Source organism: Anabrus simplex, chromosome 9 (genome assembly GCF_040414725.1).
Source record: "Anabrus simplex isolate iqAnaSimp1 chromosome 9, ASM4041472v1, whole genome shotgun sequence".
NCBI lineage: Eukaryota > Metazoa > Arthropoda > Insecta > Orthoptera > Tettigoniidae > Anabrus > Anabrus simplex.
Window position 1 is genome coordinate 73559605 of NC_090273.1, and position 144179 is coordinate 73703783.

The 144179-nt window shown below is 40.1% G+C and overlaps 2 protein-coding genes across 4 annotated transcripts; one reads left to right on the top strand and one right to left on the bottom strand.

The window, feature by feature from the left end:
* Positions 1–29485: 29485 nt before the first annotated feature.
* On the bottom strand, positions 29486–30500 carry LOC136881207 (nucleoside-triphosphatase THEP1). The gene has a single exon (XM_068229129.1). It carries the CDS (start codon positions 30468–30470, stop codon positions 29856–29858), a length of 615 nt encoding a protein of 204 aa, XP_068085230.1. The 5' UTR covers positions 30471–30500; the 3' UTR covers positions 29486–29855.
* Positions 30501–30873: 373 nt separating this feature from the next.
* On the top strand, positions 30874–90722 carry LOC136881219 (uncharacterized). 3 transcript variants are annotated; one of them, XM_067153946.2, is made up of 8 exons: positions 30874–31007; positions 31335–31480; positions 38708–38796; positions 42301–42544; positions 50179–50282; positions 66885–66979; positions 77662–77742; positions 90210–90721. In XM_067153946.2, the coding sequence occupies exons 2-7, from the start codon at positions 31343–31345 to the stop codon at positions 77736–77738; spliced, it is 747 nt and encodes a 248-aa protein (XP_067010047.1). In that variant the 5' UTR covers positions 30874–31007; positions 31335–31342; the 3' UTR covers positions 77739–77742; positions 90210–90721. The 3 variants fall into 3 exon arrangements, with proteins under 3 accessions (XP_067010047.1, XP_067010048.1, XP_067010049.1); XM_067153947.2 differs by lacking the exon at positions 90210–90721 and adding an exon at positions 84869–85228; XM_067153948.2 differs by lacking the exon at positions 30874–31007 and adding an exon at positions 31053–31179 and having other exon boundaries at positions 90210–90722.
* Positions 90723–144179: the final 53457 nt, after the last annotated feature.

The window sequence follows — 144179 nt, forward strand, 5'->3', positions numbered from 1 at the left end:
CAGCGGCGTAGAGCCGTGGCCATCCCTCCTCTGCTCGGTTGGCCGGTCAGAGTGCAGCGGTAGCCACGTGTGGGCCCAGGCTCACCCCGCATCCGCCGACCCGATGTTCGAGCTCTTACACTACTGTAAACACTACAGGTCTGAGATAATACGGGAAACTGTGGAAATACGTATTACAACAGGGACACTCCCTGTCACTTACGTAATAGGCCTACGTGGTTGTCAGCCATTAAGGATTTATATAGGTGTCCTTTCACTATTATTATTTCTTTCCGATTTTTACGAAATTCGTATTCTCATCACGAGATGGTTCACACAAGGTCTGTCTAGGGAGGTCTGGTCACGCCACCACAATCCTTTGCGGTGGCGGCTATATTGAGTCTTAAATATCGTTATGTGGGCGTGGGCGTGCCCGATGTAATGATGTGAGTTATAATTGTATTTGTCAAACTAAGACAACTGACGGAATTAGTGTGTTTCGCTTCCCGAGAGACAAGCAAAGGAGAGCTCAGTGGGTACAAAACTGTAGGCGTGACAAATGGCAACCTACAGATAATTCCGTCTTGTGCGAGGTTGGTGAAGTTATACATTCGTATTATTCCTGAATAATAATATGTTTATATGAACGATGTTTTATATTTATAGATCTTATTATGTATTTTCTTCTAGCATAAATTTGAAGAATCGCAACTTGAACTAAAGAGGGCAGATGGACGGAAACTACTCAAGTGGAATTCCATCCCAACAATTTTTAACGTCCCTAATCCACCCATTCTTTGACATATAATAGGAAACATCCCAAAGAAAGAGAATTGTCTTTCAAAACAAGCGAGAAAAGTAAGAGGAAATGTGCAATAGTAGAACTGATGTTTATGAAAATTTCCTTTTCATATGTCCAGCTCCATGGCTAGCGTGCTGGCCTTTGGTCACAGGGGTCCCGGGTTCGATTCCCGGCAGGGTCAGGAATTTAAACTATAATTGGTTAATTTCGCGGGGATGTGTGTATGTGTCGTGTTCGTCACCATTTCATCCTCATCACGACGCGCAGGTCGCCTACGGGAGTCAAATCAAAAGATCCTTACCTGGCGAGTCGAACTTGTCCTTGGACGCTCCCGGCACTAAAAGCCATACGTCATTTTATTCATATAAACTACAGGCAGTATCTTTCTAACCCTACATGCAATATAGAAATGCTTGTTCCTGTTCATTTACCAATTACAATCACAACAAGCAATAGACTTCAAACCAACAATTTGTGTCCAGCTTGCCATCATTACAATTGTTATTATTTACAGCTAAATTTCATTCATCTTAAATGCTCTCCAGAGTACATTATATGGCTGGGCAAATACTTAAAGATCACAACACTCACACTAACCAACTACTGTATTTTAACGTACCGTAGCCTAACATAATATCCTAACGTAATCCCTAAAAAGCCTAACCTAGGTTAACTCAACTTAATAGTGACTGAATTTCTGTTCCTTATGGAATCGCGTCTACCAATGGCTTTAATTTTCTTAATCATTATTATTATTATTATATGCTTGAATGTCAGGACTCAGCTAAGAGCCCCGTGGTCACCAACCCACGCTCCCTAATTAGTAGCTACTGACGTCCCTTTCAGTTGTCTCTTATGACAGGTAGGGGATTCCGTGGGTGTTATTCTATTACCCCACTCACAGGGGGAAATTTATTTTTGGTTGTGACTACGAGGCCCTTAACTGAGTCTTCATATTGCTTTCACTTACTTGTGTCAGGCTCTCACCTATTCTAGCCCATCCGATCTACCCTGGTCAGCACTTGTTCTTTTCCGACCGCGACGGCATTAGCGCATTCGAGGCCTAGACAGTTTTTCATTTCCACGCACTTTGTAGCCTTCATCTTTCTTTTTCCGATACCTTCATTTTTCGAAGTGTTGGACCCCTTCCATTTGTTTTCTTCTGATTAGTGTTTATAGAGGATGGTTGCCCAGTTGTACTTCCTCTTAAAACAACAATCACCACCACCACTTTTACTATATAGCTGCATGCGTTATCAATAAACTAGTTAAGAGTAGCTAAGAACATCACTCTTGTTGCATATGTGGAAAGTATTTTTGCCTTAGAACCTAAAGAAATACCACATGAATGGATAACAACAGTTACCATACATAATTTAATGCACTCAACTCAAGAGGCATACTGGGGTAACCTTTCAGAAACGCAGTATCGGTAATTACTTTCTTAATGGAGAAAACGCTGAAGGTAATTTATTACAACTGTCTTTTAGTACTTTAAGTACAGTACTTCAAGTTCAGTATTTCATGTACCGGTAATCATATTGTGACACAGGTGTTGTACAGATTTCTATGTTTCTGCCAATAAGATTACGTATTTGATTGATAGATGATATTAATAAGAAACACAGTAAGACCAAGTTGTAAGGAAGTAAAAGAGTAGGACATGAGCTTTTCTCTTGATTATTGTTTCTAAAAAAATATATAAAAAAATAATCAGGTTCTTATTCAAATAGCTGTGAATGTATTCATATCATTTAAGTGTTATACAGTTATATATGCATGAACAGTAGATGCCCAATTAAATTATTTATGAAAAATAGTTGGTACTTTATTTTTATTTCAATGTACGGTACCGAAATCCTCTAAATTCGAATACACTTGCTTTTGGTTACGCTCGCTTAAAGACCCAATATGGCGGCTCCATAAGTAGCATTCGTGACTTGACCTCCCTAGACAGACCTTGGTTCACATTGCGCACAGGGACCCATCTAGTGGCGAACGAGAGTATCACTTACTATAGACAACGGTAAAGCATTCCTTAGTCCAACATGATATAATTATAATCACAGAAACAATGCTGACAGAAAAGATGGATACGCCAGGCTACTACAGCAAACACGCACTATCAATTAAGAAGGGTCGAGGAAGGCCAGAAGGAGGAGTGACCTGCATGTACAACAACAAAATGGGTAGACTGATAGATACAATAATAGATGAAAACTTAGTAATCTTGAAAGCAGAATAAATTACTATAGTAGGAACTTACATTAGTCCGTTGAAAAAAGTGGAAGACACTGTCGAGCAAATAGCCAAAATTCTAGCACTTACTGACAAGGACAAAAATGTAATACTAGCTGGAGATTTTAATTGTCGTCTGGATAAACAGACTAGCAAAACAGATATCGTATTAGAAATGCTGCTCACGGAAGGATACCGTCTAATCAATAAAAGCGAAGAAGTCACCTACTTGGCTCCAAACGGTTCCAGTACCATTGATTTAATTTTCTACCGAGGAAGAAATATTAAATTGATAAGACATCAGATTATGAGAAATCAAGGTATTGCCGCACAAAGGAAACATCTACCAGTATCGACAAATTTCTTAATCAGACAAGAGGTTCCACACGAAATAGAGAATATACGCATAAGATCAAGAAATATAGACGAAAACAAACTCAGGGAAAACAGCCAAAGAATAGAAGAGACTCATCAGCTCATCGAGGAAGGAAATCTCGAAACAGCTCTAGATGCCATCAATGGAATAATAAGGGATTCTTTGTTCCACAAGAAACCTCGGAAGTCCAAAGAATGGTTTGATGAAGAATGCTACATAGAAAGAAGAAAAACGCTCAACCTACTACATATAGCCAGAAGACTTAAAACTGTAATCACTTTACAAGCGTACGCGATACAACGAAGAAACTATAAACAATTACTGAAATCGAAAAGGAACATCTATACCGAAATGCAGGCACAACAGAAAGCCCAAGAAGCTTTAAGAGATCCTTTTGTAGCTCTAAACAAGAAAAGGGTGAATCCATCGAATCAAATAAACATGAATAATTGGGAAACCCACCTTAATAATGTACTAAATACAGGAAGACGAACATTAGCACTAGAAGTCGCAAAATGTTCGACAAAAAATCTAGAAACAGCAATAGATGAAGTGACGAGAACAATTCAAGACACAAAAAAAGTACAAAGCAGCCGGTCCGGATGGAATTTACAACGAGAATCTAAAAGACACTCTACAATTGCTAGCACCTTATTGGACCAAGCTATTCAATAAATGTCTAGAAACAGGTAGAATTCCGGAAAGTTGGAGGACGTCCTACATAAAAATCTTATACAAGGGAAAAGGAGAGCCTGATGACGAAAACTCGTATAGAGGGATAGTGCTAGAGAACAACATCATAAAAGTATATACAAATATCATTAATCAAAAACTTAACGAACTAATAGATGATCACCTCCCAGAAGAACAATTCGGTTTCAGGAAAGGCAGAGGAACTCTACAAGCTGTCGCTAATTTACTAGATGAGGTACAAGAAGCACTTAGGCACCCAAAAGGAAAATTTTATGCTATATTTATTGACTTCAGCAAGGCTTTCGACATGCTCAACAGATCAAAATTAATGGAAAAATTAGACGGCATGATTGGAGCAGACAACGAACTTAAGATTGTAATAAATAACCTTCTAGCCTATAATAGCGTGAGAATAGACGATGGGGTATCACTTTCTTCCCCCATCACTCAAACAAACGGTCTGTTACAAGGAGACCCCATTAGTCCTACGCTTTTTAACGTAGCTACAACAGACATCACAAGAATAACAGATAATTTGCCAACAGTGCTGTATGCATACGCAGATGACATGATAATAGGTTTGAGAAACAGAGAAGACCTTCAGATCGCAGTAGATAGACTACAGGAATGGGCCGAAACAAACGACTTCCAGGTTAACAAGAACAAGACAGTCTGTATGGTATTCAGAAAAGGAGGAAGAATAGCAGCGACAGATAGAATTTCATATGCAGGGGTAGATTTAACTACAGTAAATAATTTTCGCTACCTTGGCATCACTCTACAAACGTCAGGATCCTCATTCAAAATACATGTGAGGGAAAGAGCAGCAGCAGCAGCAATAAGAGGAATTTACGATATACAAGACCCAACCAAAATATCAATAGGCTCAGCAATGAAACTTTTTCATGCAAAGATACTACCCATTCTGACATATGGCATAGATTTAATCTGGGACAAATTATCAACATCTGACATAATTACCCTTGAAAAAGTGAAAGCTACCTTTCTGAAAAGAATATTAGGTATTTCTAAGACATCTCCATCTAGACTAGCTTATGAACTAGCTCAGGAGCCTTTCCTTATCGAGGACCTTAGATATCTTTCTGTGCCATCGACACCCCAAGCCACTGCTCACCTAAATCTAAGGTTAAGCAAAAGAGAAGAAATCTGGCCGGAGTTCTACGTGACGGATGCTATGACAAACAGAGACTGGATGGGCCCAAATAAGATCATGCGCAGCGCTATCAACAGGCTGGCAGTACATGGTTTCCATCATAAGCTATGTGTAAAAGAGATATATCACGATCCAAGCGACGAATGCGTGTGCAAACTGTGTGAGAAAATATGTGAACGATACCACTTCAATAAGTGTAGCAAAAGAGAAAAGTCCTTACATGAATATAGTAAAGAGTAGAAAATTTACATATGGCCATTGGCTGCAATAAAACTTTATTATTCCTTAGTCCAAGTGATTCAAACCTTCATTCATTTTTAGATAAGTCTTGCTCGTGAACAGACGAATTATCTTTTCAAGACGCAGAGCAAAGTTCTCAGTGAAAAAAAAAAAAAAAAAAAAAACTACTTATTATCGTATCTACATACAAACTATCATTATCTATGCAATATCATCATTCATTGCGCCAAATTATTTGAATCACCAGTATACTTTATTTCAAGGAAAGTGGGTACACAGCCATTCGTTATCTTATCTGCAGAGAGAGAGGGCGTGCCTGGATCCCATCCCATCTTCCATTGTTGTGTTGTGACATTGTTGCATGACGAGCGGGAACTAACTTAGTAGTGGATTTTGGTATCCTTACTCGGTGTGCGGCGTTTACGTTAGTGTTTGTGTTTTAGTGCTGTGTGGTGCATGCTTTTTGTCTTGCTGGGTTTTTGTTCTGTGTCAAGCTGCCTCTATGGATCAGTGGTAGAGTGTCGGCCTCCGGATCCCAAGATAGCGGGTTCAAACCCGGCAGAGGTAGTCGGATTTTTGAAGGGCGGAAAAAAGTCCATTCGACACTCCATGTCGTACAATGGCGGCATGTAAAAGATCTCTGGTGACACATTTGGTGTTTACCCAACAAAATTCATTAAAAATCTCAGCCATACATGCCCAAGAGAGTTTCGGTTTACTCGGTCTGCCATCTAGTGGGGGCCTATAGTAAAACGGAACGTCGAAATTGACGAGCAGACAGCCAGATGGCGTCAAATTGAAATGTCTGCACACGGTAGCTGAGGCCATACGATTATTATTATTATTATTGTTCTGTGTTTTTGGTGTTTGCCTGTTTGAGTGCCTTGTGAAACTTGTAGAGATGGCTTCCGCCCCGCCGGGAGGCGGGGACACCCCTGCATGTAGTAGTGATACCTCCCAGTGTTCTCCTGGGTCTCCGGCTGACCCTTCCGCTTGCATGGATACTAGTACAATAACAGTGCTCCCTGATATTAACCCAAAACTTTTAACCGAGCTTGTTAACACGGGCAACATCTCATTTATCATTGCCAACCTTCCTTCCCTTCCGCCATGGCACACCTTGGTGAAAGGCAAGAGAAAATCAGTACCTAAAATGCGTCTCCGTAAGATGGCTAGGGTAGCGCAGAAACCTGTCATCACTCAGAACCGCTTTAATGTGTTAGCGACTCTCCCCTCCAGCTGTGATTTTCCCGATTACCTTCTCCATCACAGCCTATAATCAGTAACAAGGCTGCAAACCAGCCCACTAATGTGGCACCAAACTCAGCGAGCCCACCTCAGACTGTCGTGGAACAGCCTGGGACCAGCTCGGCACCCGCTGGTATAACCAAGATGCAGAAATGAAGAACGCCTCCAAGAAGAAAATCTCAATTCCCCCCCCCCCCCATTGTTGTAGCTTACAAATCTGATTACCAACGTCACTAGAAATTTTTAAAATCCCGATGTACTGGCGAAATCAGGGCCATAAACACCCGCGATGCCCTGAAATTCCATGCGGAAAATACAGATGACTACAATCTTATTAAACAATACTTTGATGAGTCTTACGCTAGCTACTATACACATCAGCTCCCTGGCAACAGGCTCCTCAAAGTAATTATCAGAAATATTATTTCAACAGTGGGAGTAGACTGGGCTCGGGAAGAGCTCATGGAAATGGGGTACGAACCCCAGGACCTCCACCAGTACACCCGTCATGACGCCACGACTAAGAAACTAATCCCTCTTAATGTCATGAGCCTTACCCTCCCGAACACGGAGTACTCTATCTACTCCATCCATTATTTGTGTGGGTCTAAGGTCAAGATAGAGGCATTCAAGGGCCGTGAGGGCCCTTCTCAGTGCTATAAATGCCAGAGGTGGGGTCACACGGCTAACTATTGCAAGATGCCTGTAAGATGCGTTAAATGTAGCAAAAATCACACGGCTGCTGCGTGTCCTCTTCAGGACAATGCACCAGCAAAATGTGTAAATTGCGGCGAAAGCCATCCAGCCTCCTGGAGAGGTTGCTCCTTTTATCTCTCCATTATGGAACAGAAAACGGCTAGAGAAGTCTTGAAAGCCAAGAAAAACAAGACTCTCCCTCCTACAAGAGAAGTAGACCCCAGCTACTCTTACACTCAAGCGTCAGGAGGAGTCCCATCCCCCAACCCCGCCACATTTCACGCATCTTCAGCAGACCCTGCCCCTCAATCGGTGGCATCTTTTGTCCGACCTTTCAGGACTTCAAGATATCGTAGACCTCTGCAGGCAAATTAATTTCCCTAAAATGATACCAATTATAAAAGACACAGCGACAAAATTAAGATCATGTCCGACAACAATGGACAAGATTATGGTTTTGATTAATGCTGCTATGCAGTATTTCTCTGAAAATGAAATGTCGTATCGCTTTTAGTGCCGGGATATCCCAGGACGGGTTCGGCTCGCCAGGTGCAGGTCTTTCTATTTGACACCCTTAGGTGACCTGCGCGTCGTGATGAGGATGAAATGATGATGAACACAGCACACACACCCAGCCCCCGTGCCATTGGAATTAACCAATTAAGGTTAAAATCCCCGGCCGGGAATCGAACCCGGGACCCTCTGAACCGAAGGCCAGTACGCTGACCGTTCAGCCAACGAGTCGGACAGTATTTCTCTGAGCCCTAATTTTTAAGGTTCATTCTGTTCTGACATGGACTTAACAATCTGTGCTTGGAACTGTCAGAGGGTTGTTTGTAAGATATATGAGCTTGAGGCTTTTATTTCTGACCACAATATTGATAATAATGCTGTTAGGAGAGACTTGGTTAAAACCACAAATGGACTTCAAAATTAAACATTTTAATGTCTATCGTAAGGACAGACTCCACGATGAGCACGGGGGCGCAGCGGTCCTGATTGAGTCTAAACTTACACACCATCTTATTGAACCCCTTCCTCATGGTGTTATTGAGTCCCTCGGTATTGAGGTTAGACACAACAATTATCATTATCGTATTTTTGCGGCCTATTTAACTTCCAGGGCTCCGCTACATACAGCGGAACAGTGGCGGCTCGTGAAAAAATCGTCCTACGTGCTACAAAAAACCCTAAATACGCTGTTTTCAATCTGCATATTGCCATGATGAACAACTCACAAGTTACTTCAAACTTCTTAATAATAATAATAATAATAATAATAATAATAATAATAATAATAATAATAATAATAATTTCTCTCAATTTATAACACAGAACAAACAAAAACATTAATTTGGAAGCAGATGAATACTTCGACAGCTATCTACGAGATAAATATTTATTTCGAGAAAGATTGTTTTTATTCACCTAATGGCGAAATACAAAGTCCATACGGCGATCTTTCTTGCTGCAAAACTTGTCGATCACCTTTGGTTAAAGTTCTTTATTTCCGAGAAAAGCTTTTTCTCGATTGATAGCATCGCCAATGCATTCAACCGTTCCTGACACATAGTATTTCGAAGGAACGTTTTAATCCTTTTAAGACTCGAAAAGCATCTTTCTAGTTCGGAAGTAGTCATTGGAATCGTAATCAAAATCCTGAGCAATTCTGTTATCTGGGCGAAGGTATCCTGGAGTTTGTTCTTCAGGATCAGTTGAAGTAAAGGAACTGCACCGTCAATTTCTCTTAAATCAGTTCTTTCATACAGAACGCTGAGCTCAGTCATTAGTCTATTCTTGTCTGGGAGTCTGTATACGTCACACACAGTATTCACTGCTTTTACAGGGAACTGTTTGGAATATTCGCTAAAATTCATCGAATCTAATAAATTTGCAACCTCTAAATAAGAAAGAGACTCAAATCTACCATCTAACTCTTCAGTGATTCGATCACAAACATCCTTAGCATCAGCCGTCCTGTAGGATTCCGTTCTGCGTTTTTTGCTTTGTGGCGTTTCTGAAGAAACTTCATTTGCTATTTTATCGACAGAATCCCTGACTAAAGCAACAGTCTTCTTAAAAATGCCAACAGGTTTTCCTATTTTTATTGCATATGTCGATCTTGCTTGTAGCTGGGAGTACAAAATATCCACATGAGGCATAATTCTGTGAAAGAAGGACAGCCAAAATAAGAACTCTTCGTCCTCCATCTTTGTTTTCATGCACGACAATGACGGTTCTAGACTTGAAGTTCCATCTTGTTGATGAACATCCTGGAATTCTTCGTGCTACCACTTTCTCCAAAGCTGCCAGACGTTGAGAGATCTGGAAAAGAATGCAGGAAATGCAGATAGGCTGCAGAAAAATACGCGCGCAGCTCGATTTTGAGAGGCCGCGTGTTCTAATACGAGGTTGAGCTGGTGGGCGTAGCAGTGAATGTAATTGGCTAGGGGATAGTGAGCTTTGATTTTCTTTTGAACTCCACCTCTTTCACCACTCATCACAGATGCTCCATCGTAAGTTTGGGCGATAATTTTATCTGGATTAACCTGAAAAATGCTATTGACCTGCTGCAGTATGCACTCAGATATTGCATCTGCAGTTTGTCCAACTGGATTAAAGAATCCCCAAAATCTTTCAAGTGGTTGTCCATTTAATACGTATCTGAACACAATTGCTAACTGTAGCTCTTCAGAAACGTCAGTAGTTTCATCTCCCATAATAGCAGTGTACTTAGAGTTATGTATTTCCTCCAGTATCTTTTCACGGCAGACTTCCAGCATACAGTCTAGCAATTCATTCTGGATGGTTTTTGATGTGCCCTTAAATACCTTATTGGATTCCATGTGTTCCTTAATGGCACTGTCTAGACTGCTCATGAAATCAACTAATCCCAAGAACACTCCTGGATTTTCAGATACGGAAGACTCATCATGACCACGTAAAGCTAGTTCGAATGCCCCACAAAATTTTATAGAGTCAATGATTTTAGACAAAATATACCTATTCTTCTCTATTTCTGCATTAAGTCTCTGCAAATTGTCGTGATATGCCCTACTAAGTTGTGTTGCAATATTCATATTTCCTAGAGCACTTAGGTCCACTATATTATTGATGTGTTTTCTGTTCGACGAATGCTTCTTCATATACTCGTTCAAATGCCCCAGATCCTTCACACCTTTCGTACTCCAGATATCATTATTTCCAAATAAGACGCAAGGAAAACAAAACAAAGCATTTCTTATATCACAGCCACATATCCCACGGTTATTGTCGTAAACTTCACAGTTCAAATGCCTGATATAACTGGAATTTCGCCCTCTCGAAGCCTTCTGAGTTAAATTTAAGACTGGAGTGGGACGACCTATTCTTTTTATGTTCACTTTTTCTTCTAATGTTCTCCTAGAAAGTGGTTCTTTCATCAAACTGTCCACAATATTCATGCTGTATACTCACTTCCCAAATAGGATGATGGAAATATAAATCCTCACTAAGAACACCAATTTCATTTCACTTGATATACACTGTAGAGGATAAATAATTGGATAATTCTCCGTATGAACTTAAGCACCAACACAGTGATGGAAAAACACGCACCAACAATATAACCGCGAGATCAAACACCGCACAAAGCAACTGAAAGTGCTACCAACAGAATCATTGATACCTCTTCTATTACCAGCATAAATACATTCTAATGCGGGATAACATTTAGGGTCAGTCCAAGATTCTTTGACTCACGTACGAATTCCTTATTTTTGACACAAAAGGCAGATGGATATTTTAATAAGCATTGGTTGGTTACCTTAATAACAACATTATGTTTGTGATAGATTGCCCCCAGTTACCTTTTGAGCCCAGACGATGCTACTCTCTGGTGGCAGAATCGCTTATCACGTTCAACATCACACGGCCGACTGGATACCTCACTGCGCTCTGCTAGCTAGAGCGACGCATCAAGTCGGCCGTGAACATCACGGTAGCAAGAGGCATCGAGCATTTCTACCCCCTTGCGGGAGAAAAAGTAACTATAGACGGGATCATAGGAAGCTGATCCCGGTTGACGGTATACTCCACCGGCTACGGGGAGTGTTTCAAACTTGGCTGCGCCTGCGTATTGCTTCCTTCAGGCTACAGGCCCGAGCTCATTTCTCGTGAGCACGAGCCAGTTTCCGCGGGAGAACGGCGCTAGTTGTTCGACAGATCTCGCCCTGATTTTCACAAAGCACAAATTCATACTGTACTCAAAACAAAGAAAAGGCACCAGAATAATTGTACTGAATATAATTAATTCCTTACACTTCCAAGCTACGTGCTGGAGCCCGGTAGCACGTATTGACCGGCCGCCACTGCAGCGGAATTAGATTTATTATTAAATAACCCGTCCAAAGTCTCCTATTTCATCATTGGTGACTTAAATGCCAAGCATCCAGATTGGAATTCACGAGTGACTAATCCAAAGGGAAGAACGCTACAACAATACATGAGGGACAATGACATCGGGGTCTTTGCCCCAACCGAACCTACTATCTATCCCAGTGATAGTTCGCGCCCTGATGTCATTGATGTCGCAGTGACAAAATTTTATAATTATCCTATTGATTTTACAGTTCCTAGAGAATTAAATTCGGACCATGAGCCCATTCTTTTTCATCTTACTTGGGTTAGGTTATCTGAGCCATCTTCACCATTGTTGAACTCATCTTTAGATTACAATAAGTTTACTTGGGGTTAGGTTATCTGAGCCATCTTCACCATTGTTGAACTCATCTTTAGATTACAATAAGTTTACTTGGCATGCCAATAAAAATTTAAAACCTTTCGACATCAACAGCCGGGATGATATTGAGCGGGCCGTGGAGCATCTTACTAATAAGATGCGAAACGCCCGTAAATACATCCTGAATGCTGCTCGAAATTCAGTAAATAACGCTAGGGGCAACAATGGCAATCGTACGCCCACACAACATGGCGGGAATACGATACGTCATAACTCCCAAGTTAATAATAATAATATTAATAATGCGGGAGGTTGCACAGACAGCCAAGGAGTCTCCATTCCTGAAATTATTAAAGATTTAATCAAAATTAAAAACGCATACCGCAAACGATTACTTGAACGTAAGGTGGAAAGATGGGAGGAATTCTGCCGTACCCTCACTGAAAATGAATCAGATCACGAGTTTTGGTGGGTTACTCGTTCTCTGAATCGCCCCACCGCCCCCAGGCGAGCAATTCATGGCCGCCACGGATTAGCGTTCTCCCCTTACAATAAGGCTGAGGCCTTCGCACACAACTGAAAGCCAAAGTGTACCCCACGACCTTTCTGACGATGACGACGACGATAACGAATTACGGACCCGTGAGGTACACAGAAAGGTCTTATCTTTTATACAACAATGGACGCCTGACAATGACATATCTGACGTCACGCCTGCAGGGGTCCGCAGGGTCATCAAGGATCTAAACGAGAAAAAGTCTCCCGGAGATGATAGGGTTAGCAACAAAGAAATTAAATCACTGCCTTTTAGAGCAGTCATATTTTTGGCTACCATCTTTTCGGCTTGCTTTAAACAGGGATACTTCCCCAAGGTTTGGAAGACGGGCCGTGTGGTCGTCATTCCTAAACCGGGGAAGGATAGATTGTTCCCTCAAAATTACAGACCTATAACCCTATTATCTCACATCTCCAAGATACTTGAGAGACTTATTCTCAACCGCCTAAATGCTTGCCTGAACGCCCACAACATACTGAGACCGGAGCAATTTGTGTTCCGGTCGAAGGGCAGTGCCCCACTAGCGGCGCTGCGCCTCGTACAGTATGTTTGTAGATCATTTAACTTACGGCGTAGCGTGCCAGCGGTATTTTGCGACGTAGAAAAGGCTTTTGACACAGTCTGGCAGGAAAATGTAATAGCCGAACTTTTGGACTTGAATGTAATTCCAAATTACCTCATCAAAATTATTACTTCCTATTTAACACACAGGAAATTCTATGTAACAGTAGACAGAGAAAAATCCACCCCTCGGAGGCTTCGAACCGGAGTCCCTCAGGTGGAAAAATCTCCCCCATACTCTACGTCCTATATGTAAATGATCTACCACAGTGGCAGGGAGTAGAAATCCAGCAGTACGCTGATGATATAGCTGTTTATGCCTCTAGAAGGAGAAACAGAGATACCATCTCCGCATTGCAATCTTGGATCTCTCTGTTCGGGAAGTGGTGCCTTCGGAACAGAATTAAAATAAATGCCGGCAAGACCCAAGCAATTATTTTTTTCTAGACGAGGGCCTAGTCTTGGTCATCTTCATATAAACGGTACCCCCTGCCCTGGACCAATAAAATCAAGTATCTCGGCCTAACAATGGACAGAAGTCTTATCTGGAGAGGGAACATAGAACAAGCCCTGCAACGAGCGTGGGCACGTGTGGCTAACCTGAAAACTCTGCTATATAATAGATACATCTCAAATTCCATCAAGAGAAAGCTCTATTTAGCATGTGTCAGGCCCATACTGCTCTACGGGTGCGAGGCCTGGGGCTATATTCCCAAGACTCCACTTTCAAAACTAGAAATTTTCCAAAATAAAATATTGAGAAAAATGACATTCTGAGATCTAATAGGAAGATACGCACAGAAGTCCGTATTCCGACTATTAGAACTCAGATAAACAGGCTAACCAAGATGACCAAGGCTAGAATACTCCACGCCCAGTCTACGGATCAGGGCATCGCGTTATTAAAACGGGTCATAAGGACCAAGAAGCCGAATACTCGTTACAAATATCGCGGCCCTTGGCTTCTTTATGACCCGTCATAAAGAAATAATTTCGGCCTTTTCCAAATTATAATACCACCCTCTCATTAAATACCTAGAAATTACACCGTGAAAAGCGTCGTTTGTTAAGAAGGCTCCTTCCTCTTCACCTACGCTAACAAAAAAGTAAGTGTGTGTTTGGTGGTTACTTACATTAATGCGTTTATTACATCGCCCTTTAATTGGTCCGTTTCATTTGTAAATGGTCTAAAGGAACGCAGTTTATACAAGTTTCTATTGATTCAAGGAAATGTATAACTGGACAACCATCCTAAGCAAAATATGAAAAGTTCCAACAATGCTTAGAATGAATGTACTGTCCAAAGAAATACAACCACCAAAAAGGGCTTGAAAATGCAAGATTCCCCAGGCCCCGGAAACCTAATACCGTCGGGACGAAAAAAGAACAACTGACCAAGGGAGGTCGGATAAGAAATATGAAAGCGAGTAGCATCACACAAATAACTGGAAGCAATATCAGCTCAAAAATGAAAATCTCAGGGACCCCTTTTAGTCGACTTTTACGGCAGGCTAGATACCGTGAGTGTATTCTACCGGTTCCACCCACAGAGGGAAAATAATATTATTCCTGTTCTATTACTAAATTAATTAGTCAGGCCGTACCGTAGTTAGGTCTAGTTTTACGGCTGAATATTCTTCCTGACGCCAACGCTGTGTGATGGGACGTCATTAGTACTATGTGTTTCTGTGGTGGATGGTAGTGTGATGCGTTTTGTGTATATGAAGTGTATGAAGATAATAATAATAACAATAGTACCAGGGTTTCCCGGCTATTTAAACTGCGCGCCTTGTCTACGGCCATCTATGCCAGCGGACTTGAACTTGTAAACTCCCAAAGAATTTCGTCTTCTACAGTTAGATGGCTCTAACAACGATTTGCTAGCTCACTCTTACGCGCTAAAAACGAACCTAGAACTTAGGAAATTTCATTTTTGTCATTAGTAAACCTTTTTCTGAAGACTGTTTTTTTTTAATGTACCAAAGTTGTCAACACTTCAGCTGGTTCCTCCTCTACTGTAATCTAATTCTCAGATGCTTGTAAATATGTTCTCTAGCAAATCAAAACCAGGGTTGTGTACAGGAATCCAGCCTATCAGCAAAGTGTGGTTCAATTTAATCGGGAAGCTTCCCCTTACGGAACTACATAAGCAAGGCACTTTAGGGCCGTCTTGTCTAAATTGCTCCAGTGCCTAGGAGTGTGACTTGACGGAGACCTAGGAGGCAGGGCGCGGCCTGCTTGAAGAATATCCAGCGATACAAGGTAATGGCAGAATTTTCCTAAACATGTGAAAGCGCCTGCGGGTAGTTTGAGGGGAAGGTTTTAGCAGTTTTCTTTTAATGTAATTTTGTAAACTGGCGGTTTAAATGTAGGATTTTCGGCGAAGTCTGAGAACTCTGTTTCTATTCCCTACCGGGAAATACGTAATGTAAGGGAAAGAAAAGTGGTGACCCTCTGCTGTCTCCCATTCAACCTTGCAATTGGGTGACTAAAGTTTTCAAACTCTAAATTTTGTAAATCTCATCTTGGATTTAAAGGTTCCCCCTTTAGTCACCCTCTTGTAGTATGGGATTAACCTCTGTATCTTTGGGCTGTAAGCCCACTTAGGTTTTTAGTAATTTCTAAAAGGAGTGTTGGAGTTTTGCCTCATTGGCTTTTGTTAATGGCTGGTGATATGTAACCTTTTCTCTTTTACACTTAAGGCCATGCAGTATAGGTAGATGTGCCCCTGTTTATCCTGTATTATCCATCTTCATTGCAGCTCAAAAGGCTTGTCATTTACTAACCAACTATCGCAAAGGGGTATCCTAAGTCTAGTGGTAGCCCACGTCTTGGACTCAGCATACACCACTGATTCACAGTCACCCCTGCCTGTCATAAGAGGGGCTCTCAACTTGGGAGAGTGGGTTGGCAACCACAGGCCCCCTAGCTAAGTCTGACATGTGCCAGTCTCCTTATTTTAACTTTTCCTATGTGATCTCCCTTAGTCGACTCTTTTTGTCTTCCAAGCCCGATCATGGCTGAGAAGTGATATTATGGACAAGTTAATGATGAGAAACGTGATATTCTGGTTGTAAGACTTACCTCTAAAGATAAGAAGAAAAAATGAAATGGTGTATGGCTTTTAGTGCTGGGGGTGTCCGAGGACCTGTTCGACTCGCTAGGCGCAGGTCTTTTGATTTGATGCCCGTAGGCAATCTGTGCATCGTGCTGAGGATGAAATGATGATGAAGATGACACATACACCCAGCCTCTGTACCAGCGAAATTAACCAATGGTTAAAATTCCCGACTCTGCTGGGAATCGAACCCGGGCCCCTGTGACCAAAGGCCAGCACACTAACCATTTAGCCATGGAGCCAGATAGAAATAAGAAACTTGATGCTTTTTGGGTGTACAGACCTGGCAAAGCTGGTGTTGATGCAGAATTATTTTGTAAGGTAATCAGCTATGTGGTGAATGACACAGAAAAGGAATGCTATTGTAGCAGGTTATCCAAATTTACCAAATCGTAACTGGGAAAGGAATGAAAATGACAGAAAGCATGATCAACAAATGGTGTAAATAGATTAAGATGGGAAGGATAGCTGAATCAAAAGGTGACAAAACCAACCCGAGGGAAAAATATTCTAGACATGGAACCAGATGAGCTCTAGAGAGAAACTTAAGTGAAACTTGTATAAGTGATCATGGAGCTGTGTTGTAGTTAAAAATAAGTGTGAGAGAAAGAAATGTTGGAAAAGTAGGACTATTAGGCAAAACTATATGGCTGATAGGAAAAAAAAAGAGCAATTATGATCAATGGAAAATTGTATATAAAAATGTAAACAACCTATGGGATGGGTTTAAAGCAACTATTGAGGAGCGTGAAAATATGTATGTACCTATAAAAGTAGTAAAGAATGGGAAGGGCCTATTATAACAGGGAAATAAAGAGACTGAGGAGGAGATGAACATTATCGAAAGAAACGAGTTAGGAATGGTTGCAGGAGTAAGGATAGATAGAAGAAACTTGCTAGGAAACTGAATTTAGCAAAAAAACAGCCAAGGATAATGTGATGGCAGATATAACTGAAAGCCGTATGAATTTCAGAGAGCAATGGAAGGATATATAGAGATGCTTTAAGGCAGAAACATGTTCCAGGAAGGACATTCCAGATATCATTTAAGAATAAGGGGAGTATATATATGAGGACTTACAGTATATTAGAATCATTCCATATTGACGGTTTTCACTTTACAATGGTAAAATTACGCGTATCCTCCTAATTGAATATAATTCCATCATTAGATGGAGTAATCAAATTCAAACATGTTTTGACTCGTTTGAGAAATCTTCAGTGAAAAAGGAGGGGGGGGGGGGAGAGAGAGAGGGAGGTTTGAAGTAATTTACATAATACAAGCTAAAAATGTGCCAATAAAACACAATGAAGGAACAAACGAAAAAACAAAAGAGAGACATGATGGAAATAAAAACAGCACAATATACAATATTTACATCATCATATGGAGCAATAAACAACTCGCTGTGATAAAATTCAGTGAAAACAGGGGTTAATACAAAACATAATTGAATCTAAAAACTGTGTTAACCTAAGAAGAAAAAAGTCAAACAAATGATACAGATGGAAATGAACAATAAGTGCACATAGCGTGGTTGCAGACCTCTTAGTCTAGAAAATTTTGGTTTTATAACAATTCAAAACAGGATGAAATCACTGTGTCAAAAATTCAGGCCGAAACTCTGCCTTTGTAGAAACACCATCACATCGAATGGCTAGGAGGGGAGCGGGAACAAAAAACTTTGAGAAACCAAGCCTGAGATAATGCAGGAGAAATGCATGTGACAAGTGATGGAAAAACGCCGATGAAATTTAAAACTTTAGAACAGCAGCATTCTCAATTTCTTCTCAATCTAGCGGTCCCGTCCTTGATAATTGTTTTACAATGTTGGCTGGTTTGTTTGCCTTATTTTAAAAGGTCGGGAGGGCCGGGACAAAAATTGAGAAGCTGTGTTAGAGGAGATGACAGATGCATGGTAAACTGTAAGTGACCATAGTGGAAACCGTCAATGAAGTTCCAATGGTGTTTAGAAGGTGGTTGTCCCCTCAAAACGGCTTGGCCTTCTCAAAGTGAAGTTAGGTACGAACGGGACCGTTAACTTTGAGAAGGCCAGCCTCACACCGACTACTAAGAAAGAGAATTAAGATCTTGACACTGAAACCAAGAAGGGGGGAAAAAAAAATCCTAATTTACACTATTATCTTCTTTGCATACAGTATTATTTTAAAACTAATATCAATTTATTAACGATTAAACTTATGTTATTTTTTTTAATGATATATGTTCGGGGCATTGACCTATGAAGATCTTTTGCCCCTACTTGCACCATACGTGAGGAACCTGCATGTATTACTCCCCTGTGGGTGGGGGCGGTAGAATAACACCCACGGTATCCCCTGCCTGTCGTAAGAGGCGACTAAAAGGGGCCCCAGGGGATCTGTACTTTGGAGCGTGGGTTGGCGACCACGGGGTCCTCAGCTGAGTCATGGCACTGCTTCCACTTACTTGTGCCAGGCTCCTCACTTTCGTCTGTCCTATCCGACCTCTCTTGGTCAACTCTTGTTCTTTTCCGACCCCGACGCTATTAGGTTTGCGAGGGCTAGGGAGTCTTTTATTTTCATGCCCTTCGTGGCCCTTGTCTTCCTTTGGCCGATATCTTCATTTTTCGAAGTGTCGGACCCCTTCCATATTTTCCCTCTGATTAGTGTTATATAGAGGATGGTTGCCCAGTTGTACTTCCTCTTAAAACAATAATCACCACCACCTGCATGTATTATGTAAATGGTGGAAGTGTACAGTGTTGAATTTGAGGAAAGGAACCTTAAGGACGACACAAACACCCAGTCGCCAGGCCAGGGATATTGATCATTTACAATTAAAAATCTCTGACCCGGCCGGGAATCGATCCTGGGGCCGCCGGGTAACAGGCGGACACGTTGCTCCCTATACCGTGGGCCGGACATAATGTTATTTCACTCTTAATCTTCTGAGTTATGCTGATATGTAATTAATTTACAGACTATAAATTGATATTTAAATTTTCAATTTTGTTGTGTGTTTTGTATAATCTGATAAAACCTTACTTATCTCGAAACTTTGTTGTTATGGGTTAGCCCCTTCTCTCACTCAGAGTATGGTTCTGGCGTATGGGACCCACACCAGTACTACTTGATATGAGAAATGAAAAAAGATCCAAAGGAAAACAGTGCGATTTCCAACAAAGAGGTATTGTTACAAAAATGCTGAAAACTTTGGGCTGGGAAGACTTGGGAGTAAGGAGACGAGATGCTCGATTACATGGTATGTTCTGAGCTATCACTGGAGAGATGGCATGGAATGACATTAGTTGATGAATAAGCTTGAGTGGAGCTTTTAAAAGTAGGAAGGATCATAGTATGAAGATAAAGTTGGAATTCAAAAGGACAGATTAGGACAAATCTTAATTTATAGGACGAGGTGTAAGGGATTGGAATAATTTATCAAGGGAAATGTTCGATGAATTCCCAAGTCCTCTAAAAAAAGAAAAGGCTAGGTAAACAATTGATAGGGAATCTGTCACCTGGGTGACAGCCGTAAATGCAGATCATTGACAACTGATTGGTTGAAGAAAAAATGGTTGTGAATTCTCAGTTGGTGCAAATTAAGTAAGGTCTAGCAACAAAAGAGCTTTGTGCAGCAGAAGGTGAGGGAGCCTGCAGTAGTTGTACAATTTATGTTCTACCTTATAATGAGCCTAAAACTGACAAAAATAAACCAAAATCATAGGGCAAGATGAACCTGCAGTTTTTTGTGTGTGTGTGACAGGAAGCGAGTGAGAATGAAGTTGGGATGACACTAAAAGGGTTATGTACGGATTTATATCATAAGTACGCAAGCAAACACCTTTTCTTTGGTACTTTGTTACTGCATTTAATCACTTCTGTGTCATTTACAGAAAGGAGCTGCCTGGTCGAGGCGGTAAACGAGTGCTTGGTTCACCCAGAAAGATGTGGGTTCGATTTTCCATCAGGAATTAATTATAAGCTAAAAATTTCATTTTTGTTCTGTTGTTTTGTGTTTGAGTCATCAGTCCATACACTGGTTTGATGCTGCTCTCCATGCCACCCTATTCTGTGCTAACCTTTTCATTTCTACGTAACTACTGCATTCTACATCTGCTTGTCATATTCACACCTTCGTCTGCCCCTTCCGTTCTTACCACCTACACTTCCTTCAAAAACCAACTGAACAAGTTCTGGGTGTCTTAAGATGTGTCCTATCATTCTATCTCTTCTTCTCGTCAAATTTAGCCAAATTGATCTCTCGTCAATTCGATTCAGTATCTCTTCATTTGTGATTTGATCTATCCATCTCACCTTCAGCATTCTTCTGTAACACCACATTTCAAAAGCTTCTATTCTCTTTCTTTCTGAGCTAGTTATCGTCCATGTTTCACGCTCCACACGAAAGTCTTTAAAAACATCTTTCTAATTCCTATATCAATGTTTGAGTGAGCAAATTTCTTTTCTTAGGAAAGTTCTTCCTTGCTTGTGCTAATCTGCATTTTATGTCCTCCTTACTTCTGCCATCGTTAGTTATTCTACTACCCAAGTAACAATATTCATCTATTTCCTTTCAGACTTCATTTCATAATTTAACATTTCCTGCATCACCTGCCTTCATTCGACTGCACTCCATTACTTTTGTTTTGGACTCATTTATTTTCATCTGGTACTCCTTACCCAAGACTTCGTCCATACCATTCAGCAGCTTCTCGAGATCTTCTGCAGTCTCAGATAAAATAACAATATCATCAGCAAATCTCAAGGTTTTGATTTCCTATCCTTGGATTGTGATTCCCTTTCCAAATTCCTCTTTGATTTCCTTTACTGCCTGTTCTATGTAAACACTGAAAAGGCTTCACAAGTGGGGAAAATCTGAAGACCCATTCTGCGACTGTGACAATGTGCCTCAGACCATTCAGCACGTTGTTATGGACTGCCCAAAAAGAAGATTCAATGGATCTGTTCAAGAATTACATAGTACCTCTACAAAAGCAGTGGACTGGATGAAAAGTCTGGACATTAAGTTTTGAATGCTGACCTGTAAATTACATACTTATTTAAGAAATATGTATATATAATGTATCCTTGTTTTGCCATACGAAATAAATAAATTGAAAAGGAGGGGGGACAAACTGCAGCCTTGCCTCACTTCTTTCTGGATTGCTGCTTCTTTTTCAAAGCCCTCGATTCTTATCACTGCAGACTGATTTTTATACAGATTGTAGATAATTCTTCGTTCTCGGTATCTGATCTCAATCACCTTCAGAATCTTAAATAGCTTGGTCCAATCAACGTTATCGAATGCCTTTTCTAGATCTACGAGTGCCATGTATGTGGGCTTGTCCTTCTTTATTCGATCCCCTAAGATCAGGCATAAAGTCAGGATTGCTACATTTCTTCTGAAGCCAAATTGATCTTCTCCCTACTCAGCTTCCACTTGTTTTTCCATTCTTCTGTAAATAATACGTGTTAAAATTTTGCAGGCATGAGATACTAAACTAATGGTGTGATAGTTTTCACACCTGTCAGCATCGTGTTTCTTGGGAATAGGTATAAGAACATTCTGCCAAAAATCGGATGGGACTTCTCCTGTCTCATATATCTTACACACTAAATGGAATAACCTTGCCATGCTGGTTTCTCCTAAGGCAGTCAGTAATTCAGAGGGAATGTTATCAATTCCAGGTGCCTTGTTCCTATTTAGGTCGCTCACAGCTCTGCCAAACTCTGACCTCAAAATTGGGTCTCCCATTTCATCAGCATCAACAGCCTCTTCTTGTTCCAGAATCAAATTATCTACATCTTCACCTTGATACAACTGTTGGATATGTGCCTGCCATCTTTCTGCTTTGTCTTCTTTCCCTAGAAATGGCTTTCCATCTGAGCTCTTAATATTCATACACCTAGATTTCCTTTCTCCAAAGGTTTGTTCTGTACTGAAGTGCAATTATAAGAAATAAATTGACAAGAGGGTTCACCTTTTCAATACAATATATCAAGTAAATAATATTACATTAGTCTTGGGACTAGTTTCAGCCATTTTGAAACAAAGTTTATAACTTGTAGAATACGAGCCTGTTGATTTCCTCGAATGCACATCAGTCCCGTATTTTGATTTCAGGTAGGCCTATCTGACAACCTGGAGGTGTAGGACAAGAAGAAAGCCAGATAAATACAGGAAATGGGAAGAAACATGGGAAAAGATTAGCGACACAGAACAAACACAAAAGAAGAAATGGAGCCTAACGGGATAATATCAGTACTGGAAAGGAACTAAGAAGTGTTGGAAGCTTGCCCTTCTGAAGAAGCTGGGAAGCAGAAATGACTTTCCAGACACTGGGAAGAATTGATTTTGGTGAGGAAAGAACTGATGATGATGATGATGCTTGTTGTTTAAAGGGGTCTAACATCGAGGTCATCGGCCCCTAATGGTACGAAAACCGAGCTCGATAGCTGTAGTCGCTTAATTGCGGCCAGTATCCAGTATTCGGGAGATAGTGGGTTCGAACCCCACTATCGGCGGCTCTGAAAATGGTTTTCGTGGTTTCCCATTTTCACACCAGGCAAATGCTGGGGCTGTACCTTAATTAAGACCACGGCCGCTTCCTTCGCACTCCTATACATTTCCTGTCCCATTGTCGCCATAAGACCTATCTGTGTCGGTGCGACGTAAAGCAACTAGCAAAAAAGGTACGAAATGAAATAACAAAAAAAAAAATCAAATTCATCCACTGACCAAAATAAAATAAAAATGTCGTGAAGAAGGAATGGATGGACATGAACCAAAAAACAAAAAAAAACAACAAAAAACGAACAAACAAAAAACAGTGGATCCACTCAAAAAAGATCATAATTAATGTATGACTGACCAAGGGACCACTCATAAAGCACAATCCTGAATCGAGGATGCTTGATGTCGATAGGTGTCCAAAATCCAGATCTAAGGCCCCTCAGAATGGTACATGTCGCGAGTAAAGTAGAACCATGGTATTTGTCATGTTGGGGTACTAATCAAAAGTAGCGAAGACTCACGGTGTTCCACACATGATGGTACTACTCACAAGTATTGTACACCATACAGGTAACGCAGACCTATGGTGTTCTCACACAATGGCGCCACTCATAGCCAACGCAAACCGATGGGGTTCCTCACCAAGGTGTACTAATCACGGGCGCCGGTATTCCCGTGGTGCTCCTCACATAGTGAGTACTAATCACAGGCAACGCAGACCCACGGTGTCGCTCATATAGTGGTACAAAGCACAGGCAACGCCCAGACCCGTGGTGTTGCTCACATGGGTACGACTCACAGGTACTGGAAACCCACAGTGACCCTCTCGCTGCTGCTACTAAGCACAAACCTATTGTGTACCTAACATAGTGGTACTACTCGCAAGAAAAGGCGACCCATGGTTTTCCCCGCGTGATGGTACTAATCAAAAGTAGTTTCATGGTTCTAATTCCGTCATCCCTTGGTCGCCCCTTTTAGTCGCCTCTCACGACAGGCAGGGGATACCGCGGGTGTATTCTACATGTGCGTCCCCCACCCGCAGGGGGTAGTGTGTTTGGTCCGCGAGAGGTATTTTATTTCCCTCAAGTCCGCCGGCAAGCCGGTTAGGACCCCCCTATCCGCCACCTGGGACGCGCCACGTGGGAGTATCACCTCTCCCCCTGCTACGCCAGCGTAGCAGGTTCGTGGGGAAAGAACTGAATCTATTTAAAAATGGAGATACTGCTCCCTCCTCCCATGCTGACCTGTTATTGTGTTTAACCTATTATGCACTCCTTTTCACATGCCTACCACTTGATTTGTCATGAGACTAATCCTTTACAGGACTTATGAATACCTCGGCCCTATTTCATAAAAGTTACAATTTTACAGGTGAAAGGTAAATGTCAGACAGGTTTACATATTGACAATTTCCTGCTTCATAAAAGCTTACAAGTTTACAAAATTGTCATGCAGATTTGTACGACAATTTTACAAATGTCTGTTTCATACAAGGTTTTTGGGCTGACAGGTATAAATCTGACATATTTGTCCAATTGTAGGCTATATGTAGTGTTATGAAACAGATATATGTTATTACTTTTTGACATATTTACAAATTTGTATAAAATGTCATTGCAAAATTGACATAACTTGGGAATTTATTTTCATGCATGGTTTGTGATTTAAATTCTCTTGTGGATAACGAACACCAGTAACAGTAGTAGTCAGAGTAGTAAAGTAATTTAAATGAGACCACGCTGCGTTTTTAGGCAAATGATTAACCTTCAATTAACTTTCAATTTCTGACAAAGTTGTCTGGACTGACATACAACTCTTGTGTTTATGAAACAAGTTCTCTGAGTTTGACAAGTTACAATATTTTGCCTGTCACATAAGGGAAACTTGTAACATTTATGAAACATAAAATTGTAATACCATATTTACAAATTTGTCAGATCTGACATAATAGTCGTAATTGTCGCACCTGACGAGAAGCTAAGAACACATTCCAACATAACCACACTACTCTTTTGTAACTAAATAAAGTACCATATAATAATTCCATCTACAATGACTACAAATGACACAAGAAATTACTGTAATTATAATACACACATCTACTTTCAATTATGTTCCTTACAACCAGAGAACCAAAGCCTACATATAAACTGTTCTGCTAATGACATAACTGAATATTTCAATTCCACATCAAATAAAAGAAACTATTAAAAGGACATCGGACACAATAAAATCGGGAGGGTTTTAGATACATTAAAAAAATGTATTTATTCATTCAAAATGATATCAGTTTACTTACAGTGAATGACGACAAGCATTCTGAATTCTAAAATTACACATGCTGGAGCCAAGTATGAAATGAGAAGCACTGATTCATCTTCAATGACAGGGACCCTACTGTATAAGGTCCAGGTTCCTACAGCTCCTGAAAAATATTTTGGTAGGGCCTGGCCCCCAAAAATTATAATACCAATATAAATGGTCTGTTATTGGGCATTATAAATTTTCCAGCCAACTCATTCCTGGTTGCCAGCGTTTCGCCCCCGTGTGCTAGGCTGGGCTCATCAGTTGGTACCTAGCACACCTACCAAGACGCTGGCTAGTGCCTACCGTGGAGGCCACTACGTAGGCTAATTGTAGCCACCGGCAGTCCCAATGCACTATGACAGACTTTGTCTCATTATCAAGAATTGATGCCTGCTTGGCCAACAGATGATATATATGTTGATTCCCATAGGGAATCTGAAATATTTGTTCCGAATGAGTAAATTTATAATACCACTATAAATGGTCCATTATTGGGCATAGTGCATTGGCACTGCCGGTGGTTACAATTAGCCTACGTAGTGGCCTCCACGGTATGCACTAGCCAGCGTCTTGGTAGGTGTGCCAGGTACCAACTGATGAGCCTAGCCTAGCACACGGGGGCGAAACGCTGGCAACCAGGAATGAGTTGGCTGGAAAATTTATTATGCCCAATAACGGACCATTTATATTGGTATTATAAATTTACTCATTCGGAACAAATATTTCAGATTCCCTATGGGAATCAACATATATATCACCCCAAAAATTAGGCAATTAAACAAAATGAAGACAATGCCTTCAGAGTAGTTCAACTCCTACGAACAATTACTATACTGTATCAACTTCTACAGCGGAAAGGTCATTTTTGAGCCTGAAAAGACTAAATATCTACCCCGAGGTCAACAATCGACTTCTAAGTGCCTAAAACATTTTGCAATCCTGAATGTTCATCGTGAGGAGTTCAACTCTTTGACATGGAGCCTATAGCTAATAACTTCGTTTTTAGGGTATGAAATGTCGTATGGCTTTTAGTGCCGGGATATCCCAGGACGGGTTCGGCTCGCCAGGTGCAGGTCTTTCTATTTGACACCAGTAGGCAACCTGTGCGTCTTGATGAGGATGAAATGATGATGAAGACAACACATACACCCAGCCCCCAAGCCGTAGGAATTAACCAATTAAGGTTAAAATCCCTGATCTGGCCGGGAATCGAACCTGGGACCCTCTGAACCAAAGGCCAGTACGCTGACCATTCAGCCAACGAGTCTGACATTTTTAGGGTAGAGATATGCAAGGTAACTTCCACTGTAAAAATGTAAACTGAATTTTATTTATAAACAAATAAGTCTATACCGGTACTTCATTATTATTTGATTGACTGTGTGCACCTTCATAGAGGGCATATCACACCAGAAAACATCATTAAGGCTCGTATGATTATATGCATTAAATTGGCGGGGGTGAATGTGTTAACAAGATTATGGAGAAGACGGCACAGACCCTCCGCTTGAGAATGAAAACCGGGCCTAAGGAAGTGGGTAAACCCCCAATATGTTCTTCAGGCTGGTTCTGATACAAGAAGGGACATCAAAAGTAGAAGTGATGGTGGAGGACGCTGCACAAGTCTTTGATTTTGCCTGCTATACTTTTCTCCAATATATTATGTTAGGTCTTAAAGATTCTGAGGATGTAACATGCACATTTTGTCACACTACCTCAAATTCCAAATAACAAAGCCCTCACAGACCAGCTCTCGGCACAAATATACTTTTCACTTATAAATGAGATACAAGGTTCATCATTTTTTTTCTCAGTACCATATAGGGTACAGAGTATATATTTTTACCATTTTTAGAATTATGAACAAGAATAATCAACAATACACACAGGAATTTAATGAACAGGCAAGTATTACGATCGCAAATGTCAAATAACGCGGGTAATGTTGGCACAACTATCTCAATATTGACAAATTTTAGCAGTCACAGCCTATAATATACGAAGGCTATGCCAAAAGTATTTAGCAGCCCGTAAACCGTAATTCTGAGGACAATGGGATTATTTTCATTTAAAAGAGTGATGTTTCTCAACCTTGGAACATGCACGCGCAACCCTTCCCAGTGGTGGTTCCTCCACAGCGTGGGAAGAAAGCATAGGCAGTGCTGATCTGTCGTAGCACAAATTTTTTATGATTAAAAAAAATGTAGTTGCCGATGAATGCCATTATTCTTTGCTGTGTGTTTTTGGTGATGCTTCCCCTTCTAGCGCCACAGTTGGAAATCGGTTTCGCAAGTTTTCAAGGGGGTTGGCACTCAATTGAAGATGAATCTCGTTCTGGTCGCCCAGCAACAGCTGTGACTCAGGAAAACATTGTGTGAGGAAAACTCTCAATTAAGATCCACATCTTACATTTTGTGACATTGAAAGGACCCTAAATATTGGGTCAACAGCAGCGCAGACCATCGTTCAAAATTATTTAGGCCTTACCAAGAGATATGCCCGTTGGGTGCCATATTCCCTGACAGAAAACCAAAAGGAGGCAAGAGTGGACTGGTGTCGTTTCATGCTCGAAAAATTCAATGGAGGGCAGTCCCAAGACACCTACAATATCTTCACAGGTGATGAAACATGGCCTACCATTATGACCCTGAAACGAAGAGACAGTCTTCTGTGTGGTCCCTTTCCAGGGGAGGAACTATGCGCAAAAGCTTGACAAAGTCGGAGCTCTGGAAAGAAGATGGTGGCAACTATTTTTTTTTTTAACGAAAATGGGGCATCTCATCCCTGTGACCTTGGACACGCGTCATACAGTCAATGCTGAATGGTACGTGAATGATTGTCTTTTCAAAGACCTTGCCATGTGGAGGTCACAGTACATGAAGTCCAAGAGTGGGCAGCTTCTGGTGCATTACGATATGCATCTGCGCACAGGGTTGCCAGAACAATGGAATTCTTGGAAAAGGAAAAAGTGTGACTGTCACCTCATCCCCCATTCACTTCTTTCTGTTCCCTAAAACCAAGGAAAAAACTTGTGGGCAGTGGTTTTCGCCAGATGAAGAGGCCATTGCAATGGACAAGAGTGCACTACGTGACATCCAAAAGAAGCTTGGACTGAGACGTTTTTTAAGTGGTTTCAGAGAATGGAAAAATGTATATGTGGTAATGAAAGCGTATTTTGAAAAGTTGTAACTGTTGTTTGGCAAATAATTTTTCTTCTCACACTCTGCTAAAATACTTTCAGCATAGCCCTCATATACGAACCTTTCTTTGATAGTTCAAACCTTGGGAATTAGTAAAAGAAAAAAATATTTTCTTCATGTTTAATCCATGGAAATCATCTTCTTTCAAAAGAATTCAAATGTTGAATAAAGCATCAACAATAACACAAAATATTATTATTATTAACTAACATGAAAATACCTACAAAAGATATCACTCATATGCTTCAAAACCCCTAAAATATGACTGATCATTCTCTAAAAAAAAAATAAAAAAAATAAAAAGGTTAACACAAAAATGAACATCTATCTATTTTGTGAATTCCATTGCAACATAACTTAAACAATATACTTGAAATTACTTCGTTAAAAACATCAAGGGGATTAGACTATTTCTGCCCCTTGGGCAAAACTCTTGGACAATGGGAGCCAGTTTAATTAGTTACTCCAAACCCAAACCAAACCAAACCCCACGGCACTTAACGCCATTGAAATGGCTTTGGCCTGCTCAGCCCGAAGGCCTGCAGATCACGAGGGGCCATGTGGTCAGCACGACGCATCCTCTCGGCTGTTATTCTGGGCTTTCAAGACTGGGGCCGCCATCTCATCGTCAGATAGCTCTTCAATTCTAATCATGAAGGCTAAGTGGATCTTGAACCAGATCTCAGGTAGAGAGAAAATTCCCAGACCTGGGCGGGAATCGAACCCAGGGCCTCCGGGCGAGAGGCAGGAACGCAACCCCTATACCACAGGGCCGGTTAATTAGTTACTCATGAAGGTAAAATATTAAGGAATCATACCTGCAAAGTGTCCTATTTAAGTTGAGGTGTCTTCACAAAGAATATGTATGACAACTAATAAATCCCATTAAACTATGATAATTTTGTGTGGAATGCCAGATTTTTTTGCCTGTTTGTACAATTAGAAGTTTTACTTTATTCACATGTGCATAAATGAATAAATTAAGAGAGCATGAGTGTGTTGGCCTATGTATATTAATTTGTTGCTATTGGCTTGCTATAGTCAGGTTCTCATAACAGATTGTTCAATCAATCAAGCTATAAGGATTTCATTCTTTCAGGTGTGTGTGAATGTTTAAGTTTCACTGCTGGTTAGACTAGTAGCTTCTATTGACTAACAGCAAAGAGCTACAGGATACCCCATTGGCACCCACTCTCCAAGAGTTTTTCTGTCTCTTCATTATCTCCTTACTCCAAACTAAACACTCCTGTTTGGATGAACGTAGATACTGTAGAACGGTACTTCCTATCAATTAACCATGCTATCCATATTACTGGTTATTTTGTTCCAAGCTAATACGATATCTTACAGACAACCTTTAGAAGGTACAATGAATTATATGTTGTCTGAGGAAAATTATAGTACTTCAAGGAATTTCATTTGTAGTATGCCAGTAACAGTGGGCTACATTATTTTTCTCTCACAAACATGGCTTCTTTCGGGTAGTTCAACACGCTCAAGATATCAGATGCTATTGTCTGTGCCAGATCATTTCTATTTGAGTGGGTCACTTCGATTACTCTGGTGCGCGGATTTGTTTTTATTTTTCGTACAAGCTGATCTGAACTGGCAGACGGAACAGTACCTAAAATCAACTGGTCACTTTTAAAAACTTCTTCCACTTTCTTCTGAAAGTTTTTGCTGAACAATTCCATTTTGCCAATTTCGTCAATAACCAAAACAGGACAGCTACTTTGCTGTAGATTATTGAATATGGGAAGCACTAAATTTTCAAACGATTCGATAAGTACGTTATACCGACCAACCTTAAATCGCCCAGAACCAGTATCAATTCTGGCAAGTGGACCCCTTTCACCATTTAAGGTTACAACGTCGAAGCCGACACGCTTAGATGCGTTTCTTAATTCTTCAGTGTAATATCCTTTCTGTGACACTCCATTTTTCGATAAAATATCACATATTTTCTTGATCAAGGTTGTCTTTCCTACTCCTGGAACTCCAGTCAACATAAAATATTTCACTTGCTGTTCAACAACACCTGTAGCTGACATTTTCAAACACATAAGAAACAAAAGAACGCAGAAGCAAGGCGCAGTAACCACTACCTCACAACATTTGTATGCTCCCAGAGATCAGCACATGTTACAAAGCAAACATTTTGCAGCAAGGCACAAATGTTAGAAAAGGTTGAAACAGAAACAGTTGAAGATTATACGTAAATAAATTTCAGTTTGGTAACTTATGTCCGAAACAATTAATAATCAACATAAATTCACAACATTTATTGTGTAAAACGGTCAAACATTTACAATTATGATTAATTTTACGAATCTGATCTTTCACTATAATGCATTTTTTTTCCCCCGTCTGCATGGATATGCCTATCTGCTAAAGATATCTATGCCTCACACCTGAAAAGTTTCGCGTACGAATTTGGCATATGGCTGATTCTGATGCAATGGGAAGAACACGTGGACTTAATTCTGATACCATGTGTTGGAAGTTATTACCCCTTTAGCCCCGTTTCATGCATGCAGACATATTGTAACAACATCGAGACTAATTGCTAAAAGAGGCGGCACCGGAGCTTTACATTTACGGTAAGAGAATGGTCGCATTCTAGATAACTGATATGTATCAGATGGCAGACTGTTCCCGTGATCGTATTAAGTCTTCTGTTTACTCTGTAACAACTATCACATGGCTGCTTTCCCTAAACACATTGTCTTTATTTTCATCAGTGTTTGGGAAACTGCATTTTGAATCATTACAGTATGCCTTAATTCGTAGCCTTTTGAAGTTTTGAAATTTGTGCTGAAGGAATTGCTCTGCGTACACTGTCTGTTGCAAATATATGTAGATTGTAGGTAATGTAATTTGTGAATTTTTTTAGTGTCATAGCTGCAGTATTCTAATTTTGATGTTAGGAATTACCATGGCAACTCTGAACGGCGACGTGAATATGCCCCTGCCTTCAGTTGGGGAATCCTCGCACCATAGTAGCCCACAGAGCTCTCCTCGACAGCAGATCTCGGCTGATCCTGGCATGGCTGGATCAAAACCCACAGCTTCTGTAAGTGTGTTATTTGTATTATCATGTACCCTTTATTTTACTTTTAAGAGGTTTTTACTTTGTGTTGAACTAGCTCTATGCCAATTTAGCGAAGTCCTGCCTTGGGTTATTGCAGCATAGGATTTGACCAGGTCGTGCAGCGGTGATAATAATAATAATAATAATAATAATAATAATAATAATAATAATCATAATCATATCGCCTCAGCTAGTGTGTGCAGGCGCTCTCATTTCATGCCATCTGGCTGCCTGATTGTCAGTTTTGATATTGTTTTACTGTAGGCCTGCTAGATGGCAGAGTAAACCAAATCTCTCTTGGGTGTCTGAATTTTGTTGGGTGAACACCAAATATGTCACCAGAGATCGTTTACATGTTGACTTGGAGTGTGTCGAATGAACTTTTGTCTGCCCTTTAAAAATCAGACTACCTCTGCCGGGTTTAAATCCGCAATTATGGGGTCCAGAGGCAAACATTTTATCACTGATCCACAGAGGGAGCTAGTGATGTTTCCGACATCGTAGAACACAGATTATACACTTCAGGATTCAAAATGAACTGTAAACCCTAGTAACACCGAACGCAAACTTGTATGGTTATGGCAGTCAGCACACGTATTTTCAGGTGAACTTTTAAACGTCTTACTGGAAACTGCTTTGCGTGACAATCAAATGCTAGTTAGAATATTCTAAGAAGTCAGCATATGCTGGAAAAATTTGTAGCACTTTGAAATTGGCAGAAGCAAAATAGTTATATCAATTTAAGCAAATGCTTTTACTTGCTATCATTTGCTGACAGCTGTAATCAAGTTTTTCTGAAAATACAGTTTTTTTAATAGCATGTGAGTAATTAATATCTGCACCTAGATGCATGAACTTTTGTTTAATGCCTGGCTAACATAAACTAGATATGTGCTAGTAACATAAAATTGATATCTATTCAACTCATTAGGTGCTCCAAATGAAAATGTAAATACTGTAAGACGTTAATTTAAATGAAACATCTTCATTATTGTCAGGATAATTTGCATGAATTACATCAGAGTTTAGCTTGACCATCACTTAATGTCGCGCCTGAGCAGTGTCTGGATTGGCGAGAAATTACATGCGAGGACAGATTCCGTGTGACATCACAGACCTGTCGGGCACTCCACAGCAACGGAGTGGTAAGCACCGGTGTTACACTACAATACTCTGTTATGTCTTGTTTGTGATAACACTGCTGGTAGGTCTAATGTTTACCTGTCTCATATTATTGTTAATGCCCTGAGGGGAATATATTGAAATGTTATCATATTCGTTTTTTATGTATTCTCCGCCCGGCTACTGATTCCTACCACCCGGCTGGTGAAAAGTTCTGGGGAGAACACTGCTCGGTATTTTATGCCAATTTTAGAACTACTAAAATCTCAAAAATCCGACTTTAGATCCCTTTCAGTGCAACAGGTCACATATGAAGAATAAAAGGGTTTAATAATGCAATTGTCAGCACTTGATTCCTGCTCGTACTGGAGAAGAGATGGTTTCAGCATAATCTCTTCACCAAAATAATAATTATAAAAAAGTTGACAGAGTTTTAAAAATTTTCAAGGTCTTCAATTCAATTTGATATTATTTCAAGATTTTTGTGAACTCCAGCTGTGGAAAAGAACATTCTTAATGATAGAATTCCAGGGTCAGTTAATTAAATGAGTATTTTAACAGGGGAACAGGTATTTTTTTGAATTTTTTACTTTTAAACTTGCCTGGTTTATTTTGCAGGAGATAAATTATTTTCCATTTGATGCTAAATCAAAATTAATCATCTCATCCCCTGTAAACACCTAATGGGAGAAAATAACATGCTCGTCGTATGGACTAAGATTGGTGTAATTTTGGCAGCGTATTTCAATCCCGAATGCTCCGCAATAGATATTGTTGACAGTCTTGGTATAGTGCTGAACAAGATAAAAAAAAAAAAAAAATGAGAGAATTATATTAGCAAGTGATCTAAACTGTGCCATAGATAAGAAGAAAGGGAAAACCAGAGAAGTTATGGAGTTCCTGCAATCACAAGGTCTAAAGCTGCTTAACCGACAATCCGACTGGACGTATGTCTGTCCAAACGGAGGGAGTACTATAGCTCTCATCCTTACTAAGGGATTCAAGATTTTTGGCCCAGCTAAGCCAGTTTGCTCGGAAGAAGCCGTTGTGAAAAAGCACATCCCAGTCAGCGCAATGATCATCTCAAGCATAAGCGAAATTAAAGAAGAATAGAAAGCCGACACACTTGGCAAGAAAATCGACATTGAGAAAATAAAGTCTGAGGCTACTCAAATACAATATATCGAGAACTTGATAGAGAAGGAAAATTTAGGTGAAGTAGCTCTCTTACTAGAAAGACTCCTTAAGGCAGCGGTATCAACGTAATCTGAAAGGAAAGGAAAACCCTGGTTTGACAAAGTGTTACTTAAAAATTAAATAACTGGAAAGGAGGTTCAACCTCCTTTCCAGTTATTTAATTTTTAACATCAATAATTTCAATACGGAACAATGAAATTTTTATCTTTAAAAGTGTTACTTACAAAGAAAACAAACGGTAGTCACTCCACAGGGCTAAGAATGTAAAATCTACATAAGTACTCGAGAAATATAGAGCCAAGAGAATGGCGTACAAAAAGCTCTTGAAAAATAAGTGACAACATTGAAAGAGAAAAACAGAAGGAAGCTAAGAGTGATCCATATAAAGCACTACGCCCCAAAGAAAGAAGATTCCAGCCAAACATACCGATGGAAACCTGGGAGGAGCACCTGCGCAATGTCATCTGCTCGAAAGAAACCAGGCCTCAGTTCAGACAGCCAGAAGTCTGTCATGAGCCCCAGCCTTTGGCAACAGTAGTAGTACGTTGGGCCATCAGAGAAGCTAACCAAAACAAGGCCCCAGGTACGGATCGTATTAGAAATGAGCATATTCAAAAAACAGCGACAGAAACTGTATCTATACTGACTGCTCTGCTTAATAAGTGTCTAGAACTAGGCAGAATACCAATACAATGGAAGAAATCCACATTAAAGCCTTTATACAAAGGTAAAGGGGACACAAACGACCCTAATTTCCTACAGAGGAGTAGCCTTGGAGTCGACAGGCCTAAAATTAACAAGAGTCCTGACTAAGCGAATAGAGGGAATGATAGATCCATTGCTACCCGAGGAACAGTTCGGGTTTAGAAAAGGAAGGTCCACTATCATGGCTATGGAAAATCTGCTAGGACACATCAACTCTACGTTGGAAACACCAGGAGGAAAACTCTACATTGTGCGCGTTAAAGAAATTATTAAAACTCTACGTAATATTTGTAGACTACTCGAAGGCTTTCGATTTAGTGAACAGGGAGATCCTAGTCAAGAAGCTGGAGAAATTGACCGGAAGATCTGACAACACTTATATCAAATATATTAGCGGAAAATTATGTAGAAATGGATGATGGGATAGACGTATCAGAGTGTATACCACAGAAAATAGGGGTCCTCCAATTAGATCCACTGAGCCCAATCTTGTTTAACGCCTTCACATGCGATGTAGGGGTAAAGATAAAAGAAAGTACCAATGCGAAAATGTATATCTACACAGATGACATGGCAATTGCTTCAGAGAACGTCGATGTACTGCAACGAGCTATGGACTTGTGGAATGGGCCGAAAAAAATGAAATCTGCATGAATGAGGACAAAACAGAAATGATGATTTTCCAGGAAGGGCGGTAAACTCGTGGAAGCTGACCAAATAATGTGCTGAGGATCACATCTAAGAAGAGTGAATCATTTCAAATATCTAGGACTATGCAAACAAGTGGGCATTGCTACTGAATACACATCAGATCCAGGATGGTTGCAGCGATCAGAGCAATGAACAACATAGGGAATGTTACCCATATCGCATTAGAGGCAGCTATGCAGCTAAGACCGAGCTCGATAGCTGCAGTCGCCTAAGTGCGGCCAGTATCCAGTAATCGGGAGATACTGGGTTCGAACCCCATGTCAGCAGCCCTGAAGATGGTTTTCTGTGGTATCCCATTTTCACACCAGGAAAATGCTGGGGCTGTACCATAATTAAGGCCACGACCACTTCCTTCCCATTCCTAGGCCTTTCCCATCCCATCGTCATCATAAGACGTATCTGTGTCGGTGCGACGTAAAGCAAATAGCAGAAAAAATAAAAAATAAAAAAATGCAGCTGTTTAAGCCAAAGGTAATACCGGTTGTGACATATGGTCTTGAACTCATAGGAGAGTACCTTATTTATAAACAACTGGAGGAACCAGAGAAAATCAAGGCCCACTACCTCAAAAGTGTTCTGGGAGTATCAAAGATCACCAGATCGCGTTTGGTATATGATCTAACGAGGGAAATGTACCAGACAGAGGACCTTCGGCATGGGCTGATACTGCCAGTTAATGCGGCCTACGAGAAGCTTTTACAAGATCTGAAAGCCAAGAAAATGGAAATTTGGGATCCCTTCTACACTACCGAGGCCATGATGGACAAAAAGTGGATGGGTACAAATTATCAGCTGTGCCACATCGCTACATGAATGGCGGTCCATGGTTTCCATTTTAAGTTGTGCTCAGGGAAGAAATTCCATGACCCAAGTGATCAGTGTGTGTGCAAGCTTTGTGGTTAAATCTTCGGGTGATACCATATACAGGAATGCTCCGAGAGAAAGTGCTCAATTAATTAATTTGTGAAAGACTGATAGTGATCTCCGCCTGAACTAAGCAGGCGTGGATGTATATATGTCATTGTATTCTTGTTTTTATGGCCATTGGCTGCATTAAAACATTATTATTATTATTATTATTATTATTATTATTATTATTATTATATATTATGAGTTAAAATATGAGGCGACGTAATCTTAAAAGGTGTTTGGTACAGAACTCATTCTCGTCATTAATGCTAAAATGCAAACTCATATCACTGGGCAAGTTGGTTACGTGTTTCAAGGCATGTAGCTCTTAGTTTTTTTTTAAAGATAGTGGATTTTAACCTTACTGTCGACAGTCCTGAAGATGTTTTACTGTGGTTTCCAGTTTTCACACCCCACTGTATCTTGACATATTCACCCCTGACTCACTCTACGGGTATTTAATCACGCAGCCCAGCGATTTTTAGATTCCACTCAGAGACACTAAGTAACATGTAACATACGAATTTAACTTACTATCACTTCAATCACTACTGATCTCCATTTAGGGCAGTCGCCCAGGTGGCAGATTCCCTATCTGTTGTTTTCCTAGCCTTTTCTTAAATGATTGCAAAGATATTGGAAATTTATTGAACATCTCCTTTGGTAAGTTATTCCAATCCCTAACTCCCCTTCCTATAAACGAATATTTGCCCCAATTCGTCCTCTTGAATTCCAACTTTATCTTCATATTGTGATCTTTCCTACTTTTAAAGACACCACTCAAACTTATTCGTCTACTGATGTCCTCCCATGCCATCTGTCCACTGACAGCTCGGAACATACCACTTATGGAAAATTCTAAATTTCCATGGAGGGAATTAGATATTTTTTACCAATAGAGCATGTCAAAAATGTCAAAACAGATCAGATGTAAAGCTTTTCAGGCGTTTGCTCTATTAACCAGCGTTTCGTCTTAGGTCTGACACTAGACTCATCAGAGTGGGATGTGTCAGACCCTACCCACTGACGCTGGGGTATATGCAGGTGAACTTATCAGAAGCCCTTATAAGAGGCACAGTCTGATAACTGCATACGGGAGATAAATCTCTACTATGGAATTACTGCCCGCCTAGCAATTCCGAATGGAAAATTCTAAATTCCCATGGAGGGAATTAGATATTTTTCACCAAAAGAGCATGTCAAAAATGTCAAAACAGATCAGATGTAAAGCTTTTCAGGTGTTTACATCTGATCTGTTTTGACATACCACTTAGTCGAGCAGCTCGTCTCCTTTCTCCCAAGTCTTCCCAGCCCAAACTTTGCAACATTTTTGTAACACTACTCTTTTGTCAGAAATCGCCCAGAACAAATTGAGCTGCTTTTCTTTGGATTTTTTCCAGTTCCTGAATCAAGTAATTCTGGTGAGGGTCCCATACACTGGAACCATACTCTAGTTGGGGTCTCACCATAGATAAATATGCTTTCTCCTTTACATCCTTACTACAACTCCTAAATACTCTCATAACCTAGGTATTTACAATGATCCCCAAAGGGAACTTTCACCCCATCAATGCAGTAATTAAAACTGAGAGGACATTTCCTATTTATGAAACTCACAACCTGACTTTTATCCCCGTTTATCACCATACATTTTCGAGGTCATTTTGCAGCTGCTCACAATCTTGTAACTTATTTATTACTCTGTGCAAAATAACATCATCTGCAAAAAGCCTTATCTCCGATTCCACTTCTTTACACATATCATTGATATATATAAGGAAACATAAAGGTCCAATAATACTGCCTTGATGAATTCCCCTCTTAATTATTACAGGGACAGATAAAGCTTCACCTACTCTAAATCTCTGAGTTCTATTTTCTAGAAACAGAACCACCCATTCAGCCACTTCTATAGTCTAAACCCTAAAAATATGAAAATTTGTACACACCTTCACAAAGTGATTAGTAAGATTCCTTACTTGACATGACTATTCGTTTCATCACTCAGCGCCACTTGAATTCCAACCTCGGGACAGGCATGTGTTTATTTAGATCACACATCCCGCAATGTGGGAAATGACCCCAACCTGTAGTAAATTATTCATCTGCCCCCTATCTAACTGCAGACTGATATAGTGTGTCATCTAACGTACATTTGAACATAAAAAGTTGGCGTGAATTCAAATCAGATCTTGGTCGGATACAGTATTTTACACGCAAAACATAATCAGACCATGGTCGGATATGGGAGTGAATGTATTAATCAAGGCCATGATCGCTTTCTTCCTAATCGTAGCCCTGATCTGCTCTGTCCCATCACTGCCATAAAACCTGAGTTCGTGCGACATAAAACAAATAGCAGTCAAACCCACTATGTGATGCAGAACGTGTAGCCAAGTCTCTGTGTTAGAACATTATATTTATATTAAGTTTCCTTTTAGAATTTGTAAGATTTTTTTTTTAGGGTAGGTGTTTTAAGTATGTATTATATATCTTTTACCTTCAAAGTTATATACTACTAGAATATATTAATATTGGCATGTTTTATTGTATTTCTTTCTGCAGCCCATGGGTCAAGTTAATCCTCAGTCTGCGATGTCTGCAATGACTCCTGTCACTGCTGGACCGGAACGACCTCTAGTTCCTATTTTGCAGTGAGTGATTCTTATCTTCTTATGCTTCTCGTATTCAGAGGTAATTTCTTTTTATTGCTGAAGTCCTCTACCTTGGGGCTGTGCAACGAGAAATGGTGACAATTATCATCGGTACAGTGATGTACCATCTTCTGTCTCACTCTTGTTCTTTGCTTGTTGAACTGATGGCCACTGTTTTTACTTAGCTACCAACTTAATGATAGTTTAGTGCACTGTTCATGATCTAGATCAAAATTACTGTCAGTCCTTGGCCTCCTTATCCCTTGAGCTGGTAGTTGGCATGTCTCTGAATGGTTCGTACACGTCACACTCCACACTTGCAGTATATTATGTATTGATTAGGAGGATAATTAAAAACAATTTGACAATTTCTAAAAAATTCAAGCGTCAATACAGATCAAACATGAGATTTGTAGTCTGTAATATCATCGCTTATCAGCCGCACCCCTAATTTTTTACCAAAATTTTGGATACATTTTTGCGCCGATTAAGAGCTGCATATCCAATTTGTGGGCTTGTCGGAAGAATGTGCGTCTGCAGTAACAAACGGAAAGGGCCACTGCCGCGCACACAGGCTGATCTCAACCATTGTGAAACTTATTAGTAAATTTTTGTCGTGGTGAAAGTTAATAGTTACACGGCTTCATTCAAGCTAAAAGTGGTGAAATATGCGGCTGCGAATTTTCTTTTCATGAAAAACAAGTGAGAAATTAGAGAAAGCAGCATGTGGCATTTTGTGGCCCTAAATAGGGCAAGTTCCCAAATGTTGAGGAAGCGTTACTGGGAGGTGCGGAATAGCGGTTGCAGTGTTTCTTATGAAATGTTACAACCAAAAGCATGGGAAATTGTGCAATCCCATGATATTTCATGACATTATGTCGGAAAACGTCTTTGTGCCTAATGACTGCTCCAATAAAGTTACAGCAGACATGTGATCAGATTAAGGCAGCAGAACTTGGTATCTCCTCGCGCAGATCGGCAGTGCTGACCAAATCCCTGTGTATTTTGACATGCCAAGGAACATTACTGTTTTTAAGAGAGTGGCAAGTGTTCTAATTAAAACTACCGGCAACGAAAAGTTATGTTGTACGTTGCTGTTGGCCATTACTGCTGATGGCCATTACTGCTGATGGCCATAAACTGCCCTTGTGTGTTACATGTAAATGTAAAACATTACCGAAGAACATCACATTCCCGAGTGGTACCCACGAGATGAAAGTGAAATTAGCCACTCTGCTTCTGATTCAGAATAAATTTTCGTAAGCAGTGATTATTTGAGGACATGGTACTGTACGATTATAATGTGTTTTGTCTCAAGTTTTTAAAATGTAAAGAATTAGCCCCTCTGCAAGTGAAAGGCCTGCAGTATTGCTAAATTACGAATGGAATATCAGTATGCATGGCCGTGTTACTGATTACTTTTTTGCGTTGTTGACAACGCAGTATTAACATGTGACGATCATAAATGCGTGACATAATGACAGATCAACACAGGGATGCTATTGAGTTCATAGTGGCCTTCATGACAACGCGTGAGGAAGCAAAGGATGAATCGCAGACCAGGCACACAGCACGTGCATCTACAGATTTTATGTCAGATCTGCGATTGAGAAATATAAATGTATGATTGAATTTCATTACACTCGCCTTTTGTTATGATGTGCAAGTAAGTTGGTCAAAACGCATCGTCCTTTGAGCATGTTCTCTGAGTGACTTTTTAAGTTTAGACTATTACCTCTGCATGTAGAAAAGTTATTGCAGTTTTAAAGGCACATGGTAACTTGTTTAGAGTAATTGGATGGAATACAATGGACTAGATATTATAAATTTGCAATTAATATTTTCACGGCACGTGATTTAAAAAAGCAAAAGCATCACAGTCTGCTCCCAGTCATACGTAACGATAGACTATTAAATTCCATTACAGCCTTCAGTGAAGCTGTATTGAAATCATTGCTCATTTTAACTGTGTTTTCACGTAGTGTTAACCATTCTTGACTCTTTTCCATGGGTTGCGTTGTAAAGCGTACTCAAACTTCAAACCGACTTCCTCTGCCATCTGTCTGCTAAACATATAATTTTTTGGAACCAGTGAATTCCCTACGCTTCCTAGATACAACTGGCATGCATGGAATCGTAAAATAAAGTGTTCTTTTATAAGTTTTCTTGGATAGAACAGACAGCTGACTGAATGTAAACACATTGCAGCAACATGGCTGCTCATAACCAGTTGAGTACGGAGGATATGTGTTACAAATTAGATCAATATGTTGACAAATGCAATGGTGAAGTTGTAGGTATGATAATAAAAATTGTATGGAATGCAGTTGGGACAGGATATGACTCTGAGGGAAATCGAAATATGGCACAGGACAGGAAATGTTCATTCAGGTACAGTCTCCTTTTAAAATATTAGGCCTACTTGTATAAAACATAATTATCAGTTTTAATTCTCCAGTTAATTCCGTTTTAGACTATGAACCTCTACGTAATTACATAGTATTCCAACTAATGTAAATTTATCTTCCAATCCCATTCAGTGAAAAATTGTTTATAATTTGTATGTCCGAGAGGAAGTATGGTTTGCTATCTAAATATCTTCATCCGACTGTTCCCAAAAATGAAATAAATTGGGAGATTCAGGGTGAATTCCTGCATTCTGTGCATTACCAAGAAAGTAAGAGCCTCATCAGGTCCAGCAATTCAGACTGACTTCAAGAACAAGCAATTTAACATTATGCACCATATTGGATGCTTCTTCTGAACCGGGAGTGGGTTCCTGCATGTAATTAGGTGATTTAACTGTATCATTTTAGAATAACTGTAGTGTATTTTCCATTGTTACAAAATTTGAAAGCAATATCTTAAGTGGTTTTTACAGGTTTCTCCAGACAGTGAGTCAAAGATAGTCCGTGGGAAAGGGTTAATTTGGCGGTAGATGTACCGATCTCAGCCCCTTTTATATTGTTGTACTAGTCAAAAGCCGTAATAGCAATCGTATGGCATCTCTTTTTTATAATGTAAATATGTCTCTAGTAGTAGTTTCAATGGTTCCAGTAAGTCCCCTGGTCTTTTGAAAATATTGTCGGAAAATTTTCCGCCTAATAGCCATACCCTCCTATTTTAGGGCCTTAAAATTGGCATCAAAAGTGCAGCCGATATGCGAGTAAATGATATGCCTGGAAATTTTATTTGGATAGTGCTAATAATTTACTAGTTAATCACTAAAAAATAGAATGACAACATGGCTAGCTTGCATTCATTGTGGCCTACAATCAGTGCCGTTCTACCCTGTGTCATGATGAAATGTGAAATTAACATACAGATTATGTTGAGATCACTGGGGTACTTCACTGAAGTAAACTCCCATAGTTCCAATGTCATTTAAAATAAAACCTGCTGGACTCCAGGATATGTTATTCTTAAAACCACCAGTTTTATATGTTTTTCTCTGCAATATACTGATTTTAATCTCTGACCTCATTCACTTGGTATGTGCTGCAGGAACGTGGTCTCAACAGTGAACTTGAGCTGCCACCTGGACTTGATGAAGATCACATTCCGTACTCGGAACTCAGAATACAACCCGCAGAGGTTCACCGGTATGGTTATGAGGATTAGACATCCACATACCACAGCATTGATTTTCAGTTCTGGAAAAATGGTTGTAACTGGAGCTAGAAATGAGTCAGATTCTCTTCTTGCGGCTAAGAAATTTGCTCGTATTATCCAGAAAGTTGGATTCAATGTAAGTAAGGCTTTTGGAGACCTTCAAATATTTAACCTAGTTTTAGCATAATCTGTTAACATTGCTATAGTACTTGGCACGTAAGGCTATTCACTAAAAAGCAAATATCGCCGCTGTTTCTCTTTCTCTTTTTTTCTTTTTTTAATGCCTCATGCTACCATCTTGACTAGTTACATATTGAAATCACGAGACATAAACTAACCAACCTCAATATAGGTATCAGTAATGGAGGTTCCCTTACCCAAGTAAGTGATCAATTAAGATATTAATAATTAAGTCTGTTTTCAAGCTCAGTGATGAATTAAGGAAATAAACATTCTCTCTCACCCTCACTCAATTCCCCCCTGTGGGTGGGGGCGGTAGAATAACACCCACGGTATCCCCTGCCTGTCGTAAGAGGCGACTAAAAGGGGCACCAAGGGCTCTGAATTTTGGAGCGTGGGTTGGCGACCACGGGGCCCTCAGCTGAGTCCTGGCATTGCTTCCACTTACTTGTGCCAGGCTCCTCACTTTCATCTATCCTATCCAACCTCCCTTGGTCAACCCTTGTTCTTTTCCAACCCCGACGGTATTACGTATGGAGGCCTTTCATTTTCATGCCATTCGTGGACCTTGTTTTCCTTTGGCCGATACGTTCATTTTTCGAAGTGTCGGACCCCTTCCATTTTTTCTCTCTGATTAGTGTTATATAGAGGATGGTTGCCTAGTTGTACTTCCTTTTAAAACAGTAATCACCACCACCACCTCACTCAATCTAATGTTATATATTTCTGCCTTTATTTTGATATAAGCATTTCTACAACCGTACTCTTCTGTGTTTGCCTTGTGTAAATAATTCAGCTCCCTTCTTGAAATCTGCTGTTACTTGTTAGACCGAAGTGAAACCATGCTGTAATAATACACACAAGCAAATGTACTACATTTTCATAAGCCGTAAGTTAGTAAGAACACACAAAGGCTAAGTCTGCAAACCGTACCAAAGTTGTGACAAGACAAGGTTAGGTTAGGTTGACAACTAAATTTTCTTCCATTTCAACTGAACTGATGTTTATAGAGGAGGCGACATTGTTTTCCTTTTCAGAAGAGTTCTTGCAGATTTTTTGTGCTTATATATGCTAGTTGAATTCTATACGGTACATATGAAATGGAAAAAATAAGACCATATTAATAAAATGCTGCGTTCGCCATTTAACAACTAAAATACGTTATTAAATGCATTCTTCGAATATGCTACAATTCTGCTTACATAGTATTTATTACCCATACATATTTACAATCGTACAGAAAAAGAAAATGCGCTTTATTTACTCCCACAAATGTAACACTAGTGATTTTCACAATACGGCAGTACCGTATACAGTATAACCACGATTTTGCGAGACCTCAATTTAGCGTAAACCCGCGTTTAATGGAAGAAATTTCCAGTTCCAAAAATTATTCCATAAGGGCAATGCAATTGTATATTCGATTTAACATAATTCACAATAGGGCAAAACATGCATTTAGCATTAGGCTACCGTTAAGGAAATGTTAAAATTCTCAAATATTTATTTCTATTAATTTTGGTTGTGGGAGATTTAGAACCTATGAAAAAGATGTCATAAGCTTGCCAAGGATGATTAATGGCAGAAGAGGAAATTAGAGCACGGGCACTTAGGGCCAAAGTGAGATGTGAGACTCAGATACACATCTGACCATGGCTGCTGTAGCAGAAGAGAAACCCTGTTTTAATGACTTTGTTATTATAACCTTTGAAAATTCCTATATTAATCTGTGCAATATCTTTCAGTTTCAAAGAGAAACCTTTTACTGATTCATCCATTATTATAGGCAAATTCGGGCGCGTTAGTTTGTATCGGTTATCAATATTCATACACTCTACCAAATACAGTATATGACTGCAGTGTTTATATTGAATGCGATCGATCATCTTCCATATCGATTCCTCGCTACGTGCAAGCGAGTCGATCTTGAGCGACCCTGAGGTCTCCTCACAACTCCGAGTCTCCGACTCGTGTAAACAAACATCAGGATAATGTGTTTTTGCAATAAGTATAATGCCAGCAGTTGTTAACTCCTTAGAAATAAAGGCTGAAGTAAACAATTGCTTAATTTTAATACTATTGACTGAAATAAAATAAGAATGTGATACTTGTCCTTTTCAAGATACAGCGGTGTGCATAACTAATTTCAGAGGTTAGGTTTTGTAATTTCGCGTCTCATTAAATTTAAAAAAGGCTCTTCCCATGTAAAGTTATAGTGAAAATATTATCATTATTATTCTACAGGGAGCTTGAAATATGTGTTCATAATACGTGCACGGTAAAACTAGGTTAGGTGACGCCGTTTAAAGTAGGAAAATGGAAATGTTTGCCACAAGCCTCTGGTGTGATGCTATACAGTTAAAAAGAAGAAACTGAATATGTGTGTTCAGACTATTGGAATTAGGAAATGTGTGCTAATGAGTAAGCCACTGATTGGAAAACATCTGCAAAAATGTTTGAACAGATTGCTGTTTCATACAGATTTTAACGTGTTTTTGTGCGAGTTTGGTATCTTTCCCGACTTATATGAAAAATTGTGTATAACGTTATAAGAACAACTTAACCCGAAGCGGTTTTGCCTTCGACAAAAATCTGTCAAAATGAAGCACACCGTGACTACAGTACAGTGTGTAGGGTAGGTATCTCCTTGTTTTATTGCTGTCACTGTGCAAATAATGTACGAGGTGTGTTCAAAAAAAGACCGAACTTTGTAAATTGCGCGCAAACCGCAACATTGAGCGAGTTGTGACTGTGGCGGCGCCTAGCGGCAACTTCTGACAACAGACCGCTGCTTTCCGCATTCCATTGCCTGCATTATCAGTTGAGTTAGAGCCTCTGAAGTGATTGCGTGTGTCACATGTTCGTCGAATTCTGTAATGAAACAGCTTGAGGAACAACGCGTGTGCTTGAAGTTCTGCTTCAAAGTTGGGAAAACGTTTGTGGAAACATTTGAAATGTTGAAGACCCTAGGCCTGGGCGACCTTCCACATCAACAGACGACCGAAAAAAGCACGAATGAGTCGTTCAAACATCAAGGTGATGCTGATTGTGTTTTTTGATTGGTAAGGCATTGTCCATCACGAGTTTGTACCCCGAGGCCAGACAGTGAACAAAGAACTGTACCAGAATGTTTTAACGCATTTGAGAGATGCTGTGCGCAGGAAGAGGCCTGAACTGTGGGAAAACAAATCCTGGATGTTGCACCATGACAATGCGCCAGCACATGCCTTTCTCTCGGTCCGCAAAACACCAAATTCCTGTTGTGCCCCATCCGCCCTATTCTCGCGACTTGCCTCCAGCAGACTTTTTCTTATTCCCCAAATTGAAAACCACCTTGAAAGGACATCGTTTCCAAGACATTGAAGAGATCAAGGAGAATGCGACGAGGCAACTTCACGCCATCAAAGAAAGTGCATTCCAGGAAGCATTCCAAAAGTGGAAGAAACGTTGGCAACACGCTGTTGATAGTGCAGGGGACTATTTTGAAGGGGACAGTCTGTGAAATGATGTAAGCTACATAATAAAGTTTTTCTAGCCACAGTTCGGTCTTTTTTTGAACACACCTCGTATGATGGTACAATTTATGTTAATACAGGCAAAGATCTCTAGGAAAGATGTGCTTTCTACTGAAACCTCGATTTAAGGTAAAAAATATCAGGTCCATATAAAAACCTTAAATAGGTGTTTTACTGTATAAATCACTACCTTCAGTATTAACAGCGGAGAAAGAGTAATGTTGTACCCTTAGTGTATGCGCTTACATTGTAGGGACTATATAACTTAATTACAATTGAATACCGAATGAATTGGCTGTGGGATACGAGCCGCATAGCTGTAAGCTTAGACCTGGAGTAATGGGTTTGAACCCCACCATTGACGACCCTGAAGATGGTTTTCTGTGCTTTTCCATTTTCATATCTGGTAAATGCTGCGGCTATACCTTAATTAAGGCCATGGCTGCTTCCTTCCCTGTCCTGACCCTTTCCTATCCCATTGTTGCCGAAAACCTGTCTGTTCATAAGGTAGGAACATCAAATGGAACACGTAATGGGATAAACACAATGGCAGGCTATTGTGGGAAGAGGGAGAGATAGAAAAAACAGGACAAGGACTAGCTCCACATTTTCAACTCATCAATTCTTCTCAACCCCTGAGGAGCTCGATTCTACTTCCCAGCTTCATTAGAAAGTTGGTAGATGACGTCTGGTTCCTTCGCTGAATGGTCAGCGAAGTGGCCTGTGGTTCATAGGTACAGGCACCTGTTCGTGTTGAAAACTTTTGCCTAATTTCATAATTTTTTAACAATTATTTCGGTTATTTCGGTATATTTTTACCTATTTTTATTTTATTTCGTCAATAATTTCGCTAATTTTTATTTCCACTTTTCAGCAATAAAAGATAAACCAGTAACTTAGTTGATAGCATATTTGCAGTATAACAACATTGCATTTTTGCATAATTATATAAATACATGTGTTATGCTTCTGCTTAAAAACATGCACAGTGTTACACTTTCTTCTTCTTCTTCTTCTTCTTTTATGACCACATAGGATCACTTTAGTCAGTCCGTCGTTCAGGTCTTCTTTGAAGGAATTGTTCGGGCTTTGCGGTCCTCCCAGTACTTCTTCATACGCTCCGATCTTCGTGCCCTTTCCTCAGTTGAAAAAATGTGTGTTGTTGGTTTGTTTTGTGTAAGGGTAAAGCGGAGGTTTGTATTCGTGAGTTTTGTATTCAATTTTATCTTATTTGTGGTGTCTTCTGTTGTAAGGCCTATTTCCTTCAGATCCTCTCTTACTTCTCTGATCCATTTACATCCTGTTGTGGTATTTTTTGAGACGAGATTGTGTTGTACTAGTTGTTTCAGAAGTCTTGAATCCTGCATTCTCATGATATGTCCAAAGAATCCCGGTCTCCTCTTAAGCATAGTATCTGTAATGGATTCTAGCTCTTTGTACATGACTTTGTTAGGTATTAACTGCCACTGTCCATTAAACATTATATCAAAGAATGGAAATTTGAAAACATTTTATTAGCTGTCATTTTAGCAAGTAGAGCCTAGCCTAAGTATATAATTTACATATCAGTTTGAGGAAGACAGAGATATCATGAGTTCCATATTACTGGGAGTCATAGCTGCTCTCTTCTCGGACATTACATTACAATATGGTGAGAATGCCCCCTCACTTTCAACATTACTGACTGGGAACCATAGACCTTCACTGCAGCTTCCCCAAAATGCTCATATTCTGGTTTCAGGCAAGGAAGAATGGCAATCACATCAATATATCTACCTGCTCTACATGAACTAGTAACTAGATCCCTAAACTCTGTGTATGTTTCAAAGTATTCTGACGTTGAAAGTTCTAGTAGGATGGGAATTTGCTTTATTAGACGAGAGAGTTCATAATTTTCTAAATCACCTTCCATAATGCTTCTTGGATTAAAAAGTTTACAGAGAGAAGAAATGAAAAACTTACCTGTGTCAAACTCTATTAAGTTGTTCAGTTTTTTCAGATTGAAACAAAGATGCTAACTGTGTCTGCATTTGTTTTTATTGTCTGGAAAGTTTATCCGAGGTTGTCTAAAAAAAAAAAAAAAAATGTGTCCTGTAGAAATGTAAAGTCCTTTCAAAGGTCACTAAGTTTATATTTAAGTGCATGAATTAACGGCATGTTGGAGCTCTTTAATGTGAGAAGCAAGTTATGTTTTGAACAATGTTCGACAAGAAACATAGCTAGGTGATCACGGGAATAGGGAAGAGTTTAGAATTAAATGTATGCATTCTTTCTCTTCTGTGTATTAAGGAAGATGTGTTTTGCCTGTATAACACATTGGTTCAAAGCACGTAAGTTCTTCAGCCCACACATTGCCCATCAAATTCAGTTTGAGCCCAGCACTGCGTGTGTACTAACCCTTCTGAAACTAAAACCCTAACTGTGTTTATACACTTGGCCTGTAATGTGCTGAATCTGGAATTATAGAAACTACATTCTGGTACTAAATTTCAAGTTGGTGAATTACACTCATAATTACTTGTGAACATTCTGTAGCATTAGCATTAACTTTCACTCCCTCTACAAATAACTTCTGAACTGTACTATCGCCACGACTAAGCACTTTTATCAGAACCAACACTGCCCCCTTTTTATCAGTCGTTTCATCACAAAGAATTGAAACTCTCTCATCTTGCACAGCTTCTTTTAATCTTTCTCTTCCTCTTGGATGATTTGAGGTACATAAACTTCCCGCAGTCTTCCAGTTGTGGGCAAGTCTCCAGCACCTTAAAAAAAATCAATAGGCCTAATATTAGAGGGCTGTTTCACATTATTTGAATGAATTAAATGATTTATAATTATAAGTAAATGAGGGATCCAGTTTGCATTTTCTAGGCCTAAATGTCATCAAACGAGAAAACTAGCATAACCGCACAAAGTTATTAGAAAAACATAACCTCAAATTTCTTCCTCGGAAATATAGTACAGTATTGCATAAACCTGGTATCCACTCTCTCAGCAAATATTCCACTGGAAAAGTTGATCATCCGAAGCTGAGAGCGTGAGATGTCCATTTCCGTAGTGTAATAGTTTTCACTATTACCTGCCATCCTTAGAGGCCTTGGCTCAATAACCAGTACTGCCAAAGATTTAAAAATGGCAGAAGTGCTGGCATATGGTCAAAATAGTACATGCAGCTCACCTGAATGTGCTAGAAAGGAGCTGCATCACCTCAGGACGAGGACATGAGTTTGCTTTTATCTGTGAAGTCCACACATTTGCATTAAATTGACATATGGATGATAATCCTGTACCGTCAAAAATGAGACTGATGGACCCATGTTTTCTCAACACAGAGACTTTTGTTTTTACAAAAATCTCGGGAGAGGAGTTTCATTTATAAGGTGAAAGGAAGTGTTGCACAGTTTTTCCTGTTGCGTGTGATAATTATTCTAAACAAGTTTTAATATGCTCCGTTGTGTGAACACTACGTTTAGAATGCAGTTATGTACTGTAAATGTGTGTTACAAACTGTCAGACATTTCTGAAGTCTCTAGTTTGGTACCATAGAAACTGAAACGTTACACATATTACTTTTGGTGGTTTAATATTGCTATTAACTGATTACGTTTTATGTATTTTAATTCAGTAATGTGTGATTTATTAGGATACACAGTTGAAACATCAGAATGAACATTTTGGCATTTTCTAGCCCATATTTCCAGTAGTCGTCCGTGGGATCTCACGTCAGTAACTATGCACAAAATGTTAACGTCCGTAGTTAAATATCATCAATAGCACTTATTATCATCAGTGGTCTACTCTAACGAACGTGATTAAGCAGTGGAACCACAGCTCATAGGTAGTGCAGCATTGTGATTGATTCTTAAGCTGAAACATGTCTTATTCCTAATATTTTCTTTGGTCAGTTTCAGTATTAATGAGAACAGTCTGTCTGAATAAACTGACAAAATCTGTAATTTCATTTAGGAAACTCTTGGTGACTCTTGATGGATACTAATCTATTTATAATTGTTATTTCTCTGTGTCTTTCAACAAAGCAAATATAATTTTTTATTTTGTTTCTTGCTTTCAGGTCAGATTTAATGACTTCAAAGTACAAAATATTGTTGCTACGTATGATTTTAGGTTTCCGGTGAAGGTAGAGCTACTTAATGAAAAGCATAGCCAGTTCAGTCGGTGAGTTGAGATTACTTTGATTTTAGCTCTAAAATACTATCCTTCGGCTTATTTTTAAAGATTGGCACTGTTGGATAGTTTGCAGCGACGTTAATGTACAGTGCAAACTGTTTAGTCACTAGACTTAAGAATCTAATTTTGGATGGATTTGGAGGGTCATTGATGTACGGTTCAATCCAAGAGTTTTGAAAAGAGCTCATGAGAGCTGTTCCTTTGCTTTCCTTCTTGTATGTACTAGTCATTCCATGCAAATCAAATAGTGCTGTCTACCATGATGTTGCAAATATTCATGATTTTGAGTAGTGTATATTATTAGAACAATTGTTAATCTAAATCCAAAATCAGAAATCTGATTTTTTTAATGAAGGACAAAAATATTGATAGAATGCAACTTTCCAGTAAAAATTAATAAACAGTAGTTAAACATTGAAAATGATATAATGGAAAACAGGTATCATAACATAATAATCTTCATTTTAGCGTTGATGTATAACTTTTATATAAGACATTAAACGATGGATGTTCCAACAATCAACACTTTAATAAGTTCAATTTATCCAAATTTAACAAATAAGTACTGGTTTTGATTCCCATGGAATCATCCTCAGTTTGTACAATACATAAATAAGAAGAAATTAAGATTATAACACACATTGCAAAAGATATGCCTAAAAAATAAGCTCGATTTAACCTCATAAAAGTTTGTACCTTATAAACACATTAAAAATAGCTTTCTTGAAGTCAAAATAGTCTGGATGAAAGTGTGTGCAGACTTCATTAGAATAAAGACTATCTTAAAAGCCAGTATGTAGACATTATAAGTCGTATGATGGTACGGCCATAGTTGTGTAGGTCTTGAGTGTGTGAAGAAGGATGATTCCCTTGCTCCTCGCTCTCATGATCACACCACTTGGCTTTTCTCCTTGACAGTCAGCAAACAAAATAACAAGGATGTTCGCTCAACTCCACAACATGCCATCCGGTTGTCAATTGTCAAACGGGCATTTCCAACTTCTGTAACCCTTCAAGACAGTACTTAACTGTTCGATTGCCCTCAATATATACCGTAGCATTTTGTAGAAAACAAAACTATTTCTATAAACAACATGAAAAGAAAATAAAACTTAAATTCTCATGCACACATGTCTACATTAATCAAGTCACAAATACACACTTGCATCTGTACATTCCTGAGCACTCGATACTTCCTTGAGAGTACCTAATAAACATGAAACTGGAAAAACCTACACACCCCCAAAACATGGAGAGGTCCACTTGAGGTGAAGTACATGTTGCAAGTGAATTTTCCAGTACTGGAATGTTTATGTATTATAGCCGACCACAAGAGCATGATGTTCAGTAGGCACTGGCAAGACAGATGCAATCAGCTGGTGGTGTTCTTAAATGTGGCAGAATCTCTAACGGAATGTTTTTATTTTATCATTTCCATATAGCAGTGCAGACTGTAGGAATATTTTTTTAGCATATTTACAAGGACGAAAACTCTGTTCTGATCAAAGCTTCCCAAAAAATAATTCTGGAAAAAAATTAAACCTTAAAACCCATTCAAAAGGCCAATGCTTTGTGCATAAATCTAGTTGAGAAATTTATGAAGAGGCCTAAGGTTGTTACCATGAAGAGTCCTGTGTTCTAAAGCTCAGATACGTGCAGTATTTATAAATAAATAAATAAATAAATAAATAAATAAATAAGAGAAAAGACATAATCGAGTAGTGTAACGTGTTAATGTTAGTGTAATGGAAAAGCAATGGGAGTATGGGAATGATATGGTGATGACATTCATTGACATTGAAAACGCATATGACAGTGTCGCCAGGACTAAAGTTTGGGACAGTCTGGTGCAGAAAGGAATTGGACAGAGATTAATAAGAATGATCATGACAATGTACAAGGAATGTTGTAGTTGTCTGCAAACACAAGTTGGCAGGGCAAGTTGGTTCAAAATAACTAGTGGGCTAGACAGGAAAGTGTTCTGTCACCAATCTTGTTTACCGTAAGAATGGATGACACCATGAAAACGGCAAAAGCAGCATATGGAGGAAGAGAAATGAACATGTTGTTATTTGCAGGTGATATTGTGATTTGGGGAGAAGACGACGTGAAGGTTCAAAAACAGTTGGATGTGGTGAATGGGAAGATCGAAGAATGCGGATTGAAAATAAGTGTAGGAAAAAAGTAAAACTTGTTATGACTAGAGGGGAGAAAGAAGGGAAAGGTCAGATTAGACTTGCAGACAAGCCCCTGGAAGTATTCATTCAAATATCTGGGGAGTGAACTAATGTAGAATGCTCGACTGGATACTGAAATTAGTAAGAGGATTCAGACTGGAAGCTGTTTCTATCATAGTGTAAGAAACGTGTTACGGGACAAAGATATGCCAATGGAAGCAAAGGAAACTATGTACAAGATGTATTATGTACCCATAACAACTTGCGGAGCAGAAACCTGGACAGTGACAAACAAGGATGAGAGTCGAATACAGGCAGCCGAAATGAAGTTCTTGAGGAGTATGATACAGAAGAGTAGAAGAGACAAAATAAGGAATGAGAAAATCCGGGAAGAAATTGGAGTTGAAAAAATGAATGATAGAATAGAGAAGAGCCGATTAAGATCGTTTGGACACATAAAGCGAATGAGTGGTGAAAGAATGCCCAAAAAAGGTGATGGAAATGCAAATGCAAGGAAGGATAGGCCATGGAAGACCACAATTGAGATGGAAGGACACAATACAGCTCAGTATAAGAGAAAGAAACCTGGACTGGGACACAGTGTTGGAGGAGGAGTGGTGAAAAGACCAAAGAAAGTGGATAGGAACCATATTTGCCCCTACCCGGCTACAGCTGGATAATGGGAAATGATGATGATGATGAATGTGTTAAATATTCTTCAAAGTTACATCATCAATGATGCGTCGTAACATGTCGAGATATGCCTCAAAATAATTTTATTTTTGACTTTTGAAAAGTTTGCATGTCTGTAAACATGTGATATTACTTTAAAAAACGCCAGGTAATATGTTCAAATTATCAAAGTTCAAAATATCAAATCGAAGAACCAGATTTAGTGCATATGGAAGATAAGGAAAACGAGGTGCCTATGGCAGAGATTGAGTGGGCCACTAAAAGAATGAAACAAGGCAAGGATGCTGGAATTGACAAGGTCACCATAGAAAAGATAATAGCAGCAGTAGAAGTTGGTTTACAGTGGTTGTATAGATTCTTCAGAGTTATATGGAGAGAAAAGACTGTTCCAAAAGAGTGGACGAAAGGGGTCGTACCAATTTTCAAGAAAGGAGGCAGGAAGCAATGTGAAAATTACAGAGGAATGACACTGATACCTCATACAGCTAACATCCTTGAAAGAATCTTGGATAAACAAATAAGAGACAGAGTAGAGGGAAAATTGGCAGAACACCAGTATGGATATAGAAGAGGCAGGTCCACATTTGACCCAATATTTACATTGCACCAAATGATGGAAAGGTATTGGGAATATGGGAAGGACATGGTAGTAACATTTCTAGATATTGAAAAGACATATGACAGTGTACCAAAGAATTTGGTATGGAAAACATTGACAGAGGCACATATTGGGAATGAAACAATGCAGATGGTAATAGCATTGTAACAAAATTGCAAAAGCTGTGTTAGAACCAAAGTGGGTCCAGCTGAATGGTTCAGAGTTGAGGCAGGCTTAAGACAGGGAAGTGTATTGTCTCCCTTACTCTTCATTATCATCATGGATAGAATTCTACATAATATCAAGGAGAAGTTGATGGGCGAGCAAGTAAAGTCTATGCTCTTTGCTGATGACATGGTAGTTTGGGGGAGATAATGAAGAGGATGTACAGACAAGTTGATTTATGGAATGAGGAGATAAGAAATTTTGGAATGAAGATTAGTACTGCCAAAGATAAGACTTTGATCATGACAAGAGGTAACAGAAAATCCAGGGGAGTGATAAAAATAGGAAATGAACCTCGTGAAGTAGTGAAAATTTTTAAATATTTGGGCAGCGTGATATCACAAGATGGAAATTTGGATGGAGAAATTGATTTAAGAATACAGCAGTCTGCAAGTTTCTACCAGTGTTGTGAGAGACATTGTATGGAACAAAGATGTGCCAATGAAGTGCAAGAAGGTTTTATACTCATCCTATTATAAACCTATACTGACCTATGCTTCAGCAGCCTGGACGTTAACTAAGCGGAACCAAAGTAAGATACAAGCAGCTGAAATGAGGTTCTTGAGGATCATACAGGGAAAGACAAGACGAGGTAGAATACGAAATGAGGAAATAAGGAGAAGCGTGGGAGTGTGTAAACTTCAAGAAGATATTGATATAGCAAAGAAGCTAAAATGGTTTTGACACATGATGAGAATGCCAAGAGAGAGAATACCAAAGAAAACATTCATGGATACAGAGACTGGAAAGAGGCCTAGGGGACATCCTAGAATGAGATCGAGGAGCTCTGTTGTGGTCTGTATTGCAAGTAGATGAGTCGATAGCAGTAAAGTACTAGAAGAGGAATGGCGGAAAGATAGAGTAAGGTGGAGGGCTTTGGTACGCTACACTACCCAGAGAGAATCTGGAAAAGGGAATGGATGATGAAGAAGAAGAAGAAGAGGAGGAGGAAGTAGTAATATGTACGCGGCACCCTTCTCAGTTTTGGCGTGAACAGATATGCCAGCAGAGTGGGCAGAGAAATACAAACTCCAGATTTTATTTCAGTAGTACTGTGGGAGCCTCCGTGGCACAGGCGGCAGCGCTCCGGCCTCTAACCACTGGGTTGCATAGTTCAAATCCTGATTGCTCCATGAGAGATTTGTGCTGGACAAAGTGGAGGCGGGACAGGTTTTTCTCCGGGTACTCCGGTTTTCCCTGTCATAATTCATTCCAGCAACACTCTCCAATATAATTTCATTTCATCTGTCAATCATTAATCATTGCTCCAGAGGAGTGCAACAGGCTTCGGCAGCCAGCACAATTCCTATCCTCGCCGCTAGATGGGGGTTCATTCATTCCATTCCTGACCCGGTCGAATGACTGGAAACAGGCTGTGGATTTTCATTTTCAGTAGTACTGTATGAAAAGAATTGACCCTCACAGGACTCCTCGAACATACTGTACTTTGACCACAATGTTCCTGGGAAGAGACGTGATGTTTGGGAAAAACAGGTATTGAAGGACCTTGAAATTAGAGATGTGAACTGGCGTCGCATATATGAGCAGCATCTGTGGATGGATAGTACGAACTGGAGGAGGCTCGTACACAACCACACCCGGCTTGCTGGAACGAAGAGATAACCTTAACGCAATTAATGCCCACATCCCAAATTCTGGAAGAAAAAAAAAACAAACTTGTGATTTTTGGCATATGTACAGAAGTAAGTCGTCATTATCACTTCTTCCCTCGGGCTCCTGCTGGATTTGGATGTTCATGGCACCTCATCTTCTTCTTCCAACTGCCGTTGTTCCTCCTTAAGTATGTTCCAAGCAAGTTTCTTTTATTATACTATTCTTGACAATTTTCCACCACCTTAGTCAGGGTCTCCCTGTTGTCCTCCCTCCTCCTTTACATGAAACAACATTCATTATTAAAGCCTTATTAAAGCCTTTGTGGAAATTCCACCTTTACAATACTATGCTATAATTTAACTTTGTTATTCTGAATGGAATATATAATTATTGTATTGTAAAGGTGGATTCTCCCTCCTGTCAGGCTCTACATTATCCGCTTCTGCATCCTTCCCTCTGCCGTCCTCTTAATGTATCCTTCTTCATTCTGTTGTAAAGCTTTTCCACTCTGATTTACTTCCCGACGTTTCTTAACTGAGATATTGGTGAACTTCGAGATTCTTTCTTTCTAGGGCCAGTTTCTTCACTTTACTATATTTTATTCCTGCCTTTATCTCATCCCTGAATTCCTGCCTAAGCCTTCCCCTCGCATTACTTCCTTCCATTCTTCCCTACAAGAAGGTCGTGGACTGTCTTGAATGTTGCACTAGCTGATCAACCATACCATTCCTCCTCTTCAGAATAGTTTTCTGCAGATTTCTCCTTTCACCTACTCGCTTCCTTGTTAGTCACTTTCTGCCTGCGATTAATTCAACTTCTTCCTCTAGCACCACATCTTGAAAGCCTCTTAATGTCCTTGTTTTCTTAATGTTCAAGTTTCAGTGGTGTAAGTGGCTAGTCTGAAAATAATAGTTTCCTTGATTTGAGTGACACATTTCTTGATGTAGCAGACTGCTTTTCTTGAAAAGTGCTCCCTTTGTTTGGGCTATTCTGCATTTTATGTCAACTGTACTTATGCCTCTTATTAAAAATTTCATTTCACTGGCTTAGATTTGCTTATTAGATTAAATCTTTGGAAGTAACTTGGAAATTTTCTATGCCCACTGACAAACTGAGTTAAGATGTACGCTGGCATCAAGAATTTTGACCTCTTCCCCTCCAATGTCCGTGTTAATATGCGGATATTGTTGGAAAAAAATATGCTTCTACTAATATGTTTAGTCATTCCACTAATTTAGGGTTTCGTTCTGAAGTTCTCTTTTAATTGTTACAAGAGGAATGACATTAAAACTGCATTTTTCATCTAAGTGAGCTGCATAATTGGCAAACTGATCAGCTCTTTCATTTCCCTCTATGCCCACATGATCTTCAATCCATGCTGTGCATAATATATATAGGATGCGAAATTGTTTGCTTAATTTTAGTGGCTAACGGCTGAGAATATGCTTGAACTGATTTAATAGTAATTAGAGAATCTCTATAAAGATATGCACGGAATTTCCATCTTCGGTACACCATCTGACTTGTTCCGAAGCAAAAAGGTCTACTTGAAAAAATGTTGTTTTGGAAGCAAATTGATAGCCTTTACAAAATACTTGAGTTATTTGAATAAACCATGAATGAGCATTCGACCAGAGCATTTTGATGATAGTCTTCAACAGTGTGGAAGCCATCTATCTATCTATCTATCTATCTATCTATCTATCTATCTATCTATCTATATATGTGTTGTTTGAGTCATTGGTCCATAGAGTGGTTTGATGCAACTCTGCATGCTACGCTATCCTGTTCTAACCTTTTCATTTCTACATAACTGCTGCCTCCTACGTCTTCTATAATGTTCTTGTCATATTCATACCTTGGTCTACCCCTACCGTTCTACACTTCCCTCAAAAACCAACTGTACGAGTCCTGGATGTTTTAAGATGTGTCCTATCATTCTATCTCTTCTTCTCGTCAAATTTAGCCAGAACGATCTCTCACCAATTCGATACAGTATCTCTTCATTTGTGATTCGATCTATTCATCTTCAGCATTCTTCTGTAACACCACATTTCAAAAGCTTCTATTCTCTTACTTTTTGAACGAGTTATCGTCCATGTTTCACTTCCATACAATGTCAAGCTCCAAACGAAAGTCTTCAAAACCATTTTTCTAATTCCTATATCAATATTTGAAGTGAGCAAATTTCTTTTCGTAAGGGCCTTCTTTGCTCATGGTAGCCTGCATTTTATGTCCTCTGTACTTCTGCCATCGTTAGTTATTTTACTACCCAAGTAACAGTATTCATCCACTTTCTTGTAGACTTTATTTCCTAATCTAATATTTCCTGCATCACCTGAGTTCGTACAACTGCATTCCATTACTTTTGTTTTGTACTTATTTATTTTCTTCGTGTACTCCTCTCCCAAGACTCTGTCCATACCATTCAGCAACTTCTCCAGATCTTCTGCTGTCTCAGATAAAGTAACAATATAATCGGCAAATCTCAACGTGATAAAATTTTGCAGGCGTAGGATATTAAACTAATGGTGTGGTAGTTTTTACACTTGTCAACACCGGCTTTCTTGGGAATGGGTATAACAACATTCTGCCGACAATCGGATGGCGCTTCTCCTGTCTCATACATCTTGCACACTAAATGGAATAACCTCCCCATGCTGGTTTCTCCTAAAACAGTCAGTAATTCAGAGGGAATGCCATCAATTCCAGGTGCTTTGCTCCTATTTATGTCTCTCAAAGCTCTGTCAAATTCTGACCTCAAAATTGTGTCACCTATTTCATCAGCATCAACAGCCTCTTCTTGTTCCTGAACCAAATCATCTATATCTTTACCTTGTACAACTGTTGGATATGTTCCTGCCATCATTCTGCCTTGTCTTCTTTCCCTAGAAGTGATTTACCATCTGAGCTATTAATATACATACACCTAGTTTCCCTTTCTCGAAAGGTTTTCTTGATTTTCCTGTATGCAGCATCTACCTTTCCTAGAACCATACAACTTTCAATGTCCTTGCACTTCTCCCTCAGCCTTTATTCCTTAGCTGCCCTGCACTTCCTATCCACTTCATTCTGTAATTGCCTGTCTTCTTTTCTGCCCTCTCCACTTTTTGCATTCTTGTATATTTGTTGGTCATAGATCAGATCTAGTATCTTTTGAATTATCCATTGATACTTAGTTGATCTTTCCTTTCTTCCTAACATCTCTTCAGCAGCCCTACTGTCCTCATTCTTCATGACTGTTCATTCTTCTTCTACTATGTTTCCTTCAGCTTTTCCATTTAGTCCTTGTGCAACATGTTCCTTGAAACAATCCTTCACACACGTTTCTTTCGACTTGTCTAGATCCCATCTCACTGGATTCCTTCCCTTCTTCAATTTCTTCAACTTCAGATGGCATTTCATGACCAACAAGTTGTGATCAAAGTCCACGTCTGCTCCGGGGAAAGTTGCGCAGTCCAGTACCTCGTTTCTGTATCTCTACCTAATCATAACGAAGTCTACTTGATACCTTCCAGTGTCTCCAGGTCTCGTCCTCGTGTACAGCCATCGTTTGTGTTGTTTGAACAAAGTATTAGCAAGGACTAAATTGTGATCTGCGCAGAATTCAAGTAGCCTACTTCCTCTTTCGTTCCTTCGTCCCAATCCGAATTCTCCTACTGCATTACCTTCTCTTCCTTGGCCTACCACTGCATTCCAGTCTTCCATCACAATTAGAACCTCACGACCTTTTATAATAATTTATTGCAGCCAGATGGCCATATAATGGGATACAACAATAGGTTTCAAGGTTACAAAGTAAGCATGAAATAGTGTCACACAATATACTGCGATTTACAGATGCTCGAGGCGGTTTAGTCTTTGCTATAGTCAAGTATGCTCTTTTCCCTTTTACTACACAGTGTTATGTGGTATTTGTCACATGGATTCTCACACAGAGAACATATACATTCTTTGTTCGGTTCATGATATTTTATGTTTTTGCAAATTTTGTGATGGAAGCCGTGTACGGCGAGTCTAGTGATTACGTTCTTTAGTTCCTGATTTTCCTGTGTCCATTGTCTATCGCTCATTGCTTCCGTTGCGTAAAAATCCAGTGGTATGTCCTGTTGCTTCAGATGCTTCTGCTCAAGTACCTTCTCCATTTGCAGGGTAGATGGCAGGTGTAGTTTGAATCGGAGGTCTTCTATATAGAAAGGTTCCCTTGCTAATTCATAGATTAGTCTGGACGGTGACGATCCTGCCACGCCCAGTGCTCTCTTAAGGAATCGTGCTTTTACCTTTTACATACTGTATTAAATCTTCTATCTCTTCGTGTAGTAGGCATATAGACCTGCACAATTTTAGTGGGCATTGGTTTGGTGTCTATCTTGACAACAATAATCCTTTCACTATTCTGCTCTTAGTATACTCCGTACGGCTCTACTTCTAAATTGACGTTTCGGCAGATTTTGGCTCTGTCTGGTGGTTATGCGCTGAAGCATAGACACCCAACCAATCCCAAGCTGTCATTCATATCGATTTATATCGGCAGAGCACGATCTCGAAACTTAGTTGCCAACTCTAATGTTTACATTCACCACGTGGTTAACCTATCTCGCTCAACGTGTATATGCTATTCGGTACGGTTCGCGATCTTTTGCATTCTCCTTCAGTAATTAGTGTGTTTTTCATATTGTCGGAGGGTTCCAGTGACTGAGATCAGTAGAGTGTTTCCTTTATAGACCATAACCTCCTTCCTGTGCCAGCCATTAACGGTGAGTGATGTGTTATTTCCTCATTCTCTATTGTTCTTAATAATATATTCTCTTTTAGTGTGAGATGCTGTTAGTAGTGTAGTTTTTGTGAATTTGTTTTCAATCCATATTCATTCGTTTTTCTGAGTACGGTATTACATTTTACAAGGGCTGTTTACCGCGGTCGTATTGCATCAGCTGTTCTCGTGGGCGTAGCGCGCTGGCAACAGAGGAAAGGCGATGCTCATTTGTTTTGCGAAACTTCAATTTAGAAGTAAGGCCGTACGGAGTATAGCTTACGTGTTGCCCTATTTTCTTATTCGTTATTAAACCAACTCCTGCATTTCCCCTGTTTGATTTTGTGTTGATGATTCGGTAGTCGCCTGACCAAAATTCCTGTTGTACTTCACTTTTACCAACTACATCTAACTTTAGTCTATCCATCTCCCTTTTCAAATTCTCTAACCTACCATAACGATTCAGACTTCCAACATTCCCCCCCCCCCGACTCGCAAAATGATGGTATCCATCTTCCTGTGATCGCCTCCTCTTGTGTAGTCCCCACCCAGAGATCCGAATGGGGGACTAGGTTACCTCCGGAATATTTTATCCGGGAGGAAGGCATCATCAGTACATCATTCATACAGAGAGAGCTGCATGTCCTCGGGGGTTAGTCCTACGGCTGTAGTTTCCCATTTCTTTCAGCCGTGTGGCAGTATCAAGAGATCTAAGTCATGCTGAGTCTATCATCTGGACTGCCACCCTTGCAACTTCTGAAAGGCTGCTACCCCCAATTTTGATGAACTATTTGTTAGTCTGGTCTATCGACAGATACCCATCCGATATTGTTGCACCTGTGGCTCAGCTATCTGCTTCACTGGGATGCGCAAGCCTCCCCACTGCGGCAAGGTCACATGGTCTGCAGGGGAGGATATATACACATACAGTAGAACCTCTAAATAATGTTTTTTACAGGGAACTTATTTTTTTTACCTTAAACAACTGCTGGCATTGTACTTAGTGCAAAAACATATTATCCCGGTGTTAGAGGAGACCTCATGCTTGCTGAAGATAGACCCTCTTGCACTTAGCAAGGAATCGATATGGAAGATGATCAGTCGCATTCAGTATAAATGCTGCAGTAGAGTGTATGAATACTGATAACGGATAAAAACTAACATGCCCGAATTTGTCCGTAATAACGGATGAATCAGTAAAAAGGTTGTCCTTGCAACCGAAGGATGTTGCACAGATTAATATAGGAATTTTCGAAGATTATAATAACATTGTCATTATAACGGGGGTTCTCTTCTGCTGCAGTGGCCACGATTGGATGTGTATCTGAGGTGGACATCTCAATTTAGTCCTAAGTGCCCGCGCTCTACATTCCTCTTCTGCCTTGAATTATCCTTAGCAAGCTTATGACCTCATTTTCATAGGTTCCTAATGTCCCATAACCAAAACGAATAGAAATAAATATATGAGAATTTTAACATTTCCGTAACGCTAAATGCGGGTTTTGCCCTATTGTGAATTACGTTAAATCGAATATAAAATTGCATTGCTCTTATGGAATAATTTTCAGGACTGAAAATTTCTTCCTTTGAATGTGGGTTTACGTTAAATCCAGGTCATACGAAATCGGTGTTATACTTGATATGTATATATATACGAAGGTTGGAACTTAAATAGTGGCACCTATTTATTTACAACAGATACAAAAGAGTTACATGTTAGCAACCTTTACTGTCCTTCAATGTGGTCACCAGCATTGTGTATAACCCGTTGCCAGCGATGTGGAAGTCATAGTATACCTTGAGCAGAGCCTGTTCTGTTGATGGTGCTAATAGAACGGTCTACAGCCTGTCGAATCTGCAACAGTTCGGAAGCGAATGCCATAAAGTGGTTCCTTCATCTTCGGAATCAAATCGAAATCACAAGGACTTAAGTCCGGGGAGTATGGTGGATGGTACAGTACTTCCCAGTCTCATCGACCGAACAAATCAGCCACAGCTTGCGCTGTATGCGCCTGAGCATTATTGTGCAAAATGATGGGTGGATTCTGCAGAAAGTGTTGCCTCTTCTTTCTCAAAGCTGGTCGCAGGTGGTGCTCCAAAAACGAACAGTAATACTGTACATTGACGGTCTGCCGTGGAGGAATGTAATGCTTTAGGATAACACTATCACAGTCGTACACGAGGATCACCATAACTTTCACCGTACTGGGGCTCTGACGAACTTTCGACTTTCGTGGTGACCCAAAATGACGCCATTCGTTTGATTGGCGTTTCAGTTTTGGCTCGTACGATTTGGTCCATGTCTCATCCAGGGTTATGATACGGCGTAAGAAAGTCTCTCCTTCACGCTCATAGTGCTCCAAGTGTGTCTTAGCAGTGTCGTAACGCAACCATTTGTGCATTTCCGTCAAATCATGCGGAACCCATCTTGATGCAGTTTTTCGCATGCCCAGGCGTACGCTAATCTGGTTTCTTGGGCGAGCTCACGAATTGTCTGGTTTTGATCATTGTCCAGTAATTCGGCAAGAGCATGCACTTCTTCTTCACTGATGCTCGTAGGACAACCTGCTTGATGAATGTCCGCCACAGTTTGCCGACTATCGTTGAAGGCTTTTACCCAACGTGCCACGGTTCTGTAAGGCAATGCAGATTCCCCGCACGCCTCTTGAAGACCTTGATGACACTGTCGTGCTGTACGACCTCTGGCACATTCAATTTTGATCCAACTCCCTTGTCGTGGTTTCCCATTTTCACACCAGGCAAATCCTGGGGCTGTACCTTAATTAAGGCCACGGCCGCTTCCTTTCAGCTCCTAGGCCTTACCTATCCCATCATCGCTGTAAGATTTATCTGTGTTGGTGCGACGTAAAGCCGCAAAAAAAAAAACAACTCCGTTGTTCCTGGTTGGAAAACAGTGACGTTACTTTAGACCGCTAGCTCAAAAGTGACTGTGTTTCTCTCGCTTGTACTCACGCAGGTGATGTGGGAAGGGCGAGTCCATTTGCTCTGATTTAAGGTAGGTATGTAACCAACGTGTGCTATCAGCGGCAATATTAGATTCTGTTGCATAGCGTCTTCTCAGCAGTGTTGCCACTATTTAAGTTCCAACCCTCGTTTATATATACACATACACAGTACTGATGCATTTTGCCAAAAATGTCTTTTATTACATATTAGTGATATAAGCTTGGATGGCCAAATCTAAAAACTTGCATTTCTTTTCCGCATTGCTACACAGTATATCTAGGGATCAGTCATTGCCTTTAACACGTTGAGTGCCACAGTGGATATAAGTGTCCGTTTGCAGAGGGTAAAAATAAAATTTTAGCCCACAGAGCAATATACTGTATTTAAAAAAATATTGGCACCCAACATGTTAATGGTATTTGTTGATTGATGCAGCCTTGACTTTTGCTTGACTTTTATCTCGGAACAGGTGTACAAAAGTTGAAAATACGGGGTGACTCAAAAGTCTGTTAATATTAGACGAGGCAGTACTTCACGGTTATTGGAAGTGGAGAGGTAAAAAGCTCATTAGAGTATCCCAAAATAAATTGGTAAAATAAATAAATTGATGGTAATAAATAAATAATTAAATAAATAATAAAAAAATATGAAAGCTGTTCATGTAAACGTAAATTACGTGATCATTAAGATGCTCATTAAAAGAACCCTTGCATAGTTTTCGAAAAGATTTGAAATATGAGAAAGAATAATAACAACAGGAATAAAAATAATAAACAACATGTCAGTGATGTGCCAAGGAGAGGGCACAAGGGACGTGACATGGCGTGTCTAAAGTAGGTAGTGGACTACAGCTATTGGACCCACGCCAATGACAGTGCAGCGGTTATCCAAACACCTCGCAGGTAATGCCGGAGTGGTGACAAAGCAGGACATTAATAAGATAAGTTCTCGAATTTAAGTTCCTAAATATTAAACAGGGATAATAAATATTATTTCTAAATATTTGAGTGTGACTTGATAGAATTTGATGATGTTCTTTTAAGAATGAAACGAGTCATTCTTTTTTAAATAGTGTGCATTTACAGACTGTGAATCTCGTTGTTGAATCCGTATTGATGGTTGAACTTCTTACAAAATTGTTCAAAACTATTTTAATCCTCCTAGTCAACACTATATATATTTTTACATCCAATTAAGATGAAAGTTCACATGTAAGTAGACATGTTTCGACACAGCATTGGGTCACCCTCAGACATATTGTATGATGCATTAAAAACCATAGAAAACACACAAAATGAAATGTTAGTTAAAAAGTTAGAAAGTATGATGAAAGTAAAAAAAAACTGTGAAATGTTGCTCGTTAACACAGTCTTGAGCTGGAAGTCTTTCTGTTTCAATACCTTTTGTTGTCGTTTGGTGTGGTTCAACTGCTATCTGTACACTGTTGGCTTATTTTTTGTGTTTTGACCTGGGCCGATATACATAAGCATTATTGAAGTTGAACCGTCTGATTTTTAATGTTACGTGGCCCACTTGTATCACCCATGCCTTGCATCTCGATTGCGGGAGCTGGACTCCATGATCAGAGAATAATCCAGAGTGGCTCCAGTGACCCCCTTACCAGGCCGGTGGACTGCTGAGCTGTTGACTTTGCTATGCTAGTATACCACTATGGCCTTGCATGAAATCCTGGTGTGCTTGCTTTCCAAATTATAGTTTTTATTTTTGATATGTTTCAAATTGAGTTTGATAAAGCATTTGTTTTTTCTTGCAAAACGTATTAGATTAGCTTGAAATGGACAGTACTTGCCAGAATTCTCAGACTGGACGTTAAAAGTGGCATTATTCTCAGAGTTCGTGAAGAAAACGCTTCAGTTTTGATAACTAAACTCTCTGATAACTGGTATAATAATGTAGAAATATCTTGCAAGTATTTCTCTCTCTCTCTCTCTCTCCCACACACAGAGCGTACTGTAGAAATGTGAGCGCCATGGGATTGTAGTGCTAAGTGCAAGTAAACAAATTGTGGCACAGGCTGTTGGCTGCAATGAGTACCATCAAGCAACACAAACTTCTAGTACCACTAGATTGTACCGGTCTGGCCATCTAGCCAAAACCGTACAGTGAACTTTTCTGTGGGACCATGCCGGTACCTCGGGGTGCTAGGAATTTTTATTGTATTTGGTACTTACATGAGATCATGCCAGTGAAACCCCTTGACATAAACAGTCATCATAATGATCAATTAACATAGTCCTACAATTTAAATACCTTGGAGATATCGTTATGCAACGCATAAGTGAGGAAGCAACACGGATAAATAGAACCAATGAAATGAAAAAAAAAGCACAATTTCTAACCTGGTCAATTTATAACAAAAAATGCTTGTCACTGGACACCAAGATCCAACACTACAAAACTGTAACTTTGCCCGAAGCCACTTATGCTTGGAAAACCTTGTTCCAAATTAAAAATGAAAGAACTGATCAGCTCCTTGAAACTGAAAGAAGAAGTATTAGAACTTTCGTAAATAAAAAGTACCAGGTTGAAGGAGTCTGGAGAATCCTCCCCAATGAAACTGTCCATCGAGAGATCGACCCATTTACCAGCACGATGAAGAAGAAAAGAATCTCTTGTTTCTTTCACATCTTACGATTACCAGTAAACAGCATTTTAGGACACCTAGTGATGAGAAAACTGGGAAAGAAGCCAGGAGGGCATAGGATCAAAGAAATTCAAGAGGATCTCAAAACAGTTGGACTCGAAATTACAGATGCAGAGAACAAGAATAAAATTACCACCCTTCTTAATCACAAATTTTCCACTGAAATGATTCACTGAAGGCCCTTAAAGATTTCAGATGAATTAAGAACCCTGTGACCAGAACGAATGAAGAAGTACTGGGCAGATAAGAAGAATCAAACAGTACAACCTTCAAAGAAAAAGTGTACATGGAAGACTCAAGTGGTCCAATGTGGCCAGTAAAGTTAATAATAATAATAATAATAATAATAATAATAATAATAATAATAATAATAATAATAATAATAATAATAATTTATATTATATTATATATTATTATATATATTATATTATATTATTATTTTATATATTATATTATTATAATTTATATTATATTTATTTATAATAATTTATATTATTATTATTATTATTATTATTATTACTATTATTATTATTATTATTATTATTATTATTATTTTGGCCACCAGGATGTTTCTTGCTGTGTGTCCTGGCAGTCGACGTGTTAATTCAGGCACAGTTGCCAGCCATGAAGGTTGTGTCTGCAATTTAGATTACATACAAAACTAGAGATTAGGTGACTATTGTGGCAGTATTTACAGCCGTGTAAAACTACAAGCTCGCTTAATATTGCTCTTAACACGGCAGAAGAATCGCTGTGTTGTTAAGTTACATTGGTACAGTCCTCTCATTTGTGCTGCTATCTTGGTATTCCAGCGTGTCCCCTGTCTTCTTTAAATAATCCCATGTATGTGTAGATTTTCCCCCATATATGCTTCAAGAAGATTTTTTTTTTTTTCCAGGTATGAACCAGAAATATTCCCTGGTTTAATATATCGGATGCTGAAACCAAGACTAGTATTGCTGATATTTGTGAATGGGAAGGTTGTAATGACTGGTATGTATTTTATTTGTTGTTGTTTTTTGAGTCATCAGTCTGCAGACTTACTTGATGCAGCCCTCTATGCCACCCTTTCCTGTGCTAACCTTTTCATTTCTACATAACTGCTGCATCCTACATCTGCTCTAATCTGCTTGTCATATTCATACCTTGGTCTACCCCTACTGTTCTTACTCCCTATACTTCCCTCAAAAACCAACTGCACAAGTCATGGGTGTCTTTAAGATGTGTCCTATCATTTTCTCTTTCCTTCTCATCAAATTTAGCCACAACAATCTCCTCTCACCAATTCGATTCAGTATCTCTTCATTTGTGATTTGATCTACCCATTTCACCTTCAGCAGTCTTCTGTAACACCACATTTCAAAAGCTTATATTCTTTTTCCTTCTGAGCGAGTTATCGTCCATGTTTCACTTCCATACAATCCCATGCTCCAAATTAAAGTCTTCTAAAACATTTTTCTAATTCCTATAGCAATATTCAAAGTGAGCAAATTTGTTTTCTTAAAAAGGCCTTCCTTGCTTGTGCTAGTCTGCATTTCATGTCCTCCTTACTTCTGCCATCATTAATTATTTTACTACCCAAGTAACAATATTCATCCATTTCCTTTAAGACTTCATTTCCTAATTTAATATTTCCTGCATCACCTGACTTCGTACAACTGCAGTCCATTACTTTGTTTTGGACTTACTTATTTTAATCTTGTACTCCACCCCCAAGACTCCGTCCATACCATTCAGCAACTTCTCCAGCCCTTGATTCTTATCACTGCAGACTGATTTTTATGTAGATTGCAGATAATTATTTCTCAGTACCTGATCCCAATCACCTTCAGAATCTCTTGGTCCTTTCTTTAGTCATGAAAATTCATAATAGTACAAAGCAGGACTAATTATGTTTTGATCGATGCATAGACATAATATCCTTTGGAATTTATGCCACAAGAAATTAGGCAAAACTGCAGGGAAAGGGAATGCTTTGCAAAGTACTTTGCTTTCACAGAAAGGAACCACGATCGATCACAATTGTTCCAAGCGTGTTTTGTGAAATGAAAGAATACCAGAGAGCAGATTCTCTGTATACAGCAACTGATTGAGAAAAGCTGAAAATTCAACATCACCTTGGTTAAATCTTTCCTTGACTGCAAAAAGGCCTGTGATTCTGTCAAATGGCAAGAACTGTGGATAGTCCTTGGACAAATGGAAACTCCTAAACATGTAGTGTGGGTTATAAGAAAAAATCTGCATAATACAAACACATATCATGTTTAAGTAAATAAACTTAAGTCACAAATTTTTGCTATTACCATTTAGTATGATCACATTTTTCCTAGCCCTGAAAATGTTATTTGTCATTCCTTGTGAAACAAACATGCTTTTCAACTTGGGTAAGATCCGTCGCCACAGTTGCCTGATTACAGGAAAAGGCCTTAAATTCCTGAACTTCACAAGATAAGTTGCACGTTCGGGGAGCCTCAGGAATGTTAATTTTTGCTTGCTGGTTAGCACCAAGATTGCTGATTAACACATTGAGTCTATTTGTACTTGTATTTCGCATTCCATTCAGACGTTAGAAATTAATTTTGTGTTGAGTGGTACAGTGAAGTTTTTCGCGTGATACGGTTGCCAATATCTGGATTAGAAACATAATCGTGCAAAATTGACTAGCGTGGTGCATACTTGTCTTGTCACACCAGGCAAATGCTGGGCCTGTACCTTAATTAAGGCCACAGCCGCTTCCTTCCAACTCCTAGGTCTTTCCTATCCCATCGTCGCCATAAGACCTATCTGTGTCGGTGCGACGTAAAGCCCCTAGCAAAAAAAGAAAAAAAAACAACAACAACTTGTCTTGTGATAAACCTTGGTATGGATACGGAAAAAGTAAAGTTCCTTTCTAATGGAGACATTAAAATCTTTCAGGAAGTGGAACTTGGATCTTGTAGTTGGTATTGGTTGAACTCGCACCTTCGAGTTTCGACTCGATCGATTCGACTTGGTCAGCGATTTTCAAAATGGCGGTCAAAGACATTCTATCGCAGTCGCACAGTGCTGAGTATCACCTCCAATTCATTGTCTAAGAGTGTGACCAGAAAATGTTTTTCAATCCACTGCTCCGAAATAAAAGGCTTCTACTAACATTTTTTTAGAAAGAGAGTGATCTGCAATAGTACTTAAATATTTTTAATGGCCCTCGTGCATATGTTTTCATATTTGTTGTTTGGTGTTTTTTACACCATTCAGTGCACTTATTTTATAAGCCCCAGCAGAAAAGGTTTTCATATTTGTTCTCTCGTGTTTTTCGCACCTTTTAATACTTTCCTCATCTTGAGAAATGGTAGATATAGTTTTCACTTTACCCGCGGATACGCGACGTAAAATGACTTCATGTCGGAAAAAATCATATCTAGTGTTTCCATATCCCTGTTGGTTAGTTTTTATTCGTATATTTAATAGTACGTTTTCTCGCTTAACACGTTCATTTTTGTTGCCCCCTGCAGAAATGCCTTAACAACCTTTTTACTGTATCTGAATTTATATAGTAATTTTTTACGGGGGTTAGTAAAGTTACAGCTATAGAAATAAGATCGTAAAGATTGTGCTTGCATATTTCTTCAAACATCACCCTTTTAACGTTTCATTGAAATTGCTTCTTTCTTCTGCCTCTCTCAGGAAGGTTTTGGTGAGATGGGTTTAAGGCCAGATGTCCTTCCTAATGTCACATGGTTTTTCAGGTGTAAATTCCAATCCAGGGTCGACCGAGAATCGTCTGGGCATAAATCCAGTAGCTGAGCCATTGTGCTAATCACACCCCCTGACCTTTTATAGAAATTATATAAAAAAATGAATCTTAAGTTTGGATGTAATTCAACCAAAGTTTACAATTTACTATTTAATGCTTATTCAAGTTTCTTCCTATCCCTTCCTAGTGAAGTTAGGTTCTACCTACATCCACTGTACACATGCATTTTCCAAAAATCCGGTCCCTATTGATTGTGTAATAGGCAGCAGCTTAAAGGCTGATGAATGTTGCAGTTTGATATCTGTACACCCAGATCCTAAGGAATTGTTGGTATATGTTCTTTACTGATATGTCGGAAGGAAGATTTCAATGTGGAGATTCCATTAATGTGTATAAATAATTTGAATTCCCCGTCTAGTATCGTTCTGTCTATTCCATCTATTTCATTTGGTTGGCATATGAAGCTCCTCTGCCATGTATAGTACAGAATTTTCTCTGATATCGCGCAGCTGTGAGCTTGCATTCGAAGATAGTGGCTTCAAGTCGCACTGTCAGCAGCCCTGAAGATAGTTTTCCATGATTTCCTATTTTCACACTGGGCTTTACATTAAGGCTATGGCTGCTTCCTTCCCACTCCTAACCCGTTCCTATCTCATTGTCGTCATAAGACCTATCTGTGTCGGTGCGATATAAAGCCGATTGTATTTTTTTTAAATCCCTGAAAAATGATACATTTTCACTGGGAGGCATGATGAAATGAACTCTTGTCATTATCCGTAGGTGGTACAGCTCTTTTCAGGCACCTCCCCTCCTGTGGAGGTGAACTGCATGTACCATTTTAATCACATGCCAGCTCTCCTGCCTTTCTTAAATCCGGTAGTATTTGGAATCGAACCCGGTCCCTAAGGACGGTAGCTAATAGCACTAACTGTTATGATACGGAGATGGATGGGAGGCGTGATAATAGGAGTGGTATAATCACTGGGCTCTTACCAAGGCGGCTATTGTTGGAATCTTGGGTAAGGTACGTGCGATTTTTGAAATGATTAGTCTCACAACCTTGTGCTTTGAATTCCATGTAATCCTTGAGGTACCATAGGTATGATCCACTGTATGAACAGTCGTGTAAAACTAATAAGCTTTCTGAGAATGTTTCCTAGAAATTAACAATCCATTACTGATAGACCTTGAGTTGATGCCAATCTGGGAGCATTAGGCTGGGAGTGGCATTCCCCGTTCTCTTCTTTTGTTGTTGACACCAGTGTCTAATTTCATGTTATCTTTATACCTCTACAGAATTTTTCTGAAGAGTAATCATTTTTCTTCTTTTTGTGTCCCTTTCTTTTCTTTAATTGATAACCATGAGTCTCTGTGGGGGTACACTAGCTCATCTTCAGTTGACGTCTTAGGGGGCTGATATCTAATTGTTTTGCTTTTTAACACATCATTTACAATTCACATTTTTTTAATAACCAGCTTATTAGTAAACGCCTCTGATTTCTTCCAATTAACAACAATTCTAACTAGATGTTGTAGCTGTAGATGAGCATTTTGGCGGTCAGCTGTAAGTCTTCAGTAAGGTGTACGCTGGAATAACAATACCAAAGCTAAGATTCCTTATCTGTAATCTCTTCCTTGGCTAGTCAGTCCTAGTCACATGGGGATTTCAGGATATGAACTGGTAAATTAGGCTACTAAAGAAGCAGTACTATTACCACCTAGATCTGTGAATGTATGTACTAGGGATGTTTGTTCTTTTCTCCGAACCATCTGAAAGTCCTGGGAGTTGGAGTGTCTAAATGTCCAAATTCCCAACAAGCCAAGAACAATTCACGCATTGAAGCCCACACCTGACTGGGGCTGCTTAAATTGCTTGTATGTCCCTTAAGTATAGGTCAAGGTTCTTTTTTTGCTAGTGGTTTAATGTTGCGGTAACACATCAAAAGGTTTTTGGCGATGCAAGGATGGCAAGGGGATAGGATTGGGAAGGTAGCAGCTGTGGATTAAGGTACAGCCACAGCAATTGTCTGGTGTGGGAAACAATCTTCAGGGCTGCCGATAGTGGGTCCCAACATCTCCTGAATCGAAGCTAACCGGGCGAGTTGGCTGTGCGGTTAGGGGCGTGCAGCTGTGAGCTTGCATCCGCGAGATAGTGGGTTCTAATCCCACTGTAGACAGTCGTGAAGATGGTTTTCCATAGTTTCCCATTTTCACACCAGGCAAATGCTGGGGCTGTACCTTAATTAAGGCCACGGCCGTTTACTTCCAACTCCTAGGCCTTTCCTATCGCATTGTTGCCATAAGACCCAACTGTGTCGGTGTGATGTAAAGCCACTAGCAAAAAAAAAAAAAAAAAAAAGAAAAAAGAAAGAAAAGAATCCAAGCTCACAGGTACTTGGCCCTAACCAGATGGCCAACTTGCTCGGTGGGTCGGTCTGTTGACAAGTTAGAGAAGTATTAGGAAATACAAGACATACTCTGTCACTTGGCAAGATCTCCTCGCGTCTACTTGATAGATGTTGAAGCAACTGTTTTCTTTGTGTTCTCATATTATTCATTTTTATTTATTCATAAAATTGCCACCAACACCGTGATTTGTCAGAACTGAAATGGAAACTGAGAGTGCCGTAGGTAAAGCCCTGCGCAGATATACAAAATATTATCTGCATCCGCGAATGGTTATCTGCGGATATTGTTAATATTTAACTGCAGTATATTACACCCAAGGTTTTGAAATGGATAGATCTATTAATATAATACAATAGGTCTGATACCTGGCCAGTTAAATCTGCTATGGTAATGGAGTAAACCATACAGCCAGTGTCTCTGTGTCGAGTGTTGGGCAGCGATAAATAGCCTGACTCACTATAAGAACCAACGGCTAAGGGCGGAGGAGTCCTTATAGAAGGGAAATGGGCCCTTAGTGAAGGCAATGCCACTGAAACCCCATATCAGCTGTAGCGTCTGTACTCCAGAGGAGCGGCTATAAAAGGAGTCTGTTCTCCATTTTAGGAGCGGCCTACAAGTTTACATCTGCCAGTAGCTCTAAAATGCCTTTGGGAGTGGTGAACCCATCGTAATAAAAGCCTAGGTGATGACCAGTGTACTGAAGCCTCGGAAAATGTTATGGCGTTTCCCGCAGGCGGCATGCAAAATGCTGGGGTGTTCCCCACAGGCGATGTGCAGTTCTTGTGATGCTGGGAGAAATGTGAGAAATGGGCAACCAGCAACCAAATACATCAAGATGGCGACCATCAGTGTAGTGACACTAACAGGGAAAGTGGAAGAAATTGTAGATTTTATGGTATAGCATTGTTGGGAATCAGTGAGACCATATGGAAAGGAAAAGGTGAGAGGAAACAAAAGAAAGGATATACCTTAAACTATAGTGGAGGAAGAGAAGCAAAAAATGGTGTAGGTCTCTTAATTAGAAAAGACCTAAACAAATACCTAGAATTGGTGGAAAACATAAATGATAGGTTGATTAAGGTCAGAATGAGACTTGAAACTCGTGTTACAGATATAATTCAAGGGTATGCTCCACAAACAGGAAATACAGATATGGATCTAGAGGAATACCTTGAATATCTGGAAGGCCATATACAGGACAAACAAGTTGTGATCATAGGAGACATGAATGCCCAAGTAGGTCAGAAAATGAAAGGAGACAAAGAGATTATTGGACCATTTGGATATGGGAAGAGAAACAAGGCTGGAGATATTTTGGTAAGACTTTTGTAGAAGAAATGAGCTGATCATTGGTAACACATGGTTTTGAAAGAAAAACAGTCAGAAGATAACAAGATATAGCTGGCATAACAAAATCAAAACTCTGATCGATTACATTTTGGTCAAGAAAGGAAAATGTTGGTAGATGTAACAGCTCTCCCGAGTGAATCTTTTGAAGGAGATCACAGAGTTGTGATAGCTAAGTTAAAGATGGGAAAGATACAAATGATGACTGAGATTAGGCAGAGAAAGTTAAGGGTGCGGAAATTGCAGGAGAAGGAAATAAATGAAGAGTTCCAGACACAAATTAAAACAAGTATACCTAAGGAAGACATCAAAAGGGTCGAAGAAGAATGGGTGTACTTTAAAACATTCATAGTGGAGTCTGCAGAAAAGATCTGTGGAAGAGTATCAGGAAGGAAGAAAGATCAAGAAACGCCCTGGTGGAATGACAGGGTAAAAGATATTGTTAAACGGAAGAAACAAGCTTGGAAAAGATGGCTGAGAAACAGAACAACAGAATGCAAAACAGAATACAGGCAGTGCAAGAAGGAGTGTTTCAAGGTGGTTCAAGAAGAGAAAAAGAAATGCTGGTGAAAATTCACTGAATCTCTGCAAGAAGATACAACTGGAAGCAAAAAGATCGCATTCCAATGGGTAGAATAGAAAAAAATAACCCAGGTGAAGGTGCTAACTTCATTAAAAATGAACAGGAGGAAGTGATGACACAGAAGCAGGATATATTGCAGAGGTGGGGGGGGGAAACAGCTTTACAACGTGCAAAATACCTCGGTACAAGGAGAAATCGAAGAAACAGATTTAGTGCAGATGGAAGATAAAAGAATGAAACGAGGCAAGGCAGCTGGAATTGACGAGGTCACCATAGAAAAGATAATAGCAGCAGTAGAAGTTGGTTTACAGTGGTTGTATAGTCTCTTCAGAGTGATATGGAGAGAAAAGACTGTTCCAAAAGAGTGGACAAAAAGGATCATTATACCAATTTTCAAGAAAGGAGACAGGAAGCAATGTGAAAATTACAGAGGAATGACACTGATACCTCATACAGCTAACATCCTTGAAAGAATCTTGGATAAACAAATAAGAGACAGAGTAGAGGGAAAATTGGCAGAACACCAGTATGGATTCAGAAGAGGCAGGTTCATATTTGACCCAATATTTACATTACATCTAATGATGGAAAGGTATTGGGAATATGGAAAGGACATGGTAGTAACATTTCTAGATTCTGAAAAGGCATATGACAGTGTCCCAAGGAATTTGGTATGGAAAACATTGACAGAGGCATATATTGAGAATGAAACAATGCAGATGGTAAAAGCGTTGTATCAAAATTGCAAAAGCTGTGTTAGAACCAAAGTGGGTCAAACTGAATGGTTCAGAGTTGAGACAGGCTTAAAACAGGGAAGTGAATTGTCTCCCTTACTCTTCATTATCATCATGGATAGAATTCTACATAATATCAAGGAGAAGTTGATGGGTGAGCAAGTAAAGTTTATGCTCTTTGTTGATGACATTATAGTTTGGGGAGATAATGAAGAGGAAGTACAGACACTAGTTGATTTATGGAATGAGGAGATAAATTTTGGAATGAAGATTAGTATTGCGAAAAGTAAAACTTCGATCATGACGAGAGGTAACAGAGAATCCAGGGAAGTGATAAAAGTAGGAAATGAACACCTTGAAGTAGTGAAAATTTTTAAGTATTTGGGCAGCATGTCACAAGATGGAAATTTGGATAGAGAAATTGATTTAACAATACAGCAGTCTGCAAGTTTCTACTAGTGTGTGAGAGGCATTGTATGGCACGAAGATGTGCTATTGAAGTGCAAGAAGGTTTTATACTCATCCTATTTTAAACCTATACTGACCTATGCTTCAGCAGCCTGGATGTTGACTAAGCGGAACCAAAGTAAGATGCAAGCAGCTGAAATGAGGTTCTTGAGGAGCATACAGGGAAAGACAAGACGAGATAGAATACGAAATGGGAAACAAGGAGAAGCATGGGAGTGTGTAAACTTCAAGAAGAGGTTGATATAGCAAAGCTGAAATGGTTTTGGACACATGATTAGAATGCCAGGAGAGAGAATATCAAAGAGAACATTCATGGATACAGAGACTGGAAAGAGGCCTAGGGGATGGTCTTGAATGAGATGGAGGAGCTCTGTTGTGGACTGTATTGCAAATAGAGGATTCGATAGCAATAAAGTACTAGAAGAGGAGTGGTGGAAAGATAAATGTGGACGGCTTTGGTACATTAACTTACCCAGAGAGAATCTGGAAAAGGGAATGGGTGAAGGTGGTGGTCTGATACCTGGCACCAGAACTCCCACAATCACGGGTTTCTGAGAGATTTTCTCTTGCGACAACTACATTCATATTGACCTCTGTTCTTTCCATTAATTGTGGGTAGGAGCCAGTTAGGTTACAGTTAGATTTACCGCTTTATGGTCTCGAGGCTCTTTATATATCACCATTCTCCCATACCAATGTCAGGGGTCACCTAACCACAAGCAAAAATAAGATTATACCTGAGTGAAAATGAACATACTTCATTATATAGAAATTATCAGCAGAATTATCCACACTGTCATACAGTTTGCATCCGCGGGTATCCATATCCACATGGGGCTCTAGCCATAGGAGAAATGATCAGTAAATCAGATTACACTTATCGATGGCCTAGAATGAATACCTCATATCTCACAAAGTTCTTCCTATCCATTAATTCCCTTAAGACTGGTCACGCCTTCCAGCCACATTTGGGTATGCAGTTCATCAGAACAATGTTCGTTGGGTAGATTTTCCTATGCTTCCTAGTAAAGTAAAATGAACCTTATAAAAGTTATACTCTAGGAGTTAGTAAATACGTCATGCAAACATACTTTCCTATAGTACGGTACGGTAAGGTTCATTTTCCATCACACATCTGCATAGGAAAAAGAACACAACGAACATTGTTCTGATGGACTGCATATCCATGTGTGGCTGGGAGGCGTAACCAGTCATAAGGGAAATACTGGATGGCAAGAACTTTGGGAGATACGAGGTATTCATTCTAGGCCATCGTTATGTGATTTTTACTTATCGTAATTTGATTAAAAATATATATATCTTTAAAGATCATGTAAAGAATGATTGGAAATAAGTGTCAAAAGCCTGTGCTTTTGGGAACCGAGGGGTGAAGAATTGGCTGTGACTCAATGTGTTGAGAAGGCAACTGTGGTGTGATGGCAGTCACCAGAGAGAGAGAGGGAGGGAGGGTGGGGGTTGGTGGTTGCGGCATAATTTTGTGCTGGTTGTGGATAGGTCATGGAATATCTACACACACCTTCCATTGTGCTAATGTGGTGTTGATTTTATTGCAACCCACTTCCTCACTAAGTGTGTGGATCTCTCTTGTCTAAGATGGAACTTCGGTCGACCGGGAACGTTCAAACTTGTACAAGCTGGTGATGTGCTTTCTACTGATTTCATTTCCTTTATGTATGTCAGTAGACTTGTCAGGTACATATACAATTCAAGTGTTCTGTTACTCAGTGAACTTGTATTTGCTTTAGATATATATTGTCTTATTTCAGCTTTCTAAAATCATTTAACTTATGTAGTATTTTTGCCCAACATTTTCAAAATTCATACATTGAAAACATATTTAATGTTTATTTTTGTTTACATTTAGTTTAAGAGAGGATGGTTGCCCAGTATTACCATTATTCACCACCATTATCACCATTGGTTAGTCAGAGCTGCTTTGACTGGTGTTTTCCTTATATAATAAAAAAAAAGTGAAATAAAGATTGAACCTGTTAAAAAATGAATATCTCAACTGTGAGAAGCGTAATACTGAACGCTTAACCCAGGAAAAATTGTATGTGTTAAAATTACTTTCATTTTATTTAAAGATGTATGTAGATCATTGTTTCTAACTGAACGCTTAACCCAGGAAAAATTGTATGTGTTAAAATTACTTTCATTTTATTTAAAGATGTATGTAGATCATTGTTTCTAATTGCTCAGTTCTTCTTTTTGTCTTACATAGAATTGAAGGTTCACTGTATTTTGTTGGTTAAAAATATCAATATGTACATTAAAGTGCAAAGATATTTTTTCTAAACATTTGTTGTACTGGTGTCACTCTTTTCGCTCAAAATTGCTCTGCATTGTCTGAACAGGTGATGTTGAAATTTTGCAGGTGCCAAAACCCGTCAAGAATTAGTTGAAGCACTGGAGATCACCCAGACGATCGTTACTGCTTTCAGAAAGCGATGATAGTGTACGTAACCAGAGCATACCTGATGTATTCAAAGTGTAATAACTATTTTATTTATAGATTTTTGTAAGATAATTGTTTAAATTATGTTTCATATCTTTGTAGATAACGATTGTGCATCTGATTTTGTGGTACCTTGTATTCCTTGTTGTATGAATGGGTAATGATAGGTTTAGCAAGTTATATACATACTTTCATTGTAAAGATAACACAGTAAAATCTCAATGCATCGTTTATCAGAAGGGGAGGGGGAAAACGACGACGGATGCAGGAAACTATAAATGCGGGCAACATAAAAAGTAGGGGGAAGGCAAAATAATAAAATACGGGTACTGTATTTCGTCATTTTTCGTTATGTGAATATATTATTATTATAAAAACAACAAAAATGGTGCGTGGCTTCCGGAGCCAGGTGCAGGTCTTTCGAGTTGTTGCGTGACGGGCGATCTACGCGCATATGAAAATGCAGCCCTATCTAAGATGAATTCTAATATTTAATTTTGCAAACGAACAGTCCCCAAACCATTGAAATTAACCAAGGAAAGTTGAAATCCTCGACGCGATCAAGACCCCTTGAACCAAAGGCCAACACGCGCTAACCATTTAGCTCATACGATACATAACAGTATCAAAATATTGCAACCATGATATAGGCCTACGCGATGCAAATAAAAAGCGTGACTTTTACACCGTTTCGTTTCACTTTTCTTTACACATTTTGTAATAGTTGAAAACCTTGAAGTTCAGTTCTCTTATTGCAAACTAAGGATATACGTGGATATTACGGCTATAACCTGTATTTAGGAAAATATTCCGTAGACTCTTCGCGAGAGATAGGTTAGATTCACAACACTGCACAGCTCTCGCAGCTTTTCTCAGACGATGTAACAGAGTAGAAATACAACGTGGCTTGTCTCGAACGATGTCACAGCAGCCTGTGCGAGGCTGCCAACTTAGGAACTAGTTGCACGACTAGGCTATGAGAAAGGATTAGGCTTGGTTATATCCGGCTTGTAACAAGACTGTTGGGCAGAGGGCAGCAAAGCAGTTAACAGACCTCTAGCGTCCCACACACCCCACAAGGTACAACGCGATTTATCACCCTGTGACTAATTAAAACGTATCTGGCGCACTGTGTGATTTTTATTTATTTTCAACGATGTTGGCAGCCCTAGCCAGCCTACACCAGCACAGAAAATGGTGGCAAATTTGAGTTTTACACACTCTACGTTTTAATTCTTGTAAATAAGAATACTTCAAGGGGTCGGTTAGTTGGTCAAGTAGAAGCGTTGGCACCAGGAGGCTCGTAGTGAGGGTGCGTGTGAATAACCTGCACACAGCACTCCAGCTTACAAGATCTTTGTTCAAGAATTGCTCGTACATTCTTGCTTAACAGGTTGCTGCTATTATATGCTAAGAGTATTGAGCAGTCCCTCTAAATTCAAAAAACTTGCGTATATTTTTCTTACGTACGTTTGATCCATGCGGGAAAATTGTGACCCAGGACAAATAATTTTTCGACGATTGATGCGAGAAAACAATAGTTCGAGGAACAATAGATGTGGGGAAGTTTAACATTGGTTTATATGGAACATTTTTGGGACTGAATAAATTGAATGATGAATACGGGAAAACGACAGTTCCGGGAACGATGCATCGAGATTCTACTGTAATTCTTTTCATATTCTATGTTGCTGTTTTTTTACCAAATAGTATTTATAAGAGTAATTTGTGATATTTGCAGAGCTTTATTCCAAAAAGGTACCATATCCAGAATTTAAAAAAAAGGGGATACATACGGAAGTCATCCTTGGAATTTATTTGTAGGTGCCAGTAATTTCTAGCAGAAAGTACCACATTCACCTTCAATCTGTTAACGAAATGTAGCCAGTCCCTTCATTCTGTGAGATGGCTGGCTTTGGTTGTGTTACCATATCCATTTTGGAGGCTGATGATGTGTACATATTTAGGGTATTCAGTTGAGTCAGAAACATCACAGTTACAAATTAAACTTGTGGAATCTCGGGGAGAATAACAATTAATTTAACTGAGTAAGTCATTTACATAATATACAAACGTAATTAATACCTAACTGAATAAATTATGAAGTGAAAAAAATATAAACAGGCAGATGGTCTAAATTGTCCAATCAAAACGTCTGCAAGATGGTAGCTGAGGCCATACTACTGCTACTACTACTACTACTACTACTACTACTACTGCTGCTGCTTGATTTGAGCACATTGTAATGTTCAGTATGGAATCGGTTGTATTGGATGAGTTTATGGACGAACTATGAATGAAAAATATAGGAATGATGTGAAAGTGAGAAAAAGTGGAAGAAAAAATTTGCTAAAGAGGACACACATGCAGCGTGTGCTGGAACACTACGTTGTATTTTACGTAAATGATAATAATTTTTACAAAGTACTCTATTTACGCGAATAATTCCCGCCGCTGAATAATCTCCGCTCCCTAATTTTAGGAAGGATCATTTTGAAAAAAATGAAATGAACTAAAATTCCTTCCATCGAAGGAGTAAAGTAGGCATAAACAAACATGCCATAACACTCCGCGAGGTCCACGTGGTCTTCACGCAAATGTGAATATGTAAATTTACGGATATAGCTGCTTTGCCTGAACATATTTGAGATGATCAAAATACATTATCATTGCTATGAAATATATCTGCCATGAAAATTATCAAGTAGGCCTAGGTATTTCATTAATCTGAACCTGCAATAGGCTCGATTCCCTGTAGATCGGAAGATTCGTTGTCTCTTGCATCACTAGAACCCTCTCCTAAATTACTTACAAATTCCTCACACTCCACGTCTAAAACACTTCACACGCGGTCTCTTTTTACTTGGATATTAACAAGACTGGCAGTGAATAATTCTTTTCGTGAAAAGTAAACACTTGAAGCAGACACACCGGCGAACACTGATGTTAGTTTTGCGATACAGTAAAACCTCGTTATTTCGAACTCTTTGGGATGCAAAAATCTGACTTCGAATTACGTGATTTTGAATTAACTGCCAACTCGTGCTTCGAAAATGCCAACCCTTGCCGCGTCACAGGATATTCAAGACCCATTACTGCATGCAACTAACATTGTTTCACAGTTTAAACCTTTCAATTGCCATTGAAAAAAAATCCAAAATGTATCCAACAAGGTGCATTTACAGTATTCAAATAACGCACTTGGATAACTCAGTGGCTTTTTAGCCAGCTGTCGGCATCGCGTGTGTTCACAGATTCTGCTTCTCCGCACACTGCCTGTTACGTGATATTGTGGCGTTCCTTAAAACGTCGAGTACAAAAGAATTACGATTTCATTCGAACTTAGCAACTATGAAACACACTGTCGACACACCAAAGTAAAGGAAAGTGGGGAAAGCTACCCCTGCACATTTTGGAAGACGCATTCTATCATGACATGGAGATATTTTGAATTTAAATTACTCTATAAAACACTATTCTTTAAAAATATAAATGCAGTTTTAAAATAAAAGCCTGAATTGTTTTCCGTTTAAATATGACATATGGGGGCAGTTCTATCTGTGGTTACACGAAGCGTAACTTTACATCCAGCATCGGAAACTTGCCAACCTTGATGCAAATAAATCCCGCACCCCATTTTCATGCCTAAATTAAAAAAAAAAAAATGCAGGGATTATTCACGTAAATACGGTACTAATGATTTCACATAACAAACTTAATTGTGTTTATTAGGACAACAAAACAATTTTAATGTATTTAATTGATGTCCCACCCAGTGAATTGACTGTGTGGTTCAGGTAATGTGGCTTGAGCTTGAATTTGGGAGTTGGTTGGTTTGAATCCCACTGTTGGCAGTCCTTACGATGGTTTTCTGTCATTTCCAATTTTCACACCAGCAGATGCTAGGGCTACCTTCATTAAGGCGACAGTTGCTTCCTTCCCAGTCGTTTCTGAGTCAGTGCGACATAAAACCAGTAGCAAACCGTAATTGAGCCTACACCCCAGACAGGAAGAGACCCAGACTAGGTACAAAATATTAAGGAAGACTTGCTATGCATTCACATTTTAATCAGTGTTTAATGCTTTAATTGCTTTGTATTTCCAGATGCATGAACACCTCTGTACCAAGTTATTTTCACACAATTTACCCTCATTGTACATCAAAGCCCTGAGTCAATTTAAACACATGCTCTCTCATTCTATTGGTTCCATTTTATACATGTGTACACATGTATTCTCACCATAGTAAATGTAAAGTGAAAGGTTCTATAGACTATTACAAGACAGCAGGTAAGTCTTCTTTCAAATGACTGGAAGGTGGAACTAAAAAGGTGTTCACATAGCAAGGAACTGTTAGGTCAATAGCGCCTCAAACAGTTCAGATGTGGAAATAAAAGTTGCGCGTGAAGCAGTGCATCTTTTCCTCAGTAGCTTTACAGTTTGGTGACACTCATGGTGGACTGTGTTGTAATAGCACTCTGAAGGTTAATGTCGATTTACTCTGCGACTACGCGTGCCAGATCAATTTTAAATTTGTTAATTTTTGGAAGCGAGGCCATCATTAGAGAGAGGGAAGTACAAGTAAATGTTAGGAAATGTATAAATTCAATGCTTCATTGCATTTAAAACTATTAGTATTCTTAAAGGAAATTTTTGATCTTTTCTGAAAAAAAGGTTGTTGGATTTGGTCCCTTTTGGAAGCAAGCTCCCCAATTGAGCCGTGCCCGTATGAAGTAATGCATGCATTACTTTTAACAGTGGAAGAGTTTAGAATGGAAATTATGGTAAACTATTTTGCTCGTCGCCATAAGACCTATCTGTGTCGAAGCGACGCAAAAAAAAAAAAATAAAAAAAATAAAAAAACACAAACTATTTTTGCATTCCAGTGTAATATATAGCTTTTGGAATGGCAACTAAACATTTTTCGAGTCAAAGCACTGAATGGGCTAAGTGTCAAAATATTTATTCTTGCAAAGCCAAGCTTTACGTTATAGCTGGTAAGTAATACAGAAAACATATTGATATTGTAAATGTTCCAACATCAAGAAGTTATTTGCATAAATACACTGAAACATATTTTAATTGACTTGCTCTGCAGAATAATTGGTTAAGCACTTGCTTCCATATGCTCAGGTTACGGAGCATAGTTAATTAGCTTTTAAAGAGAATTTTAAGTGTGGAATGCTCATATTAATACATTTACTGGCACATGAAAAAATCCCTTTCAAGAGAAAATTCTTTGCGTCTGGGCATTTCTTAAGTCATTAATAATTGAAGGAAATTTATTATTATGAATATATTATTATTATTATTATTATATATTTGAATAAATGTATTAAACGACAATGAAAAAAAAAAAAAAGAGAACCAAGTCTTACAGGTTTCTTTATTCTGAAGGAACTAATACACTGCCAAAGAAAATGTAATTTCTGATCCTGTCTTTTTTTTAGTACAGTAGTTGCTGCCTGTGATGTTTGTACACCAGCTCTGATATACTGTTCAAATAATAATGAAGATAATACATATGACATCACGCCAAAGACCTGATCAGTGCTTTAGGTTCCTTGGGAGTCAACGTCGTCAACATAACCATTTCTCTGCTCCGGCAAGCAGGGTGCGGGTGTTTACGAGCCTCCTTCGATTCGTCCTGTCCATGCACAACTGACTACATGTTGCAAGGTCTATGATCATTTGTTGTATGTAATTTAATTACAGAGAAAAGCCATGCTGAAGATACAACATTTCAACTAAGATGGCCATTTCCATTCCCCTTCCGCTATATTCATGTGCCTGAGTATTTTTTACAACAATTATAGTCACTTGTTTTGCCTGTGTTTTTTTTTTTTACAACAATTATAGTAAATTGTTTGATCATCATCATCATCAGGGAACGGATTTATATGTACTAATAATTATTGAAATATGTACATATATATTTAGTTATTTTTATTGAAATATGGAATTATATATGGACTTAAAATTACACATATAACATTAATTTCTATTTAATATCGAAGTTCAAAGAAACTAAACAAAGTAGATCTACATGCAACGTAAAGTTGCACTTCTCATTTTAATATATTTGAAGAACACACTATCTTTTAAGTGCTGGAAAGTGAATCTTCTCCTATTATCTCTAAGGACAGATTTATATTGACTGAAACTGCGTTCAACATTGGAGGAGGTAATGGGGGCATTAATTCAACTTCACAATATCTGCTGGGGTTAAATCCAATGTTAATTTTACACTTAAATCTCCACACAGCATTGCAGCAACCTTTGTTATTTCTTCATATCCAGGGTTCTTTGAAAGTACAGTGGCCATCTTCATGTTTGCTACATCTGCAACTTTACCTGTACCACGATTTAGTTGTTCCACAGTTTTATTCACAATTTCACAACTTTCAGAAAGTGAGAGATGTGATTTTTGGAGCCTTTTCAGTGTTTTTGTGATGCATGAAAAATTATGCTGAAGGTAACATAAGTCATTTCTCACACTTGTATCGCATACAATTGTTTTTGCGGCTTCAGTTGAGGCTGCATCTTCAGAGTCCATGGCATGCAGAACGTTCTTAAAACAGTCTATATATTCAACATAATATTTAACCACTTGCAGCCACGTACCCCATCTAGTTAGAATCGGCTTAGGTGGCAATGGAATCTCTGGGTACATTTCTTTCAAAAGATGAACTCTTCTGTGGTCTTTGAGAAAAATGTTTTTCACTGAGGAAATCAATAAATCTACTTTGGGGTAACTGCCTCTTACCACTTCTGCCACACGATGAAAGGCAAGTGCTACACATGTTAAATGAGTCATCTTAGGATATACAACACATAATGCTTCTCCGGCTTTTATCATATTGGCATCGCTAATGAAAAGTAACACTTTGTTATACTTAACACCCTGTGGCCAGAGGATACCCATGGCCTCATTGAACAGTTTTGCTATAGTTTTGTTATCGCACTTTTCTAGAACATCACAGTGTAAGAGAATCAGTTTACAATAATCTTCGCTTAACAAACCAGTGATTACGTTGCCAATTAGCCTGCCTTCTTTGTCTGTTGTCTCATAAATGGAAACTCAAATAGGACTGTCTTTAATCTCTTGCTTTATCTTTCGAACAGTTTCATCGTATATGGCTGAACAGTGGACACGTGGGTGGCTACTCGGTTATTGGCTAATGGTGCACTTGTGACAATATTGACCCTGTGAAATCTGGTGCATTAAGTGCATCCAAGTTCCTTGTGTTGTGGAATAACATACAGCACCATGATCTCATCAAAGAATCGTCTTGTTCTCAAAGCCCTATTTTGAGTGATAATTAGATCATTTTTGTATCCAAGCTAATGGCTTTATGATGGACCTTCTCCACAGGCAACAGTAGTTTGAATTGCTCCAGGATGGAAATGTTCTGGTCTTGTCCATACCCACTGGAGACCACCTTAATCATGCAGGCAAGAGCAGGACTCATTGGAAGAATGCAGGATTACTGCCAGTGGACAGGGTCTGTTGCAAACTACTTCCACATACAACATTATCTTATCAAGAGAGTTGTTTTCTTTGGGCATTGAGACCTGAAAGTATCTTCTAAAAGTCTACCTGTACTTATGATGCTGTGGCTTAGTGGCTACAGTGCATGTAGTTGCATTAAATGGTCCTGTACTAGAATTGCTTCCCTTTAATAACCTGTACTAGGATGTCTAGCAACACCTTCCATCTCTTGCAAATGTATGGTACTCTAGACAACCCACAGAATTTTTGCAACATGCCTTTGAAATTGCCCTCCTTGAAGCAGTACATGTTCATGGCTGATCCAACTGCAATTCTTCAAAATCTAGCTGCAGATATGGCTACATCACTGGCTTGCGCAGTATTTGCAACTGATCTGGGATGTTCTACCTGTCGGAAGATCATCAAATGTTCTGAATCTTGCTCAGCACTACACTCGCACTGAACATATGCAGAGGCCACTATTGATGGGCAGTCTGAGACGAGGTCTCGGGATTTCTCTCGAAATTTCTAGAGACTAGCGCAGACACTATACCTCGCGAGAAATTTTGAGAGATCTGAAGAGCGTTGTCCCTGCATTGTGTGGCGAGCAGCGTGTTGTAGGCCTACAGGTAGCCTACAGGTGCAGAGTATGCGAATAGCCAACCATGGGCCTTCTCCATGCTGTCATTACGTGTCAAAAAGCAGCTAGGGCGTTCATTTGTTTCATTTCTACCGACGTCTATTTTGACACAGTATAACATAATTATAAAGGATAAGCATTCTGACATTGTAAGCAGCAGTGAGTACACGAATGAGCAGGCTAAGTACAGAAACTGACGGCTACTGTAGACATGCATTATTCGAACTCGAGACGGGACAAGATGCGCCTTGCTGCATATGCAACCACCATTATGCATGAGTGGAACGTGTAATCTAAAATGCCTGAGTTTCCTCCAGTTCTTTCGACAGGTAGGTGTACACTGTTATCTGACCCCACATTCAATATCATATGACCACTGTTTGTTTTTACCGATATTTTGGCGACTAAAATAATTCCTTACAATGTCGTAGAGTATTTGCGTCATAATTAGGTACTTCGATATAGGATGGTGCAATGCGTAATTGTGTCCAATTGTTTGCGACGACTTTAAGAAGATGTCTGAAGGGCAGCGTAAGTCATGGATGTACGTTATTTTGAAAAGATGCGACATAGCACAGCCAGCTGTGTTGTTTATTCAGAAGGAGTAAAATACGTCAGCAGAAATACTTCTGGGATGATCCGGCACTTAAAAATAGTAGCGATGATAGGCGGGAGGCAGTTGCTCCTCACTTTGTGGAGAAAACATTGCATTTGTATTCCATTTTAGCCGGCTGAAACTGGTAATTATTAAAAAAAATAATTTTAAAAGCAATTTATTCAAGCCCTGTTGTCTTTTCAGCTCTTACTCTATTTTCTTAAGTTATTACAAACGTTTTGGCGGAAATACACACAAAATGTCGTTTGTCGCGGGCAACCGATTTGTATAGCGCTACAGCAAGTAGTGAAGTACTTTGCATTTGCTTGTGCTGTGAGGAAGGGTATGTAGGTTGAGTCCTCAGCCCTAAGGCTGGTCAGTCTTTTATTTGCCAGAGTTATGGACACAGGTATGATTCACCCACTTGCCGTGCGCATTCGTCAGTCTGACAGTCTGTTTAGTCAGTTTCTTAGTATGTAATCAATTAATAAATTATTTTAATTGTATTATCACACCTCCTATTAAATTGTAATACATTTGTAATTGTTCCTTTGATGAAAGTTTTATTGTATAGTATTGAATCAAAATCTCAAAGAATCTCTTATTACCACACTTAAGTTCGTAAACTGTTACTTATCTGTCGAAATTTGCTTAGAGCGCTTCAAAAACTTACTATTTTGTAGATTTTTTTTTCACACTTTTATGTACAACCCCCGTCGCATTATCCCACAATCCTGGGTACTTTTTGTTGTCTGCAGTTTGTTTTGCCCCCTCACTTCTAATTCCCAATCGCCGCTACTGCTTAAAAACGCATAATATCTACGAAGGGGAATTGTCACAGAAACCCCCTGTGGGTGGGGGCAGTATAATACCCACGGTATCCTTTGCCTGTCGTAAGAGGCGACTAAAAGTGGCTCTTAACTTGGGAGCGTGGGTTGGCGTTCACGGGGCCCTCAGCTGAGTCGTGATATTGCTTCCACTTACTTGTGCCAGGCTCCTCACTTTCATTTATCCTATCCGACCTCCCTTGGTCAACTCTTGATCTTTTCCGTACACGACGGTATTACAGCACTTGAGGCCTAGGGCGATTTTCATTTCCGTGCCCTTCGTGGCCCTTGTCTTCCTTTGGCTGACACCTTCATTTTTCAAAGTGTTGGATCCCTTCCATTCTTTCTCTCCTTTTAGTGTTGTATAGAGAATGGTTGCCTAGTTGTACTTCCTCTTAAAAAAATAATCACCACCCCACCACTTGTCACAGAACACCTCCAGCCTGGTATACACCTCAAGAAGCTACCTTGATGACAACAGTTGCGAGGTATCCAGGCAGGTGTACGTCCTATCTATAGTTATTAACAAATTATAACATAAGGGTTATTCAGCTAAGATGTCCACCTGAAATATCTCTTGAACCGTTTAGTATACTGATCAGTTTAAGATATTGACATTTTGTTTTCACTTTCATTAATGGTATTAAGGGGCTCATAGTTCAACATGCAGTACTTTTCCAGGCTTTTGACAAAATTTACCGGCACACACGTTATCTCATGGAATAACTGCTTACGGGATACTATAAAGTTTACACTCGTAGTTACTGGGACGTGGCACAGATCGCAACACAGGAGAATCGGTCTCTAGATCCGTGACGTCAGTCTCGAGAGTATCGAGCGAGAGCGTTGCCCATCACTAGAGGCCACCCAGCTCTGCATGTTAGTCTTACATCATAGCACACCCACTTTCCTGTGGTTCAAAGTTGTCCACACCATGTGGGATTGTTTAGTACTGAACCTAGTTCTTCTTTGACCTGGACGTTGTAGTTGTAAAAGTTCGTTCCTCTGTTTAGTGGTATGATTTCTATTTGGGTTTCCCTCCAAAGCCGGTCTTCTAGGTAGGAAATTCCTCCCAGATCTGAGTTGTGGGTTGGTGCCCATAAAGTAGATGACAAACTGCACGAGTGAGTTCATTAGGTGATAGCTACTGCCTTGTTGCTTGCTTTGGTCTGTATGATCAGCCATTACATGTAAATAGTATGATGTACCCTGTGTAACCATAGTACACACTGTTAAAATGATTTTTATTAGAGAATTTGCGAATCAGTGATTATGATGTCCTCAGTTGGCTGTAATGTGTTGTATTTTTACAGTTAGTTGTAAATATTAATTGTGTTCACCGTTTTTATTGTTTGATCAATGTATTCATGTTAAAGGCTAGTTTAAGACGTGCTACTGTATACTGATTGTTACTTATTTTACCATAGTGTTTAATTTGTTGGAATAATACTCTTTATTAGGGATACTGACTTAGTTCAACAGTGAATTTCGTTAAATGATGAGCATAATCATGAAATATGCGTGAATTTGGTTGAGTGGGCTCATAGTCATCAACCATAAGATACTCGTCCACTATGCAACATAATGGCTTGCAGCTTCGAGTGCACAAGAAAAGTTGAGTTTCTCAATGTAAACTGTTGTCAAATATCAAGTTGCAGGGGTCGATGACCTTGGATGTCAGGTCCCTTTAAACAAGTAGCATCATCTTTCAAGTTGCACATAATTGAGTGGTATGGTGTATGCAGAGGAAGAGACAGAGGTGTGCCATCTGAAGTGACTTGAACAGTTTAGATAATTTCTGTGATGCAACTTGCTCCTGTTCATTGTCTGGTTTGGGATAGGTGTCTGAGAGATTACGAGCTCTACTGAAAGTGTAAAAGTGAGGTATTTATTTTGTAGTTACTGTGAACAAAATAACATACATTATTCAAGTATGAATAGGCTTCAATGACAAGGGCGATGATGAGGAAGTTGATAGCATTAATTGAATCAAAATAATGATTATGAATTGTTCAAATAGTGAATTATAGGAATAAAAGAAAGACACAACGATTTAAATGAAATTAGAACCGAGCTGAACATGTTACTGGATGAAGTTAAACAAATGATTCACAAATTGACGTTTGGGTTTACAAACGAAAAGAACAAAATGAGAGCAATAAGATCAGGAATTAAAAGGTGAATAGATGAAATCAGCTAATTAGTTCATGTCTAGTACACAAAGTACATGCTGAAGAGATCTTACAGAACAAAAATCAAAGTCACTGCCTGACCTTTGCAGTTCATTTTTTTTTTAGACAGTTAGGTCTTCCACATGCAGCTCTTTTAGCACATTATTGACAACTCTGCTATGTTGAGGACTCAAATTCGTTTTCTCACTTATTTCCTTCCCCTCCCCCCCACATCTTTTGCTTCCTTCCCACAGTAAAATAAATAATTAGCAAGCTGCAGACAGTACTTTATCAGATAACATGCTCTCCAAATCACACTCAACAGCTGACGTCATGAGTTGTATGTGCATAAAATTGGGCCACGAAACTTGTATGGTATAAACACACAGTGCAACATTTCTTTCCGTATGCCAGCTTTCTTTCGAGTGGTGCAACAAGGAGGAACGGGACTTGCATGTTGTGTATAAGCAGGATGTAGTGCATTTGTTGTGCAATAAAAAGGTTGCATACAACCTAAATTATATAGGGAATGAGTACAAGATCAGTTGCAATATCTTTGACACTTTTGTTTGTTACATCACAAAACTGTCCTTGCAAATGAATGTTTTCTTCATTTTTACATAATGTTTATTTTTATTGTATGTCCTAGCCACACAGTGTTAAAAAGCCTTTGTGGAACTGTGTCACAGAAGTGTTTTTCTGTCCTGTTGCATTTTATTGTGTTCTACCCTTTCCATTTAGGTTTACTAACCAATATGAACTACACTGCCAAGGAAGTTACACAGGGTGGCACTTAACCCATTGAGATTTTCCAAATGTAAGGAGATAGAACAAGCATTTAAAAAATGAAAAAAAGAAATCTTGTAAAAGAACTCTGTCCACTGCTAAACAAATGACAATTTCTAATAGTTTTGTATTTCTTCTAAAAAATATGTTGATTCCATCAGTTGATACAAGATATGCTGCTTTTGGCTACCACTGTACATTTGTTAATGGTTTTGTCAATTTTTTGTTATAAAAAAGATTGTTCTTCTCTGTCCTACTTTTTTGAAAAGTGTAAATTGTACATCACACACGATAATTTTGTGTAGAATATTTATGTAATTTCTTCTGTGACATTTTACATGAAATTGGGAAGAATAATATAAATCTTGTATTTTACATTAAAATGACTGCTTCCAGTTCTGATCACTCTTTACTGTTTAAGTCCTTTATTGTACCAGTGCATGAATGAATGAGTGTGCAAATATTTCGTTTTGTGTGGGACTGGCTCTGGATGTGTTAATAAATGTGGTTTATGAATATTTACTAAATTTTTATTTTTAGAATTAAATTCTGTTAAAAAAGTGAAGAAACTTTCGATTCTGTTGGTTCGTGGAGGAGTTTCAATCCTAGTGTCATAGCAGTCAAGTGAAGTCAAGTGATTCTAAGGTTGACTAGCAACACAAGAGCGAAATAGATGCAACATTTAATCATGGTAGCATTGAATTCTAATGGCTTTTTTCAGGAAACATTACTGTTGTTAAAGATTGTACAAGTACGTGAGCACCATGATACCGGATAGCTTTAGTAAATAATTAAGTAAATAATGTTAATGATATCTTTGAGATTAAATGTTTCTCAGAAGGATAGTGATGCCTGGGAGGAAGTTGTTACTAACTACACTCATGAACAATCCTGCAGATGTGTTCATGCTTTGTTCTTGGCATATTTGATTTGAGAAAAACACATTGCAATGTTTGGAATATTTTCATTATTCTGCCACCGAAAAGGCTAGGGATTTCTCTTTTTTCCTGAACAAAAATTTTGGCACCAAGTAGAACTTGAGATTTATCAATTTAAGTTCTGCATCACCACCCAAATTATTCTCTTGAATAACCATGATTTTTCTGAACAAGTTCACACCCGAATGTTAAACAGCTGTTAATTTTCTTTGAGAATAGGGAAAGGTACTCTTGTATTCACTTAATGAGAGCACCAGGTTGAATATGCCTAGTATAGGGATTACCATTGATGATTTCTGCCTCTTCCACTTATTTCAGACTGGTTTGAGGATTTGGAATAAAGACAGTGTAGTGAACAAGACAATCATAAAATGTCATTCTTGATGCCTTATGATCCTTGCAACAAGAAAGAAGGCAGTAATACGTTACTTGGATGAAATTTTGTGTGTACATTGCTTTTCTTTTTTACTTTTTTTTTTTTTTGCCCTCCCCACCTCTTCTTTTCACTGGTCACAATTAGCACAGTGGTTTAGCTGATGGCTCTGTGCTCTGATCGAGGTTGACTCTGTGACTGAATTTTCATTTGGAGTGTTTGAAAGGAATGTTGTCATTACTCTTCAGCGAAGATCTAAAATGAGCTGCGAAGTTCTATTGCCCTCAGAATTAATTGGATAAGCTGAAGACCTCTCTTTTGTCTTTGCTTACCTTATATTCTTTCCTGGGATCGTGTTAAGTTTGTTTGATTAAAAGAAAAATTCCCTTGACATTCATTGAGTGCACAGCCTGACTTGTGATAGCATATAGCTGGATTCTAAGTCCCAAGGAACTCCAGTGTTTGTAAAGAAAATAGAATTTGTAATTGTGCTTTTCGAAAGTATAAGAGAAACTTTTTTCAGTCTGTCGAAGCAACTGCAAGTCATAAAACTCTAGAAAAGAAAACACATTAATAATAGAATCTATTAGAAAAAGACTGTCGTGAATTAAAGATTTTCTTTTTGAGGCATTTTATAATACATATTATTATTATTATTATTATTATTATTATTATTATTATTATTATTATTATTATTATTATTATTTATTATTTATTATTATTTATTATTATTACCATTTTATTTCCCAAGTATATTCTAGTGTTGTCTTGGATTAGTTTTGACAGACTGCAAAACTTTTATTTGTTTACTAAGTCAAGACTGAAAAGAAAACAGCTTCCACTTTATTACTCCATAAAAATGTGTTAGGTTATGCAAGTAGATTAAAATTGTACAGTGGATCCAGGGTAGTAGCTTTCTTTTTTAGGCCCCAAGGCTGTATTTGAAGGTCTATACTGTATGCCCTTTGCTTAACGCGACTCGTTTGAGTGTGCCTTCTGGTTTCTAGCGCTTATCTTCTGCTTTGCTTTCTTTTCTTTTTAATTTCTCCTTTCTGTCAGTGAGTTTTAACTCTGTTTGAAATCGTGAACATGAAAGGTACAGCTTTAGGTCATCATTGTTTGGTGCTTATGTTCATTCAAATGTCCCACCAGTTGACCGATTCAAGCCTGAGAAATTTGTGAAGACGTGGCTGCAAAACCACTGCACTGCAATACATACAAATTCAACAATTAGTTCCAGTGAGAGGTGTGATTAGAAATGAAAAAGTCACTTTGGGTAAACTGTCTTTAGCTTATCCCAGTTATTTCTGGGGTTGCCAGAGCTACCCAGGCTCATTTCGGTTTTTGGCTGGGGATTTAAGGCCAGATACCTTTCGTTGATGCTGCATGATTTTTGAGATGAAAATCTTGACCCAGGATTGACCGGGATTGTAACCTCAACCTTCCAGGTGGGAAGCCAGCAGCCGGCTCACTGAGCTAATCATGTTTCCCCAAAAGAGGCACTTGGGAGTGGATTTTAATAAATGGCTGGAAGCAGGTCCAGTAGAAGACTACTGTCTAAACACAAAAAAAGTTTTCAAACTATTTGCCATCATGTCGTGGAATAGTGGGAACATTGATGTTGGTTCCAATTCCCCCCTGTCCTTTGTCCTAGTGTTGTTTTTGTCAGTTGCGCTTTTATCTCATTGACTCCATTTTAGTTTGTGTTGCGCATTTTAATGTGTTATTTTAACGTCTAACGTACATTATGTGTTAATATCTGTATTACTGGGCGATGCCTTATTCCTTCGATTTCCTGTACTTTCTCTTATTTTAATAGAATATAAGGCATTGCGTATTAGATCCACTGACTGTTTTAATCTCACCCTCATTTTTCTTCATTACCATTCCTTTTTAACTCTAGTCAGTGAATACTTTTTAAAATTTTAACTTCATATCTCATGTCCTTCATTTCGTTCCATTAGGGGCCGATGACCTTCGATGTTAGGCCCCTTAAAACAACAATCATCATCATCATCATCATCATCATCAGTTCCCCCCCCCCACACACACACTTTTTTGATCATTGTAATCATGAAAACAACCTATATACAGACGCATTTGCCTATAGACACCCGACAAGAGGGCGTGCTTATGGCAACGTGCTGTGTGTGATGAAGTATTTCAGCATTTATATGCAGATTCATTATCCATATGCCACATGGGTGACAAGCCCTGAGGATTGTTATAGTTTCTCAGCCGTCAGTAGGCGACGGGCTGCGTGAATTCTCGCTTTTATGCACCTCATATTTCCTTGATCAGCGATAAAATTGTGGGCGAGATTCAGTTCCAAATGGTGCAGTCGTGGAACATAAACTATCGCTATCGCTACATCTTTCTTCCTTTCTTTCTTTAAACCTTCATGTACATATACATACATTATCATTATAGACAGTTATGCCTTTCAGCATTCAGTCTGCAAGCCTCTGAATTTACTAAACGTCGCCACAATCCTCTATTTGAAACTAGTGCTGTGGGCTCATTTAGTTCTATACCTTGTCCTTAAATCGTTAGAAACTGGGTCTAATCATCACTGTCTTGGTCTCCCTCTACTTCGCTTACCCTCGACAAGAATCCATTATTTTCCTAGGTAGCCTATCCTCCTCCATTTGCCTCACATGACCCCACCACTGAAGCCGGTTTATACATACAGCTTCATCCATCGAGTTCATTCCTAAATTAGCCTTTATCTCCTCATTCCGAGTACCTTCCTGCCATTGTTTCCACCTGTCTCTACCAGCTTTCATTCCCGCTACTCTCATCTCTGTTACTTCTAACTTATGAATAAGATATCCTGAGTCCACCCAGCTCTCGCTCCCATAAAGCAAAGTTGGTCTGAAAACAGACCGATGTAAAGATAGTTTCGTCTGGGAGCTGACTTCCTTCTTACAGAATACTGTTGATCGCAACGGCGAGCTCACTGCATTAGGTTTACTGCACCTTGATTCAGTCTCACTAAATTACCATCCTGGGAGAACACACATCCTAAATACTTGAAATTGTCTACCTGTTCCAGCTTTGTATCACCAATCTGACATTCAATTCTGTTGACCTTCGTGTATTTAACAAACTAATATCAGATATGTAGAGCTATTCCCTTGAGCTCCAATCCGGATGTCAACATAGTACGGCACATTCAGTTGCTGATGGATACTGATATTTGCGATTAATTATGTGCATACCGGTTATCGTAGGTACTGAGTGACATTGAATTGGATATTTCTATGAAATAGAGAAATTACAACTGAAGCATGACAGTTTCAATGTTCACCGAAAAGTCAGAGAGGTGACTGGGAAATACAAATTAAGAACAAGGAACAGGTTGGTGAATAGTGAAGGGAAAACAATCGTTGGACAAGAGGAGCTAAAACACACACGTAGAACAACTCTTTTATGACAGTCGTTCTGAACCTCCTGAAGTAAACTTCGATACAGGACCTAGAATTCTGATGGAAGAAGTACAAACTGCGATAAATGGAATGAAAGATGGTAAATCACCTGGCCCTGACAATGTAAATTCCGAAATTCTAAAGCTTCTCTGTGAAGATAATTTCAAATGGTTGACTGCATTATTCAACGACATCTACGACTCTGGTTGCATTCCACGGGATTGGCTTAAATCTGAATTTATTACATTGCCCAAAAAACCTGGAGCTAAAACATGTGGTGAGTACAGGACCATCAGTCTCATGAGTCACTTACTAAAGATATTTCTGAGGATCATTCACCGAAGATACAAAAGATCTGTGAAGAACAAATTTTTCCTACACAATTTGGTTTCAGAAATGCATTTGGTACGCGTGAAGCATTGTTTTGTGTCCAGGTGCTATTTCAAAGGTGCAGAGACGTGAATTGCGACATTTATGCCTGTTTTATTGATTACCAGAAGGCTTTCGACAGTGTAAAACACCAGAAGATCGTAGAAATCTTAAAAAGCATTTGTTTGGATGACAAGGACCTGTGTATAATAGTAACCTTATATAGGAACCAGTTGGCTTCTGTGAGGTTGGACGGAGAAAATACGGAGGACGTACATTCTACGAGGTGTAAGGCAGGGTTGTATATTATCCCCACTGATTTTCAACAGTACCGGTATTCAGAACGCATCTTTAAGGAAGCTCTTGATGAAGTAGAGATGGGAGTGCTCTTAAACGGCAAATATATCAACAACATCCGATATGCCGACGACACAGTCGTCTTTTCTGATAGTGAGGATAGTTTACAGTACCTTGTAGATTGACTTACACAAAAGAGCTCTGAATATAGTCTAGATGTCAACACTCAAAAAACGAAAACAATGATAATCAGTAAAAACAAGGTTCTTACATGTCATCTTAAGATAGGCCAGAACAACATTGAACAAGTCCATAAATACACGTGTCTTGGTACAACCATAAATGACTAATGGGATCTTTCTGATGAGGTGAAGACCCAAATTGGAAAAACCAGGGCTCTTTTCAATAAGATGATCAATCTGTTTAAGAATCACGGGTTAGAAATGTCGACGAAGATCAGACTTCTACGCTGCTATGTGTTCTCCACTCTCTTCTATGGTGTTGAAACATGGACTCTAACAGAATCATTGGGTAAACGCTTGGAGGCTTTTGAGATGTGGCTATATAGAAGAATGTTAAGAATACCGTGGACATTGCATGTCACAAATGTCGAGATTCTACGAAGAATGAGGAAAAAGAAAGAAGTATTGACCACCGTGAAAGCAAGAAAGATCCAGTACCTGGGACACACCATGCAGGACAACAGCAGATACAATCTCCTTTAGACCATCCTGCAAGGAAAAATTCCAGGAAAAAGAAGCGTTAGCCGAAGAAGAATATCCTGGCTTAAGAACATCAGAACGTGGACCTTTAAAATATCTACAGAGCTTTTTCGAGCCGCAAGTGACAGGATGAGCACAGCCAAGATGGTTGCCAACATCCAGAATGGATAGGAACCAGAAGACGAACAGCTAACACTAAACAGAGAGTAACCATGAAGATAAATTCTCGCATACTTGAATACAGTAAGTACCGGTATGCTAAAAGCACAAACAGGGCATTCCTAGTACACTGTGCTTAGAAAGACGGAGCCACAAATGGTACTGCTTTGAAAGGAATCGTACCGAATCTTTCTTGGGATATTGAATTTCTAAAATGCTTTCACGTAAAAACATGGAAAAGCATAAATCTGTCTGATGTATTCACAGGAATAGTGAGGTTAATTTTCAGAAGTTGTATACACACTTGAAAATGTTTCAGTCAAGTTATTGTTATGTATGAACGAGTATGCACCACAGATGGGGAACAAAGAGGATTTTGAGGAATTCTTGGAAATTCTAGAAAAGGAGATAACTGGTGTGGAAGTGATTATAATGGGAGACTTAAATGTACAGGTAAAAAACGAGACACAGAAAGGAAGAAGTAATCTGATTGTATGAATATGGGAAAAGGAAGGGGGGAGGAGAGAAACTAGTTTTGTGAGAGGAATGAAATGATTTTGGGCATCACAAGGTTTTGGAAGAGAAACAGCAGGAAAATTACAAGATATGGCTGGGGTGACAAAAGAATTAAGTCAATAATTGTTTACTTTCTGGTGGAAAGGACAAATTTCAGACAGTTGATGGATGTTACAGCTTTACCAAGAGAAGCATTTGATGGCATTCATAGTGTTATGATAGCAAAAGATGAGAGCGAGGAAAAAAAGAAAAACTAAAGGAGATAAGAAATAGTAAAATCAGTGTGTAAATTAAAATAAGAATGTACAGGAAGAATTTCTGCAGAGTCAGCATGCTATCCATTTAGCCATGGAGCCGGGCATAGGTCTGAATAGAAACAAATGATTGTTGCTGGATGCTAAATAATATTTTAAAATAATAATAATAATCATCTTCTGCAGCTTATCCCGCTTGCGCACGGTCCCAGCGCACACTGAGGCATGAAAGCGTTGTGGACGGGGATTTAAGGTCGCACGCCCTTCCTGACACTACGGGATTTTCAAATGATAATCTCACTCCAGCAACACCAGGAATCAAGCCACAGTTGCCGGAATGACAAGCAAGGAGCTAAGCTGCAATCAGATCGAGACCCCATCTCAGATGTTCCTGCTGTGTGTTTGTGTTTACTGACAAGAAAATCTTGGCCACGTTGAAGAAGACTTGCAAAACAATATGATATATATCATTTAAATTTTATATCTCCAATTTCAAGACAAAGGATAGAAGATTTGGCATCAGCAGCCTCTACAGACAAATTGTGTGTCACAAAGGTAACCATTCTTGCCTCTCTAAAGAACCAGAGAAACAAGGAAATGCCATTTGGTCCTTGTTTCAATGACGGTGAAATTCTGACATTCACCTCCCCGCGGTAGAGAGGGGGCAACGACTGCATATAAAAAATATACTTTATATGCAGGCAGCTAACGAATGAAGGGACCGATTATCTCCCGGTATAAGGAGATCCCTTATACCAAGTGCCAACAGTCTCTTTGAGAGTGGATGAGCGGGTGTGGGTAAGGACACTCTATTGTCCTGGCGACAAGAAATTGTTCCCAAAGGCGGAGGAACCAGTTTGGTCAACGGCATTAGGATGCAGAAGGCAACGGGAAACCACTGCATTAAAGATCCTGAGAGATATTCCAATAAATTCACATGGCATGGCTGCAACGTCAAGATCAGAGCTGGCCGTGTGGATCGTCTACCTCCGTTTGGAGACGATGGCTTGAGAAGACGAACCATTCTTGAAAGTAATTATTTGACACAATTCTGACAAGAGAAATCTGTAAGGTCTAGTGAAAATGGGTGAGCCCTAGAGGCCTAAACCAGGTTGCATATGTGGACTTGGTTCAGTTTTATGGTCCAAATGCCCTTCACCAACGATGTGTGTGGAGAGATGTTCCTGTAGTGGTTGGTAGTGTGAGGTTTTGTGTGTAAATGAAGAGGTGTGGGTTGAACTGGGCAATAGGTCCTCAGCCTGCACCGCTAGGGAAAGCGTCATTAGCATGCATGTCACGGAGGACGATGCAGTGCTGTTAGTGCCTTACAGAGTTCCTCACATGGTGTTATTAGCATTCTGGTCTGCGCACGTCCTGACTAGTGGCGAAACCTATTGGTCTAACTCGTTGGGGGTGGGGGCGGTAGAATAACACCCACGGTATTCCCTGCCTGTCGTAAGAGGCGACTAAAAGGGGCCTCACGGGCTCTGAACTTTGGAGCGTGGGTTGGCGACCACGGGGCCCTCAGCTGAGTCCTCGCATTGCTTCCACTTACTTGTGTCAGGCTCCTCACTTTCATCTATTCTATCCGACCTCCCTTGGTCAACTCTTGTTCTTTTCCGACCCCGACGCTATTAGGTTTGCGAGGGCTAGGGAGTCTTTCATTTTCACGCCCTTCGTGGCCCTTGTCTTCCTGTGGCCGATATCTTCATTTTTCGAAGTGTCGGACCCCTTCCATATTTTCCCTCTGATTAGTGTTATATAGAGGATGGTTGCCCAGTTGTACTTCCTCTTAAAACAATAATCACCACCACCACCACTGTGAGACCAGTGGCCTAACTGCAAGGACGTTAAGAAGTTTTCTTGTTCACTAGTTGCTAATAATATCTACCTGTGTGTATTCTGGGAGTGATGCCATATTTAATAAATTTCAGCCTTTGGGAGTGACTACTGATAACAGAGGTATGGAAAATTTTGCACAATTTCTAATATTTTTCTACAAAAGTAAATATATTTCTAGGGATGGGTTGACAAGTCCTCGGTATTGGAAGTGGACATTTCTCTTTCCTATATGCAATACAAAGTTTGGTTTCTGTAATGTAGCATTCTGTAATTATGAAATTTATGCTGAGGACCTATTCTCTAGTTTTACGAGGTGTGTATTAGGACAACTGCAAGTATTCGACCCCTTAGCCAGGGAAATTAACTGGATACAGCTTAAAACCTTTGTTGAAAGTTCGAATTCAAGAAGACTGGCAAATATTTGTTCATAGGAAGAGGAACTTAGGGACTGGAATCATTTACTAAGGCAGGTTCAGTCGTCGTTTACACGGATGGTTCAAGGACAGAAACGAAGTTGGTTTGTGCGTTTGTTGTCGACAATGATAGGTTTCTTTTTTGCTCTTCCGGAAACCTGTAGTGTGTACACAGCAGAGCTCTATGCTATCTGTGAAGCTCTGCGGTACGCACTGTCCGATGAGCGCCGACACTTTCTTCTGTGTACTAACTCTTTGAGCTCGTTACAGTCTATTGATACCTGTTTCCCTGGGCACCCTCTGGTGCACCGGGTCCAGGACCTGCTGGCTGGGTGTTCGGATGCCGGCACCAGAATCACGTTTATGTGGCTCCCAAGCCACATGGGTGTAGAGGGAAATTAATTAGCAGATAAGGCTGCCAAGCAGGCAGTTGCACTGCCACCGTTGCCTTACAAGGTTCCAGCAAGTGATATTCGCACTCAGCTGAGACATATGGTTATGTCCCATTGGGAGATGGAGTGGCAGGCCATTCCACTTCCAAATAAGCTGAGAGCCATAAAAGGAACAACGATGGTATAGAGGACTTCCCTTCGCGCTTCGCCGAGGGAAGCAGTGGTATTATGTCTTCTTCGGATCGGCCACGGTCCCATCTATTGAAAGGTGAACCCCCTCCGGTGTGTACTTGCGGCGATCATCTTACCGTGGTACACATCCTCAAACGGAGTGTGTGGACCTGGTCGATCTGCGCCGTAGGCTTAACCTCCCGAGTACAATCTCCCTTATCCTGCGAGATGACGAGCAGTCAGCAGACCTCGTCATCCGTTTTATGGGGGATACTGGTCTTTTTTATCGTGTGTAATGTCCTTTGTCCTAGTATATTTGTGTTAATTGCGCTTTTATCCCAATGACTCCATTTTAGTTTGTGTTGCGTATTTTAATGTGTTATTTTAACGTCTAACGCGACATATATATATTTGTACTTCCAGGCAATGCCTTTTTCCTTTGTTACCTGTATTTTCTCTTATTTTATTAGAAAATAAGGCATTGCGAATTAGATCCATCGATTGTTTTAATCTCATACTCATTTTTCTTCATCACCAGTTTTGTAACTCTAGTCAGTGGATATCTTTTAAAATTTTAACTATCATATATCATGTCGTCCATCTCGTTCCATTAGGGGCCGATGACCTTCAATGTTAGGCCCTTTTAAACAACAGGCATCGTCATCATCATCATCATCATCATCATCATCATCATCATCATCATCATCATCAATTTACTAAGGCAGATGTTCAATAAATCTCTTCTTTGAAATCACAAAACAAAAAAAAAAAAGGGCTTGGTGAACAACTGATAGGGAATCTGCCACCTGGGCGGCAGCGCTAAATGCAGATCAGTGGTGATTGATGTTCGCCAATAATAACAATAACGTATGCGTCAGTGGGCAAAGGAAAGGTAACAGCAGAAGCCCAAAATTGAGCGTTTAGCAAAGGCTGAAGAACTGCTTCAGTGCTTACTGATAGCCTAATTATCCGAGTATTGGAGTTTTCTGTTCTCTTCTCAGGCAACGCGACAAGCCTCCACAAGGCAGATGAAGAAACGTGATTCTCTCACGAGTGGAATTACGAGGTTTTCATTGCCCAACAATGATCCATACAGGGTGATTCAGCTAATTCGTAAAATATATTGACATTTTGTTTTCAAATTCTTAAATTGTATTAAGGGGCTGATAAAATACTGCCCTATTCCTTTCGATCACATACCGTACGTAATTACCGGGCGAGTTGGCCAAGCGTTTAGAGGCGCGCGGCTGTGAGCTTGCATCCGGGAGATAGTGGGTTCGAATCCCACTGTCGGCAGGCCTGAAGATGGTTTTCCGTGGTTTCCCATGTTCACACCAGGCTGTACTTTAATTGAGGCCACGGCCGCTCCCTTTCCACTCCTAGGCCTTTCTTGTCCCATCGTCGCGATAAGACCTATCTGTGTCGGCGCGACGTAAAGCCACTAGCAAAATAAAAAATCATACTTACGTAATTACTGAGAAACCGGTAGCAACCTTTTTTAAGTGTACTGATTTCATCCAATAGAACAATTAAGAATCGAGCGAGAAATTCAATGATGTGCTTATTTTGCAAATCCGGCGAGTACTTTCGGAGATATTAAAGGGTTTTTAAATGTGTAGGCATTAGAAAGAGATTCGCTACTCGCGTAGTTCTCGTGCTTGGACTCACGCCTTGATGACAAACACACATACAGTATCTTGCCATTATCTCGAAGGGGACCGGAGGAAAAACAATATGATGTAGGCCTACAGCATTTCGGAGTTACAGAGCTGTTGTATCATTGCCGTTGAATCAGAAAAAAGACCGGATAACACAGTGAAATTGTAATAATTTAAGTGCTTAAATCTAACGTGTAAGATCAATGCAGTAGCGGCGACTGGGAATTAGAAGTGGAGGGGAAAAAATGTGCAGACAACAAACCTGGTTTGTGGAATATAGCGGGGGGGGGGGGGGGGGGGGGAGGATGGGGGAGGGTCTCAAAAACGAAAAAAGCTACCAAATGGTAAGTTTTTTTTAAATGTTCTCTGAGCGAATTTCGATAGGTGAAGGTTGATAGTTTACCAACTTAAGTGCCGTAATAGTTTTGTTGTTGTTGTTGTTGTTGAGATTTTGATTCAATACTATACAATAAAACTTTCACCAAAGGAACAATATTACACATTATTACAATAAAATAGAAGTACGGCATTATTACACACTTAAAAATAATTCAGAATTTGACTACAAATTAACAGACACAAAAGGGATTGCCAAACTCACGAATGCGCGCGGCAAGAGGGTGAATCAAAGCTCAGTGTCCATGACCTTGGCAAAACATATACCGCTGCTACCCTTCCTCACAGCACATCCAAAGTCTCCACTACTTGCCGTGGCACTGTCCAAATCGGTCATCCGCGATGAACGATATTTTTTGCGTATTTCCGCTAATAATTTTTTAATAATTAAAGAAAAAAAATAGCTGATAATACAGCAGGGCTTAAAAATTGCTTGGTTTAATAATTCCTAGTTTCAATCGGCTAAAATGGGGAAAACATTCTTCACAAATCGCCGCTACTGGATCGATGTACGTTAGCAAGAGGCAGTGGTCAAGTTAAAATACACAGGGGAACATGTTTTGTAACGTGTGGTATGTGAACGTTAATTTGGTAGATGGGGTTCCAATGGCCGTACAGCATACCTTGAGACCTTAGCTACTCAGGGTAAGTTTATGTCAAATCGAAGTTGATACTCAATCTGTAGGCGTAGCCATGCATTAAACTGTCAGGTGACCCCTCAGAACAAAGTGAGTAGCGGTGGGTCCGTGTGTCGTTGTGAGGTACACAGACTACTGCGGCCATTTGAGCACATTGTACGTAAACCAGCACATCCCATGAGACATCTTAACGAGGTTCAAGTCGCAAGAGCCGTCACTTTGATCCAGGAAGGATGTACTTTTCGTCATGTTGCTGTGGATCTCATTGTCTCTCCGTCATTTATTCAAGGCTTGTGGAATCGCTACAATAAGACAAGCCAGTTCACAAGGAGGGTTGGACAAGGTCGTGGACTCATGACAACTCCACAGGATGACCGACATCTGACCAACTGTGCGTTGCGGGGTCGTTCAGCAACTGCCAGAGAACTGCAACAAGACCTTAGGAGGGTTACTGGAGTCACGGTGTCTGACCAGACAGTAAGGAACAGCTTAAGAGAAGTGTCCTTACGACCCAGACGTCCTGTTCTAGTGCCCCGTTTAACGCGGCAACATCGCGCAGCTCGTCTTGTGTTTGCCCGTACTCACAACAACTGGCAACTTCGCCAACGGAGACCTGTGTTGTTCGCAGACGAGTCCAGATTTCCCCTGACACAGCGTGATGGGCGTTACCGTGTATGGAGATGCCGTGGTGAGCAGTACATGCCAAATTTTGTCCACGAAGGTGACCGATTCGGACAAGGTTCTGTGATGGTGTTAGGTGGCATCAGTGTTGATGACCGTACGGATGTTGTCGTCGTCCGTGGTAATCTTACCGCTGCGGGGTACATCGAGCAGATACTGCTACAGCATGTGTTTGTTGCTGCATACGGTGTTGGCCCTGAATTCGTACTCATCCACGACAATGCCAGGGCTCATGTAGCGCGCATCACCAGAACATCCTTGCGAGAACTGGACAGTCAAGAGTTGGAATGGCCAGCAGTGAGTCCCGACCTTACTTCCCTCGAGTATGTGTGGGATAGGCTTGGCAGAAGTGTTCATGGGCGTCCTGTTCCACCACAGACTCTCCAAGACCTCGAACAGGCTCTCATTGAAGAATGGGACTTGATACCGCAACATGATCTCCGTCGACTTATACGGAGCATGCCACGTAGGTGCCAAGCTGTGATAAATGCTCGTGGAGGACATACACCATACTGAAGCTCTCCAATTGTGATAAAAATCCACCCTGGAGGACTGTTATCACTTTGTTTTCGCCCCTGCTTGGATATTTCCGCCTGTGTTCTGAAAATGAGCGCGAATCAATCGATGTTCTTTTGTATACTTCAACGGTAAAGAATAAAGGTTTAGTTGGTAATATACCTGGGTGTGAGGTATTGTTTTGTGGAACATGGCATACGCTCAAAGACATGTTCCCCTAATATTTTTGAACTGTGCAGTAAGAACTGTACTCTTTCAGTACTGTCGAACCTGAGAACATTGAATTAATTAACACATTAACATTTAAAATGAAACAAAGCTCGCCCATTTAGTTTCTTGTCAACGTCTCTTTTATTTTATTTTATTCTTACGAGTGTGGCTGACCATCAAACATTTTGGCTGCACAATACCATCACAATATCTGCCACGTATGGAATACGTTCTGTATGTGTGTTTATCAACAAAGCTTGAGTCATCCAGGAGGACAATACACTGGACATCACAGCGAATGGCGCATCAATTTCTGTCTAATACCCACACATTGTAAACCCTTCAATATCTCCAAAAGTATTTGTCTTATTTGCAAAGTAAGAACATCATTGAATTTGTCGCTCGAATTTTTATTGTTCCATTGGGTGAAATTAGTATAGTTCCATTTAAAGAAACGAAGTTGCTACCTGTTTCTCGGTAATTACGCATGTGATCGAGAGGAATAGGACAGTACTTTATGAACCCCTTAATACAATTTAAGAATTTGAAAACAGAATGTCAATATCTTTAACGGATCAGAATATATTGGAGATGGGCTACTTAGGTGAATCACCACGTATATACGATTATTATTATTATTATTACTAGCTGATGTAGGCCTACCCATGCTTCGCTAAGGAATTCACAGAAATACTGACTTTGTGGTTTTCCTAACTTAAGTCAACAAAAATCATTACTAGGGATGGCAACGATTTATCGGTTTTTATGAAATACCGATATTTTCCTTTCGATTTATCGATATATCGATATCGAAATTTTGATTCGATTTATCGAATAATATATCGGTTTTTCCATTAATATATCGTTTTTCTTTGAATTATTATTTTCATTAACAACATCCGCACTAGAGAACGCCGATAATTCTGCAAGAGATGGTGCTAGTGAAGGTGGAATTGCAACCTGGAAATATCCAATCTAATCAATACCTTGCTCTGAGCCTCTGGTAGGCCGGACTATAATTCGAATACAAACGGTGGAATATGTAACACAGTTGCCTCCGCATGGCAGTTTACACAGCGCGAAATACGTTCTAGTTCCAGAGTCACCGCTAGACTTCGTGTTAGCCCTCCACCATTTAACAACACAGACTATATGGAAACTGTGAAGGAAAAAGGTAAGTTTAGGTGAGATAAGCCTTAAAATTCATTATAAAAGGCGTTGATTTGTGTATTCAGCTTGTGATGAGTATATGGTTTATATTTAAACGTAAAGTTATGAAAATAGAAGCCTCCGCGAGTCAGGTGGCAGCGCGCCAACTTCTCACCGCTGGGTTTCGTGGTTCAAAACCCGGTCACTCCATATGAGATTTGTGCTGGACCGGTTTTTCTCCGGGTACTCCGGTTTTCCCTGCCATCTTTCATTCCAGCAACACTCTCAAATATCATTTCATTTGTCAGTCATTAATCATTGCCCCAGAGGAATGCGACAGGCTTCGGCAGCCGGGAAATTTCCTATTCTCGCCGCTAGATGGGGCTTAATTCGTTCCATTGCTGACCCGGTCAAATGACTCTAAACAGGCTGTGGATTTACATTAAGAAAACGTTTTGTGCATATTGATAAATATACAAGAGCCGAGAGAGTATTTATTGTAAACATTCTATTCACAAGATGTTTATTGCGCGTGATAAACAATGGTTTATTGCTGTGCACCATTCTGCAAAAGTAAACTTCAGAAAGGTAGTGGCATTTATTTCCACGAGCAAATGTGGAACTACGAGAAAAATGGGTCTTAATTATGTCATGTCGCGGTGACGAGAAAAATAGCATGTGGCAACCTTCCTCGAAGTCTGTAGTATGTAGTGAACATTTTGAAAGCACGTGTTTTAGCATTTCTACTAAAACTAGTCGCAATCAATGCCAACACTTTTTTTCAGGGTATTTGCATGGCAAGACTAGGTTACGTACTAATACTAAAATGTTTTAATTCCTCCCCTGAAGGAGGAGGCGGGCCTCTTAGATGGTGACGCCGTCTGTGAGGCCGGGAGATTTGTTACGGCGAAGGAGATGCTCGGAGATGGTGAGGGGGTTGGCGGCCGTGGCCTATACTAGGAACCCTCCCAGCATTTGCCTTATTGCAGGAGAATGGAAAACCACGTAAAACCATTCTCAGGAAAACCGACAGTGGAGACCAGCCGTGAGGTCCAGCCCTGTCCAGTCTCCCGAATACAGAGACGAAGAGCCACCCTTCCTCTGCTCGGTTGGCCGGTCGGAGTGCAGAGCTGTTGGACCACGGACCAGCCGTGGCCACTTGTGGGCCGAGATCCACTCTGCATTCATCGACGAAGGCTCTGTGAATACTGCAGTGTTTTAAAATATTCTATGAAGTATTTTCATTTTTATTAGGATGTGTACTTTCCGGTTGCAATTATACTACCTGATTCGTATGAGCTCATCTTGAATTACTCGGTGATACATTTATTTTTCTTCATTAAACGTCATAGAAATATCACTTTCCTACTCAAAACGCAATGTTTTATATTTGTAATGTGCTTTTATGTGCAAGTTATTATCGTAATGCCAATTGGAATCGTGCTGAGGAATGGAGGGAAAACCTCACATCCAGCGGCGATATTTGAACTGCTGCTACTCTGTCAATTTAGTACTTGAAGAGACCGTGCATGCTGAGGCCTTTACTTATCTCGTAGGCATCGATAACACCTAGGGACGTTCCGATATAATAAATATCGATATTTCATTCGATATCGACATGCCGATATTATCCTACTATCAAAACAAAATAGCGATATATCTCGATATAAAATTATTTCTTTTCCAAAATACAAGGATTTGAAATTATATTGAAGTTCTATAAATCGGGGATCTATTAACAATATGCAACTTGTTTGAAGCCATCAAGAAATATTTAATTTGTTTGTATCTATCTGTACATAATACTGAATGATTAAAAATTTTAATTTGTTTGTATATAATTCCGAATTTGATTGATTCCTTACTTTATAAGGTAAGGCGGCAGCTAAGAATTTAAGTCCGTTAAAATGTGCAGCATGCTTGAAGCCATCAACAATGTTTTGATTTGTTCGAATCTGCTTCTATGTATTACTAAATGATTGGAAAATTTCATTTCATTTTATGTCATTCTGAATCTGGTTTGCACGTAAATTTGAATGTTTCAACAAAACAGTTAACCAAGAGACGTAAGCGTGGTAAGGCCTCTGTAGTGTAGTGGTTAGTGTGGTTAGCTGCCACCCCCGAAGGCCTGGGTTCGATTCCCGGCTCTGCCACGAAATTTCAAAAGTGGTACGAGGGCTGGAACGGGGTCCACGCAGCCTCGGGAGGTCAAATGAGTAGATGTGGGTTCGATTCCCACCTCAGCCATCCTCGAAGTGGTTTTCCGTGGTTTCCCACTTCTCCTCCAGTCGAATGCCGGAATGGTACCTAACTTAAGGCCACGGCCGCTTCCTTCCCTCTTCCTTGTTTATCCTATCAATGCAATGATAAAACCATAAATACTTGCACGGTAGATGCTGCATCATATTCTTAACTATTTTCAGCCATTTCTACTAATTTACGAGGTTTATATGAACATCAAGCATTACTGACACTACTTCTTTCACTCTAAAAAAGCTATTTATTCAGGATCTATGCTTCGACTGCTGTCTTGTGGCTGCGGGTGAATGAAAATTTGTGTTATGGAAGTATAACCCTAGCAACCGTGCAGGCTGGTGCTCATCTGAAATTAGCAGCCGTTGATGGATAATTTCCATGGATAATTAAACCGCGAATTCCAGTAGCAAGATAAACTCAACCAACCAGTCGCGTGCACAGGCAGAATAAACCAAAATTGATATATATGCATTGAGATCTGGTGATGATATTGTAGTTACTCTTGGGTTACGATATATCGATATCGCTTGAATATACCGATATATTATGTGCAATAAATATCGATTATCGAAAATAAGTTTTCAATATATCGAAATATCGATATATCGGTATTTTTTTAAAAACTGCCATCCCTAAATCATTACAATGGCGTCAGTAGGAATGTAGTGTTTAAGAGCAATGTTTACATACAAAATACTCGATCAAATGAAAAACCGGACATTTTCTCACTTTTAACGAACAGTCCTAAGTTCCAGTGCTGGAATGACCAGGCTGCAGACAGCCACGAACACTCATCTGCCATTATTCCATTAAATGTGCACACTGCTCATACTAATCAGTGCCTCAGAGTAGGGATTGAATAGCTAGAATATTATGATGAACCAGTGTGTTATGTACCAGTAGTATCAGAAAATTTATGAACCAGAGGAATGGCACGGTAAAGAAGAGAGAGGTCTAACTCTCCAGCTACTTCCCGCCAACATTCAGGCAGGCTGTTATACTCGTACGCAGCAGTAATCCCATCTATCGGAGATTGGTGGCAGCAAAGACGCAAAGTTCATCACAACAAACAATGGTCAATGTACTTGATCAATTTTGTGAGCTTTCGATATTGTAGGTCTTCACATTTAGTTTTCTCTCGACTCTGCGATATCACGGCATCTTATAAAATTATTTATAGCGTAGAGTGTAGTTTCTTATTACCCGACTTTACATGCCGATTTTCATTAAAATCTGTTTACCCATTTTATCGTGAATCGGCGCTGATATGGACTTAGCGACAAAAATCCAAATTCATGAATATCTCTGTTGTTATAGCTGGTACGGTAAAAACGTATGAGATATAAATGATCGGAAATTTAATACTGTATAACTTTAGTTATGCAGTATTTATCGGTAGGACCACTAACAACATTCATATTTGAGAATTAAATTTAAGGCCTTCCCCTAAACTATCATTTCACTCAGCGTGAAAAAAAAATTATGGCCTAGATTATAGCGACCTATTTCCCGACTTTATATACCGATTTTCATTAAATTCTCTTCAGCCGTTTTCTCGTGATGCGCGTGCGGACAGACAGACAGACAGACAGACAGACAGACAGACAGACAGACAGACAGACAGACAGACAGACAGACAGACAGACAGACAGACAGACAGACAGACAGACAGACAGACAGACAGACAGACAGACAGACAATACGAAAAATTAAGAAGTGCATTTCCTAGTTATTCTGGACTCGACCGATGTAGAAATACAATTCTTTTTAAATTCTGAGCAATGTACAGAAAAACTCTTATTTTATAGCGATCTTGACATCTTTTCTCGCGTTCTGTGTAGTGTCGGTGGGTATCAGGGAGTATTTGAGCATTTGATTGGTGTGGTGGTTATGTGAACGTGATGTCTTGGGAGTCTGGAGCTTGTTTTGATTGATTTGAGGGCATCGTTTTGTTTCATTTTATTGCCATAAATGCCTCCATGTTGGATTTAACTACAATTGCTCCATAGATAACTTACCAAGAGTGTATGTTGGTTACTAACCTTGGCCTAACAACCACCCACGGGTGGCCCAGATTGGTTGCGCAGTAGATGTTAGTTTTCCCTCGTCCTGCTCGTGACGTCATCACAGGAGCACCGTGACTGTGTAGCATACAACCGCACGTGTATCTTATATCGTTGTTTATAGCTGTCTGTCTTATAAAGAAAGGATTTATACGTAATTTCTTTTCGTATATTGCTGTTGTTTTATATAGTGTCCTACTGTATATTGCGTAGCGTGTGTGTGTGTGTATGTGTGTGTGTGTCGTAGTTCGTTTCTGTGAAATCTCTGTTAAGTTGCTGTGTTTCCTGCAGTGAGGTGCACTTATTTTTTTTTTCGTTAGTTGCGTGAATAGTGTAATAGTAGCTGGAGTGAAATTTCTGTGTTCATAGTATCATTGCGACAGAAAACCGTACCGCAATCTACAGCGACACCTGATTGTTCAGCAGAGGGATTTCGATACCTCGCCGGCTACATCGCCTTCCGTGGAAGAAAATAATGACAGGTCAATGGGAAGTCCCAATGGGGAAATGCTTTCCATTTCTTCTGGTACAGCCCTTGTGGGATGAACAGAGGTTATCTCGGGGAGGTCTACTAGTTCCATCGGAAGAATGGTAAACCAAATAAAGGAATTTGAGTTAATTTTCACGGACACTCACGGAGGTGCTGAACTGTGACAAAAAAAAAAAAAGAAAGAAAAACGGCACTTAACGCCCTTGAAAGGGCCTTGGCCTGCCCAGCGACCGCTGCTCAGCCCGAAGGTCTGCAGATTATGAATGAGGGGTCGTGTGGTCAGCACGACACATCCTATCGGCCGTTATTCTGGGCTCCTCAATTCTAATCACGTAGGCTGAGTGGACCTCGAACCAGTCCTCAGGTCGAGAGAAAAACCCCTGACCTGGCTGGAAATCAAACCCGGGGCCCCCGGGCGAGAGGCAGGAACGCTACCCCTGCACCACGGGGCCGGCGCTGAACTGTGACGCATACCTAATATTATACGCAAAGTGTGTCAAATAATTAGCAGTAAAATCCCCGCTGTACTACCAGAAATAGTAAAAATATATGTTAGAACGAGAACATTTATACGCATACGACAAATGAACATTCGGAAAAGAACTGAAAAATTCATAGCAGCTCATGGGCGAAAGGCACGACAGTGGATTTCATCTTCAAAAGCAACCACTTCATGACATCTGATCTCACGGGTAGGACTGTGTTGTAATTAAGTGTTTTTCCTGTTCTTTCTTATTCTTAAAAAGTAGGAATATCTATGCATGGTTTCGAATATGAACTTACTTCTGCTGCTGTTATAATATGTGTTAAGCTTTAAACTCGATACCTGCGGAAGTAAGTTAGTATATCGTATGTTAATATACGGTAGTTCCATTACGGAAGTTCTGCTGTCAAAATTTAATATTACAAACATTTCAAATCTCTAAACATTTATGTTAACAGATTTGAGATCGCGTAACCTTCCTCAAACTCAATAGAGGAACTTGGAAATGTTAATAAATTTCAAGCGTTGGTCAGTGCACCGTCACGTTACATTTATGCCTTATTCGTAATAGAAATAATGAAAACTTACTATGCTATACTCTTTTTCACTTGTATAAAAGCAGTAATCTGTATGTCTGGTTTAGTTCTGAGAGACTGTAACTTTTGCTGGTATTATGAGATTCCTACTGATTTGCGCGCTCTGGACTCGGCTGCTTTGCTCCTACTGTGACGTAATTTCGTCAATCAATAGCAGCTCGTCTCACGTTGGGCCCAACCTTTAGTAGTGTTTAAGAACCTTGACAACCACCCACTTGCTAAATTTTCTTGGTCTCCATAGATACTACCAACTAGATATATAATTCCACTCTTCCATTGAGGCGTTTCTAAGGCAACAGATCTTAGCCTACTGCTGGGAGCCAGCATGGTGGTCTGTGATAATATAATAATAAACATCATAGCAGAACATCAGCTACCCGTATGGACTAACAACCCTTACGATGAGGGTGAATCAAAATGAATGATTCATCCGTCCCGGGCTCACACCCACCAGCTAACATCAACCACGAACTTAGCATGATGGAAACACAAGTGACAGAGCAACTACCTCAGGCCTGCACTGCTAACAGTAAAGGCGAACCTGGTCATTCGGATTCTGGGGGACCAGGACATCATGCAGGGAAGAGTCGGAGCTTCCCAGAACTTCTGAAACCCAAGAGAATGCAGTTCATTGGTACACTCAACGTACAGACTCTGGCTAAAACAGGCAAACTCAAGATTGTGACTGATACCTGTGACAAGTTTAGAATTCTTATTCTTGCAGTTCAAGAAACGCGATTTCGTGATTACGATCACTTTGATTCAGGTGGATATCGAATATATAAGGGGAGGCCTGCAACTAAACTCGCAAATAGTAATTTACATATTTTGGGCACTGCATTCCTAGTACATAACAGCATACAGAACTCGGTGATAAATTTTACATCACCTTCGGAACGTCTCTCTCTACTCACGGTTAGATGTATAATTAGTATTTATTTATGAACAAACAGGCTTTCCGCCCCATTACATGTTCACAAAGCAATAAGACACAATATTAATAATTATAATAAAAAAAAATAATAATAAAAATAATAATAAAATAATGATAATAATAATATAATACATAAAAATAAAATAATGATAATAGAGATAATAGGAATAAATAATAACAAAAATGATAACAATTCTGTAGCAGTCCTCGGCTCGAGGATCCAGCAAACTCATCACTTGCCCTTATGCCTACCGCAGCTTTCGTCACATTCCTTTTCCCTGCCCTACTCCCGATCAATACCAAAACATCGACAGTCAGCACTTACATTCTAACCAGCCATAACACAAACAAAAGTCCTCCACGTTCACAACAATAAATAACACAATCCTAACCCAGCAGAAAATCACAATAACTTACAATCAAATTTCAACACTGGTCTCCCTCCACACTTACCTTAAATACCACTTTTATTTCAATGCATTACTACCTCTCATGTTGCAACTTGACCATTATTTAGCCATGCTTGATCTCATTTTAAAACCCAAGCCATGCTCAGCATTACATTTGCTATCGCAACCACCACTCATTCCGTGTCCTTGTGGATTCAGCACATACGTCATCTTCATTGTCCTCTAACTTACTCTCTGTCCAAACCATAACAACCAACATTCCGCAATTGCCCTTCAATCCATCATACACTACATTTACCAACCCGCACTTAATACAATCATCTCTCCAACTCCAAAAGTTTCAGCAATAAATTAAACCATCTCATTACCAAACCATCTTCGCCTATACCAACACTTCTCCCACACCACTTTTTTTTTTTTTTCGATAAATCTAAACTAATTCAGCAATAAATAAACCATCTACATACCAACTCCCGGATTCAGATACCACCTCTTATCCACAATTTCCATTCCAGATCCACCTCATATACCTTCCACAATACACCACTAAATCTAAATTTACAACATCTCAGATTTACAAAATAACACCACTTAACACCGCTTCTCACCATATTTCAACCATAGTCCTCAATAACTGCGACCATTTTATACCACCACTTCTCCAACACCTCATTTCAGCGATATGACACATCTTACCTTAATCTTATCTAGATACCAGGCCATCTTCACCTTAAAATACCAAACACTCATATACCATCTCTTCACCAACACCACATTCCAATCTCTACCATCCAAAACTCTTGTCCCTCTTCACACTCACTTAGTTAGCATTAAATAAACCTCCTACCCAACCAAAAGCTAATACAGCTACCCTTCAATACCAACACATCGCTTCATATACCACCTCTCAATCTCATACCACACTATCATGCTATCCTCTCTCTTATATACATCAACAATAAATATACCACTTCACCATTGCCACATTTCGGCCTTCACAAACAATTACCATCATAACCTAATGAATTTACAGTGAATAACAATTACTGACATATCGTAAGACTTACCAATCAGCGTCAACTCCAAATATCACAATAAATATATCACTTCACCCTTACCACGTCTCAGCCTTCACAAATTATTTACCATATTTCAGTCTTCACAAATAGTTACCATCCTAGCCTAATAAAATTACAATGAATAACAATTACTGACATATCATAAAACAAACAGACCATGCCATCCTGTCCTCTTACCCAACTCCCCTAACTAAATACTCAGTCCCTATATACACTAAACCATTAAAATTTTAACCTACTATCTCCTTCCCTTATACAGATAACTATTCTACCCCCCTATTCCCCTGCCCACCCTCTAACTCACTCTCCTTCATTTTACTCTCGCAGGCCTTTTTTGTCGCACAAAAATACCTGTTCAATTCACCCCCTTTTTCCCATTGTTTAAGAATCCATCTCAGTATTGCGTTCTCATCCCCTCTCCCCAGTACTTCCCGATTCTCGGCACTCAATAATCTATGTCTTAACCCCCTCGTTCCCTCACAGTCTCTTAGCAAGTGAAACTCATCATTCACATCTCCACAAAGTACACACCTTGTCTTATCCCTGCCCTGTAACCAGCCCTTATTCCTTGGCAGACCTAAAAGCCACCACATCATCCCATATCGATTTGACCTATCAACGTATCTAATATTCAACCCTGCTATCTCCTCTATTTTCGTCAAAACAATCAGCGAATTTCTTAGTCTGCTTTCCCCCAATAATTTCTGCCTATGGATATCCCTAATTCTCCTTTCTAGTATTTTTATCCCTCTCACTTCTGTCTTTGACCAAACCTCCCCCCACAGGTGCCCTAATCCTATCCTCTCTAAATATCCTTTTATTTTTTCTAACCATCCCCCCTTATACATGCTCTTAAATTGCTGTACATATGCAGCCTGTAAAACTCTCCCACCTTCCTGTCTTTTTAAATTCATCCAATATCTAACTATTCTTTTCACACCCTCTGATTCCAAATCCTCCCCACACATTAATTCCGCCCCTACATTTGCTGTACACCTCGGTAAGCCCATCACTAACTTAGCAAAACTACTAACAATCTTTCTTAGTTCCTCTCTTTTTTCATCCAGCCCCCAAACTTCTGCTCCGTATAATACCCTCCCCACTATTACCGACCTGAACACGAGTCTCAGTGTTTTATAACTGATCCCCGGGAACTTGAGTAGCAAATTTCTGACTGAGGCTAAGGCTGCCAAGCCTCTATACTTCATTCTTTTGATCTGGTCACTCCAAGTTCCTTTATCATTAAAAATAACTCCTAGATATTCCAGCTTCCTTACCTGTTCCAATCTTTCTCCCTGTATTACCCAATTCCCTTCCATCTTTCTTCTTTTGTTCACCTGTACTATCAATATTTTAGACTTATTTCCATTAATTTTCAATCCCCATTTCCTCGCAAATAGCATCACTGACTCTAAGGCCCTATTCATCGCCCCTGAAGTTAACGTCATCAATAACACATCATCCGCAAATATCAGTCCTGGCACTTCCAAACCATTAATTACCGGTACAGCCCAATTTCCTGCCCCAAACCCCTCTAAAATATCGTTTATAAATAAAATAAACAGTATGGGCGATAACTTGCAACCTTGTTTTAAACCCACCTTGGACTCCAATGGTCCACTCATTCTCTCTTCTCCCAATTTTACACAAAACCTGACGTCCCTGTATATTCCTTCCACTGCCCTCAACATCTTCTCCGAAATCCCTAGCCTACCTAATTTCTCTCGTAGGGCCTCTCTATTTACCTTATCAAAAGCTTTCTCAAAATCTATTGCTGCTACATAAACCGTACTTCTATTCATATTCTTATACTTTTCTAAAATAGTCTTTACTATCATTATATTATCCACTGTTCTTTTCTTTTTCCTAAATCCCCCTTGGTAATCTGTCAAAATTCCATTTTCTTCCGCCCACCCACTTATTCTGTTCGCTAGCACCCCCGTATATATTTTACTCAGAGAATCCAACAGAGATATACCCCTATAACTGTTCACATCGTTCCTACTACCCTTTCCCTTGTATATAGGGCATATAATTCCTGTTTCCCATTCCCTAGGGTAATTTCCTCCCTCGAATATCCTATTGAATAGTTTCACCATGCCCTCTATCATTATCTCATTTTTACTAATTTCCTTCCAAAACTTATTATTTATACCATTACACCCCCCGGCCGACTTCGCTCTGGCTCTACTTATCACTCCCCGGATTTCCTCTCTTGTGATTTCTTTATCCAAGTCATAAATTGCCACTCCCCTATTACTCCAAATTACTTCTTCTCCCGAACCTCTCCATCTATCACCCCCCTTTTTTCCTAGTAATTCCTCGAAGTGCCTGACCCATTGCACTTCCTCAATACTCGTTCTCTCCATATTCCTTCCACCCTTAATAATTCTATTAATCTTATCCCAGACTCTCTCAAAATTGTTAGTCTTGCAGTCATTATTTATGGCTTCCATTTGTTCCTCTAACCACGTCTTTTTTGTCTCAGAAATTTTCTTTTTATACTCCTTCCTCAATCTACAGAAAAACTCCCTTTCTTGGCTTCCACCTTTCCTTCTATATTCTCCTAAAGCGTCCATCACCCTCCTCCGCAATCCTTCACACTCCCTATTAAACCATTCTTCTCCCTCTTTCTTATTTCCTTTTCTAGCTTTCACCTTCTGCGCTATCATCTTTATTGGATGTAGCAACAATTCCAAGGCTTTATCAGTATCATTCTCTTCTAACGCCCCTTCCCACCCATATTTCAGAAGATGTAACTCCTCCTTTACTACCCTATTCCAATCCCGGCCTACCTTCTCTGTCCATTTGTACTTATTATAACCCCTCCCTCGTTTATCCTTTGTCTCATTTTCCTTCATTGTACGCTTCTCTACCTCTCTTTTCAGCATAACCCTCACCGGGAAATGGTGTGACTCAATCCAATCTCCTATTTCCATACTTACAACTTCCTCAATCATCCCTTCCGAGCTCAGAACCATATCTATCACACTACCCCCTTTCTCCGTAACATATGTCAATTTCCCCGTCCTGTCACCCTCTATCCACCCATTCAGAATATACAAGTTTCCCACAGCACACATCTCTAGGAGCTTCTCTCCATAACTATTTGTAATTTTGTCCTCACTCCTTCTGCTTTCTAACAAACACATTCCATCCTCCCTACTATAAATTGGGCTCTGTTCTCCTATTCTCGCGTTCCAATCCCCAAATAACAACATATCCTCCTCCCCTGGATACATTCCCCTTATCCTACCAATATCCACCAATAACTCTTCAAAAAAATATTTATTTGCATATTCTGAATTACTAGGATGACAGTAAACAAAAGCTAGATTTATTTTCTTCCTCCGTCCCTCTCTCTCTCCCAAATTCAATCTCAGCCATATGGTTTCCATCATATCGGTCTCTATATCCTCTACTCTTTCACTAATTTCTTCCCTAATTAGAACTATCATCCCTCCTGGTGCTCGTCCCTTATTCCTCTCTTTTCTTCTATATTTATATTTTATCTCAAACCCCTTCCATGTAATCTCCCTCCCTGTTTCCAACCACGTCTCTAAGAGTGCCACAACATCGAAACTTTCAATTACTTCCCTAACTTTCTTGTTTCCTAATTTGCTCCTTACTCCTTCAATATTCACACATCCTATCTTCCAAAATTGTTATAACTTTCCCTCCCTCCCTTCTAGGTCTCCCGCTCTATTCTTACTTCTAGTATTTATCGGCCTCTCTCCCTCTGTATCCTCCATCCCTTTACGTACTTTTCCCCATATGTCTTTTAAGCTCTTACTCCTGACTTTACTCATAAGTTTTTTTACCTTCTTGTCGATCTGTCTCCTCTTGACCTTTCTTTTTCGCTACACCACTGCACCCTGCACTCACCTCTTCTTGCTGCTCACCCCCACTCTCCCCCTCACTATTTTGGACTTCTGAATCCATCTCCCTTTGTCCTTTCTTACTCACTGCACCACTACACTCTCCTCTCCCAGTTTCTTGCGGTCCACTCTCACCGTCCACTTCACTATCTTGGTCTTCTGTCTCCCGGCTGCACTGCCCATTCTCTTCCGAGATGCCTTGCTCTCCTGCCACGTCCCTCCTCCTCTTCTTTTCTTCTTTCTTCTTCCCATCTTGCCTTGACCTCTCACCACTCTCAACCCTCTCGTTTTCGTCCATTTCCTTTAGCTTAGAAACTGAATGAACTCTGACCCATCGCCCGTTCGTCACCTCCAACCTCAGACCTCTTATTCGGGCCTTTAGCCCCTGGTTCCTCGCTCTCCAAAGGTGCCTATTCAAGATCTTCGCGTTTTCACTTCCTTCTCTTCCCATGTCTCCTTTCACCCCTATTTTCCGCCCTTGTAAATTCTTGCTGTTTCTTAACACAGAATCTGCCATTAGGGTTGAGAACAATGTAACCCTAATTGGCCTCCGACCTTTGATTCTACCAACTCTCTCTACATCATCAATGTCTACCTCACTAAAGTTTACCTTCATAACATCACGTATAGCTTCCACCACCTTAAATATCAGCTCAATCTTGCTCTCTCTCGCCCCTTCCTCAATTCCATATAAAAATATGGCTTTTTTCAATCTCTCCTGCCTGTACCCCTCCGCTTCTTTCTTCATCTTCATCACCTCGTCTTTCAGATGCTTCACTTCCCCTCTCAATAACTCGATTTCTTTCTCGTTATTGACCACTCTCCTGCTCGATTCCTCTGTCTTCGTTTCAAGCCATTTCTTCATGTTCCCTATCTCCCTTCTCTGCTCCTCCATCATGTCCTTTATTTCCTGCACCTTATCCCATTGACACTTTTCCTGCATCACTTCACTTACAACCACCCTGAGTGCGGCCAAATCCTCTGCGCTAAATTTTCCACTGGTATTTGGGCCTGGGTTCACTTCCACCCCCCCAATAACCAGTAACACTGCTATCACTGTCACCACCAGCACCGCTTCACTCATTTTCAATCCGTCCGTCACCAATCCATTCCTGACCTCCTTCTTCTGCCTTGCCTGCCATTTCCCAATAGCGGCCCGGTACTGTTCAATGCCAACCATGTTTACAGCACGCACTTCGCTACGCAACCTCTCTCCTCGACTGCTCGAGCTAGACTGTGACTCACGGTTAGATGTGCTAACAAAGCCTACACACTGGTTAATGCACACGCTCCGGTGAACAGTGAAACTGACAAAAACAAAATTGAGAAGTTCTGGTTGCAACTCGAACGAGCACTCGCCAATATACCTCAGCATCACGTTAAAATTCTCCTTGGGGACTTCAATGCACAAATCGGCAGGGAACGAGTATACAGAAGCATCATTGGGTGCTTTTCAGCACACAAGAAGACTAATGCCAATGGACATCGCCTAATCAACATATGTAGAATGGCTAACCTCCAAATAATGTCCACACACTTTAAGAAACCTCCGTGGGAAATGACCACTTAGAAATCACCAATCAACTACATAGGTGAATACCAGATTGATCACGTAGCCATCACAAGAAAATACTCTCCTGAAATCACGAATGTGCGAGTTCGCAAGGGTTACGTAGTGTCCGACCACCATATTTCACAAATCAAAGTCCGCTTCAGACCTAACCGGAAAATTTATCAGAAACCTAAAATACCACGCATTGATCCAGAATACTTAAAAGATTACGCACAGGAATTCATGGAATCAATGCAGACTAACACAGAAACATGGGACACCCTTCTTGCAACCATTCAAGACTCAGCGAAGAAACTTGGCCAACCTCCACGAAAACGTAAACACAGGTGGTGGACTGCCGATTGCGATAGAGCTCTGGAATCCCGCATGCAAGCCTGGAAGAATTGGCATAGTCACCAAACACCAGAAAATTGGAGTAACATCATAGAAATACAGAAGCGAACAGCCAAAACTATTAGACGAGTTAAACGTACCTACCACCTCAATAGATTGTCGGAAATCGATTACGATTTCAAAAGGAACAACACTCGAAATTTCTATAGAACTTTTAGAGAAGAACTGACTAACTACAAACCCCCTAGTATTTGTTTTCGTCGCATCGATGGAACACTTGAGCCGAATACAAAAGCCAACTGTGACATCTTAAAGCAGTACTTTGAGGCGTTACATAACTGTGAACCTCCTGCCGAAAAACTGCAATTCAGCATATCCACCCCAAACCATGACTCACTTCCACCAACACATGGCGAGATACAGAATATTGTATTAAATCTGAAAAACAACAAAGCACCAGGGGAAGATGGTGTAACTGCCGAGATGCTCAGGATCGGAGGTGGGGTCATTATTGACCGATTACAAGCCATCATTGCGGATATATGGGAGAGCGAAATCATACCTGCAGAGTGGACAGCTGCTTTGATTCATCCTCTACACAAAAAGGGTGACAAGACAGATCCGAACAATTACCGAGGTATCTCTCTCCTCTCAATCGCTTACAAAGTATTCTCTCGTGCTCTCCGTACCAGATTAGAACAACAGATAGAATGGAAGATTGGAGAATACCAGGCGGGCTTCAGGCCTCACCGATCGTGTGCAGAACAGATCTGGAACCTCAAGATGATTCTCAAACATCGCCAATCAATTCGAACAGTGGTCACTTTTGTTGACTTTAAAAAAAGCTTACGACTCGATTGACCGTGCCACCCTATTAGATGTACTTCATGAATATGGTGTTGACAACAAAACAACGAAGTTAATCCAACAGACTTTAACTAACACAACTTCTAAAGTGAAATTCATGGGCGAAATCTCCGAATCATTTGAGATAAGAACAGGCGTGAGGCAGGGTGATGGATTATCTCCACTGCTGTTCAACCTTGTACTAGATAAGATCGTTAGAACATGGGAGAAAGAAGTACACGGGATAAATATGGGAACGAGAGATAAGCGAATCAATATTAAGTGTCTTGCCTTTGCTGACGACCTAGCAATAATCACCCGCACTCCCGAGGAAGCCAGAACCGCTCTTGAGAATCTGCATGAGATTGCTATTAAGACTGGCCTCCGAATATCATATGAGAAAACACAATACATGGACTCCAAGAACACCAGTGTGGAATCACTTGAGACCAAATATGGCAATATCACACGAGTTAAACATTTCAAGTACTTAGGTGAAATTATCGGAAGCACTGGTAACGACAGGATAGCCAACAAAACCCGTGCCGAAAAATTACGTAAAGCCTACACAGTCACCTGGAATATCTACAATAAGAAATCCCTTTCCATCCAAGCCAAGCTGCGTCACTACCATACAGTAGTTCTTCCTGAAGCACTCTACGCGATTGAAACATCAACACTGCTATCAATATCAATGGCATCGAGAAAATGGAACGGCAAATACTGTACTTAGGAAAATATTTGGACCAAAGTTCCAAGATGGAATATGGATGCGAAAAAGCTCGGAAGTACTCGCTGACCGAAAGATTCACTTCAAACGCCCAGAAAAGACGTATGCGATTCTACGGACATCTAGCACGAATGGACGACTCGCGACTGACCAAGAAAATCTTCCTCATTATCAGCGGAACCCGACAAAATAAAGTACGGTGGCTTGCTGACACCCAAAAAGATCTCACAGAAGTCGGCGTTGACCCACTGACAACTACACGGGCTACATTTAGACACAAAATTAACTTGCACAGCTTTGCAGCCAGACAATGTACAAGAAACTTGAAACTCCAGGAGGCATGGACTCAAGAAAGACGACAGACTCACAGTTCGAGGATGAAGAATTTTTGGGAGGATAAGAGAAACAAGAAGAAGAATGCTAACTAATGGTTCTACGTGCTCCTTAGAGGGCCTAACGCATATAATAATAATAATAATAATAATAATAATAATAATAATAATAATAATAATAATAATAATAATAATAATAATAATAATAATAATAATAATAATAATAATAATAATAATAATAATAATGCAACAATTACTGTTGTACTATATACATTGCTACTGAAGAAAAATTGAATGAATGGATTTCGGTAAAAAAGAAAAGAAAAAGCAATGCAGCATAAGTAAGCATTTTTACATACCTAGTCAACGGGATGGATGGGCTTGTTTCTTTAAAGCTAGAAGTTCTATGCTTTGGCGAATGTCGGCGACTGCAAAGATGAAGCCTGGTTCAGGATTCAAGAGATTTCTGTGTTTGGTTTTTATAATAATAATAATAATAATAATAATAATAATAATAATAATAATAATAATAATAATAATAATAATAATAATAATAATAATAATAATAATAATAATAATAATAATAATTTCGTGTGGCTATTTCTAGCCGAGTGCAGCCCTTGTAAGGCAGACCCTCCGATGAGGGCGGGCGGCATCTGCCGCGTGTAGGTAACTGCGTGTTATTGTGGTGGATGATAGTGTTATGTGTGGTGTGTGAGTTGCAGGGATGTTTGGAAGACAGCACAAACACCCAGCCCCCAAGCCACTGGAATTAACCAATGAAGGCTAAAGTCCTCGACACGGCCGGGAATCGAATCCGGGCCCTCTGAATCGAAGGCCAGTACACTGACCATTCAGTCAACGAGTCGGACGGTTTTTATAGTTGTCAGGCCATAATGCTTCGGCCGAGCTCGAATTAAGTAACGTTCCTTACGAATCGAACCCGGAACCCCTGTGGCCAAAGGCCAGCACGCTAACCATTTAGCCATGGAGCCGGACGTTGCTGCGTTAAACGGGGCACTCGGACAGGACGTCTGGGTCGTAAGAACACTTCTTTTTAACCTGTTCCTTACTGTCTGGTCAGACACCGTGAACCGGGCGAGTTGGCCGTGCGCGTAGAGGCGCGCGGCTGTGAGCTTGCATCCGGGAGATAGTAGGTTCGAATCCCACTATCGGCAGCCCTGAAGATGGTTTTCCGTGGTTTCCCATTTTCACACCAGGCAAATGCTGGGGCTGTACCTTAATTAAGGCCACGGCCGCTTCCCTCCAACTCCTAGGCCTTTCCCATCCCATCGTCGCCATAAGACCTATCTGTGTCGGTGCGACGTAAAGCCCCTAGCAGACACCGTGACTCCAGTAACCCTCCTAAGGTCTTGTTGCAGTTCTCTGGCAGTTGCTGAACGACGCCGCAACGCACAGATGGTCAGATATCGGTCATCCTGTGGAGTTGTCATGCGAGGAAGGGCTGGTGATCAGTTAATCCCCAAGCATGACCTGAGCAACATTACGGTTGACTTAAGAATGGGGAATTTCTTGTGTAGAGACTGGTCATGTGAGTCTCCACATGCTAACATTGTGAAGAAGCTAGGACAGGTACAAAACTGACTCTTGTTTAGAATTACGAGGGCGAATCAAAGAGTTATAGTTCCAAGTTATGGCCTTTTATGAAACCACCTACACATAGGCAACACGGCTATGACAACATACAATGTAAGTTCACTTTTCCACATAGTCCCCAAGAGACACTAAACATTTCTCGGAACGGTCAACCTACTTTTCGATTCCGGATGCGTAGAAATCAACCTCCAGCGCTATGTAACCACCTGGAGATAGCTGCTTTCGCCTCCTCGTCGTTTCAGAATCATCTTCCACCGAGATCCTTTTTCAGTTTACCGAACACATGATAATCACTAGGGCTTCTAAAGCAAGTATCATGGGATCATCTGCTTACAGGATGGTGTTTATTAATAATCAATCATATTACAGAAAACGATTGATTTTTACATCTTACAAAACTCTCAATAAAATGTATATGAAGAAGAAGAAGATCCCTCGAATAGTTGCGGAGATATTGAGGATTTTCTGAAATTTATGTTTGCTAGCGTGAGAGTTCTCTTAAAGACCAATAGCGATTGAAGCGAAGTTAAACACACAGCAACGAAAAGAACTGCTACCACCAATAAACGTGAAGATCTAGCATTTGTGTTTAATGCATAGTCGTTGGCGTGTTGCAGGTTTTCCAGTATATTGTCTTTCGTCTTATTTTCCAGCCCAGCGAGTTGAAAGCCCCATGAATAGCAAGAGCTGCAAATCAGTCTGCTCCCGTCTCTTCTTTAATTGAGTTTTGTCGTAACTTTTGTGGTACCGGTAGCTGCTTGTATTTTTGTTTGGCCAACATTACGGCGTTCAAAGTTACATATCTTATCCCGCACGCCCGACGAGAATACTAAGCAGCTAAACTTATAATAATGGCAGTAAAAAGAAGACTGTCGTTTTGTTGTTTGTCTTCGATCGTAAAGACAGCGGTAGACACCGAATCGAGGACGAGGACAGGATGGATCAAAAGCAGTGTTCCAACGTATTCTAGCACACGTTTATTTGATCGTTTACACTGACCTGCCTCTCAGGCTTTCGCTTAGGTGGCAGATTCCCTATCAGTTGTTTACCTTGTCTTAAGTGATTTCAAAGAGTTGGAAATTGAATCGAACATTTCCTTCCCTTTATACATTATTCCCATCCCTACTTCTTGGTATAAACGAATATTTGAACCAACTTGTCCTCTTAAATTACGACTCACCGAGCTCGATAGCTGCAGTCGCCTAAGTGCGGCCAGTATCCAGCAATCGGGAGATAGTGGGTTCGAACCCCACTGTCGGCAGCTCTGAAGATGGTTTTCCGTGGTTTCCCATTTTCACACTAGGCAAATGCTGGGGCTGAACATTAATTAAGGCCACGGCCGATTCCTTCCCATTCCTAGGCCTATCCTATCCCATCGTCGCCATATGATCTATCTGCGTCAGTGCGACGTAAAACAAATAGCAAAAAAAAAAAAAAAAAAAAAAATACGACTCCATCTACTTTTAAGAACCCCATTCAAGCTTATTATTCTACTAATGTCACTCCATCCCCCTATGGGTAGGGGCGGTAGTATAACACCCACGGTATCCCTTGCCTGTCGTAAGAGGCGACTAAAAGAGGCTCCAGGGGCTCTCAACTCGGGAGCGTGGGTTGGATACCAAGTGGCTCTTAGATGAGTCCTGAATTGCCTCGGCTATATAGCACCTTCTGGATCCTTATGGTTGCCGAGTTAAATAAATAAATAAATAAATAAATAAATAAATAAATAAATAAATAAATAAATAAATAAATAAATAAATAAATAAATAAATAAATAAATAAATAAATAATCTTTGTAAAGGTAATGCGAGTATGGGAAGAAAATTTGAAAGAAGGAGATAAGGCTAGGGTCGAAATTTAAGAAGGTAGGTATAAATTGTTTAGCCTTCGCTGACGATTTTGCAATGCTTTCTGAGGATATAAGATACAAACAAAACTTATCCAGCTAAACCTTTTAAAAAAATTGCAGAGAAATTTTGACTTCAGTTATCTTTTGAAAAGACCAAATTTACGACTAACTTTGGAAATTCTCCTACGGTGTTAATTACAGAATATGGAAAAAAAAATCGACAGGGTAGAAAAGTTAGCCTGCATTCACTACACAAAAAGCAGAATTTTGTAATTATACCACGTTAGATTTTATTCGTTTATTGCCATTGATGCAAATAATCTTTGTAAAGGTAATGAGAGTATGGGAAGAAAATTTGAAAGAAAGAGATAAGGCTAGGGTCGAAATTTAAGAAGGTAGGTATAAATTGTTTAGCCTTCGCTGACGATTTTGCAATGCTTTCTGAGGATAGGTACAAACAAAACTTATCCAGCTAAACCTTTTAAAGAAATTGCAGAGAAATTTTGACTTCAGTTATCTTTTGAAAAGACCAAATTTACGACTAACTTTGGAAATTCTCCTACGGTGTTAATTACAGAATAAGGAAAAAACATCGACAGGGTAGAAAAGTTAGCCACAGACCATAATACTGCATTCACTACACAAAAAGTAGAATTTTGTAATTATACCACGTTAGATTTTATTCGTTTATTGCCATTGATGCTTTCACGGCCCGTACTTAGAGACATGATATAGGCTTTTGGGCTTATGCCATGTCATGAAAATAAGGTGAAATTCTTTACGTTTCGCAGAGAACTGTGCTCTGCGCCATTAGAAGAAAATCTCGACTGTCCACGAGAAAGGCTTCAAACAATGAGCTTTAGAAATTTAGACGTTATGTTATAATAGAAGTGGAAATGGTACGTTCATTCGTCACCAGATGGCTCCCCGGACGCGGGACAGCGCTAGCGTTCGAAGCGGAAGCTGACGGAGCCATCAGAATCAGTCTAAGAGAGTCACGTAACATGTGTACGTAACATATGACATTGACACAAGCCTGGAATGAAACATCTGGCGATAAGGAACGAACGAATTTGGAAAACACCGAGACGAAATAACAATAGTGAAGGGACAGGGAAGAGAACTACCTATGTAAATCCTTGATGGCTGGCAACCAAGTATTACTTAATTGATAGCCAGTGTCCCTGTTGAAATTCGTATAATTTAGGACTAATATTTACGTTCTTTGAAGTGCAGTTTAAGTTCATTAACATAAAGATACTTTATAAATGCACAGAAATTCTAAAATAATGGGACACTTCGCTAATAATTACTAAAGCCCGGATTTTTATGCAATAACAGGTTAGATTGTAAACTAATTTGGTTACTAGGAAGTTTTGGTCACCCGCTCTTCCATAATGTAGCAAGAGTAACATAAATTATAGGGGTTCTGATGGACCGTACCCCTCTGTTTATGCAAACCCCATAGCATAATCGTTGTGAAGGTAGACTATAATTGCTACTCGCTTCAGTATGTTTGCATTCTAACCTATTGATGCATAAAAATCCGGGCTCTAATAATTACAACTTATCTGGATCTGGAAACTTACATGAAAAGTCGCATGTTGCGGTTGTTGGATGAATGGGGTGGATGGTTGTGTTTTCCAAAGACCAAGCGGTTTACAAGGGTACTCACTTGAACCGAAGATCAGCCTCTACATTATCTCTATTTCTGTGCTTCCTTTTCATTTGTGTGAACAGAAAAGGTACACTCACACAGATATGTTGTCGTGAAAGGCATTAAACGCAGTGTTTCCTTTCTAGTAATTGTAGGGTACAGGTGATGACACGGACCCAAAAGTCGATCAGAGACGTGGAGTTTTGATACATTCATGGAACTTCTTGGAGCTAAACATTCCACTCCATCTGATTCTCTACCCATATCATACTTTAATTTTTTTTCACTTTCTCTTTGCTAGTTGATCTTACTCAAGGGAGGGCAGCTCATGTTCAGTTTCAAAGAATGGATTTATGATCCACGAGATTTTCTCGACCAGGGGTGGAAAACATGGTGTGAGTGTGGATACTAGCAATTCCAAAATGTCTCACAATTATATCACTAACACTGCCTTGTAGAATTTCTTCTTTTTCCGCTGCTGACTTTCACCATCTATTAATCGAGTTAAGAGTTATATATACTGTATGTAAGTTATTCACCGAGCTCGATAGCTGCAGTCGCTTAAGTGCGGCCAGTATCCAGTATTCGGGAGATAGTAGGTTCGAACCCCACTGTCGGCAGCCCTGAAAATGGTTTTCCGTGGTTTCCCATTTTCACACCAGGCAAGTGCTGGGGCTGTACCTTAATTAAGGCTACGGCCGCTTTCTTCCCACTCCTAGCCCTTCCTTTTCCCATCGTCGCCATAAGACCTATCTGTGTCATTGCGACGTAAAGCAACGAGCAAAAAAAAGTTATATAACACCGAAGACATATTTCCTAAATTTAGTGTAATGTTCTATGAACTGTGTGTGTACAATAAAATTTCGCTCTTCAGATACTTACAACTTATTAAATTATTGTGGACCCCTTGGATTATCGTCGTGGCCCCCCAGGGGCCACAGTTTTGGAATGGCTGGTCTAGACACAGAAGCAAATACATCAAGAGCAAGGATATTGGAACAAGTTTACCAACTGACCAAAGATACCTCTCGTAGAAGAGTCCCTACATCAAAACTAAAATCAGGTGCCACAACACGGTAATAAAGCTAGAATGTCTACAGAGTGTATGTTCTTCATGAAAACAGCAGAAATAGAAGAGCTAGTGAAAAATTCTTTAAAAAAAATATCTGGGGCCCATCAAAGACTGAAAATGAGGAGTTCAGACAGAGGAAGAATGTAGACCTCTACAAAAATACAAAAATAATCTAAAATAGTGTCTGATACGATCAAGAAACAGGGGAGTTAAAGTTTTTGGTCACATAATGAGGATGAATGATGCCAGACTCACAAAACAAATTTCTAATCATGTTCACAAGAGTAAGAATGACCATCAGCGAATGCAGAGTATAAATAGAAATATGGCAGAGATGTGAATAACAGCAGGAGATTGAGACAAAATATCAAGGGTTTCCTGAAGAAAGAAAAGAAGAAACGGAATGCCATCTGGACAGAGGAAAAAACACAGTGAAATAATGAACTATTGTAAAGCAAGAAAGGAAAAAGGAAAGTAACCGAAATGAATCCAGTGGGTTGTTTTACGCGGTCCTTAGATGATCAAAATCGATAAATGAAGAATAAATAAATAAATAAATAAATAAATAAATAAATAAATAAATAAATAAATAAATAAATAAATAAATAAATAAATAAAAGCAAATATTTAAATTAAATAAATAACTAATTAAATAACTAAATAACTAACTAAATAAAACAAGCAAATAAATAAATAAATAAATAAATAAATAAATAAATAAATAAATAAATAAATAAATAAATAAATAAATAAATAAATAAATAAATAAATAAATAAATAAATAAATAAATAAATAGGAAGGCAGTGAATATTCGAAATTACTTTATCTTGCTCCTTATTTGCACCGTATGAACACACTGTGCTTCCTCTCCTCCTCCTGCCACAAACAGGAGAATCTTACGACTGAACGGAGCATCATTTCAATTTATAACATCGTCGAACTTCTTCTTCCCCATCTCCACCCTTCCAACCCTTTCTTTGGTTTTCTTGTGACGACTGGGTAAAGGGTGAGAGGGGTTTAGAGTAGGTGGCGCCTCATAGCCCGCCGTCGAGACGGTACTTGGGCGACGCAGAAGAAAGAAAAACAGCTTTGAAAAAGGAATAGATAAAAACCTTTTGAAGTATCGCTGAAGTTCAATAACCCACGAACTCCTCAAGGTATTTCCTTAAGAATGTAATATTATTATCTTCTGGCTGCAGAGTTTTATGAGAAGGTTCTCCTGCCTTCCTGGCGTCCTCTGTTGCCTTTTGGATTTGATTTCTAGATGGAGATACTTGCTGTTATATCTACGACATTGAATTCTGAGCTTTGCATGTTACATTTCACTGGTGGAATTAAGTGGACTTGAAGATATTATAACTATGCGCCTCTGAGAACTTCTACAATCAACGTCAGTATTGGTTGTTATAGATAATAATAATAATAATAATAATAATAATAATAATAATAATAATAATAATAATAATAATAATAATAATAATAATAATAATAATAATAATAATAATTAGGGTTCAGAAGTTGAGGAAAATCCTTTTTATCTCGAATATCCGAGGACGAGGCTGAACATAATACATATTCTCTCTGGGTCATTGTAGGCCAGGAAATGGTGGGTTTTACTTGTCCTATTTGTTTTTCTTCAGCGTTTTTGGCTTATTGGTACTCCTTAGCCATTTTTTAGGTCCTAACAATTTCTTTTTCAATTTCACGTTCTTTCTAGTATATTTTTACTGCCCATTCTCAATTCGAATCATCATCAGTTCATCCATCACCTCTTAAATATCTTTTCTCTAGGGAATACATATATTTGAACCGTAAGTTATCTGAAAAGAGAGAAAATTAAACTAGTGCTTGAAAAAAACCAGGGATGTCAAATTATGTACAAGATAAGTGAAATATGGAAAAGGGAAAGTTTTGATGTGAGTGTTGACGTGGAGGAAAGTTTCTCGATGTTTCGCAACGCGCTGTCTGAAAACTGACGATCCTTTACTGCTAAGAACGTGGAGATGATTGTTGTGATATACTGCAAAGCCAACTGAGGTACGATTTCCGAACTTCAGTTTTTGGAACCTCAGTGTGGTTAAGCCAAATATGATTCCAGTTATACTAGTTTCAATTTATTTCTCGAGGATATCCGTTGCGGGTTTTCTGAATTCATTGTGCGTGGAAAAAATATTTAATTCTAAATTCTGCAAGTACTTTTTAACAAACACGGAATTTTTAAAATTATGTTGCTCTAAAAATAGATGCTGTATGAAAGAAGAATGATTTGAGTCTTATATGACAAATAAAATGGCGGATGGTTTTTAGTGCCGGGATATGTCCGAGGACTTCGGCTCGCCAAGTGCAGGTCTTTTGATTTGACTCCCGTAGGCGACCTGCGCGTCGGGATGAGGATGAAATTATGATGAAGACGGCACATACACCCAGTCCCCGTGTCAGGGGAATTAACCACTTATGGTTAAAATTCCCGACCTTGCCGAGAATCGGACCCGGGGACCCTCTGGCTAAAGGCCAGCACGCTAACCATTTAGCCGGACTGAGTCTTATATTATTGCACTGTATGTTTCATACCACCAGAATTTTGCATTTTAAAACATTATATTCCCTCATTAAATGCGTAATTTAAACTAAAATTATGAATGGATCTGGGTCGCATCTTTACGTCCTTTTCGCCATTTTAGGTCCTTTTTTGGATATATATTTAGACAATTTATAGATGTTCAACATTTGAGCTCTACTACTACTAGGCCCCCTGTGCATCACTGGTAGTGTTGGCCTCCGCATCCTACGATTGCGGGTTCAAACCCGGCAGAGTTAGTCGTTTTTTTTGCAGGGTGGGGTAAAAGGTCATTGGGCACTGCTTGTCGTACAATTTCGGCATGTAAAAGATATCTGGTGACACATTTGATGTTTATCCGACAAAATTAATAAAACATTCTTCGATGAACGCCCAACGGAGATCCGGATCTCTGCCATCTAGTAGAGTAAAACGGAACATCGAAATTGACACGCAGGCAACTTTCTCTAGTCTTCAACGAGTAATTTTAATAGAACGCCATACCTGTCGTCAAGCAAAGCAAAGCAAAGCAAAGTCACCTCCGTACAGGCCATGAAGGCCTTTGGAGGAGTGGAAGGTAAAGGCTTCCACCATTGTTAACCTCGGCACGTGATGGGGTACAGTGGTTAGCTCTACGCCCGGCCGCCTTTGCTCCCAGGAATTAACGTGGTACTCATTTTTGGTGTAGGCTGAGTGAACCTCAGGGCCATATGCACATCCGGAAGTGGAAATCTCGTTTCTTAAATTTTACGACTTCCTGACGGGGATTCGAACCCACGTCCTTCCGGGAGAACCGAGCACGCCTTTACCGCCTCGGCCAGGCAGCCCCTATACCTGTCATCACGTCAACTTTTCTGGGCAATGTTCCGTGTTGACTTCAAAAAGGAAAACCATGTTTTACGCAATGGTTGTCTTCAGATTTTAACATTGATAGATTTACACAACAAGAATATATTATCTCCAGATTTCAAGGAGTGCCCAGACGTATGTTTTTTTAAACAAGACTGATTTCCATTTTTATTTGCCACCTTTCATCAAGATGGGCATAGTTTATATGAACAAAAATTTTCAAAGAATTTTCAGTTTTACATACATTTTCTGTCCGCCTCTGTGGTGTAGTGGTTAGCGTGATTAGCTGCCACCCCCGGAGGCCCGGGTTCGATTCCCGGCTCTGCCACGAAATTTGAAAAGTGGTATGAGGGCTGGAACGGGGTCCACTCAGCCTTGAGAGGTCAACTGAGTAGAGGTGGGTTCGATTCCCACCTCAGCCATCCTGGAAGTGGTTTTCCGTGGTTTCCCACTTCTCCTCCAGGCGAATGCCGGGATGGTACCTAACATAAGGCCACGGCCGCTTCCTTCCCTCTTCCTTGCCTATCCCTTCCAATCTTCCCATCCCTCCACCAAGGCCCCTGTTCAGCATAGCAGGTGAGGCCGCCTGGGCGAGGTACTGGTCATTCTCCCCAGTTGTATCCCCGACCCAGAGTCTGAAGCTCCAGGACACTGCCCTTGAGGCGGTAGAGGTGGGATCCCTCCCTGAGTCCGAGGGAAAAACCGAACCTGGAGGGTAAGCAGATGATGATGATGATGATGATGATGATCATTGAAGCAAAAAGCTTCATATGGACATAATAAATGTCCTTTCCGAATGGTTTACGAGATAGAACATATTTCATGTACATTTGTTTTTCGGCTAGTGGCGTGCACGTATGAATCTTACCCACCCAAGCTCTTTGACGTTTTGAAACGGGTACAAGTTTTCCGCATGCAATGTGTTCGTGGGGCATTAATACGTGTGGAATATCGCCGTGTGCTGGTAGTAGGACTACTCTTCACCATTTCAACAATGTGTTGTTGTTCCTGCACAGGTTGTTAAACTACACGTTCAGAAGAGAAACGGGAGCTTGGAAGAATACCTATTTCACGCAATGTGCTCGATAGCAGCAAGAAGCCGTAAACACACACCGTACGTGCATTAGTGTAACTGTGTGGCATTTTAGCCAGCGCGTGTACAAACACAATTAAGTTATGTTTCTCTCTGTCCCTCGCACTACTTCACTCACAACACACCATGGACCACGTGCAGACAGCAGTGGCGGCCGTTGGACTTTCAGGTCGGGAGGGCGGTCACAGTACTTTTTCCCACAACACTTTCTTTGCCACTGACCAGTACCGAAGCTCTCATTCACGTCTTCCGCGCGAAAACAAACTAATTCACTGCTGCCAACCTTCACAAAAGTGGGATGCAAGCCGGAGGCCAATTTGAATCAAAATTCCTGGTCTCAAATGTTACATTTCTTCTTCTTCTTCTTTCCGATGAGGCCTGCTAAGGACCACGTGCCAATTTCAATTCAGTTCTTCATACTTTGTTGTTTTCTCTTCCGCTCCTTCCAATATTCTTTCATCCTTTCACTATGCTCTTTCCTTCTCTCCTCGGACCACTTCGCACCAGGCTTCTTGTTCAATCTTCCTTGGAATCCTTCCATACTTACTACCCTCTTTCTAAAAATTTCTCTGTCCATAGTTTCTTCTTCTCTTATGTTATTTCTTTCTAAATCTTTCTTTACTTCTTGAATCCATCTAGTTGTTGCCTTTTTGTCCCAAAGGTACTTGAAAATCCTTTTTGTTAATCTAGAATCATCCATTCTGTAAATATGTCCGAAAAATTGCAGTCTCCTTTTTCTCATGGTTTCTGTTATGTTTTCTATGTTCCTGTATATTTCATCATTAGATCTTAATTTCCATACTTATGTTGTTTTCTCATGATTCTCCATTCTAGTACCTCAAGTTTATCTAATCTATAGTTTAGTACCAGGCATTCACTTGCATATAGGCATTCCGGTTTCACCACTGTAGTGTAGTGCCTTATTTTAATATTTTTAGATAGACACTTTTTGTTATAAAAATTCTTTGTGATTTCATATGCTCTTTCCATCTTGTGTACCCTTTCTTCTACTACAGATTTGTCTAAACCATTTTCTTGAATTATTTCTCTCAGATATTTGAATTTCGTTACTCTTTTCACCGGATCAATATCTGTTGCCAAAATGTTTTGGAGCATTCTTGATGTTTGTAATAAATTTCGTTTTTTCTACGGAGATTCTCAAACCTGTCTTGTTGGCTATTTCTTCCAAGAGATTGATTTGTGTTGTTGCAGTTGTTAGGTTTTCTGACAATATAGCGAAATCGTCTGCAAATGCTAGGCAATTTATTTCAGTGCCTTTGTTTTTCTTTCCCAAAGTTACAGGCAAAATATTATGCTCTTTAAGCTGTACGTTTTCAATATAATTTCAATATAATTATTATTTTTCTTCTTAAAATATAAATAATAGGGCAAACAAGGTCATAAATTATTATTTAATTTTATTGTATGCGACCATGGAGAAGATTTGGCTGGCGAATGCTCGTATAGGGGTTTATGAGGACATCTTTACTGGTACACTGCTACGGACTCTGCACAAGTGAAAGCCTCTTCCCACACCCTTCCTCTCCCCGAAACCGTCCATCTGCGCGCTTTCACCCTTACATCTCAAACCCCTCACCCACACTATATCCTCGGACGGAAGCTCGAGAGTCCGTGCCTTATCTTCAACCTGAAAACATTTACCAGTGAACTGCGCGCTGAAAGTCAGTCACCGAAGTTTGATATTGCCGAACAGTGTTCCTTATTGATGAGAATTTTCAGTGTTACAATGTGAAATGCAATTCTTAGCATTATTCGAGTCCAGTGTTTGACTTTAAATGTTGAGAGAAAATAAAAGAACCTTTTCGTTCTCTAGGAAGGACACCGTCCGGGTGACCTTAAGGGCCGGCCACCACTGGTGGAAAGACCTCCCAAACAAAGAAGTTGAAATCAAGGCGAGGTAGGTTGGTCTAGAATAAAACGCCAAAGAGGTTGGGTGGGTAAGACACATACTGTACATGCGCGTCACTACCGGTAGCCCAAAGCGAATGTATATTAAATGTGTTCTATTTCTGAAACTATTCGGAATAGGGCACATGTCCATATAATGTTTTAATGTTAAAGTAGAGGTCCCCATACTACGAAAAACGGAAAATTAAGCAATTTCCTCGATTGTGCCGAAAGTTGAAGAGCTAAAAGACCCGGAAAGATTTCAAATTGTGAGTCTTGAATACTCTATCAAAGTAAAAAAAAAGTAATTTCGAAAATTACTTCCGGCCTGAATGCAGTTCCAGAAAAACAGCCTAAAATCGCTTGTTTCTTTACTCGTCTTCTTTTGTATTCAAATCCTAGCCAAATTAACTTAATTAAATAATACTTTGTGTAATGTGTTCCTTGGCTCTATACTCTCAGGCAATTTGTGATTAAAAAGAATCCACACCGAATGTAGTTATAAGGGCTTAAGTGGAATTCTGCATTGACTCACATTAGCGCTCGTAGTGTTGCTTAAATGAAACAATGCATTGACTCACATTAGCGCTCGTAGTGTTGCTTAAATGAAACAATGCATTGACTTACATTAGAGCTCGTAGTGGTGCTTAAGTGAAACAATGCATTGACTCACATTAGCGCTCGTAGTGGTGCTTAAATGAAACAATGCATTGACTCACATTAGCGCTCGTAGTGTTGCTTAAATGAAACAATGCATTGACTCACATTAGCGCTCGTAGTATTGCTTAAATGAAACAATGCATTGACTCACATTAGCGCTCGTAGTGTTGCTTAAATGAAACAATGCATTGACTCACATTAGCGCTCGTAGTGTTGCTTAAATGAAACAATGCATTGACTCACTTTAGCGCTCGTAGTGGTGCTTAAATGAAACAATGCATTGACTCACATTAGCGCTCGTAGTATTGCTTAAATGAAACAATGCATTGACTCACATTAGCGCTCGTAGTGTTGCTTAAATGAAACAATGCATTGACTCACATTAGCGCTCGTAGTGTTGCTTAAATGAAACAATGCATTGACTCACATTAGCGCTCGTAGTGTTGCTTAAATGAAACAATGCATTGACTCAATTTAGCGCTCGTAGTGGTGCTTAAATGAAACAATGCATTGACTCACATTAGCGCTCGTAGTGTTGTTTACATGAAACAATGCATTGACTCACATTAGTGCTCGTAGTGTTGGTTAAATGAAACAATGCATTGACTCACTTTAGCGCTCGTAGTGGTGCTTAAATGAAACAATGCATTGACTCACATTAGCGCTCGTAGTATTGCTTAAATGAAACAATGCATTGACTCACATTAGCGCTCGTAGTGTTGCTTAAATGAAACAATGCATTGACTCACATTAGCGCTCGTAGTGTTGCTTAAATGAAACAATGCATTGACTCACATTAGCGCTCGTAGTGTTGCTTAAATGAAACAATGCATTGACTCAATTTAGCGCTCGTAGTGGTGCTTAAATGAAACAATGCATTGACTCACATTAGCGCACGTAGTGTTGTTTACATGAAACAATGCATTGACTCACATTAGTGCTCGTAGTGTTGGTTAAATGAAACAATGCATTGACTCACTTTAGCGCTCGTAGTGGTGCTTAAATGAAACAATGCATTGACTCACATTAGCGCTCGTAGTGGCGCTTAAGTGAAACAATGCATTGACTCACATTAGCGCTCGTAGTGGTGCTTAAATGAAACAATGCATTGACTCACATTAGCGCTCGTAGTGGTGCTTAAATGAAACAATGCATTGACTCACATTAGCGCTCGTAGTGTTGCTTAAATGAAACAATGCATTGACTCACATTAGCGCTCGTAGTGGTAGAAAAAGGCAAACTGCTAATATAATTGACCGGATAACGACGATTAAGGAAAACATTGTAATTTTTACGAATAAATGAAGACTATATTCTCATACTTTATTACGTTTACCTAAAAATTCGTAGGTCTAGGATGTTTTCAACATTGAGTTGCTTGCGCGAAGGGCTAAAACTGTGGATATTTTGCTTCAAATGATCGTTCCTGCGATATCCCTGAATATTGACCATTCCTCCTGGAACATTCTGTACTTTTAATTGTATCGACTAAGTAAGGTGTATTTTTAATTTTTCTCCCTTTTTGCGTAGTCGTAGGTTTCACATATCTTATTCAGTCCTTTTATTATTATTATTATTATTATTATTATTATTATTATTATTATTATTATTATTATTATTATTATTGCAATTTGCTTTATGTCGCACCGACACAGATAGGTCTTATGGCGACGGTGGAACAAGAAAGGCCTAGCAGTGGGAAGGAAGCTGCCGTGGCATTAATTAAGGTACAGCCCCAGTATTTGCCTGGTGTGAAAATGGGAAACCACGGAAAACCATCTTCAGGGCTGCCGACAGTGGGCTTCGAACCCACTATCTCCCGAATGCAAGCTCACAGCCGCGTGCCCCTAACCACACAGCCAACTCGCCCGGTATTATTATTAAAATATATATATTCCTTACAGCCTTCCGAATTTATTTATAGTGAAATCTTCCGAACCATTTCATTGTAACACGTGGTGTGACGACCATGGGCGCCGAGCTGAGTTCAGCGTTGTTGCCACTTAACTTGTGCCAGGCTTTTCCTGTGCGACCTCCCTTTCGAATGTCTAGTGGGCATAACTATGTGGGTTTATTTGCGTACCCTTTGAGACGATCGTAAGTATTTTCTACACAGTGCGTGTTGTAAAGGAAAAAATACAGTAGCAGCGATTTTGTGGGGCGAGGGTAGGCAGCTGCTTCCCCACTCTGTGGGGAAAACATTACATTTTTATTCCATTTTATCCGGCTTAAACTAGGAATTATATGTATTATTAAAAGAAGCAATTTGTACACGCCCTGTTGTCTTATCAGCTAATTCTTTCCATTATTTCCTTTAATTATTAACAAAATTATTAGCAAAAATACGCACAGAATGTCGTTCATCGCGACTAACCGATTCGTATAGCGCCACAGCAAGTTGTGGACACATTGCATGTGCTGTGAGGAAGGGTAACAGGTTGTTTTGTCACAGTCCTAGACACTGAGGTCCGATTCAGCCGCTTGCCGTGCGCATTGTTCTATCTGCAAGTCTCTTTAGTGTCTCTTAGTTTCTTAGTGTGAAGTGAAATGCTAAAAGATTTTTAAGTTTTTTTTACACCGTACTTCTAGGCCTTTGCTGGCAAGATGTATTGTTTACAGTGCACTATGTCTTCTGGTATGAGCTAGAATAAAATTGTTACTTTCATTGACCTGTCTCAGTCTTATCCTTGGCTTTGACAATATGAAAGTGGCTGAGGTATAAGTGACGCTAGTAATGTCATTCCTTATGCACCCAGTCCCTGCTATGAATGGTGTGAAAATGTCGCTCATAGGGTCAGCTGGTGCACGCATTTCAGTGGGCTTGGCAGACTGATGTGCAATATCAACTTCTGGCTCAGTGAGGAAAGCAACGGGAAACTACCTCACTCCTCATTTCCCTAGTAAGCCTCTTCAGTGACACCTAGGCCATCTATGACAGCTAATGGCGAACCTGTTGAGGATCCAACCAGCATTCGGGCTGAATGCCCAACATACATACACCGTACTTCTATTTAATTGTAATGCGTGTGTAAAAATGTTCCTTTGGTGAAAGTTTTATCGTACAGAACTATACAACAATGTAATAGATATTTGTGTATATTGAGTGGTGATTTAGAATTTCCTGAGAAACAAATTGGGAGATTCTTCTCCTTGCCGATCTACTAAACGCAACATTAGCGATGTTGGAACCTTGTAAATTAGGAGCTTGAAGCTCAAAATTGTAACTTACCAATTCTTGGTTTGTCCGTTTGTCGATTTTGTACCAAACCATCTCTGTACCCGAAATATTTTTCTTTCACCAAGTGAATAGTTTTGTTAAAATTTAATATCTGAAAAGAAATATAACCTTTATTTTAAAGTTTTAAATCAATCTTTGACTATCATAGATAGACCCATTCCAGCCCACACCTTCTTTCACCTCTGCGTTCCACAGAATACCCCGGAATAATAATATGGTCACGTGAGGAGAATGAGTCCTGCAAGGTGAATCAAACGGCACTTATACTACTTCCAAGATAAGAAGACAAAAGAGGTCTGGTTCAGTGAGGTAGAAAGATATCTACAAGAGGTGGGCATCACACATGATGATATCCTGGAATTAAACCCACTTCAGAAGAATCTTCAAGACCACAAGTGTTTCCGAGAAAAGCCGAAGCTGAAAACAGGGAAGGCGAGGACCGAAGACGAAAGGAACAACATTGTCGTGTGTCCTTCGCGCTCCTCGCTCCGCGCACGCAACAGCCTGGATTGTTCTCGACTCTACGAGACGTCTGCACTGCACTTGCCTGTTACATCAGCCAGCTATATAAAGGCGCTGCCTTCCAGCCACAGGCGAGGACTTGCCAGTGCCCAGCACCAGATTACGCCGAATGTCGAACACGGAGGCTATCCCTCTTAAAAAGGTGTCTCGAATAGGTGGACTGATTCTGAGTGTTTGAGGTTTCACCTCGGGTTACTGCCTCCGCTCCCGTTTCCCGCAGCCACGTCGAGCCCGATGACAGTATTCCCTCAGTCCCATCTAGGCTCAAACACATCAATTAGTATTATACACTGACTGACAGAGCAAATGCAACACCAAGAAGGAGTGGTTCGAAAGGGATGAAAGTTGGGGAAAAAACAGAGACGGCACGGACGAATAATTGATGTTTATTTCAAACCGATATGCAGGTTACACAATGCGCACGGCATCGACTCAGTAGGATGTAGGACCACCGCGAGCGGCGATGCACGCAGAAACACGTCGAGGTACAGAGTCAATAAGAGTGCGGATGGTGTCCTGAGGGATGGTTCTCCATTCTCTCTCAACCATTTGCCACAGTCGGTCGTCCGTACGAGGCTGGGGCAGAGTTTGCAAACGGCGTCCAATGAGATCCCACACGTGTTCGATTGGTGAGAGATCCGGAGAGTACGCTGGCTACGGAAGCATCTGTACACCTCGTAGAGCCTGTTGGGAGATGCGAGCAGTGTGTGGGCGGGCATTATCCTGCTGAAACAGAGCATTGGACAGCCCCTGAAGGTACGGGAGTGTCACCGGCCGCAGCACATGCTGCACGTAGCGGTGGGCATTTAACGTGCCTTGAATACGCACTAGAGGTGACGTGGAATCATATGCAATAGCGCCCCAAACCATGATGCCGCGTTGTCTAGCGGTAGGGCGCTCCACAGTTACTGCCGGATTTGACCTTTCTCCACGCCGACGCCACACTCGTCTGCGGTGACTATCACTGACAGAACAGAAGCGTGACTCATCGGAGAACACGACGTTCCGCCATTCCCTCATCGAAGTCGCTCTAGCCCGGCACCATGCCAGGCGTGCACGTCTATGCTGTGGAGTCAATGGTAGTCTTCTGAGCGGACGCCGGGAGTGCAGGCCTCCTTCAAGCAATCGACGGGAAATTATTCTGGTCGATATTGGAACAGCCAGGGTGTCTTGCACATGCTGAAGAATCGCGGTTGACGTGGCGTGCGGGGCTGCCACCGCTTGGCGGCGGATGCGCCGATCCTCGCGTGCTGACGTCACTCGGGCTGCGCCTGGACCCCTCGCACGTGCCACATGTCCCTGCGCCAACCATCTTCGCCAGAGGCGCTGCACCGTGGACACATCCCTATGGGTATCGGCTGCGATTTGACGAAGCGACCAACCTGCCCTTCTCAGCCCGATCACCATACCCCTCGTAAAGTCGTCTGTCTGCTGGAAATGCCTCCGTTGACGGCGGTCTGGCATTCTTAGCTATACACGTGTCCTGTGGCACAAGACAACACGTTCTACAATGACTGTCGGCTGAGAAATCACGGTACGAAGTGGGCCATTCGCCAACGCCGTGTCCCATTTATCGTTCGCTACGTGCGCAGCACAGCGGCGCATTTCACATCATGAGCATACCTCAGTGACGTCAGTCTACCCTGCAATTGGCATAAAGTTCTGACCACTCCTTCTTGGTGTTGCATTTGCTCTGTCAGTCAGTGTACTAATTATGCATTTCAATGTCAGTTTCTGACAAGTTACAGAAACAACTAATATTCTATTAGTGTAAGCTTTCACTACTGATTACACTTGTGACGGTATAGAGCAGATAGTTTTCAACTATCAAGAACTCTAGCTTTTCAATGAACTTTCGCATCAAGATAGATTCATGTATATATGTATATAAAGTGTACATTTTTTGGAACTTCAGTCTTCAAGCAACGTTAACTGTTTATAATTTTGATACTGCTTCGAGGAAAGTTTTATTTGAATGTATGTATATATGTTTTTAAGACTATCTGAAGCAATAAAATATAGTTGTGTTCCTGTATATCTGTTCTTGTATACAACACAACTAAAATTGGCGACGAGGTAAACTAACGCGCAGACCTCGCCAATTACATTAAAATTGGCGACGAGGTAAACTAACGCGCAGACCTCGCCAATTACATTTAAATTGGCGACCAGCAAAACTAACACGCAGATTTCGCCAATTACATTAAAATTGGCGACAAGGTACACACAGTACTACGTACCTCACTTACCACACAAATTCGGCGAAGAAGTAAACAACGTCATCAGTAACTATAACCAGCAGATCGGGACCAACAGCACTCTGCCAACAGTTCGCATTTATCCAGCACAATTCTAACTCGCTACGACTCCGTTGAACTACGGACAGTCCGCTTCCTTTTCACGGCTCGCCCTCTTCCAACACCTGTTCGGCGCACGCCAAGCTTTCTCTCTCACTCCCAGTTGCTCGCGTGAAGGTCAGGTTGTCAGCCAGTCTCAGTACACGCTGCTTCATGAGTTATTCTCTCTCTCGCACTGCACACCATGGCTACGACGGAGCAATTCGCTGCTATATTACAAGCTTTACAACAGCAACAACAGCAATTCATGCAACAACAACAATCAGCATTGCTTACAGCTATACAAGCTCTTTCTGCTTCTGCACAGCCCACAGCAGTCTCAACATTTTCTGCTTTTGACCCGGCTCACGAAGAATGGTCAGCCTGTTACGCCCGCCTTCAGCAACACTTCATCTGCCATTCAATCACGGACGAAAAGCGACAACGTGGCCTATTTCTCAGTTCAGTTGGAAATTCGACGTGTGAATTACTGCAAAAATTAAGCCCTGAGGAGCAAATTTCCGAAGTGCCTTTCACGCAGCTATTACCTCGTATCAATGAGCATTATACTAGAGACCCGCACATCGTAGCCACTCGCTACAAGTTTTTTCAAAGCAGGAAGCAACCGCACCAGACTCATGCCGAGTGGATCGCGGAACTACGTGGTCTCGCCAAGCCCTGCCAGTTTCTCTTTTCCAAGGACGGTTGTAGTACGCCCTATACAGATTCTCTCATTCGGGATATGGTCATTCTCCATACTCCCCAGGACAAAGTTCGTTTTGACGCTGTTAAGAAGAGTAACCCTTCTTCAGAAGAAGTACAGCGTATAGCTACTGTATATGAACTCACTACCAAGACTGCCGCGGAAATTGCTAATAAACATGAGGTCGCTTAAGTCTCGCAAGCCTGCCCGCCAGTCGTCTGCTCCTTCGAACCGCCCCAGCAAATCGCTTTCTACCAAGCGTTCTCGCCAGGTTCCCTCTCGCTCTTCTCCAAGAAAGCCTGCTGCTCAGAAGACGTCTCACCTCCTGCCTTCCTGCAGAGGATGTTTCAAACATCACGACCGCCGTGACTGCCGTTCCTTCAAAGCCACTTGTGATCGTTGTCATAAAATCGGGCACATCAAGACAGTCTGTAACAGTTCGCTCCGCCCTGCCAAGACTTCTTCGACACGAAAGCCTAATACTCAGCCCCGACAGGACATGGAAATAGATCAGATCAATCTCATTCTGCCTACCAAGAATTCCAGCAAGATACTAGTTCCACTCTCTTTCTCTGATCACTCTATTGAATTTCAGTTAGATACTGGCTCACCTGTCTCTACCATCAACCTGGCTAAGTATCATGACTTGGGCTCACCTTCGTGCTCTCCGGCTGACATGCAGCTTGTTACGTTTAACAAGAGGAAGATTGATATTAAGGGCCAGATCACTCTTCCAGCCAGCTATAAGGGTATTCAGAAAGTCATTACCTTACTAGTAGTCAACAACTACACAGCTTCTAATATTCTTGGCATGGATCTCTTCAATTTATTCGGCTTCCAAATTCATGACAATGTCAATGTAGTCTCTACCTTGCAACCTACCTCTGATGTTACGGATCTACTGGAGCAATCTCCTGAAGTCTTCGACTATACACTAGGCACCGCCAAGGACTACACTGCTCACATACAGCTGAAATCAGGAGCCAAGCCTCGCTTTTTCAAAGCCCGTCCTGTTCCACTTGCACTTCAAGACCAAGTTAATGACGAGTTAAACAGATGGATAGAAGCCGGTTTAGTGGGCCCTGTTACTTCCAGTCAATGGGCTACTCCTCTGGTCGTCATTAAGAAACCCAATGGCCAGGTACGCCTTTGTGGTGATTTTCGCTCTACGGTCAACTCACAGATTGAAACCGACGTCTTTCCAATTCCCCGTCCGGAAGAATTATTTCGCCGTTTAGCAGGTGGTCAAATTTTCTCTAAAGTGGATCTAAAAGAAGCTTGTCTACAGCTACTTTTAAACGACGAATCCAAGCAATTTCTCACGCTGAATACTCCTCTTGGACTGTTCCAGCTCCAGCGTCTCCCTTTCGGCGTCTCTTCATCAGCTGCTATTTTCCAGCGCTATTTAGCGCAGCTCACCGCCTCCATTCCTGGTTGTGCGCATTACCTTGATGACTGGCAAAGATCATCAAGAACATCTCCATAATCTGCGCTTACTTCTCACTAAATTGAAAGAAAATGGTCTCCGCGCGAACTTAGATAAATGCACTTTCTTTCAACCGCAAGTACACTACTTAGGTCATATCCTCGATAAGAACGGCATTCGATCTAGTGAACGGAATGTCTCTGCGATCGTCAACATGCCTGCACCACAGAACATCAAGCAGTTCCAATCTTACATAGGCAAAGCGAACTATTATAACAAGTTCATTCCACGCTTCGCTTCAGTTGCAGCTCCGTTGAACGCCTTACGCAAGAAAGGTGTTAAATTTCAGTGGTCTCCGCAATGCCAACATGCCTGGCAAGCTATCAACACAGCCCTTGTTCAAGCTGTCAAACTCAGTCACTTTCAGCCCGGCAAGCTCCTCACGCTCGCCACGGACGCCTCAGATTATGGAATCGGCGCCGTTCTCTCTCAGAAGGATCGTCACGGACAAGAACGTCCTATAGCTTTCGCTTCAAAGACACTCAACGAGCATCAACGTCGTTACTCTCAGATTGAAAAAGAAGCGTTAGCTATCATCTTTGGTATTCGCCGTTTCAACGAATATCTCTATGGCAACCATTTCCTGATCATTACTGATCACAAGCCTCTTGTACACTTATTCCATCCTGGTAATACGATCTCTGAGCATTCGCTCCGTAAACCTCAAAGATGGTCCATATTCCTTTCTGATTATTCCTATCAAATCGCCTATTGTGCCACATCCGAGCATTGTAATGCTGATGCCCTCTCTCGCTTACCAGTGGGTGCTGACACCACCTTCGATTCCCAGGAATCAGAATGTCTCTAGTTAGACATCGAACTCGAAGACACTGTATCCAGCTTTCCCATTGACGCTACCTGCATCGCTAAAGCAACGGATAAGGACAATACGCTTGCTACAGTACGTACTTACATACGCAACGGTTGGCCTCTTCAGAACAAACTCCCTTCCAGCCTAGCGCCTTATCATCGTCTTCAGCATCGTCTCACGACTCGTGCCGGAGTTATACTCTTAGAGACAGGCTCCCTCTTCCGAGTGGTTATCCCACTGAATCTACGACATCGAGTTCTATACTTGTTACATCAAAGTCATTGGGGCATATCCCGCACTAAGCAACTTGTACGTCAACACTGCTATTGGCCCGGTATTGACACCGCCATAGAGAAGCTCATCCGCCATTGTGAACAATGTCAAATTCATCAGAACGCCCCGTCCTCTGACCTCGCTTCATGGCCTCCTTCTACTTCTCC

Excerpts from the sequence above, each read along its gene's own strand:
- LOC136881207 (XM_068229129.1), bottom strand. The coding sequence starts at position 30,470 with ATGTGTTTGAAAATGTCAGCTACAGGTGTTGTTGAACAGCAAGTGAAA.
- LOC136881219 (XM_067153946.2), top strand. The coding sequence starts at position 31,343 with ATGGCAACTCTGAACGGCGACGTGAATATGCCCCTGCCTTCAGTTGGG. Across the intron at positions 31,481-38,707 it reads GATCAAAACCCACAGCTTCT|CCCATGGGTCAAGTTAATCC; the intron begins GTAAGTGTGTTA and ends TTCTTTCTGCAG. Across the intron at positions 50,283-66,884 it reads AAGCATAGCCAGTTCAGTCG|GTATGAACCAGAAATATTCC; the intron begins GTGAGTTGAGAT and ends TTTTTTTTCCAG.